The sequence below is a fragment of the Condylostylus longicornis genome, unplaced genomic scaffold, assembly GCF_029603195.1.
Source record: "Condylostylus longicornis isolate FDR11 unplaced genomic scaffold, ASM2960319v2 ptg000143l, whole genome shotgun sequence".
Taxonomy (NCBI): domain Eukaryota; kingdom Metazoa; phylum Arthropoda; class Insecta; order Diptera; family Dolichopodidae; genus Condylostylus; species Condylostylus longicornis.
Window position 1 is genome coordinate 299,446 of NW_026578111.1, and position 131,302 is coordinate 430,747.

A 131,302-nucleotide genomic window follows, 5' to 3' on the forward strand; every position below is an offset into this window, starting at 1 on the left:
GTATACATGTAACATTTATATTTGCTATTAGCCTTTTTCATATCACATTTGTAAAAAACTACAAAAATTAAAATAAAATTTAAATATTCATTTATTAGTCATTTTAAAATTAAAAATTATTATACATTTCAATTAAACTAAAAAAACAAAATATCACAAACTCAAATTCGTTGAAAAATATTTTAAATGCTATTTAATACGTTCAAGTAGCTTTTATTTTAAAATATGTCAAAATTTTATCACCTCTAAATCTGTTTCTCATTTGATTTATTGTCAGTTCAGCTTATGAATATGCATACGACCATACTTTATTTATTCAAGAACTGTCAATGGTTTTGGCTCAACATTTCATACATTTTTTTTGCTACATAAAAAAATTTATAAAAATTAATTATTTTTGTAAATTTTTATATGTAGGAACAAAAAATGTATGAGATCACATTTTCGTAGTATTAAAACTGTCGATAGTTTTTTAAATATAAATAACTACCTACATTTATTCCAAAAACTATTGATAGTTTTCATTATACAGGTTCCTATACATTCTTAATTGTAAAACATCGATAGTTTTCATTGTTAAAGCTCCTATATTCTCTCAATTCAAAAAATATCGATAGTTTTCATTATACAAATTCCTATATCTTTTTGTTTACAAAAATTATCGATAGTTTTTATTGTTGAAGTTCCTATACTTTTTCATTTCAAAAACTATCGATAGTTCACTATCAAAGTTTTTTTCCTATACTTTCTTCATTTAAAAAAATATCGATAGTTTCCATTGTACAAGTTCCTATACTTTCGTCATAACAAAAACTTTCAATAGTTTTGTTATAAAAATTATCCAAATTATTTAAACCTACATTTAAACCTACATTTTTTCTTAATAAAAATACTATCGATAGTTTTTATTACATGTATACTAAGTGTGTATATAAACGGATTTCAGAGAATAAAGAATAAATAAAGATTACAAAACAGTTAAAATGCTGCTAAAATTAAGTCGCGAAGTTGCTTTATCTTTAAAAAGTGTTAATTGTTGGATTCTCTTCAGAATTTTTTAGGAAAAAGCAAAAAAGAAACTTTATTAACTACCTCTAGTATTCAAATCTAGAACATTTATATAAGAACGTACCAGAAATATTTTAGTATAAGTTAGGTGTAGAAGAAAATGCATTGGCAGTACATATTTTATAGTTCGACAACTACAGAATATATACATATGTTTTTTTTACCTTTACTTTTACACTTAAAATGCAATAAAAGTTGTATGTGATTTCTTAAAGAATTTACTATAAATAACAAAACTCATATTGTGGAATAAAGCAAATTAATATTAATTATGGGTTAATTTGTACACTAGTGTATTTAGTTTTTAGTCTATTTTGTGCAAATTAACCCATAATTACCCATACATACGACGAATAATGCTATTTTAAGAGGTTGGATAGATTTTGGATACATTTTTTTCTCGAAATTGGATACATCTTGTTTTTACCGAGCGGGAACACTACATACTTATACATTTTGAAATTTTTTTCTCTCTCGCAAAAGCACTGAACTGAATTATGAATTTACATAGGGTACCTGTGTAATTTTTATTGTACGTGTGGACGTCTGAAGCATTTTTTTTAAAGGAAAAATGCCATATCTATTTATGAACAACACAAATTTCCTTTACACAAATAGATAAAAAAATGCCATATCTATTTGTCTAAATGAAATAATATTCTTAGCTCTATTGATTATATATATATTTTTAATTTAAAATTTAAATTTTACAAAAATCGGTTGGTAAATTCTGTCTGAAAAATGTATTTAAAAAAAAAATTCCAATTTTTAACGCAGTTAGGAAAAACTCGAATGAGTGTTTTTCTTACAATTATCAAATGAATGTTTTTTTTTAGAACTGTGGAATAAACCGATATTTTTATTCGATAGTGCGAAGCACTAATACACACTTTCTAGTAAGAATTTAAAAATATTAATTTTTGAAATATTTACTATATGTAGCTTATTTTCTCTAAAAGCTTGAATAATCCAATTTCTCGTTTAATTACAATACTTTTTTTTGATCATAAGAAATTATTACAAACAATTCCCATAAGAACTAATAGAAAAGCTTTTATGCATTTTTAATCATAAATAAAACAAGCAAAAATTTTGCTTGATTTAATTACAAATTTTGTATAATTGGTCAAGGATTGATCGAATTGCTTGGAACACTATTAGGCAATAGAAAAAGTAGCTAAAATTTTGAATATGAAAATAGAAAGTTCTTGGAAGGAGTTTAGCCGCCGGATTGACGGTACTGCGGAAGTCTCTAGATTTAGAACAATCTCTAGATCTCTAGATTCAGAAAGATCTTTTAGCCTTTAGCGTTGCTTCTGGCAGTACACTTTCCTGAAGTTCGCATGGAATGTGCTCACATCTACCACGCTGGCGTGTTCTGTGCTGAAGCAGTGATATCTGAAAGAGGAATTTTGCGGGCTATGCGCAGCTTTGAGCGCTTCATGTTGGTGGGTCCTGACGAGATTGCGCTAGCAAAAATACAATACGCTGCATAGGACATCCTTCCTTGGATGGAGATCATCTATGAGATCTGTGTAGGGTGGTCTTCATTCCCAAGACTTGGAGAAGTTCTTACAGCCACCCAAAGGATCTTAGACCTAACAGTCTAATATCAGTAGTGTAAGTGTACTTGTCCTATAGGGTTAATATATAAAAATTGTTTCAGTTAATGAAAGGTGTTTTATAAGTAGTATTTCAGCAAACATACCAAAATATGAAAAAAAGCTAATTTTCAAACAGACCTAGTTGAAGAAAAATGTTGATGTGGAGACTAATTTATTTCTTCAAGTGGAATCTTTTGAATATGGTTCTGTAGAATATTGGAGTATAGTACCTTCAGATGAGGAAAAATATGATTACGAGACAGAGCACTATCAATAGCTTCAGAGTGAGCACGATTAAAGTTGAGGAAATCTATAAATGTAGCAAATGTACGAATATTTAAATCAGATTCAGGCGATACTTTAAATGGGGTGTTCCCATTTAAAGTCCAAAAAAGCCTTTAAAACGAGTACTTCGATCATCCACTAGATAGGATGATTAACAATTACAATTAAATTTTACTGTTCGTTAAAAAACAAAAGTCTGCCTCTAGTTTATCTGCGCAACAATAGATACGTTTCAAATAGATTATAATGTAGATGATTATTATAAATATTGTTGAATGACGCATCAATTAAATATTGTCCGGAAAATACTTTATCAAAATTTACAAATAAATTATGAAAATATTTAAATTTAGAAAGTAAGTGGAAAGTAGAAACTTGTGAACTTTTTTTGTCAACAACTTTATTCCAAATATATTTGGAGAAGTTTACACAAAATTGCTGTACCATTTATTTGAGCAACAGAAAAAAAATCTATCGGTATTTTAAAAACTTATATTCCTTATAATGAAAACGAATTACGATGTGATTGGAAAACACTTTTATTACCCACGCTGTTTCATCATATTTCTCTAAATCAATGATACACAAGGAAGAAGGTGGAACAATAATTGATATGGAGAAATCTACAATTTTATTTTAAATGATGCTAATTACGTTTTGGATAACTAATTTAACATCGATACAACTTTTACAGAATACATAAAATTATGTACTGAAAGGTAATTTTAAAATAGCAACATGGAATTGCAATGGTATTGCAAATAAAAGGGACATGTTTGAAGTTTTTCTACATATACAGAATATAGACGAATGCCTCGTAACTGAAACACATATGACCTTAAGAAGCAGAATTCGGTTTCCAGGTTATTAGAATTACAACACGAACCACCTTGAAAATATAGCGAAGGGCGGAACGGCGATAATAATAAAAGAAAATGTGGTGCATTGCAATCTGCACCAGATGCAAACCGAGGGAATGCAAATGACGGCGCTTCAGATCACTTCGACTAAGCAAAAATTTAGAGTGGCTGCATTATATTGTCACCGCGGATATAAAATTACGGCAGAAATGTTTCGAAACGTTCTGACGGGGGTGACTTTAACGCCAAGCACACTGATTGGGGTTCAAGGCACTTGAGGAAGAGAACTTAGGGCAGCAATTGGCCTTTTTCACTCTACTGCGAAGCCAGCGTATTGGCCAACCGATGTTAATAAGTGTCCAGATTTAATAGATTTCATAACGAAACGGATTGCAAAAAATTTCATCGAGGTACATGATAACTACGATCTTAACTCCGATCATTCGGTGGTTATTCTTGTACTTAAGGAAAATATAGTTATGAAAAGAGCGAAACCTGCGCTGACAAAAGGAACTACAGATTGGTCAAGATTTCGCTTAAAGATTGAACGACAAATAGATCTAAGGAAAAGAATAAGAGCGACCCTGCACATAGATGAGGAGGCCGAAAACTTTACTAAAATTATTCAAAATGCGGCTTGGAGTAGTTCCAAAATTAATGTTATTAGAAGGGGGGCATTAACTATCCCCCACATATACCAGCAAAACTAAGACAAAGCAGGCGTGCGAGAAAGCGGTAGCAGCAAACGCGTGATCCTACTGATAAAACCAGATATAATTGTGAATCGCAGCAACTAAGACACTGTATTAGAAAACACGAGAAGGATTCGGTTGCCAATTATGTTCAAAATTTGACGGCGTGTAAGAAAACCAATTACTCACTGTGCAACAAAGAAAATTAAGCAACCTATCAAACATCTCGCTCCTATTAAAAACAAAGATGAAACGTGGGCAAAAACTGACAAGGACAAGGCAAATGCGTTTGCGGATCATTTGGCCGATATATTCTGTTCGCATGACAGTCAGGGCGTGTATGAAAATGAGGAATCTGCGTTTGTTGAGGATAGCGTGACTATTCCAATTGTCAAGGAAAGAGATGTTATACAGGAAATCAGGACTTTTAAACCTAAAAAAGCTCCGGGATTTAACTTAATAATGGTCGATATTTTAAAAAAAATTACCCAAAAGGGTAATTTTTAAACGTTGCTTCCGCGCCTAATAAATGCGTGTATAAGGTTTAATTACGTGCCCGACATTTGGAATTTGAGATAATCATGCTGCACAAACCTGGCAAACCTATAACTTCTTATGGACCAATTTCATTGTTGCCGATGATTTCAAAACTGCTACAGAAACTTTTATTGAGAAGACTTCAACCTAGAATTCAAAGTAAAAGGTTAATCCCGAATCATCAATTTTGTTTTCGCTGGAACCACTCAACCATAGATCAGATTCATAGAATAACTGACCTAATAGAAAATTCACTGGAAGAAAAAACAATATGTTCTATCATATTTTTGGACCTAGCCCAGGCTTTGGATAAGGTTTGGCATTTTGGATTAATAAAAAAAATTAGGCGGTTACTACCAAGGCAGTATGTTGACCTGCTCGAATCTTACCTGACTAATAGGGTATTTCGAGTTAAACAACAAGAGGAGTACTCACCGCTTGGGGATATCAGGTCGGGGGTGCCACAGGAGAGTATATTGAGCCCGATATTATATTTGCTATACACGTGTGGTATTCCTGAATCGGAAGGAGTGACAACAGCTAAATTTGCTGACGATACAGCAGTTATCCCAATAGGACGAAATGAAAATGAATTTACACAAAAATTGCAAAGGGGCAGTGATGGGATCTCAAAATGGACTAGAAAGTGGAATATAAAGCTTAACGAGGTGAAATCAGTACACGTAAATTTCACTAATAAGAAAGTTAACAATTCATTTTCGGTTCGAATAAATGGCGTCTTGATTCCTTCCGTAAACACGGCGAAGTATTTGGGAATGACGTTGGACGCGAAGCTCAGATGGAAGGAGCACATAAAGAAAAAGAGATCTCAACTAGAGGAAGAATACAGAAAGTTTGAATGGCTTTTGGGGAGGCGTTCTAAATTGACAATATACAAAAAGTTTTGATATGATAATCAAATATTTAAGCCTGTCTGGGCTTACGGTATTCAGTTATGGGATTGCGCTGCGCAGACTCATATCCAATCTATACAAAGATTTCAAAATAGAGTATTACGCGACATTGTAAACGCCCCTTGGTATGTCCGTAATGCCGATATACACAGGGATCTCACGATCCTAAGTGTCTCAGGCGAAATTAAAAAGCAAGCAGCCAATCATAAGTTGCGTTTATCCAATCATGTCAACATCGAGGCGGCTCGATTGGTTGACAATCAACACCTTGTTGGGAGACTTAAACGTACGAGACCTCTCGAGTTAGTTTAAAGTTTTTATATGGAACAATGAATACTTAGTACGCTATTGCGTCAGATCTTGAAAAGCAAATAAATAATAAAAAAGTTTAGAGCAAAATTAATGGTTAGTCGTTTCCGACTGGTTTTGTAGTTTATTTTGAGGAGGGTGTTTTTTAGTGGATTAAAGTTCCACACTACTGCTTTTCGTCTGGCAGCGTCTTTCGAGATTTTTCCCCTTCCTCTCGGTAAAAAAAAAAAATAAAAAAAAAAAATGATTGAAGCGTGTCAAATATTAATAAGTTAGTAACCTCTCCAGCAACTATATTTGATATGATTTTTATGTAAACATATGTAATATGTTGGCGATACAATGGCAAGATGTACCAATACAACAAATCCATTTGCATATTTCGTAATACAATTTCATCAAGTTTCATATAGTAATATTGAAAAAGACAAAAGAAGCATTTCAATTTTGCTATGTGATAAATATGGATATAAATTAAATTTTACAAACAAGAAGCAGCATGCCAACGAAAATTGTGTTACACTTTAAAAGGTTTAAATATGTCGACAAGCTCATGTTATTTATTCTTATACGATGAACCTTTCACATTACAAGTATTATTTAGTACAAAGTGGTAGGGGTATTGACGACATTGGACCTTTAGTGCACTCAAATGTGCAATATCAAATAGGTCACGATCTGGGAAGTTTCTTTGCGGGATTGTTTAAGTATTTAAATGACTGGTTTAAATCATCCGGTTTAAATTTAGTAAAAAAAAGGGTCCTTAAACACTAGCGTTGATGCGTTGCCTGTTATTATTTCTGGAGCAAATCGAAAGGAAGTACTGCAAAACAGAGGGGAAAAAGCATTAAAAATATAAGACGTCGCGCTGTAAACAAACTAAATGAAATGCATGAAAGCGGTACAAGAAAACCAAGAGCTATAAAAGGAACAGCGGTTCAAACCCCGGTCAGGTCACTATAAAAAAAAATTATATTCAATATTATTATAACTTATATACAATACTAATAAAAATATTATACAAGTAATTTTCAAATCTATATTATATTTTACAAGATTTTTCCAGTTCATGAACAGGTATACATATAATCTAATAAATAACAAAAACAAAGAAATGAAAATAGCAAAAGAGAATACTGGGTACATACATTACTCAATTGATTATACATACTGTAAAACAAAAACAAAAAATGAAAAGCGAAAAGCGAAAGAGAGTAAAAAAAGAGTAGTAATATTTTTTTTGTTTTTTTGCTTTACTACCTTAAACAAAAATAAAAAGCAAAAGGAAGCGAAATATTTTAAATGAGTTAAGTAAGAGTAAAATAATTTTTTGTTGTTGTATTTAACATGGAATGGAATTAAAAAAAATAAAACTAAGAATTGTGAGAGATATAAGAACACGAATAACGTTACGTTACGTACTTATCTAGATAACGTTGTTTAGAAGGAAATTTTTCGTTCTTAATTGTTAACTAATTCTTAATTTGAATTTTAATCATATCTATGTAATTAACAGTGACACATATTACATCTTAAAATTTATTAAATTAAAAATATTTCCATTACTTTTATTTATCATTAGTATTCAAACCAATATGATATTTATGCATATACAAGTATATACCTGCATATGTATGCCATAATATGTACAAATTTTTCTAAACTTATTTTAAAATTGATTGCCACAATCCTGTTTTTACAACAGACAATGCTGCTTATAAGCAAACCACAGGGGCCCCTAGTATTCCTAATATTCGATAAAAAAAAAAAAAAACTAAGCAAAATAAATAGTAAATATTAATAACCTCAAATAATTAATATATAAATAAAAACTACGGCAGGCTTGTCACCTACCTAGTTAAACCCTATGACGCTATGAAAACTAGTGCATGAGAAATCATGCAACTAGCCCTATGCTCCTTCTAGGAGTGAACAAAGGAAAAAAAAAAAAAAAAAATAAAAGGAAGTCACCCCACTACATTAACTCATACTAATCGAAAGAAACGCATATCTAAGAATAAGCGGAAAAAAATTCAAGAACGATATATAATTGATTTAAATCTAAAATGAACAAATGTACGAAATCAGAGTTAGATTTATTTACAACTCCACCTAATACAGGCATCTATTTTAAAATTTTAAGAGATTTCATACAATCCAATTGCTTTTCTAGATAGTCGCTCAACAATAGAATTTCATTAGGTCATGTTGGTACATATAGAGATTTGTCTTCAACATATCTAAAACAAAAAGTTCAAATTTTAAAAAAAGTTTGAAAACCGTAACAATTTGATAGGGGTGCAGATGAAAAATACTTCAACAACGCAGTCTAGTTAATAATTTATTACATTCTATAATTAAGTCGTGCAATGTACAACTCAATGGTAAAAATATCACTCCGTCAGATGGAAATTACCATTATAGAGCTTATATTGAATTATTGCTAAATTATGGAACTGATACTGCAATAACTCATTTAGAATGCGCCGGGTGGATTTTAGATAAACCGAATATAGCTAGATCTCAAAGGCACGTAAAAAACTATATCATAACAGTATGGGCGTGAAACAAGGGTCAAATCCTGTCTCCAATAAGACCAAACCTCTCAATCCAACGGCGTTACGCGACCCGTGCTTAATGGACTAGTTGATAGGCTTTCAGTTACCTGCTCCAACGGGACAAGTCGAAACTGATTGAAAAGTAACGCTGGTGCAGCTGCAAGATGCGCTAAAGTTCGCAGGCTTGGTTGCGGCTGTTAAGGGGATTCGGCATCAGACAGTAAGGTGTTCTCTGTGAGGTCCTCTACTACTGTCGAAGTAAAATTGGAGGAGTTCCGTAGGAGCCGTTTGTGGACTGGGACGCAAATCTGTGAACTTGATGAATCAGGTCATGTATCGTTGTACTATAGACTGGTTGATCGTCCAGGGCGTGTTTATTATTTGAGAAACATATTAGTTTTGCTTCAATTTCATCTCCCGGCGGATTGGGCCACTAAATATCCTCAGTAAGGTATGCTTGTGGTAAGAGTCCATTAAAATCCAATAGAAATCCAGACGCAACGGACTCACAATGAGCGTCTCTCTGGTCTGCGACTGACCCCTGACGGACGGCAGAAATTATATGTGCTGCCTTGCTAGAGGGAATTTATTTTTAAAGGCTAGGAGAAAAAAACTCCAAAATAAAACAAAACACATGCAATAAACAAAACATTAGCATTGTATACGCCACGTGGTAATACACCCTTCGGAGGCTGGTCTCATGAGGAAGACCACTTATTGCATAATAGATCGGCGTTGATGGACCCATTCAGAAGAAGATCGGGGGTCATGCGATCATCCCCATTGATCTTTGCCGACAAAAATGACAGAGTTAGGGATGACAACTCTAAGACAAAGTCTAATAAGTCTGAAGAAGACAAAGAACTGAAAACCCAGGAGAAGGCATCTATTTCAGGAGAGTAAATTGGATACTCAGGACTCGAGAATAATCGAGTTAGAGAGCCTTTGTAAGGTGCTACAAAACCAGATCTGCAAATTACAGGCAGAGAATGTAGATTTAAAAAATCAAATTAAGTCTACATAAACAGAAAAAAAGAACAAAGATGCGGAAGTTATTGTATATGAAACCGACGAGGGAGAACTTGCTAGAGAAACTGAGTGGATCCTAAAACAGAATAATGCAAAGAAGCGAAAAATGGAAAAGTCTCCTGAAATAAATTCAGAGAGGACAGTTAAAAAAAATAATGAAACCAGTCCTAAAATGAAGGCTGAAAATCCAAAGAAGCACAAGCCTCTCCCAGTTATATTGAGCAACATTAAAAGCTATTCCTGCATAGTTAAGATTTTAAAAGAAGAAAGAATAAACTTTAGGGTCAATATGATGAATAATGACAAATTAAAAATAAATGTGGAAAATGAAAATGAATACAGATTACTAACAAAAGCTCAAATAAGGCTAGACTGAGTTGCACACGTATGAGAATAAACTAACAAGGCGAGTTAAAGTTATGACTAGAAATCTCCACTAATTGTGTGAGCCAAAGGATATAAAAAAAGAGCTCATTAGCAAAGGCTTTAAATGTCTAGATGTTGTAAATAAAATCAAAAATTTTTTTTTTTCTACTAAGTGAAAAAATCTCGAAAGACGAAGAAGGACGGCTCTATCTGCCTTTTTCCTTCCACATTGGGGGAGCGTGAAAAATCACCTAAATTCTGAACGGATAAAACTGGTCCTACAGACCAACTATTACCTCTTAACTTAGTTTTTCCGTGCAGGAATTAAATAGCTTCCATTAAGAAATTGGTATTTCGTTTTAAATCGAATGGTCTTGTTCGTTTAAGTCTTTCTTTCATAACGCCATTGTCTAGCAGGCGAGCTGCTAATATTATTCATATTCCATATTTAAATGCTGTTCTAGAATGGAAAATACATTTCAGTAAAACCTCCGCTCTTTATGTTATCTTTTGACCATTCGGAAGAGATAACCAAAATCTATAAAATAGAATACTTACAGCTCATGAGAGTAAAAGTGAAAGCTTTTAGAAGCAGCAAATCCATTTCGCAATGCAAGAGATGCCAGAGATTTGGACACACACAAAAGTTTTGCCAAAGAGAGGCTACATGTGTGAACACTGCTGGTAATCATATGACAGCAGAGTGCAACAAGAAGGATAATTTTCAGCCAAAATATGCGAACCGGAATGAGGCACACTGCTAGCTGTCGAAATTGCAAAAAGGAAGATTGAAAAAGAATAAATCGAAACAAAATCAATTTAAACATCTAGCAAAGTGTTGAAGAGAGTATCATATTCACAGGCACTTCAAAGCAAACCAGTATATAAAAAACCAATAAGGAACCTGAGGACAAAACCCCATATGTGAAAAGGACTGACGCAGACATTATACAAATGATACATAGTATGTTGATTAGAATTGGCGAGATCTCTAAAAAATTATTAAAAATAGAAAATATATACATGCGGGGACACCAAAGAAATTAAGAAAAGATAAAAAAAGAAATGAAATACGTATAGTAAATTGGAATGCTAATGATGTTCTTAATAAGAAACAAGAGTTAGAAGACCTTAAAATAAAAGGTTATGATTGCTATGAAGCGGTACATCCCAGCAATCAGCCGGGAGAAGATAGTGCAATACTAATAAAAGAAAGTATAGAACATAATGAAGAATTCAAGATAGAAACAGCTGAAATTCAGCTTATTTTGAGACCAACACTAAATAAGACTTTAGTGTTGGTGCTGTATGTTGTCCACCCAATTGCAGCACAAAGAAAAGTACTTTTAAAGATCCATTGTACAAACATGGACATACATATCTAATATGAGGTGACCATAATGTCAAACATACATATTGGGGTTCTAGAATCACTTCAACTAGAGGAAGCTATTCAAGAGCAAGTTGTTGCTATCACTCCACTAGCACTCCTACTTATTGACCTACTGACACTAACACGATCCCTATGTTATTGACTTTTTTATAACTAAAAAAATATCAGGAAACTTTCTAAGATAATTATGATTTTAATTCAGATCACTCTGCTGTCATATTAACACTAAGTGAAAAAAAAAATCTGAAGTGGTCAGCACATAACCGACCGCAATGTATATTGTCTAGTTAAGTGTCATAGAACATTATAAAAATGCCTGTTAAATAATTCTTTCCAAATTTTAGGACTTTAGTAAGCTTTTAGTTAATGCACTCAGCAAAATGTAAATTTGGCTCTTAGTAGAGTTTCGCTTCGTGCTACACAAATTCGTTAAAATGCTCGCCAGTTAGTTTCGGTAAAAACCAGAACTCAAATATCAAATTTCAAGAGATGCCAAGAATTCATTCCGTAGATAAGGTAAAAAATATAAAATCGGCCCTCAGATCAGCTTCCGAGCCCTGATCTTTCCAAAAAATTTATATGTTCATTGCTTTTACAAAGAATCCAAATATTAAACTGCAATGAAATCGCTTGATTATTTCTCTTTATACACGCAATAATGTACATTTTTCCCGTAGTAAACGTCCAGTTTCTGACGCCTGATTTCTTCCAAAAGTTGGAAGGTTTCTTGGATGGTTGAACGAAGCTTATATATGAAATTTCAAGTAAATCGGTTGAATATTTTCTTCATTGATCTAAAATGTAAAAAAGGCTCGCTAAAAAACGCAGTTCCCGAGGCCTGATATATCCCAAAAGTTGATCAATCCGTGCTATAGTCGAAATAAACGTAACTTTTTTGTATACTCCCGAATTTAATATAGAAAAATAATTTATTTTTATTTTTTCTTTATTTATTATTTTAAAATTATTAGTACAATCTTCCAACCTTATTGATTCAACCTTAACACTATTAACCTTTATTGGACAGCGGTTCCGCGTCTTTTCAATATTATAACTAAACTGAGCTGATGCTTATTCTAAACTTAAATTTTTATACTTTTCTTTCTTTATACTAATCTTTGTTTTATTTATCTTTTTACAAATATTTATTGCTAATCATTAAAATGTAGTTAGACAAAGACTGTACAAAGTATTAATCTTTATCTAGTTGTAAATAACAGAGTATAGACATGTTTCTTTTAGAGTTTTCTTTTATGCAAACATGTCGATTCTTATTTTATGTTAGAGAGGTAGATTTCACATTTTTCTTTGTTCTCTTTGTTATTATTTTATATAACTTCTGCCTCCCTATAATTAAAATTCTCCTGAATTTTTATTTAACATTTCATTAACTGTATTAAATGAAGGCGGGAGTACTTTTAATTTTATTGTATTATTTAAGTTATCAGAAGTATCTTCTGAATTTTTGAAATTTGTACATATTTTCTTTATGCAAATTCTTATTACTATGAATGTTAAAAATATAATTATGAATTTACTTAGTATTATCAAGATTACATTTATTGTTATTGACTCTGTTTTGACATAGGATTTTGATTAATTTTATGTTATTTCTTCTAAATTATTTTTATATTTTAAAAAGAAATCTTCAAAGGTTATTTTATCTGTAAAGTTACTTGTTATTTTGCTAGGGTAATAAAATCTTTGTTTTGTTTTTTCTAATATATTTGAAAATACTTGATTAAGGATATATAAAGTACAGTTATTAAAATGTATTAAAATATTATTTGTTAGTATGATATTCCTATTGCCACATGTTTGTTTCACAGTTATATTTTTGGCATTTTTACCGACCGTATTGTGTAAACAATAGGTAGGTTATGTGATGGCAACAAATTTTGCATATCGAGTTTTCCGTTTGAACGTACTTCTCCATAGTACGGAAATGTAAATAAACTATTTTTAGCAACCTGTCGGTCTGTCGGTCTGTGTGTGCACGCGTGTATCTCAAGTTCGGCTGAACCGATTTTGATGAAATTTTATATGTAAGTTTGTTTCCACCATGGCACGGATCGATCAACTTTTGGTATATATTAGGCCTTGAGAACTGCACATTTTAGTGGGTCTGTTTTACATTTTTGAACATTTTGAAGAAAATATTCAATCGATTTACTTGAAATTTTATATATAAGCCCTGCTCGACCGTCCGCAAAAATTCGTATGTTTTGGAAGAAATCAGGCATCGGCAACTAGACGTTTACTACGGGCCAAATATACATTTTTGTGTATATAAAGAGAAATAATCAACCGATTTCATTGAAATTTAATATATGAATTCCCCGTATTAAAACAATGAACATGTAAATTTTTTTGGAAAGATCAGACATCGGCAACTAGACATTTACTACGGGCCAAACATACATTTTTGTGTATATAAAGAGAAATAATCAACCGGTTTCATTGAAATTTAATATATGAATTCCTCATATTAGAGCAATGAACATATAAATTTTTTGGAAAGATCAGGGAGAACTGATTTGCGGGCCGATTTTACATTTTTCACCATATCCACAGAACAAATTGATGGAATTTCTTGAAATTTGATATTTGAGTTCTGGTTGTTACCGAAACTAACTGGCGAGCATTTCAGGGAATTCGGGTAGCACAAAGCGAAACTCTACTAAGAGCCAAATTTACATTTTTCTGGGTATGTTAACTAGAAGCTTACTAATGTCCTAAAAATTGGAAAGAAGTATTTAACAGACATTTTTATAATATTCTGTAACACTTTCATTTAACTAGACAATACACAATGCGGTCGGTTATGTGCTGACCACATCAGATTTTTTATTATTATGGTTTGTTCATCTAACGATTGTATTTCTGTGGAATTATTTTTTATTAGTTTACAATTGTTTTTATAGATACAATGTTTGGAAATTTCTAATTCATTAATTGTTTCGTTTCTTTATATTTGTAATTTTTTTATTGAAGGTAAATGTGGTTTCTTGAACATCATTTATTTCTTTACTATTTTAGTTTGGTATTGGGATGATTCTTTAATTGAACATTTACGAATATTTTTGGGATTTTTTTAAAATTTTCTTTAAATTGAGCAACTCGTAATTTTATGTATTTTAATTTATAGAAGTCTATTTGGTATTTTTCTATTTCTTCGTTTGTCAGAATATTTGGGTGCAATAGACCATGTTTTGCCGATGCCAAATTATCTTGAATGCAACTCATCTTTTGTTTTAATAATTGTATTTGTATTATTTATTTTAATAATTGTAATTGTATGTTTGATTTCTTTACTTATTGTGTTTATTTTTTGATTAATTAAGTCTCTGTCTTTTAAAATGATATCACTTAATTGGATAACAGTTTTATTAAAATTATCGTTTATACTAATTTGTTCATTCGAACTTAATATCAGTTCTTTATTATTTAAGTCTAGAGTTCTTAAATGTCTTTCTTATGTCATTCTGTCTTCGTCGTTCATTGTACCGAATAACCATTTAGGAACGTCTCCTGCTATATTAATAAGTCCTTTTTTTTGTCTTATAAGTTTTTAGGATAATTTTTTTTACTTTGCTTGTCAATTCCTTGAGTTCGGATAAAATAAATTGTCTGTCTTTAATGTCTAAATTTTCTACGTTGTCTGTCATGTATGTTACAATTTTTAATATTTCGGTCGGGTCAATAATATGTAAATTATAGTAGACTTTGTTGGTATGCATGTAAACGTCATGATTATCATTATTTTCTGAAAATTTTAGAGGTCTTGAATATTACCATTATGAATTCCTTGCAACTTATATTTTCTAAATTTAGGTTTTTGTTTATGTCTGAAACTAGCGTAATTTTTAATGAAACCAACCTTATGTTTCTCTTCATAGTTTTCCCTATTCTTATTAATTTTATTTTTTTTTTTTTTTTGTTTCCTTTGTTCACTCCTAGAAGGAGCATAGGGCTAGTGCATGATTTCTCATGCATTAGTTTCATAGCGTCATAGGGTTTAACTAGGTAGGTGACTAGCCTGCCGTAGTTTTTATTTATATATTAATTATTTGAGGTTATTAATATTTACTATTAATTTTTCTTAGTTTTTTTTTTTAATATCGAATATTAGGAATATTTGAAAATTACTTGTATAATATTTTTATTAGTAAGTTATAATAATATTGAATATAATTTTTATAGTGACCTGACCGGGGTTTGGACCCGAGACCCTTCGGTTAAAGGACCGGTGCCATAACCACTGCACCAATGGTCAGATTTTTATTAGTTCTTTCAGGAATATTAATTTTATTAGTTCTTTTAATTTTATCTTTAAGTGTCTTCGTTGAGGTGATGTAAATCAAAATTTTCTAATAATTGGTTGTACGATTATTAATTTTATTTTTATTTACTCTACCTTCCTGAACTTCTAAAGGCGTATTTTTTATTGCTAAATGGTAATTTTTGTTGTAAAATTCAATGGCCTTAAAGATTTGTTCTTTTATAGGTAGCTTATTATCTATATTAAGAGTTCTAATTATTTCTGTGATGGTATTATTTAGTCTTTCTACATTGGAGTTACCTGTATTACTATTTGGTTTGACATAATGAATGTCTATGCCTTCGTTTTTAAAGAAGTCTTTTATATTAATGCTCCTAAACTCGTTGTCGCAAACAACTTTTTTCCTTTTTCTTTTGACTGATATATAAAATTTAATTTTTTCTATTATGGTTTGATTATTACGGTCTTCCAATTATATGCTTACTTATTTTGAAAATTTATCTATAAATGTGTTTCCGTAGTTCGAAATTTCTTTTTTATTGGTTTTCTATCATATTTTCCTGCAGTACAGGTATCGCAATTGTTAATAATTTTATTTATTAAAACTCTTAAATTTGGCCTATAAATCTTATTTTTTAAGCTCTCGTAATTTTCAATTATTCCTTCGTGACCTGATTCTTTAATGTGATAAAAAGAAATTTGCTTAAGGCATTTTTCTTCGTCTAAGTCTCTAGCAAAAAAACTACATTTTACGAATTTTAGATTGTTATCGTTAGAGTATAGCTCTATAATTTTTTGTTGTACTATGTTATATATGGCAATTTTACCTTTTGATATATATTTTTTTAATAAATCTGCAGGTTATTTTCTAAATCGTTTTTATCTATATAAATCCTTCTATTATTGAATACTGTTTTGAATTCCTTTATTTTTGTTTCTACTAATATTATTGTGTTTTGAATCGATTAACTATTGTTCCTAATATTGGTATATAAATATATGGTTGTTTATATGTTCTTCTGTGGAATGTACTGTTTGCTTGTCTATCGATTCTGATTCTAATTTCTCGGTATCAAATAATTCATTAATTTGCGCAGTATCGTATTTATTGTTGTTATGTATAATTTCTGATAATTGTTGCGAGATTGTTTTAATATTGGTAAAAGTTTCGGTTATAACATTAATTTCATTTCTGTCACTGTCTATTCTACTTAAGAAGTCTGCTGCGTTATTGTCTTTCCCTTTTATATATTCCATTTTGATTTTGTATTCCCCCTACTTCAATAGCCACCTCTGATGCTTCGGGCTAAAGTTCCTTCCTTTATATTTAATGAAGAGATATTTTAAAGGTTGATGGTCAGTGAAAATATTAATTTCTCTACCGTAAAGGTATGGTCTGAAATAGTTGGTTGCTCAAACGATTGCTAAAAGTTCTTTATGCATAGTAGAATAATTCCTTTCATGGTCGTTTAGCGTTCTTGAAGCGTAACAAATGGGGTGACCCTCCTGAGAGAGAACAGCTCCTATTGTAAAGTTACTTGCGTCTGTAGTTAGAGTAAAATTTTTTTCGAAGTCTGGGATTGGATGCTCTGTTATCAAATCCTTAAGTTTTTCGAAGGCATTGGTGTAATTTGGATCATTGTTATTGATTCTAGTTCCTTTCTTTAAATATTTTGTTATTGGTTGGGCTACCTTTGCGTAGTCTCTTATGAATTTTTTATAATAACCCGTAATTCCTAAAAATGATTTAATTTGTTTCTGTGTGGTGGAAAGTTTTAATTCTCTTATTACTTTAATTTTGTTGGGGTTTGGTTTTATTCCCTCTGAGGTTAAGATATGGCCTAGGCTCTAGGAATTCGGTTTCCTTTTTCATAAAATTGCATTAAGAGTTGTACTAAATATTAAAATATCGTCAAGGTACTGAATTCATTAACCGTTGAAATGTCGCTGGAGCATTTTGACTCCAAACGGTATCCTAACAAATTCAAAGAAACCTAATGGTGTTTGAAATGCAGTTTTTTCCCTATCTTCTGGTTTAACTAATATTTGGTGAAAACCCTTCCCTAAATCGAGTGTAGTAAAATATTGGGCCCTACCTAATTTATCTAATATACCATCCATGTTAGGTATAGGAAATTTATCGTCGATTGAAATTTCGTTCAATTTCCTGTAGTCTATAACTATCCATTTTTTCTTTCCTGAACCTTCTAATTTTTTTGATACTATCCATAAGGGATTATTATATATAGAATTGCTTTTTTTATCTAGAATTATATTTTGTTCCTCCATTTCTTTTAATTGTCCATTTATTTCCTCTTCATGAATTTTTGGGAACCTATGTATATGCTTTCGCATTAATTTGTTGATTTATTGTAGTTTTAATTTCGTGCGTTACTTCGTTAGTGGCGGTTAATTGATCGCCTCCTTTAAAAAAAAAGTCTGAAAAATTCCTTATTAAATTTTTTATTAAATATCTTTCTTCTTCGTTGAGGTGATTTAAATCAAAATTTTCTAATAATTGGTTGCACGATTTCGTAATTTCTAAATTAAATATTTTTTCGATTTCAAAAGGGCAATCATTATCAGTAAATGGTATTTTATTCCCATTTATTTCGACGAAATTTTTTCCCAAAATAATTTTTGTTTTTAGACTTCCTAAAATGTCCTGACCTTTTTATTATGGCATTATATGTTCTTTTTGGTAAATTAACTACCTTCCATTGTATGAAACCCTCTTTTTTGAATTCCATCGGAAATGGAGTAACTAATTTATTCATTACCCAGTTAGATCCACTAATAATAGAAAACATGTTTGATTTCTCTAATTTTTGTTTCAATATTTAAAATATTAGGGCGCATTGTATTAATAGTCGATCCCGTACCTATTAGACCCTTTATTTCTTTATTATTTATTTTTAATGATACTATGGGGAGTTTATTCCGGATTTTCAGGCTCCGACTGAAAATTGATTATTATTTCTGTATTGTCCGGAGTTTGTTTTTTGTCTTAACTGACCTGTTCTTGGTTGTAATTGCTAAATTGCCCTGAATTTGTTTTTGGTCTAAATTGTCCTGAATTTTGGTTAATCTGTAATGTCCAACAGAGCCACTTCTATCTCTGAATTGATTTGAGTTTTGATTAAAATTTCTATATTGATATTGTCTATTCTGAGTTGTGTCATATTTTTGATTTTTACCTTGGTTATCTTGGAATCTATTTATTTGGTTTTGGTTATTATTAGAAAAATACGAATTAGAGTTATAATTGTTATATCTTGGGTTACTTTGGTTTTTATAATTTCTTTGGTTATTATTATTACTTTTAACCGATTGTTTAATGAATTCTTCTTTAATTATATCCCTACATTCGCTTAATTCTAGTAATTCATTTTTTAAAGTTTGATATTCGGAAATGTTTTTTATAAATTTATGCCCAATACCACCTATCATTCTTTATACCCGTACGAACGTATGTTCGAAGGGGTGACCAGACACCTCATCATACGAGACATTTCATCATTGTAACATTTCATCATTGTAACATTTCATCATTATAGCAATTCATCATTGCACATTTCATCATTATAGCAATTCATCATTATTGTATTTCATCACCATAACATTTTATCACTGAAGATGGTCGCCCACAACCAAAAAAGAAGAAGTATAGGGAATTAAATGATAAGATAATTGCAGCTGTACAGGGGTATTACAATGAAGAGGATAAAATGAAGTACTTGAGAATATTAATTAATTTGCAGTAGCAGACCATAAACTCAAAACTTAATCTAGTCAGTCATGTTATTTTTTATTATTAACCCTTTTTTACAGGAGGCTATGCACCTGGCGAGTCAGAAAGTTGGAAATATATTCAAGAAGTGATTTGATACATTTTTGTGTGTTTCGACATTAAATTTGTTTCATGTGTAATGTCTTTGTGTTTTACTGTAATGAATTCTGTTGTGGGATAATGGATATATGAAATAAAGTCAAAAAAAAACAAAAAACAAAATTGCCTGTTTGTGGGACAAGCCTTTACGTGGCAAAAAGGATAAGTAACCAAAATTAGTGAAACCAATATGTCCTTTAATTTAATTACCTGTACAAATTTACTTTACATCCTAATCCTCTTAAATTTTTGTTCCATTAGTTGCACTATGCAACAAAACTGCAAACTGCTTCAACATGTTGCCAAAATTGCTCAGTATGTTAATTACTTAATTACACCTACATGTACTTATGTTTGCAAAATGCACTTTATGCAATGATGAAATGGTGATGAAATACAATAATGATGAATTGCTATAATGATGAAATGTGCAATGATGAATTGCTATAATGATGAAATGTTACAATGATGAAATGTTACAATGATGAAATGTCTCGTATGATGAGATGTCAGGGAACCGTTCGAAGGGTATACTAAATTTGCCTTACCATTTGTAACACTAAGAAATAACGGTCTTAGATATAGACTCAAGTGTACGTTTTTGAACAGCGTCGAATTCTGAGTTGATTTAGCTTTGTCTGTCTATCTATCTATCTATCTGTCTGTCCGTCCGTCCGTCCGTCCCAGCGATAACTCAAAAACTAATTGAGCTAAGTTCAACAAATTTTCACAAATGATTTATTGTACTAAGTGCCAGAACCCTATTTAAATTGGACAAGATCGGGGTACCGGTTCGGGTAGCTGACATACAACTTCAAAATTTATTTGGCTATATCTCAGAAACTATAAAAGCTATGGTATTGAAATTTCACACAAACGAATATATTAGTAGGGCCAATGTGTCTCATAAAAGTCGTTGAAATTACTTGGCTCCTTCTGGTACCTGCCATACAACTTCAAAAGTTATTTGCCTATATCTCAGGAGCTATAAAAGTTATGGTATTGAACTTTCACACAAACGAATATATTAGTAGGGCCAATGTGCCTCATAAAAGTCGTTGAAATCACTTGGCTCCTTCTGGTACCTGCCACACAACTTCAAAAGTTATTTGCCTATATCTCAGGAACTATAAAAGTTATGGTATTGAACTTTCACACAAACGAATATATTAGTAGGGCCAATGTGTCTCATAAAAGTCGTTGAAATTACTTAGCTCCTTCTGGTACCTGCCATACAACTTCAAAAGTTATTTGGTTATATCTCAGAAACTATAAAAGCTACGGTATTGAAATTTCATACAAACGAATATATTAGTAGGGCCAATGTGTCTCATAAAAGTCGTTGAAATTACTTGGCTCCTTCTGGTACCTGCCATACAACTTCAAAAGTTATTTGACTATATCTCAGAAACTATAAAAGCTATGATATTGAAATTTCACACAAGCGAATATGGTTTTTTGTTTTTGTTATTTTGCTGTTTATTTTATTTAAAGGATTTAATTTTAAATTATAAAAATATTAATAATTGAATATAAAAAAAATTACTGCTAAAAATTATTAAATAAAGTTAACCGTTTTTAAGATTTTCGAAAAAAAGAAAATGGTCTTAATTGAATTTCGCAGAGTGTATTAAAAAAATTTTTTTAAAAATATTATAAAAAAAATTTTATTCACTTTACACTTTCTTTTCTCGCAACTAAAGAAAGAAATAATAATAAAATAACAAATATCAAATAAATAAAAACAAAAAATAAAACAAAATAAAAAAAATATGCAGTACACAGGCAATTTTGATCAGCTGTATTAATTCTAAATTCATAAATTACGAAGAATGGATTCCAAATGTTCTGCAGCTAGTTGCCATGGTATTAAAGGCATGGAAGTAGTGTCATGCAAGGGATTTTGTAGAAATTATTTCCATGGTACATGCCTAGGAGCTCCACGTGGTTGGTATAGTGCATTTTGGCCGAACCATTTCATCTGCACGGATTGTTGCTCAGTCAACAAATCGTTGGACGAGTATTTCTGCAAACTGGAACATAAGATCGATGCAGTAAATAATAACTTCTAGGGTTCAATAGCCAGGAATGTGGACTGCATAAAAAACAACGCAGTCAGCTTCAACGAGATAGAGAGTAATTTTGAAATGTTGAATAAATCGATGTCAACATTCATGGAAGAAATAAAGGTGATTGTTAGAGGTCAAGTCAAAAAGCAGACACCGGATCTCAACTCATCAATCCTTGCGAACAAGATTGACGGGGTTGGGCTAATTGTTGTCGAAAATATGGATATAATCTTATCGGTTCTGGATACACGTGTCAATCGTATTGATGACACTTCTTATAACTTACTAGCCTCTGCCCAGGATGACATCACTTTGATCAACAACAAAATCGACAGTCTCGCAAACCTCGGTGGCATGACTAGGGAACTTAACTTTCAATTTGACGAGTTGATAAAATTCAACGATGAGAAAATTACCAAAACAATGGACAAGTCCCTACATGCCGAATTGCTTGAGCGAAGCAATCGAAGGAAGCGATGAAAGAAAAGATGGAGGATTTCTTGCGTACCAAATTCAAATGTACAGAGAAAAATGAAAATTACACCGGCGCTTCTCAAGCAGAAGGCAAAATATCTCTATTTTAAGTAAAAGTTTTCTATTCTCTATTCTAAGTAAAATTTTAAATCGTAAGCATTGGCAAGCAGGTACTCCCTTGGAAAAATTTTTCGATAAAACTAACATTAAAGTTAAGAATAAACTGCCTAACCACGACACTAATTCTACTAACAGTAACTTTATTAATAATAATAGAAATAGACTTAACAGTAGAAAAAAGGAAAACAATAGAAACACATATTTTAACAATAACAATACTAACAAAATTAATACAAAACATAGTACTATTAATTTAAAAAACAACAATAACACAAATAAAAATAGGAACAAAATGACAACATTAATAAAAATAAAGGCAGCAATAAAAGGAATAATAATAATAATAAAAATAATAAAAATAAAAACAATAATATTAATAATAATGATAATAATAATGATATTAATAATGATAATAATAATATTGATAGTAAAAATAATAATAATAATAATAATAATAATAATAATAATAATAATAATAATAATAATAATAATAATAATAATAATAATAATAATAATATAATAATAATAATAATAATAATAATAATAATAATAATAATAATAATAATAATAATAATATTAGTAGCAACAATAACAACCAAAATAATAATATTAATAATAATAATAATAATAATATTGATAATAATAGCAATACCAGCAATAAGAACAATAATAATAACAATTATAGTAATAATATTAATGACAATAATAATACTAATAGTAATGCCAGTAATAATAATGACAGCAATAATAATATTAATAGCAATAGTACTGAGAATCATATGAATAAAAATACCAATAACAATAATATTAACAAGTATTCAAATTTCATCCAGGGCGAAACATTCAACGGGACGTTGACTTAAATCGGCATAAAAGTTTTCATAGAAAGTGAGGGTCTCCTCTTTGATTGCACTCTCCTCCTGAGACTGTACAAAAGATTTCATGAAACTTTAAATATGCAATCTGCAAGTGTCGAGAAGGGCCTACAGACTTATCGGAATCACATGAAGAGTAAATGGGTTGATTACTTACAAAGAATGAGGGAATCAAACGATAGGTTTTTTCTTCCGTCAGGATCCTCTAAATCACCATCAAAATGGTTTAAATAGTGACGAACCCACCCTTAAAGCCTCCCATAGTAGTCAACAGATGTATTTGATGGGACGAATGATCATCTGTTTTCCCTAACATATTTTACCATAATTGCTAAATCTTGCAATTTCAATATTTTAACTCTTACGGAAACGTGGTTGAACGCTTCTTTCAAAAATGAGGAAATACTTGACAGTAATTGGTCTGTATACAGAAAGGACCGTGATTATACAACTACTGGTCAGTCCAGGGGTGGGGGCGTTTTGAATTTGATCGCCGCCAATAATCGGTTACCAAACCAATTGGTATCCACTTCAGTTTTTTCCACATTCGACCATCAATTTATCAAAATATACTCAGGTAGAATCTATACCTATGTGGGAGTGGTTTATTTTCCCCCTAATTCTGACGAATCCTCTTATAACGATTTCTTTACCATATGTAACGAAATATTTTCACAAATACATGTGGATGATGAGATAGTTGTTCTAGGTGATTTTAATCGGTCGGCTTCTTCCAGTCAACTTCATGGAAGACATCGATTTTAATCTCGCTAGTACGTTCTATGGGAACGACTTGCAGCAGGTGGTACGTTACCCAAATGAGAGAGGTAATTGGTTGGACTTAGCTTTTTCAAATGCCTATGACAGCATACGGGTCCGACTTGCTACAGACGAAGAGAGCCTTTTCAAAAATTCTACTCATCATAAAACAAAAGTTTTCGAATCACCTAATAACAAACTTATGTTCTCTAAATCTTACAATAAAGAGATTGTATATGATTATTTATTGGAATTTTGCTTAATTAATTGGAACGATATGTTCCATCAGCACAATTTAGACAATATTGTCTCCGATTTTTACTCTTTTTTGTTCAGAATAATTGACGCCCATGTTCCAAGAATCCTTAAAAAGGATAGTCTGGTGGAACCATGGTTAGATCGTAATTTAAGACAATTACGTAATCGGAGAAATAAATTACACAATAAAATTAAGCATTCTAGGGACAATAACTCATTTATTAATGAATATAATGAGTTGGCGAATGAATTCAAAAATAAATCCAATGAGGCATATGATATTTGTATCCAAAATATAGGCAGCTCGATTTTGGGGAACCCGAAAAGATTTTTTGACCTTGTTAACTCCAAACGTAAATCGTCGAGATATCCGAGCTCCATGAGCAAGAACGGGTTAACATCATCTTCTAACTCTGAGATTTACAATTTTTTTGCCTATAATTTTCAACAAACTTATAGATTAGATTCTTTTCCTAATTATGTCTATACCCCCACTAGTATAGATAACGGTCATCCCCTTTTTAGAGATGTTCATTTTTCAGTAGACAACGCACTTCAGGGTATTTGCGACTTAGAAACCAATAAAGGACCTGGACCGGACCTTATACCGCCTATACTTCTTCATAACTGTAGACACAATTTATCATATCCGCTTATTTTGATTTTTAACAAATCATTATCCTCTGGATTTTTCCCGTCAATATGGAAAATTCACACCTCATACCTATTCATAAAAAGGAGGATAGGACTGCGGTTGAAAACTATAGGGGAATTGCCATTCTATATGTCATTCCTAAATTACTTGAGAAATTAGTTACGGTTATTCATTATGATTCTATTATTTCTAAAGCAAGCAAAATGCTAGGTTTCATTAAGAGGAGAGCCAGAGAATTCAATAATACTGAAGTAACTAATTGCTCCCTTTGCCCGCTCTATTGCTCCCTTGTTCGTTCTGTTCTTGAATATGGCTTTATTATTTGGGATCCGACATTTTCTGTACACAGAAATAAAATTGAGTCGGTTCAAAAACAATTTTTATTATTTGCTTTGAGGAGCCAATATAACCCCAATGATTTCCACAATATTCCTTCATATAAAATTAGACTTCAATCCCTGAATATGTTGAGTCTGGAGTCACGCCGGTCTTTGTTGCCTTCTTGTTTTACCTATGATGTCCTAACAGGAAAAATAGACGTGGACTTCATTAGAGACAAAATTACTACCAACAACGACGTGAGACCTACCAGACATACCAAATTCTTAAAAGAATATGCACATACGACTGAATATGCTAAAAATAAACCTATAAATAGATGTTGTACTGTATTCAATCGTTTTAGTCTTCTTTTTTCACCAGCAGTTACAAAATACACCTTCAAAAAAAAAATTCATAATTCACTGCTGACATATGTATCATATTACATTTGTGTAATAAATTCATTTAATGTTTTGTTAGTGTAATTCAATTTAGTTTATAAGTATGTATAATGTGTATTTTTATTAATTAAAAATTGTAAACTATGTAAATTTGTGTAATTATGTAGAATGTTGTTTGGCGCAAATTAAAATAAAAATAAAAAAAAACTGTATACAGAATACGGTCGGCAATAACTAGGATATTATATAAATCAACTTTGATGAATAGTTCTACAGATTGGGCGAGCTTTGAACACGAAATAATAAACAATATTGACGTAAATAATATACAATCAAATGAACAATTAGATCTTGAGTTAGAAGGATTTATTAAAATCATACAAAAAGCTGCATGGAACAACACAAAAATGTAAAAGTACAAACTGACAGCAAATAGCTATTCTAAACAAATAACGGATTTAATAGGTGAAGAGAGAAGCACCAGTCGTAGATAGCAACGTTCGCGCAACCCTGATGATAAAACTGTTTTAAACAGGCTTTCTAAGAATTTAAATCTGCAACATATAAAAATTATATCCGATAGCCGATAAGAACTTATCGGCTACGAAATAAACAAATTATTCCTTATGGAAGGCGGCAAAGAGCAAAAAGAGACCGATTAAGCGCGCCCACCTCTGATAGACGCAAATTGCAGTTGGGCGTGCAGTTTGCTGATCACTTAGGAAGCACATTCCCATCAAACGGAATAACATCAGACGTGAGTTAGTAGCACTTACTCAAGCTCAACTTACTTAAGTAGAAATTGCGGAAGAGATAAGATCCTTTAAGTTGAAAAAATCGCCAGGTTTTGACCTTGTTGCTGGGGAAATACTGAGAGGGCTACCAGACGTGGCATTGAAACATTTGATGAAAGTCATGAATGCAGCTATAGATTTTGAGTATGTTTCTTGTGCTTAGAAAGCGGCAGAAGTAATTAAGGTGCCCAATCCCTGAAAATCCTTGAAGGAAACAGAGTCTTGCAGGACCATTTCACTGTTACCAATGATGTCTAAGCTTTTTGAAAAACTGCTATTAAGGAAATTGAAGCCAATTATAGAAAATGGGGGCCTCATACCAAACCATCAGTTTGGATTGGAAGAAACTATTCTACAATAAACCCGGTCAATAGAATAACGAATATTATAGGAAAAAACTTAGAAAATAAAGAAATCTGCTCTTCTATATTTTTAGATATAGCACAGGCATTCGACAAGTTATAGCACAAAGGCCTTATATTTAAGTTAGGACAAATGATACCATCACCATTTGAAGCAATTTTGAAATCTTACTTGGCTGATAGATCACTTAGAATTAAAAACGACGCTGAATACTGCACACCAAAGTATATCTATAATAAGTAGTTCGACTCGTTCCACTCCGTTAGTTTTCGTTTGCAATTTGCTTCCAAATCCCTAAAATATTCCATTTTTATTTAGAAATAGATGGAAGTAAGAGTTGTGTAGGAAAGAAAGAAACAAAATATTGTAAACAAACGAGTGTACCAAAAATATTGAACTGAAATAAAATTAAATTAAGTTAAGTAAAAATTTTGTTAGTTTTATTTTGACAAACATTTTTTTTTTTTTTTTCCTTTCATAAAAGTTAGATAAAAACATTCGAATGTATGAAAGTAAAAGTTATAAATTTAAAATTTCATACTTTGTTATACGGTACATTCAAGCTAGATACACAATATGATGTAGTAATATGTACGTACTCCGTTTATATGGCTGCTTCAAGCTTATTATCGAAATTTAGTAGCCAAACGTCGTTTTTCGGCTTTCAAGCTAACATTGTAAAAACGCAGCTTGAGTTTCGAGCCGATTTCACGTCAAGCCGCAATGTAGGCGAGGCATAGAAATAAAGCAATTTATAAAACAAAATGCTTATACCGATACGCGTGTATGTACGTATATTCATAAGAAATATGTATTTGTTTTAAATTTTTAAAACAAAATTTAAATAAAAATAAAAAAATAATAGTTTATATTACAATAAATGTAATGACAATTACTAATTACAAATTTTAAGTTTTTTGTTAATATTATTTGTCTTTTTCAAATTATATACATGTAATATGTAAATTTTGTTTTTAATTCGCTTTTATAATATGGATACGTAATTTCTTCCCCCTTGTACTAGAATAAGTTACAGAAATAAAACTCCCGCTTTTAAAATTCTTAATATTACTTCCTATACTTTATATACGAAAAAATAAATAACTCCCGCTTTTGAAAATAAATGATCAAAAAACAGGTAGACATCTATTACGTACTTTTTCACTCTCCCAAAAATTCTTATGTGTATGTAAACGAAAATTAGAAGGAACACTGCTTAGATCTTTTAGTTAAGGGAATTTTTTGTATAAGTTAATTTACCTGGGGCTTCTTTATTGAAAAAATAAAAAGAACTCGCAACCTTTTCACTTAAAAAGAACGCAAAACCTTTCCACTTAATATTTTTATTAATGAAATGAAAAAATGAAAACGCACAAAATTTGGTTTTCTTATTTTTTTATTCCGTCCGATCTGTTTTAATTATTAATTACAATTGAATTATTATTTTTATAATTTTTGTATTTGACTCTACCTGTGCAACGTGATATTTTGTTACTTTCAACGTGATATTGTGTTGGATGGGAATTCGTTCCAAAATTCGTTCCCAACAAAATTGCTGACTCGGCGGCATGTGTTAAATTCTTATTTTTTTGGTTGTTAACTTTCGTTTCAAAATATTTCCCAACAAAATTGCTGATTCGGCGGCATGTGTTAACTTTTTATTTTAGGTTGTTAACTCTTCCCCCCTTATGACCAAATGCCCTCATTTGGATGTAGAAGTCAGAGTGTTTTTGTCTTACGGTCGGCTTGGCTAACTCCGATGAAATTGTGCTATAGATTCTTTGTTTCTCGCTAAAACCCAAGTTTGATGGCGAAGCTTGTTTGTTGATTATTAGTTTGGCATGTTGTTTTGACTTGATAAAACCGCATATAACTAACGAACCTGTTACCATTACTATTAGTGGTCCAAAGTTTATGATGTTCCCTATTAGTTTTTCGGTTTTTAACAATTTGATTTCCTTGGTGTTATTTATGTTAATCTCCTTGAGTAGTTCGAGTGAAAATTGATGGTGTTTTTCTTCCTTCACGGGTTGTGGCTGTAAGATAGCTGGCAAAATTTTTGATTGATGATGTTTCTATTGTTGCGAATTTTTGGTACCCAATCTTAATAGTTGCATTGAAGTATCTAACAAGGTAAGTTCCATTTAGTACGCGTGGTTCTCCGTTAATGTCAATTATTTCTTGAAACTGATTTAGGAGCAGTAAGTCATCAGCAATCTCTTCCACTGAGGGGATGTGGTGATTGTTGACCAGGATGCAGGTAGAGTTTTCTCCCTTCAGCAACTTTTTTTCACAGGTAGAGTCATTTAGATTTACAATATTTTGTTTTTTACATATAAATATATTTCCTAAGTTCTTACAATTGTTTTTTAAACCATACAAATCTGATTTATCTGATAAAACATTTTTCGTATCTATTTTAACAATATTTTCTCCTGTTTTTACAGGTTTTAATAACAATTTACTATAAACATTCTTACTTGTGAGTGGTATTTCTAAAAGATAAAATAAACAAGAATTGTTAGTTATGATTTTGATATTTGCAAGATCTAATGCTTCCAAGATTTGCAAGATCTAATGATTATTGTAAGGAAAGTTTTCTTTTTGGAGTACTTGTGTGAGAGTGTTTATTTCTGATTTTGAAAGTAAGAAGTGATTTACTGTGTTTGTTTTAGCCCAATGATTGGCGTATTTAATGTTCACTACTTCCTCTTTGAGGATCCTTAGTTTGTATTGAATTTTTAGAGCCTGGTAGTCATTAAGTTTGTTTTCTGTTTTTATGTTTTCTAGTACTTGGTTTGTCAGTAGTGTTATGTTGTTAATCCTGTCTTGAAATGTTTTATTTATAATAGTCTGTCTGTTGTTGTTTTCTAGGATATTATTCCTCTTTCTTCTGATCATGACAATATCATCATGGTCAGGTGAACCAGCTATCCACTTCCAAGTAGTACCTAAGAAATTTAGAGATCTTTTTGCTATTCGGGTCGGTTTGAATTCGTCCAACAGGTCGTGTACTTGTTCAACTTCTTGTCGGAAATAAGGATATAATGGATGGGTCTTTATATTTTCGACTGTCAGCACTGTTTCTAGCTGAGTTAGTATTGTTTGTAAGTCGTTCAAGTTCGTTACATGTGTTAGTCTGTATGTCCCCTCTTCTATTTTTGCTTGTCCGACCTCAATTGCAATCATGTAGGATCCGGTATAGTCCAAAATTTGTACCTCTGCTAAGCTTTCGCTTATAAGTAATCTAAAATGTGCAAGGATTTTAAAATGTAAAAGAAATGTTATAAGGATAAGCAATGTTATTATTAAAAGTTGAAAAATTCAGAAGAAATGTTATATGTAATAAAATAATCAAATGGCAAAATATCGGTATTGTTTAGGATTTTATATTTGATTTATGGACTATTCTACCAGATTTTGTAAGGATTTTGTAAGATCACGACTATTTCTTTCTTATATCTGAAGGTGAGTTTAGACGCTAAACGTTTATTATGTTTCACATAAACTACTTCGCCTATTTGATATTGTTTTACCGGTCTCCTTTTCTTGTTGTGTGCTTTTAGGTCTTTTAGTTGTTGTTCTTTCAATTTTTCGATGTTAGAGAGCCGAGTTTTTTCGTATTTGTAGTAGTTCCTCAAAGTCTTTTGTTCCCTCTTCAGCTTTTGAGCAACGCATGATTTCTGATAACGTAGAATGAAATCTTTCTATTTGACCGTTTGTTTCGCTTTTATACGGGGGAACCGTAAAAACTTTGATCTTCATTTCATCTTCCACCATTGCTTTAATGGAGACCGAATTGAAGGCCTTTTCATTGTCCATCACTACCCATTTCTGGAATTCCATAATAGAACAATATATCTCTCAACGCAAGTCTAATGTCTTCGATTGACCTACTCTTTATTACTCTTGCCTGTGCAAATTTGGTCAATTTATCTATTGCTGTAATTGCCAACTTAGACTTTGTTGAAAAAATATCGATGTGTAGAGTGTGTCCAGGGAAACTCGGAATTGGTGTAGCTTGAATCTCTGGTCTGTTCGGATATCTGTCGTATTTATTTTCTTTGCAATATAGTGCAGATTTTTACTAAGTCTGTGATTTTCTTTCTCATCTGTGGGAAGTAATATTCGCACGGGATTTGAGCCGCATTCTCTTTAGCGTTTCTATGAGCTCGTCTATGTGTAGTGATTATAATTTCCTTCTGTTCAGTTTCGTCTGGGACATCTTTAACGATTGTACGCGCGAATCTAATTTTATAGTTTTCGAAATGTTCTTGGTATAATTTTTGAATGCAACACATATAGCTTTCATCTGCTTTGATTGCGTTTAGGATATTTGGATTTAGATATTTTTTTAGAATAGTTTTTAAATCGTTCTCAGTAAAATTTTTTTGAGTTATGGTGTGTCTCGTATAATTTGGAAAGGGCTTTTTCAGTTCATAATTTTCTTTGGAGTTGGTTACTAGTATTATTTGATTGCGAAATGCGTTTATAGGTGCAGTGACGCATTGGATGTGGTTGCGCGAAGAGCTTTTAGTGCTTAGTTGGGTTATGGATAAGGTATTAACTTGTGAATCAGGTGTTAGTCTAGATAATGTGTCAGCCACCACATTTGTGTGGCCCGGCTTATACTTCAATTCGTAATTGTATTCCTCAATAATCGCTTTCCAGCGCTTCAATTTACTATTAGAGTTCTTGTTACTGAGCGCATATGTAAGCGGCTGGTGATCAGTATAGATTACGACTCGCTTCGCTCCGTACAAGTAATTTCTCAGATTAGTGAGGGACCAAACGATTGCTAGCAACTCCTTCTCATTTGTTGCATAGGATTCTTCAGCTACCGTCAGTGTCCTAGATAAGAAGGTGATCGGTTTCTTGTTTTGCGATAGTACCGCTCCGATGGCATAGTTGGATACGTCCGTTGTCAATTCGAAGTCTTTGTCGAAATCTGGGTAATTTAACATTACCTCAGAAATCAAGGCATTTTTTAATTGCATGAACGCTTGCTATGCTTCCCCATTCAAACTTATCAATGTTTTGTTTGATTGGGACTTGGACACACGTCTCCCTTCCCCCCTTAAAAGCAATGTAAGTGGTTTTGCTATGTTTGCGTAGTCACGGATAAACCTTCTATAATACCCGGACATTCCTAAAAACGATCTAAGTTGTTTCAAATTTTTGGGTGGAGGCATGTCGCAAATTGCCTGGACCTTTTTCACGTTTGGTCGAATTCCGTTAGCTGAGATCAAAAATCCAAGGAATTCCACTTCGTGGAACTCGTTTTTGTACAATTGGACTTTCATGTTAGCGTCTTCTAATGCCTTAAATATGTCTCTTAAGTTTTCGAAGTGTTCTTTCTCGCTTTTTCCCAGTATCACAATATCGTCTATGTAAACGTAACATTTTGTACCGATGTGTTGTCTTAGTATGTCGTCGAGTGTTCTTTGAAATTGCGAGGATGCGTTTTTCAGTCCAAAGAGAAGTCTTGTAAATTCATATTTTCCGTTGTTAATGAAGAATGCCGTCTTTTCTATATCACTCTCCCTAAGTGGTATCTGGTGGAAACCACTCTTTAAATCTAATATGGATATGTCTTAGAGTACACGGAGTCATCGGATGTAGTACGTATTTCGGCCTGTACTCGAGTAGTGTAGGTGAGCCTCTCGTCAGGGTCAGCGAATAAGTTTTGATGTTCACTTATAAGGTAATTTAGTTTCTTTTTTTGAAGTTCATTCAGATGAGAAGTTCTTAATTGGATTTTATTTATAGATTCAGAAACTTGTTGTTTAAACGGAATTTTAACATTATTTATGAGTTCCAGGTAGTTTTTATCCGTGTGAATTGTAACGTTCAGTTCTCTCATAGTGTCGTTCCCTAATATACCATCGAAAAGTGTTAAGTTGGGTAGGATATAAAACTTTATTTTTGGAATTTCAGAAGTAAGGACATTGATAAAGGCGTGATGCGTAACAATGACGTTACCACCAATCGAGTTTGCTAGGAAGTTTTCGTCACTTGGTATGGGATTTTGTATTAGTCGAGGGTGTATAAAATTTTTGTTCGAGCCTGTGTCTATAAGTATTTTCAACAATTCCCCGTTTGGTGTTCGATATACGGCAACGAGGAACAGTCTAGTCTAAAAAAGGATTACTGTTATTTTTATTGCATACGCACTTTTGACATGAAGCTTCTGTATTCCTCGATTGTTGGTTTGCCTTATTTCTTCCATCTTCATATCTAGTATAGTTGATTCTCTGTGTCATGTTATTATGGTAATTTTTGTATGGATTTGGTCTCCTGTTGCAGTTACTATTGTAATTCCCACTGAAATTTCTATTTTGATTAAATCGTGACTGTCGAGAATGGTTGGAATTTGCCGCTTCGACTTTTGTTGTCGGGTTTGTTTGTTCTTGAGGAAGTTTGTTTTGGGCGTTATAAGTGTTTCGTGCATTGTATTTTGTGTATGGGCTATTTGCATGAGGGCGAGCGTTGTGTATGTTATTGTAGTTTTTATTCTGTCCCCAGGAGCGGGGTTGAATCGTAGTCTCGGTCTTGGGAAGCGTGTGCTCGATGAGTCATACTGCATTGACATACATGTGTGAGGGAAGTGGGAGGTAGATGCAGTTGGTGCACTACCAAAGTGTTTGGGTGATCTAATTTTCATATGGTCGACTTTCAAAGCTAAGTGCAAGGCTTGTGGTAAATCCCTTGGCTCCTTTATGCTAAGGTGTCTCGGAAGATCACCGTTTAGTCCTCTTATAAAGGTATTTAGGGCCTTCCTCTGGTACATGTTAGTTAGCGCTTTATGCGCTTCCTGGGGCATTTCTTCTGGGGATAGCTTTTCGAAAATAAGGGAAAGGTGTTGGTAAATTTTTTTGTAAAATTCCTCGACAGTAAGATTTCCCTGTTTTGTTTCCGTCATTTCATGTTCCAAGGACTCGAAGTCTTGCTTATCTGCATAGTGCAGATCGAGGCATTTTACTATCTTAGCCCAGTTCAGTGGCGTGTTGTACGATTCCAAGGCCACATCTGCGCTACCTACTATTTTGCTTCGTATGGTATGGAATATACCGAACTTTTTCCCTGTCCCTTTTAAATGATAATAAGCTCTCAAAATCCTATCAACTCCCTTTTTCCAGGAGCCATACTCCCCAGGTTTTCCAGAGAATTCTCTGAGTGTTTTTACAATGTCGGGTACTTTGTCCATACTTTCTATATCCTCGCAAACAAAGTCTAGTTCCTCGTCAGAATCGTCTATCTATCATTTGTTTCATGCTGTACCATTTCTTTTATGGTACTTCTAATTAATTCACTGTTTTCTTGTAACGGTCTAGGTGTAGGTATGGGACTGACCACAGGTTCGGTTACATCGGGTATTTCAGGTGTAGATCTACCTTGAGGATAACCCTCGAAATTCACGTGAGTCATTGTTTCCTCTATTTGAAAATTTTAAAGAAATTAAAAAATTAAAAAAAGTAAGTGAAAATTAATATAGGGGGTGTGAACTACTTTTCAGTGCAATATTAATTATGTTTGAATCTGAAGGATATTTGCTAAATATTACAGAAACTGTCTCACACCGTCGTTGTGTTTGGAATTGGAAAAATTTCTGAATGGCATAAAACTTTCTTGAAACTTTCGTTACAAAAGATTTATTAACAATTTATTATGATTTAGACGTCTTGTTTATTCTACCTTTCGTTATTCCATATTTATTTAATTATTAAGGTCAAACAATTGGTTCCTCGTAAAAACACAATTTTCCTGTTTACTTGTCTTCTAAAATCTATAAACTATTTATTTTATTGACTATACGTGTACAATTTTATATTAGAATTTTTATTGTATGAAAAAGTGTCCAGAATTTGACTTTAATATTTTTATTAATGAATGAAAAATTTTATTTCTAATGAGAATGATTTATGTTTTATTTTTTGTTTTAGCAGAAAATCTATTATTTTATTTTCTTTTTTTTTTTTTGGTATGCTTGTTTTCTTCTTATTTCAACAGTATTTTTTGTTAAAAATTTATGGTACGACAATTTGTTAGTATTTTTTTTTTTTTTTATTTTGTTTGAAAAATCTCGAAAGACACTGCCAGACGAAAAGCAGTAGTGTGGAACTTTAATCCACTAAAAAACACCCTCCTCAAAATAAACTATAAAACTAGTCGAAAACGACTAACCATTAATTTTGCTCTAACCTTTTAGATTATTTACAGGCTTTTGATCTGGCACAATAGCGTACTAAGTACTCATTGTTCCACATAAAAAAAACTTTAAACTAACTCGAGAGGTCTCGTACGTTTAAGTCTCCTAACAAAGTTTTGATTGTCAACCAATCGAGCCGCCTCGATATTGACATGATTGGATAAACGCATTTTATGATTGGCTGCTTGCTTTTTAATTTCGTCTGTGACACTTAGGATCGTGAGATCCCTGTGTATATCGGCATTACGGACATACCAAGAGGCGTTTACAATGTCCCGTAATACTCTATTTTGGAATCTTTGTATAGATTGGATATGAGTCTGCGCAGCGCAGCCCCATAACTGAATACCGTAAGCCCAGACAGGCTTAAATATTTGATTATATATCAAAACTTTGTTGTATATTGTCAATTTGGAACGCCTTCCCAAAAGCCATTCGAACTTTCTGTATTCCTCCTCTAGTTGAAATCTCTTTTTCTTTATGTGCTCCTTCCATCTGAGCTTCGCGTCCAACGTCATTCCCAAATACTTCGCTGTGTTTGCGGACGGAATCAAGACGCCATTTATTCGAACCGATAATGAATTGTCAATTTTCCTATTAGTGAAATTTACGTGTACTGATTTCAGCTCGTTAAGTTTTATATTCCACTTTCTAGTCCATTTTGAGATCTCATCACTGGCCCTTTGCAATTTTTGTGTAGATTCATTTTCATTTCGTCCTATTGGGATAACTGCCGTATCGTCAGCAAATTTAGCTGTTGTCACTCCTTCCGATTCAGGAATATCACACGTGTATAGCAAGTATAGTATCGGGCCCAATATACTCCCCTGTGGTACCTCCGACTTGATATCCCTAAGCGAAGAGTACTCCTCTTCCTGTTTAACTCGAAATACCCTATTAGTCAGGTAAGATTCGAGCAGGTCAACATACTGCCTTGGTAGTAATCGCCTAAGTTTTTTTATTAATCCACAATGCCAAACCTTATGGAAGGCCTGGGCTACGTCCAAAAATATGATAGAACATATTGTTTTTTCTATTGAATTTTCTATTAGGTCAGTTATTCTATGAATCTGATCTATGGTTGAGTGGTTGCGGCGAAAACCAAATTAATGATTCGGGATTAACCTTTTACTTTCGATTATAGGCTGCAGTCTTCTCAATAAAAGTTTCTCTAGCAGTTTTGAAATCATAGGCAACAATGAGATTGGTCTATAAGAAGTCGCCCTGTCTATAGGTTTGCCAGGTTTGTATGATTATCTCTGCAACTTTCCAAATTTCAGGCACGTAATTGAACCTTATACACGCATTTATTAGGCGCGTAAGCATCGTTATACCCCTTTTGGGTAATTCTTTCAAAATATCGGCCGTTATTAGGTCAAATCCTGGGGCCTTTCTAGGTTTAAGAGTCCTGATTTCTTCTATGACCTCTCTTTGCATGACAATTGGAATAGTCACGCTATCCCCAACAAAAGCAGATTCCTCATTTTCATACACGCTCCGGCCGTCATGCGGGCGGAATATATCGGCCAAATGATCCGCAAACGCATTTGCCTTGTCGTTGTCAGTTTTTGCCCACGTTCCATCTTTGTTTTTAATAGGAGCGAGATGTTTGATAGGTTGCATCATTTTCTTTGTTCTAATAACGTTAATTTTGGAACTACTCCAAGCCGCATTTTGAATAATTTTAGTAAAGTTTTCGACCTCCTCATCTACGTGCTGGGTCGTTCTTATTCTTTCCCTTAGATCTATTTGACGTTCAATCTTTAAGCGAAATCTTGACCAATCTGTAGTTCCATTTGTCAGCGCAGGTTTCGCTCTTTTCATAAATATACTTTCCTTAAGTACAAGAATAACCACCGAATGATCGGAGTCAAGATCGTAGTTATCATGTACCTCGATGAAATTTTTCGCAATCCGTTTCGTTATGAAGAAATCTATTAAATCTGAACACTTATTAACATCGGTTGGCCAATACGTTGGCTTCGCAGTAGAATGAAAAAGGTACCCCGTGCCGCCAATTGCTGTCCTAAGTTCTCTTCCTCTAGTTGAAGTATGCCTTGAACCCCAATCAGTGTGCTTGGCGTTAAAGTCACCCCCCAATATAAATCTATCGCCCAGGTCTGTCAGAACGCATTGAAACATTTCTGCCGTAATTTTAAATCTAGGGTGACAATATAATGCAGCCACTCTAAATTTCTGCTTAGTCGAAGTGATCTGAACCGCTATCATTTGAATTCCCTCGGTTTGCATCTGGTGCAGATCGCAATGCACCACATTTTCTTTTATTATTATCGGCGTTCTGCCCTGCGCTATATTTCCAGGATGGTTCGAGTTGTAAATTCTATAACCTGGAAACCGAATCCTGCTTCTTAAGGTCATATGAGTTTCAGTTACCAGGCACACGTCTATATTCTGTGTATGCAGAAAAACTTCAAGCATGTCCTTTTTATTTGCAATACCATTGCAATTCCATGTTGCTATTTTAAAATTACCTCGTGCCATCATTTACCAGGTCTTTTGGTATTCGATTTTTGCCCTTCGCTCTCTAAAATACTCAATTTCTGAGAGATTTTGTCCATCATATCTATCATGTTCTGCATCATATTTTGCATTTTATGCAAAACATTCACGTCACTGGCCCTTGTTTTATTGCTCGTGCCACCGTCATCAGTTTTCGTTTGGAGAACGTCCCTGTATGTTACATCTTTTGAGACTATTCTCGAGGTGAATTTCCTCGGTGGCCGTTCAGAATTCTTCAGGTATGAAGGATTTACTTACATACTTATTTTAGCCTTTCCTGAAAAGAGGATTTTGAATTTTTCTAAGTTCTAAATTAAAGTATTTAATTTATTCTTTAATTATTTTCGTTAAATGCGATTTATTAAACAAAATTTTGATTTGTATGGTTCTTGTTTTTATTACTTTCTTATAATAAATATGTTATTAAATATTAGTATGTTAGTTAAAAATAAAATTAGTATGTTATTTAGAGAAAAAGAAAAATATAAAATCTTATTAGTTCGATGAGGGATTCCTTGAAATTTCCAATATACTTGTTTCGATATAATATCTCATAAAAGCTTCTTTTTCCTTTAATTTTTTTGGAAATTGTTGATGAAGTCTTCTATGAATAAAAAATACTTGCCAATAAATTAATTTGTTCTGATACGAAACTTCTCTTTTCTTTTATTATAAGAAAATTGTTGACGAATATTTCGAACAGAAATGAAAATAACGAATTTATAAATCGTTAAGTTTTACTTCTTATTATTTTTTATATTATCTTAAAATTTTATAAAATTAATAATTTTTAGAATTTTAGGTTTCTTGCAAGAACACTTTTAGTAATACTATTTTTTATTTTTTTTTTTATTTTAATTCAAAAAAAATTTTCTGTTTGATTTCAAAATTTCTTTTTACTGATAAAAATATATGTTTTTCTTTTCAGGTAAGTGAAATATTGCTGTTTAATTAACTATAACTTGACTTACATGACGATGATGTTAGTGAGCCCCATCTGAAGGATGTCCTGCAGTCTTTTATTGCAACGATCAAGCGGCTGCTGTTAGCACTTGTTGGATTTTACTGTAATACCGTTCACCCAGACTCAGGTGAACATTAAGCCTTTGAGTCTTTTGCGGTATCAGTTAATCTCTGTACTACAGCTCCTGTTTGTCCTCTGTTTGAAGACTACTAAGGGGTCTCTTTTCTTGCTTAATGTGTTGCAATAAATTCAGTAATAAATTTACTTACTTGCTACGCGGTATACGGAGGGGGGTTCTTCTAGTGCTTTTCCTTTTATTTCCTATGAATTTTATTTGTTCTATAGTTTCCAATTAATTTTTTATGATAACTAAAATTTTTTCAAAAGTTTGTTCTATAGTTTCCAATTAATATTTTATGATAACTAAAATTTTTCAAAAGTTTGTTTTATTTTATGGCACTTCAAATGTTTTTAATTTCAGTTTGTTTTTTATGATAATCTAAAATTTTTCAAAAGTTTATTTTTTTTTTTTGTTATTTTATGGCACTTCAAATGTTTTGTATTTTAGTATTCTTCTTTTAAATTTTATTTAGTCTATTTTCACTATTCACCTCGGCACTCCTATACCTTGGGACGGTCCCTGCTCGGGCGCCAGTTAATTTACCTGGGGCTTCTTTATTTAAAAAATAAAAAGAACTCGCAACCTTTTCACTTAAAAAGAACGCAAAACCTTTTCACTTAATATTTTTATTAATGAAATGAAAAAATGAAATCGCACAAAATTTGGTATTTTTATTTTTTTATTCCGTCCGATCTGTTTTAATTATTAATTACAATTGAATTATTATTTTTTATAATTTTTGTATTTGACTCTACCTGTGCAACGTGATATTTTGTTACTTTCAACGTGATATTGTGTTGCATGGGAATTCGTTCCAAAATTCGTTCCCAACAAAATTGCTGACTCGGCGGCATGTGTTGAATTCTTATTTTTTAGGTTGTTAACTTTCGTTTCAAAATATTTCCCAACAAAATTGCTGATTCGGCGGCATGTGTTAACTTTTTATTTTAGGTTGCTAACTTATACAAATATTGGTGAGTAATTGCATTAGTGTGATGCAAACGGAGAGTCGAATTACTTATTAATAGATATGCTCTGACTCCACGCTAAGAGAAATAAGAGCAGGTGTGCCTCAAACCACAAATGGAAAATGCTACGGTAGCCGCTTTTGCTGCCGATACTGCAATATTGGCATTGGGATCGAATACTGGTGATTCGAAAAGGAAGTTACAGGTGGTAAGTAACAAAATAAGCCACCGGACTAGGGATGGGAAAATGAAGTTGAATGAAACATAATCGATTCACATAAACTTCACCAATCGGAAAATAGTGAATGCACCCCAAAATAACTTAAATGAAACGAACGTAGCGATCCATAACTCAGCAAAATACATAGGAATGGCTTTAGATGTCTAGTTAAGGTGGAAAGAGCATATAAAGAAGAAACATATAGAATTAGAAAATAAATATAGAGAAAATTATTGGCTCCTAGGTTGTAAGTCTGATTTGGTAATTGATAATAAGATATTAATTTATAGCCAAATCATTAAACCAACATGGCTACATGGCATTCAACTGTGGGGTTGTGCCAAGAAGACTCACATTAACAAAATCCAAACCTTCCAGAATAAGTTTCTACGGAGCATGGTAAATGCGCCATGGTATATACGTAACAGTGATATCCACAGGGACTTTGGAGTTCCTTTGGTTGTAGATGAAATTAGGAGTTATGCTACAAGGCATAGGGCTTGTCTAGAACAGCATGTAAACATAGAAGCAGCAAGGCTGTCAGACATGTCGTCATAACAGAAAGACTTAAACGAATAAGACGTTTCGATTTAACACAATATACCAATTTTCTTATGGAATGTATTTAATTCCTATATGGAAAAACCAAGTTAGCGCAAAGGTAATAGTTTGGTCTGTAGGACAAGTTTTATCCGTTCAGAGTTTAGGTGACTTTTCAGGGTAGGAGTCATGCTCCCCCACTGTCGGAGGAAAAAGGCAGGTAGTGCCGTCCTCTTCGTCATTCGGAATTTTTTCACCTAGTAGAAAAAAAATTTCAGAATTCTGTTAAAGAGATCGGGTGGCACTTTAAGTGCATCTGCATAGAGGTCAGGACTCATATTGTGTTTGTCTTTTTTAATGGAGAGGTGTAGTATCCCCTATGGGAATGGAACGGCTGGTGAATATCGCTAGGCGGGCTGGAAAACAGTTAGCAATTGGCTGCGATGCCAACGCCCATTATACCATCTGGGGAAGCACAGATACGAATACTATGGGTGAGTCTTTATTTGATTTCTTTATTAGTAATAATCTTGGCGAGGCTCATGCATGTAATTTTGTAAGGCCCACATTTGTAAATAGAATTAGGGAGGAGGTGTTGGACCTTACACTGATCTCGCTTTTTTAGGCGGTACGATAGTGGATTGGCATGCCTTTAGTGAGCCTTCCTTATTGGAGCACAGACATATTGGTACTGGCTAGGCAGCAGCTGCCGATGTGCTATCGAGTCAACAAGTATTCGGACTGGTCTGCCTGTAGAGAAGAAATGAAGGAACATCTGGACTCGATGGAGGCAGATGTTAGAACTGCTGGGGACCTGGAATTTGTGGCACAGCAGTTGTGCGAGGCGGTGATGGATTCCTTTGAGTGCAGCTGTCTTATCTGGTGAAACGATTACTAGTCTTACCTAAGAAAAAGGGTCAGGCGGCTATTCAATAGGGCGAAAAATAGGTCGCTTGTGAAATAGCAACACTACACGGACGCGCTCACGGAGTATAATCACGAAATAAGGCTCGCCAATAGGGCCTCCTACAGGTCGTTCTGCGAGGGCATTAAAGATCAACTCATCGGATTCTGTCGAAGGAATCTGGTAATGACACAAGCGTAGAAACGCTTCAACTCATTCTTGAAGTACACTTCCCTGTATCAGAGTTGGTCCCAATAATGGATAGCGGGGTCATATTTGACGACGTTTTGGCTTTACATGTCCACAGAAGGCCTGTGAGGTAGGTTATGTCCCGCGTATATGGTCTAATGCGCTGCTGACTTTCATTCCCAAGGCTGGTAGCGGGATGATTGGTGATTCGAAATCAGTGAGGCCGATCACTTTATCTGTTGATCTGAATTTATCTGTTGATTGCTCTTGCAGTTGCTACATATACTTTTGTAGTTTGGTGGAAATCGGATATGCAGCGAGCTGGGGGGCAATCCTGCCGTGAGGGAGACCCTAGTAGACTCAGGCTTTCCTGATATGCGATTCTGGCATTTGACTAGTCATGTGCCGTTCGCGAACGAACTAATCTTAAAGAACGTATCATTTCACTGAAATTAGCTGATTAGTTCACTTCTTCAAAAATGAATTGTTCATCGTTCACTAAGAATTCCAATTTTCTTTTTTAGTTACTAAAAAAAATTGCTGCATGTACATTGGTAATTGTTGTACATTTTATATTTTTTCTTATTTCTTTTTGTATTATTTTATAATTACACAATACAAATAAAATTGAACGATATACTAAATTCAATGCAAATAAAAACGAACGATATATTCCTATATGGAATATTGATAAAAGCAAATGAGAAGTAAAATAAATGAAATTCTATACATACAAAAGCGATCGAATCAGTTGCCAACATAAATCTAATGCAAATAAAAACAAACGAGAACTGATCAAATATAAATAAAATCGTTTATAAAATAACGTCACATGTGCCTTACATAAATGCAATACAAATGAAAGTGACCAAATTAAAAATCTACCTAAATAAGGAAATTGAAATATTGAAAAAAAGGAAGCATTTAACTGGGCTATCATATGTCTTATATTTATGAAGGGTAATAATCGCTCTTTTACCTATTTTTATATTTTCTTTATTTATTTTAAAGAAAAAACTGAAAAAAAATTAATTATTATAAGTTAACATTTTAACGCATTATGAATTAAAATAAAATATCAAAGTAAATTAAACAAAAGTTTAAAAAATTTAGAATAGGATTTCAGTTTTCTTCGAGGATTAAAAATAAAAATAATTATAATTATATTTATTCTATAAATTTCTAGGAAGGAATAATAAATTTAAGTTCAAATGGTTTAAAATTTTTATTTCTTCAAATTTAAGAAACCGATTATAATTTCTTATAACAGTGTTTTAAGAAAGTTGTAAACTGTTCGGTTTATATAAGTAGAGACATTTTATGGTTCAAAACTTATTACTATTTTACAAACCCATTATATATTCTTTTCTTAAAAATTTACCATAAATACGAATAACCATATAATTATAACCAAAAAACATGCAATTACAATACAAAAGGGCAGTGAACAAAATGAACGATTGAACGAGATTTTATAATCTGTCAGTGAAAAAAAGTAGTTCGTTCAGAACGAATCACTGAAATGAACGATATTGCCTATGACTACATTTGACTCTTGCCAAATCAAATCGAGTTTGTTGTAGAAAATGCCTACCGGCGCTAGTGTAACTTGGTGGAAGGAGTAAGATTTTTCTGTCATGGGTCCCGGCGAATGTGGGTATTTATGGCAACGAGGAGGTGGATTCTCTTGCGAGGTCGGGGAATATGATAACATTTATCGGTCCCAAGCCTTTCTGTGGGCTGTCAAGTTGTCATGTGAGGACGTATGTGGTGGAACGGATGGGCCGCCTTCAACAGGAGTGTTGAGATCGGGCATCGCGGATGAGGCAAACGAGGGTTTTTGTTCCTTGTCCGTCTCTCAGGAGAACCAAGGAGCTGTTGGCGTGTAGGAGGGGGCAGGCCAGGGTGGTGATTGGCCTCCTTACTGGACACTACAGACTGGGTTATCACTTGCATAAATTGAGAAAAACTGGGACCGTTTATGTAAATTTTGTCATAATGAAGATGAGATGGCTGAGCATATTTTCTGCTTTTGTGAGGTATTGGCCAGAAGCCGATTGGTTCACTTGGGGGGATATGTGGTGGCACCTTCGAAATTGTGGGAGGTAGCACTTGGACGAATCAGTAATTACATGAGGATTATAGACTTGCATGACACTTTGTAAGTGGTGGGATGTCACAATAAGTCTTTAGAGCCTGCAGTGGCCTGGTCTAAGGTTAACTTCCGCCAATCTATGAATCTATCTACATCATATACGCTTTTAATAAACAATGTTGATATTCGAATTCTATTTACATTAGAAAAACCAGATTTTTTCTTATTTGCGGACAACTTTGATGAATCGAAAATAAAGTAGAAACCAATTTATTTATGAGAAATATAACCATAACTTTATATTCTAGTATATTCTAGTAGGGAGTTTATTCTGAGCAATCAGATGTTGAGCTCCTCTTCGGTCTGCCGGATCATTTTAGTGTATTGCAGGCCAAGGTGGCTGCAATTGGGGAAGCTCTGCGCTGGCTCGGTTGCAATGTCGTATCGGCTGGTGGTGTCATAATTTTCGCTGACAGCCAGGCCGCGATAAGGGCACTGGGCTCTGAGGTCTCCACGTCTACAACGGTCCGGAACTGCAGGTCGTCTCTCAACGAGATGGTGGGGCAGTTTGAAATAAACTTGGTCTGGGTCCCTGGACACAGTGGGGCTCCGGGTAACTGCAAGGCGGACGAGCTTGCGAGGCATGGAACTTCTCTGGAGATTCCATCCGAAAAGGAGAACTTGGGCTGCTGATGCGCAACGCGGAATTGGAGCGCACCAACCTTAGATGGGCCAATGGAACAACGTGTAACGCGGCAAGGAATTTGTGGCCAAAGCCGGATTTACAACGCACAAGAGATCTGATTTCTGTCAGAAGGGAGGATGTCCGTGCTGTGGTGGGGGTACTGACGGGCCATTGTCTGATCGGCGAACATGCAAAGAGAATGGGCCGCCCCGCAAAAGATCTTTGTAGAAGTTACTGTGTCGAGAGGGGAGAGGAAACGGTGACACACCTTCTATGCTCATGTCCGGCACTGGCGAACTCCAGGCAGAGATTTCAGAGATTCCTTGGGTCTTACTTCTTCGGGCACGCTACGGACTTAGCGGATGTGAGCGTTAGAAATTTGAACCGATTTTTAAAGGGTTCGGGCTAGTTCAGATGAGGAGCGGGAGGGAAGAGATCCGGCGAAACCACAACAGGCCTAGTTGAACTCCCCTTCGGGGAGCCACGACAACCTAACCTAACCATAACTTCTAGCGTAATTACCAGCCCTAACATTGGGTTGTAACGCAGTTTTGGAAAAAGCAAATGCTAAATATTGATTTAAAAGAGTTGAAGCGGAAAATTTCACAATTCCAAATATTTATACAATTTTTTACAACACGACGTTTTTTATAACTGTCGGATTTTAAATGAATTTGACAGAATGATTCATAATTTTTTAATTTGTCTAATGGTCATTAATTTCATTATTCAAATTATTAACCTGGGCTCGCAAATAGAAAATGTTGTTTTTTTCGCAATTTTCCAGAAATGTTGTTTTTTGAACTCCTTTTACATAAACTTTATCGTAAGACGGGGAACTTCCCATGATTGTATACATATTACTATAATTAATATGACCGTGGTTCCAATTTAAGACTTTAATATGTCCTACGTTGTATGCGTTTTTTCTTACTTCAAAATTAAGTTCTTCTTTAGAATACAGAGGTTTAAAGTAGCATAAACTAGCGGTAATTGAATGGTTATAAACTGTCTTCATGTCATTTAAATAATGTTGATTGTCGTTTCCGACAATAAATTGCTGATCAACTACTAATACATTTTGCGCCATGTTTTTTAACGATTGCAAGAATTGGTATGTATAAAAATTATGTATTAATGAGTGAGTTTCATTTTTACAGAATTTCATTTTTACTTTAAGATGAACATTTGAAACCATACTGAAATATGAATTTGAAATTTTTTTTCATTTTTTCTTTCCTCCTACCTAATGTCTTTATATCTAACAAGTCCCAATACTCAATTTTTTTTACGAAATATTACGAATTTTTGGCTTCGTTGCTGGTTTTTTTTAAATGCCACTGATCGTGTCATATTTTTTATTATTTTTTTCTTTTGTTTTACGTAAAAAAGAGTTTAATATTTTAAAAAATCGCAGGATATTATACACATTTTTTAAAAAACTTCCCATTTAAATTCTATTGCACGAAAAAGAAAGAAAAAATGATAAAAAATTTCAAATTCATATTTCAGTATGGTTTCAAATGTTAATGAGGAAGGATGTATGATTTTTTATGCACATTTTGTATTTCCCAATAAGGTAAGTTGAGTAGAGTCGGCTAACAAAAATGTTATTAAAAGTAATATAGGTTGACACATTTCAACAATTTGAATTATCTTATTTCGGTTATTTATACGTTACTTACAAAATTGTTTCAAATAATTTCAGTTAGTTTTTAAGTTATTAAAAATAAATATGTATGTACCTACTTCCAATAAGTTTTTTTTAAATAATTTTTTTAAAACTATTTCAGACATGTTATATTGAGTGCTTCAAAAATTTTGCTGCTCTATTTTTTCATATTTTATTAGCAGGTAAACAAGAGCAACCTATTTATAAAATGTCCCTGCATCTGTATGTATGATCTATCTTAATTCTAAACGGAAAGAATATTACATAAAGAACAAAAATTTTAAAATACCTGTTATTTTACAGTCGGAATTTTTGAGTCATTGGTAAAATACCATTTATTTCAAAAATAAAAAATATTCAAATCCGGTCATAAAAATATATGATTGTTTTTTCCAAACATTTTAAATATTTTTTTTTCTTAGGTAATTCATATAAATGATAGTAAGTTTTTAATATTATTTCAAATAAAAATAGAGGTAAAATTTTGAAGTTTATATAAAATTTGTATTTAACAAATAATATTTGACTGTATTTTAGATATTATTTTCTAATTCCCTTTTCAAATTTTTTCTTTACTATGTATTTATATCAATATTTAAGAATTATCTTTCATTAATTATATTTTCAACTTGACACCACAGTTACTCCCCATATCTTGAGTTAACTTACCCTATGAGAAAAAAAAGTTGTTCACTTAAAAATAAAGAAATGCTTTCAGTCACGTATAAAACGTTGAAGGCGAAGGATGTGCTTGTTGTTTTTCCGCTTTTTTTATAATTTTAAAATAATTATCAATGAAAATATTAATATATTTTTTTGATTTTTCAAATATATTTTCTAAATTTTACCTGCATTATAATAAATGTGAATTTATTTTAATATTTCTTCTCAAAAAAGAGTCACTTCGATTCAAAAAACCCATATAAAATAAGGTCGTGCTTTCAAGTTTCTCTCTGAGCATTGGGACTTGTTAGATATAAAGACATTAATTCTAACATACTGTTTTTGTTTTTAATTTCTCGAGCTTTTTTTTCGTATATTGGTTTGTTCGCAGAAATATTATTTTTAATATGCTTTTCATTAACTCACAATATTTTTATATATTATTTCTATAGGATAAGTACACTTATACTTATAGACGTATACATTAGGAGCCCAATGTTGATATCTCCGGCACAATATGAGTAAGGGGAGGTCAACGGTAACGGTCTCCACTCATTGATAAAATATATTGAAAGGTCTTTACATTGCAGAGAGTACACAATGGCTGCCTTCTTGAAAATTGAAGACGCCTTCAACAATGTACGACTGAAGCCTAATTAACCATCAGAGCAACTTTCTGGGGTGCATGTATTAAGAGCTCCATTGGTAGGGGTACCCTGCAAGGAGCTAGGCTTCCTTCCTTTCTTTGGACTTGATAATCCATCAATTCTGGCTGTTATGGCTGGAGGAAGTGAGCTTTAAGTTGGTCGCTCATGCTGATGACTTGACGCTAGCTGTATCTGGTAAGTATTTTGATGTCCTGAATGGGCTAATACAGAAAGCTTTAAAACATGTCTCTGATTGGACTCTTGGCTGTGGGCTGACTATCAACCCACCAAAGACGGAGCTCGCTATTATTAGCAGAAAATACCAGGTACCAATCTCATGGTCATGTGGCCCTAAGGGACATGCTTCCGTTCTTCCGGATTCTTACGTGGTGGGGATGGAACAAGGTGTAAAGCGAAGAGGAAACTGTGACCAAAGCTAGGCTTGTGTCGCACAAGAGACCTGATATCTCATCTATGGGGGGGATATCGGTGCTGTGATAGGGGATCTGACGGTCCATTGTCTGATTGCTTGATCATTGCAAGGATGATGGGCCGTCCCGAAAATGATCTCTGTAGGAGCTACTCCGATGAGGGAAGGAGGAAACGATGACGCTACCAAACTTCAGCCGAAGATTTCTTTACTTTTTGGATTGCGCTGTGGACTTAGCTGATGTAAATGTTAACGATCTTTTGCCGATTTTTGAATAGATTCGGGATGGTTCGAATGAGGTGCCCATCGGATGACCGAGTTAATCTAGCCTAGTTATAAGTTATTATAATAAATACCTAAATGTTTCTGTTATCAAAAAATTTAATGGAGACTAGGACGAAATTCTATTTTTACGATTTAGTTTGATTAGATTGGGTGTTTACAAGTCAAAAATATCTTTCAAATATTGATCGTTACAAACTGAATCTTACAATTTTGCTTGATTTGTAAACGCTACCTTAAAGTTACGAAATTTACAAAGTAGACAAAACTTTTGTATGGAAACGATGTTCACAGCTCAACAGGTTCGGAGTTACAGGGTCTTAAAGTCAATTTCGACTGATTTTTAAAATTTTAAGTATAACTCCGCGACTGTGTAAGACAGGTTCGCTAGCAAATATGATTTAGAAACCTCAGTGTAAGGGGTTTCTTATTAATATATACATTAGTTATAATCTGTTTAGATTTCGGAATCACATGACTTTAAAGTTCGAAAAATTTGAAATTTTAACTTTTCATTTTTAAAAAACGTTAATTTTCTAGGTGACCTAATATTTGAGCTTTCTCCAATGTTAGCACAGATGGCAGCCTTGACAATTGAGCTTGAATTTGGTATATGTTCACACGCTAGCTGGTCTGGTTTAGAAGTTATTGAGAAAAATAGAGTACTCTGTAAACTATATTTTATACCAAATTTTTTTTCTCAATGACTCAGAAAAATGTACAACAATCGTTCAAAATGGTGCCTCCATTCTACTATACAAACGTTCAACTTAACGATCGAGTTTTCCTCATATTTGCAAAAATTAATGGCCTGGTGATACTTGTTATTTCTGTGTTTCACTTTCAAATTGCACTCATAAATAACATTTTTCACTTTCTACAAATTATTGGAAATATTTGGAATGAAAACTTTACTTATAAATGAAATCCACTTTCTTTTTATTTCAGCATTTTAAAAAAAAACTGTGAATATATAAAAAAAAGTAAATTTTAAATATTACCTTTACATTTTATTAAACTTGAAAAATAAAGAGTTCGTAGAATTGACCGAATATGTTTATAAAACCTTTTATAGTTGAAATTTAATTAACGAAAAAAAAAGAATAAATGTAAAATTTGATCTTGTCTACATATATCACACAAGTTCTGCACCTGTATTTGTAGAATTGTACAAATTGGTGAAAAAAATTTGAAGTGTTTATTGCATGTATTCTAAGTGCCCTGCGCAAGTTAATGAATCAATAATCGTTGAAGCGTTGGTGAAAACGAAACATGGGCTGCTGAAACCGCTTGTGAAACAAGAATTAATCCTGAACACTTTAACGATTTAGGTATCTATAATATTAATCAGCTGGGTCACTTTCCTTCACTTTATATAGCTTATATTAAGTAGAACAAGATAGCTATAACCATCTAAAAGCAATCGGCTCAATTGTGTTCGATGTTAGATCCTCACAAATTCTTATCATAAAAAAATAGATACATTACTTGAAGAAAACAGAGCAATCAAAAGTGAAAATGAGTACCTTACCAAAAAAATTCAATCTATAGAGAATCACAAAGCTTTTATAGAAACAAAAGTTTTAAGAAGACAAAATTGAATGATCCGCGGCAGCTTAATTGTAAAAATGATGATACTACCGATCTTCCAGCAACCATACCATGTACAAATATTAAAGTAAAGTCTTTATATCTAACAAGTCCCAATACTCAATTTTTTTTACGAAATATTACGAATTTTTGGCTTCGTTGCTGGTTTTTTTTAAATGCCACTGATCGTGTCATATTTTTTATTATTTTTTTCTTTTGTTTTACGTAAAAAAGAGTTTAATATTTTAAAAAATCGCAGGATATTATACACATTTTTTAAAAAACTTCCCATTTAAATTCTATTGCACGAAAAAGAAAGAAAAAATGATAAAAAATTTCAAATTCATATTTCAGTATGGTTTCAAATGTTAATGAGGAAGGATGTATGATTTTTCATGCACATTTTGTATTTCCCTATAAGGTAACTTGAGTAGTGTCGGCTAACACAAATGTTAATAAAAGTAATATATGTTGACAAATTTCAACAATTTAAATTATCTCATTTATATGTTTATATTATCATATCATACGTTATAATATTTATTTCAAAAATAAAAAAGATATTCGAATCCGGTCATAAAAATATTTTTTTGTTTTTTCCAAAACCCTTCAAATATTTTTTTACTTAGGTAATATATTAAGTTTTAAAAATTATTCTCACAAATAGAGATAGAATTAAGAAGTGTATATAAAATTTGTATTTAAAAAATAATATTTGATTGTATTTTAGATATTATTTTCTAATTCCCTCTTCAAATTTTTTCTTTACTACGTATTTATATCAATATTTAATAATTATCTTTCATTAATTATATCTTCAACTTGACACCACAGTTACTTCCCATATCTTGAGTTAACTTACCCTATGAGAAAAAAAAAGTTGTTCACTCAAAAATAATGAAATGCTTTCAGTAACATATAAAACATTGAAGGTTGTGCTTGTTGTTTTTCCGCTGTTTCAAGAATTTTAAAATAATTCTGAATGAAAATATTAATATATTTTCTTGATTTTTCAAATATATTTTTAGAATTTTATCTGTTTAAAAAAACCCCTTCCATTCCCATTTAAAAAAACCCTATAAAAGAAGATCGTGCTTTCAAGTTTCTCTCTCATAATTGGGACTTGTTAGATATAAAGACATTAATTAAAGCAATAACGCCATTATTAAAAAAGTTGAAAGTAAACCAGAAAACTTACACATTGTTAATATAAGCCCCGAGGAAGAAAACAATAATTCATGCTAAAAAGAGTTTTGGATCGTCATTCACAGCGGAACTTAAGTTTAATAATAACAAAATTTTCAAAATTGAAGGAAATTGAGTTCTTTTGATTTAAAAAACTCACTCTCTGTGAGTTATGAATGCAGGAGTATAATAAATAGTCTCTTTCTTGTTTTTTTTTTGCTTTTTACCAAGTATGTAATTATTTTGCTTTTAAAAATGTATATGTCAGTCGTGTGTACTTATTGATAATTCCCTATATAGTAGTGTGCATATACAGTTAAATTGCATATATTGTTATTATGTGTGCATGCTATTGCATGCCTCAAATAAGTAAAAAACAGAAAAAAATTTTAAAATTTTGGATTTTTTACGGCTTTTTTTTTTAAGAATTATTTCAGGAATTTTATTGGCCTATACGCCTCTCTTAACATTTTCAGGCTATTGTGTTAAAAATTTTTATCAAAATAACTCAAATAGAAAAAAAAAACTGATTTTTTAATAACAAATTTTTTAATTTTTCAAAATATGGAAAATAATGGTTACTTTTTAAATCTTTCATTATCCAGTAGCAGTTCATAAAAAAAATTTCAGGATCGTTTCCAGAATTTATTTGTTATTTAAAATTTAATTTAAATTTAGTGAATTCTTTAATGAATACTCGTATTTATTATTTGGGTTCTTAAATAAATCGAAGATTTATAATTTATAATAATTAAATTTTGTCTTTTGTTCATAATGGTTAGTATAAAATAAAGATGGTTTTAAAAGAATAATACTAAAGTTTATTAAAAACAAAAATTGCTTAATAATTTGGTAAAATTTAATGTATTTTTTAAAGATTTTATTGCATGCATATTTAAATAAAATATAATAATGCATTTGATTCGTGGCGCTGAAGGTTGTATTTCTATAAGAAACGGTAATTTCTATAAAAAGCGGAACGTTTTTCCAAAGAACGAGGTAACAATAAAGCATATTGTTAACTTAAAGAAAAATGCATATTATTAGATTTAAGATTTATGTTAGGTAGTTAATAAAAAAAGTGAATTTTTTTTCAAAAAGAATTCTTATTATGCATGTATTTACTATTTTTGTTTTACCTAAAAAACAAAATAAATTACCTAAACCCTGTTTTGTTACCTACAATTTATTATTCTTGTTTGTAAGAACATGAAATTTCATTTTGTTATTTAATATAGTTGGGCTAAACCAATTGTTTGTATTGTAGCATCCCTTCAACAAGTGAAAATACTGCTTTTAAATAATACATATGTATACCTACCACACTATTAAAATTGTTTTCATTCATATACGAAACTGTTTCTAGGACTGCATATATTTAGGATGAACGATTTGTGCTATCTTTGAAATAAAGCAAAAATTAATTTATAGAGTTAAATAAATTTAAAGTTAACATAATGCTCGATTTTAAGGGTTAATTGCGTGAGTATATAAATAATTATATTTTTTAATGTTATAGGATTTACCGTTAGCTTTCTGCGTTTTTAGAAATTTGGAAAAAATTGTGGTGTCAAAAATTCAAATTTTACAAATTTCAAAAGGTGATAAATGAGAGGGGGTGGAGATGGAAAAAAAATTTGCTTCGAACAAAAAGAACAATTTGCTAGTGTCTAAAAGCTGATAAAATTGCAGGCTCACAGAACCTAGAAGAAAAATGTGATAATAAGTTTGGATAAACCGGATTATAGATAAAGGAAAATTTTAACGGCTATTTTGTTTTTTTAAAGTTAAACTATAGTATACCGCGCTGAGGGAAGCAAGCCACTGCCTTTCTGCGTTTGTGAAATTTCAAAAATGCTTATTGTTTCACTGCAATAAATAGTTTGGGGGGTATAAATTCTTGAGGGGGGAAATAGGTAAAAATTTTGTTTTACGGACATAAGTTTCTAGTAAAGATCAATGAAAATAAACACAAAAGACTAAAAATGTACCTCTGTTCTGCCAATGTTTGGTTTCCAGGAATTGATTTTTTAAGTACAGATTTATCTTGTTGCTACATCTTTGTATTTTTAAAGTCTTTTGTTAAAACTAAAATAATGTTTCGTTTGAGTTAAAAGAAAATATTACAAATTATAATTCAATCACAAATTATAATGACATTGCGAAAATTAGAAGAACATATTCAAAATTTAAAAAATTTAAATCACTTTATTAACATTAATTTTTAATTAAATCGCTTTATTAACATCTATTGCTCTAAATAAACTAAAAATAAAAACTATTGTTTACTTGTTGATATATTTCAACGACAGAGTAAATCTAGAAAAACGTTTGTTATCAAAAGCCGTAATGCCATTACGAAAATTTCAGATACCTCTATTCAAAACTTGAGATTTGAGAGACAGACGTCTGTGATAAACCTTGCAAAAACTTTAAAAAGAGAAACAATGACAAAATTTCTCTCAAAAAGAAAAAAATTCTCACTTAAAAAAAAAAATAAACCAGACAGAAAACTTGAAAAAACTTTTAAAAACTTTATAAATAGGTAATAAACGTGAAATTTCAAAGTATTTATCAAACATAAACAAATATTTTTTGGTTATACCAACAACCGAAAATTTTGATTTTGGATTATAAAAGTGTGAAACTTTGAAAAAACGATTCGTTAACCCTTTGTGGTTATTTTAATTTATTTTTAATTGAAATATTTTGAAAAAAAAAATTATTGTTGATGAAAATTTTTTTTTTCAAAAAAAAACCTTCAGACATATCCAAGAAAAACATATGTTTCGACAGCTGTAAGATTTGAAAAGTTTTTAAAACACTAAATTTTACTTTACAAAACGTGAAAAAACTTTAAACTTTGAGAAAATAAGAATGTCATCATTTTCTCTCACTTTTGTTCAAAAACTATTACCCCAGACAGTTTGCATACAAAAAACTTTATAAAGTTTTAAAGTTTTTAAAAACTTTCTTATCCCAGACACACCTATTATAAACCACATGAAATATATTATATCACATTGAATATTTTTGTATTATATGTAAAAAAATTGATACTGTTAGCAATTTAAAAAAAAAATTATTTATACACATTATACATATTTATGAAATAACTCACATTTTTTCCTTTTTTTCGCTGCTTTTATTCACTTTAGTAAATTAACCACCTTTGTTAGAAAAAGTTCTTTCTCATAATTCACATTATTAGGAAAAAACATTCATTAATAATTGTAATATTTTATTATCTTTGCTCACATTTAAATATATTGCGATATAACCATTTTTTATTTTTTTTTTATTTACTTTAATTTGTTACCTGCAAAAATTTTTTGGCATCAAATATTTGCAGGTATTAATTTTTATCAGCATGGAACCAAATCCTGGAATAGAATCACTTGTTTAAATTCAGAGCGTAAATAAATTGCAGCTGGTTAATAAACACACACACCTTCCTTTGAGAAAACGTAAGAAAACGGACAAATGGATGACAGAAGACAACTAGAGGCTCTTTCTCAAAATGTTTATAAAAATATCCAAACTTGCCCCTGTTAGGAGCCCGTTTAATACCAACCAATGCAAATAAGGATTATTATTTTGAGCAGATCATAGTTAACGATTTTCAAAATTTTGTTAAATTTAATGATTTAATTTATGTTAACACAAAATTAAAAATTTTCCAAAAACTTAATGTAAGTGTACTAAGTGTAAGTGTAAAACTAAAGAACATTGTTTTATTTGACATGAACAAGACTATACAAAATCTTTAAGTTCTAAAATCAGGGACGCTACAATTAAAATTTCAATACTCATCATCATCATCATCAGTAGCTTTACAGCCCGATATGAGCCCTAGCTTGATTAACAATTCTCCTCCACCCTTCTCGATCCGTTGTTAGTTGCTGCCAATTTGTTATATTCATTTTACGAAAATCTTCTGCTACGTCGTCCTTCCATTTCAACCTTGGTCTTCCAATGTTTCTTTGAAAAAGTGGTCTTGCTTCGAAAATTCTTTTTGGAGCCCTTGATTCATCCATTCGATTGAGATGTCCCAGCCACCTTAATCTTTGAGATTTGATGAATCTTACTATATCCTCATTTTTATAAGGTTCATTAGTTCTTGATTTGACCTTATTTCATACTCATTATATTCGTTCAATCTTGGTCCAAAAAATTTTCCGCAGTATCTTTCTTTCAAAGGTTCTCAGATTATTTATATCATATTGCGTTAATGACCACGTTTCAGCACTGTAGCTTAAAATAGGGCATAATGTTGTTTTATATAGTTGTGTTTTGCACGATTTTGATAGAATTTTGGATTTAAATAAATGTGCCATGGAGTAGTAAGCCCTGTTAGCTGTTAATATCTTTTGTTTTATGTCTTTATGTATGTCATTACTAGCATTTATTTGCGCACCAAGGTATGTAAAATTTTCAATTATTTCAAAATTGTATCCCATCATGCTTATAGTTTGGTCACTTCTTCGTAGTTGGGATCTTGATATCAACATATATTTGGTTTTTTCTTCATTTTCAAACCCACAATTGCAGCGTTTTCGGTAAGTTCGACAAAAGCTTCAATTAGATGTCTTTTATTTCTGGACATCAGGACTATATCATCTGCGTAGGCACACATTTGATAGGAACGTGTAAATATAGTGCCACCATTATTTAATTGTTTTATTGAATGATGCAACATCAGATTGAATATTATTGAAGAGATTTGACAAGTTGTTCAAAGATTTGTCGAATTTTATTTCTTTTGATTGAGTCAAACGCTTGTTTGAAATCTGTGAAAACCATGTGTAGATCGATGTTGTATTCTGCACATTTTTCCATTTTCTGTCTGACGTAAAAAATTTGGTCAACAGTTGATTTTTGTTCTCTGAAACCACATTGATAATCGGTTAAGATTCCTTCTGAATAAACTTTTAGTCTTCTAGCAATTATAGCAGCTAGAATCTTATACGTGACGTTTAGCAGCGTTATTCCCCTATAATTTTGACAATCCGTTTTAATACCCTTTTTGTGTATGGGCATGATTATACCATTCCGCCATTCATCTTTTAAAATACAAATTTTAAAATTGTAAATTTTTAAATACAAATTTTCACCCCCCGCCTTGAACATTTCTGCCGCTATTGTATCTTCTCCAGTTGCTTTGTTATCCTTTAATTTTAATATTGCATTTACGGTTTCGTCATATTCCGGTATCTCAACTCCCGTTTCTTCGCTAAAAATTTCTAGCTCATTACTATAGTTTGGTTGATCCCCATTCATATTATACAACTCACTGAAATATTCCTTCCACCTGCTTACTATTTCCGCCTCTTCTGTAAGAGTGGTTCCATTTTTATCTTTTATATTTGTTATAGTATGTTGAAACCCTTTTCTTTGCATTTTTATTTTCCTATAGAAATCTCTAACGTTTCTTTGATTAAAATCTTTTTCTATTTGTTCAACATTTTTTTTCAAGGCTTGCTTCATTTTTCTCTTGCATATTTGATTTGCTATCCTTCTTTTTTGCTTGTATTTATTATGCGCCAATCTCGTTTTTCTTTGCATCCACATAATTCTAGCATCGTTCCTCTCTTTTATTGCATCCTCACATTCTTCATCTTTTAACTCCTAGACATTCTTCAGCAGCCCGAATTAAATCATTCTTTGTATTATTCCACATTTCTTCAATATTCACTTCTCCTGATACTTCTTCTGTAGAGGGGTTTTCAAATTTTCTTCTGTAAATTTCTCTTATTTGTTCATCTTTCAATTTTTCCACATCCCACCTTTTTCTTCTATCACTGCCCGATTTTTCGATTTTACCAATTTTATGTTTCAATTTTATAACAGTAATATAGTGATCACTATCACATTTTAGTTGATCGATATACCCTAACATCTTGGATACAATTCATTCTTCTTTTGTTAATTAATACGTGATCAATTTGATTCGTTCTATCTGTACCTGGTATTATCCACGTGCCTCTGTGAATACTCTTGTGGGGAAAATGTGTACTCATTATATACATATTTGTGCTTTCAGCTAGCTGGCACAAACGAAAACCATTTGCCGGCGTTTCATTATGCAATGAATGATGGCCCTCCACCGTTTCGACAAAATCTTCCCTTCCGATTTTCGCATTCATATCACCGAGTAGTATTACCGTATCGTACTTATTTATTTTATTGCATACATCTTCCAGCTTATTATAAAAGTTGTCTTTGTTTATATCTTCATCTTCTTCTGTTGGTGCGTATGCATTTATTATAGATATATTGTTAAATTTTCCTTTAATTCTTAATTTGCATATGCGTTTGCCTACTGCCAACCCAAAAACCAACACCAGCATGGCCTGATTTTTCGATATCTCCAGAATAATACAAATCAAAATTTCTTTTCAATTTTTTCTTCCTGCTTCCATCTTAGTTCCTGAAGTGCAACTATGTTAAATTTATATTTCTCCACTTTCAACCCCTTGCCACTTCCATCATTTTTGCTGGTTGCAGAAGTGTCCTAATGTTCTACGTTCCTAATTTTATTTTATTTTCCAAATCATTGTAATTTTTTCTTTGCTGAGGTCTGTTTCTGCGTAATCCATCCAGGCTCCGAGGCATGTTGTAATCTTCCATGACAATTAATTTTCACTATGTGGAATGTCAGCCCTACGCTAGCTAGACTGTCTATTTGAATCCCCAACAGTCAGGGTGATCTAGTTATTATCCCTAGATACTAGGTCGCCAGAGCCTCGTTTGTCTTGACAGGGGCCGCCACGAGTAGGTGAGGATGACATTTGAGTCGAGAGGCTATGTGTTACGCATCATGATTCCTTACCCCCCATTTTTTCAATACTATTGAAAAATTTCAATACTAATATTTGGAAATAAAATACTTTACATTAGAACCTTCACTCTTATCTCAAAAAATATCGAGGTAGTAAGGTGTCACAATTATTGGGGTTTACTTATTGATAGAAAGCTCAGCATAGATGAACATATGCAGGATATACAAACCAGTCCTGCCCCGTAAGTATGTATTCTCGCCAGATTACGAAAATTTTCAGATAAAAAGGATGCGTAAACTGCAAAGTTTCTCTTTGCAGTTTACGCATCCTACATCTTATCAAATCTTACTTATCTAAATTCTATTTGGAGTAGAGCTCCACAAATCTATCTCGAAAAAGTTGAAGTTTTGTTAAAAACAGCAATAAAAATAATTTATTATTATCGTGTTTTTTATCCCACAAATATGCTGTATATACAGATACCGTATATACAAATGCTGTATATACAAATATGCTGTATATGTATATGTATGAAAACTGTCAAAATGGCTAGTAAAATAAATTGTGGGAAATGTAAAAAAATAAAAAAAAATAAAAAAGATAAAATAATTAGATGTGATGATGATTGTCAGAAATGGTTTCATCACACATGCGGAGGAACATCAATTGAAGAATACTATGAAATCCAACAAAATATGGACAAATTTTGGCTTTGCAATCTGTGCCATGAAAAGCGGCAGAAAAGGAAATTGATCGGACTAACTTCGACACCGAGCCTACCTGTTGCCAGTACTGAAGAAATTGATGCAAATAACAACCACTTCTCCCAAAAGTTGGATAAAATTATTGTGCAACTAACATCACATGAAAGCAAACTTTTAGATCTAAAAAAATTAAGCATCATCGAAAATAAATTGTCTGAACTACAAAAAGTAGTAAAAGTGTTTAAGCAAACAATGGATACAATTATTAATGAAAATATTGTTTTGAGAAATGAAAATGACATACTTAGATCGGAAATCGAAAAAAACTCTATCACAATCGAAAACATTAAGCAAGAAAAGTATTCGAAAGTCTTAGAAATATCAGGAATTAACACTAACAACAAAACTTACCCAGTCATTATAGTGTCAAAGGTATTAAATGAACTGAACGTTGAATTAAAGTTAGATGACATAAGGAATGCTTATCTAGAGTCGCACCAGTCAACAAATTCAGGTGAGCCTCCTAAAATAGTTTTTAAAGTAAAATATATTGAAATCAAAAAAAGAATTTATAAAGCAAAAAGAACCAAAAAATTGCATCAGATAAAATTGTTCAGAATCCGTCTGGTTTTAATTCAGGAACAGTTTATATTAATGAAAAGCTAACCAAGTATTTTTTCTATTTAAAAAAGCAAGAGATCTTAAAAGTTGGGGTGAAGTAAAATTTGCATGGGTTAAACATAGTAGAGTGTATATTAGAATAAGTGAAAAAAAGTAAAATTAAAAAGATTTTAACAGATAAAGATTTCAATTTTATTAATGAGAAATAATGAATTAGATTTGACTCTACCAACCAATGCAAAATTTATGCTAACAAATAAAGTAGAAAGTGTAAAATTTGAAAATCACAAAAGTTTCAAGATTTTCTATGTTAATGTTAGAAGCATAAAAAATAAATTAGATGACATTAAATATATTCTGGATTGTATAAATGAAACTATTCACGTAATTATTTTCACTGAAATATGGGTTTTAAAAGATAAAATTGATTAATAAATAATAAAAACTACAAAAAAATATTCGTATGTAGAAAGAAGCGCAGAGGTGGTGGAATTGGAATTTTTATTAGAAATTCACTCGATTATAAAATTTTGAATTCTTATAATGACAATATTAACAATATTCTTTCACTCTCAATCAAGTTCGCCTCAAATCCACTATATCTTACTGCAGTTTATAGGCCACCAATAAATGAGAAGCAAAATGTAAAAAACCTGCTAAACGTTCTTGATAATTATCTAGAAAACATAAATAAAAAAAATTCAATTATATTAGGTGATTTCAATTTCAATATACTTAATGATGATGACAATGATTATAAGTTTTGTAACACACTTCCAACTAGAATTTCATCAGGAACTTGTATTGATCATGTACTTAAAAATAACATAACACAAAAAATTATTATAAATATGATTAATTCAAATTTATCAGATCACAATATTTTCTTATTAGAACTTAATCAGGTGATGAAAGTAAACAAAGAAAACCATGTCAAGGTAATTAAAAAAATAAACGTCACTGAAATAAAAAAACAGCTGGCTCTACGTAACATTGATTTCTCATCTAGTGTTGCCGTTGACATATATGGAAATATAGCAGAAAAATTAACAAATTTGATAAAAGAAAACACATCCATCAAAAGTACTGATAAAGATAGTGAATGTAGAGAATTGAAAAAGAATTATTGGCATAAAAAGCTGTTACAAAACGAAGATAATGAAATGAATAAAAACAAATATAGATACTGGCTGAATAAATTCACTGCTACTAAAAGAAAAAAACAAAAAGAATATGATATTAAGAAATTTTTTAAATGTTTGAATAACCCACAAAAAATCTGGAACACTATAAAGGAAGTAATTAATGATAATATTATTATTGAAAAAGAAAATGAGTTCTACAATGGGTGCAAAAATATAAAGGATAAAACAAAAAAAATTACTAGGTTTAATTATTTATACAGCACTATTGGAAAAGAAATGGCTAATAACTTTGATTCGGTTAATTACTACCCCAGAATAAAAACAACCAGTAGATTTAGATTTGAATACATCACAGAAAAAAAAACATTGAAATTAATGGGATCTTTGTCAAATACAAAGAGTGCAGGATGTGACATCTATTAATTAACACATCTATTAATGAAAGTATAGTGCCACATGCACTTAAAGTTACAAAAATTATACCTATATATAAATCTGGAGATAAAAATGATGTTAATAATTTCAGACCGATCTCGCTATCTTCTATCTTCAGTAAAATATTAGAAACGTTTGTAAACACACAGATAACAAAATATTTAACCTATAACATCTTGATTTGCGATAGACAATACGAATTTACTAAGAACTCTAATATTAATGCGGCCTTATTTGATATTATCACTGAAATTCAAGACTCAATTAGCAATAACTACAAGGTTGGATTGGTATTCTTTGATTTAACTAAGGCGTTTGATTCAGTGGATTGTAAAATTACTTTGAAAATAGAAGACAATATACTGAATGTGATGCAATAAGAAGTAAAATTAGGTAGATTGACCATGGGGTAATACAGGGTAGGTCCAACGCTGTTCTGGTGTTACGTCAGTAACTTTACATCAATAATTATAAAATTAAAGGGTAAATCATATTTCTAGTTACAATCTATAGATCTAGTTATAATCTATAAGGGAATAAGCTATGCAGAACTACAAAACATAATCAGCTCGGATTTGAGGTTAATTGAGCACTGGATGTGCTCACATAAATTAAGTGTCAATCTGTTAAAAACCAAATACATGTTGATAAAAAGTAAATCTGAAACCTTAGAAATTAGATATTTTTTTTTTTTTTTCCTTCTTCACTCCTAGAAGGAGTATAGGGCTAGTGCATGATTTCTCATGCACTAGTTTCATAGCGTCATAAAGTTTACTAGGTAGGTGACTAGCCTGCCGTAGTTTTATTTATATTAATTATTTGAGGTTATTAATATTTACTGTTTATTTTTCTTAGTCTTTAGTATCGAATATTATTATTAATAATAATGTTAATAAAATTAGAATATTAGAATATAATATTATTATTATTAATAATATTAGAAAAACACATTATTTTTGCTTAAATAAAAAAATTCGCTCCTGGAGATTGAAGTAACTTTAGTTTAAAACAAAATTAAAATATGTAAATGTTTTCTTTCCAAAATTAAAAACAATAAATTTACGAATTCTGAATTAAACTTAACACTATTGAATAAATATTTCATTTAAATATTAAAATTAATAAAATAAGTGTTGGTTGCGCTTGGTATTGTTTAATCTTTAATATTCTAATTTTCCAACTTTTTTCAAAAATTGATTTTTTAAAAACATAAGAAAAAAACGTACATACATATGTACATATGTAGTTGCTTCTTTACATCGTTTAGTTCATAATGCGATTTCAATGCTGTATAATGTTAATGCATACACTAAAAAAGTAATTATTCAAGAGAAAATTTTAGATTTTTTAATGTAAAGTTGTTTTAAGAATCTTTGCAAAACTTTATTAAAAAAATTCCAAACTTTAATTTTTAAACGATTTTGAGAGATTATTTTTGAAAATTTATTCTTTCAACAAAATGAGTATTTTCAAAAAATATGTGACAGTTTTCTAAACCAATATAATATTTGTTTTTCGTTGTGAATACCTAAATAGCGTACATAACTAATATATAATTAAAAATTTATATTTGAGTTAAACATCAGTAGAAAAGTAAAACAAAAACCAAAATTTTTGTGCACATATTTCACAAAAATTCGTATTCGTTATTATTGTTGCGCTGTTTTTAAGAGAATAAAAGAAGAAACCGCGGGCGAGTACTGGACATACTTCACGTTTATCCACATTCATCGGAAGATCCACACTCATTGGAGGGCGGTCCGGTAAATTCTGTAAATTGGATACTCGGGACTCGAGAATAACCGAGTTAGAGAGTCTTTGTAAGGTGCTACAAAACCAGATCTGCAAATTACAGGCAGATAATGTAGATTTAAAAAATCAAATGAAATCTGCATCAACAGAAAAGAAGAACAACGATGCGGAAGTTATTGTATATGAAACCGACGAGGAAGAACTTGCTAGAGACACTGACTGGATCCTAAAACAGAATAATGTAAAGAAGCGAAAAATGGAAAAGTCTCCTGAAATAAATTCAGAGAGGACAGTTAAAAAAAATAATGAAATCAGCCCTGAAATGAAGGCTGAAAGTCCAAAGAAGTACAAACCTCCTTCAGTTATATTGAGCAACATTGAAAACTACTCCCACATAGCTAAGATTAAAAGAAGAAAGAATAAAGTTTAGGGTAAATATGATGAATAATGAAGTGGCCCCGGTAGCCTAGTGGTAAAACACTAGATTGTAGATATGTAACCAACCGGGGGAGCGTGGGTTCAAATCCCACGGGTGCCGCATTAAAATATAGCTAAAAAATAATATCTAATATCAGTATAAAATTAATATAAAATAATTACCTATAATTCTATATCCAATATGTAAGCAGCAACAAATAAATAATACAAAATATAACCTATCTAAATAATATAATAATACAATAAACATATGTAAAATAAATGACACTGACATCTGACATACAACACCACGTCAACGTCAACATCTGAACGTCAGGGATGGGTATAGCCGCAGCGACATCTGGCGGAAAAAACTGGCGACGTCTTACCACGACGAAAAAATGGTCTTCTACAGTAGGCCAATCACCTGCTTAGACAGTACAAAATAGATTAAACGCAAAACTGGACATAGCCTCGGAAATAAGAACGATCTCACGGTAACGAACATCAGAACGCATATAAGGACAAGAATAGCACAATGGAACGTCCGTACCCTCCGTGAAGCATCAAGGCTTGCACAACTAGAACAACAAATGAATCTCTACAAAATTGACATCCTGGGTATTAGTGAAATGAGGTGGAATGGTCACGGCGAGTCGATCACGGCAAATGGCAACACCCTGGTATATAGTGGGAAAGATAAGGGAGGTGAGAGTGGTGTGGGCATAATCATCAGCAGAAAACTCAAGGCGGCTTTGGAAAAATGGGATCCAATCTCCGATCGGATTATCCAGGCTCGTTTCCGCACTAAAGTCCGACACATCACTGTCATACAATGCTATGCGCCAACAGAAGAAGCCGAGGACGAAAAGAAAGACGACTTCTACGACAAACTCACAGCCACACTGCTTGGAATTCACAAAAGCGACATAGTCATTCTAATGGGTGACCTGAACGCGAAAGTTGGCAGCGACAACAGCGGTCTACAAAAAATTATGGGAACACACGGCATAGGGCGTAGAAACAACAATGGAGAAAGACTGATAGAACTTTGCCAGACCTTCGAACTTAGCATCTGTGGTACCATCTTCCCCCACAACGACATACATAAATATACATGGTCCTCGCCAAATGGCAAAACAAGAAACCAAATTGACCACATATGTATCAGCAGAAGATGGAGGAAATTCATGATGGATGTGAAAAATAGAAGAGGAGCAGATATAGACACCGACCACGAACTGCTGACAGGCGATATCAGACTAAAAATGGAAAGGAAAACATAACACCAGAAACAAGCGCTACAACACACAGAAGCTCCAGAACCCCCAAACTGCTAACAGATATGCCAGTAGACTGCGGGAAAGGCTGCCGCTTGACCAGGAGCACCCATGGGAAGAAATTGTGACGAAGATTCAAGAAACTGCCGAAGAAACACTGGGTAGAGAACAGGGCCAACGAAAAAAATGGATCTCTGACGAGACTTGGGACCTCATCAACAAAAGGAGAAATGCTAAGCAACTAGCGACCACTGAAAACAATAACAGATCTCCACAATATCAGAGCTTAGCAAAGCAAGTTAAGAAGGCCGCTAGAAGGGACAAACGGAGATACCTTGAGCAGATGGCGTCCCAAGCGGAGCAGCACGCCAACCAGAACAACATGCGCAGCTTGCACCGAATAATTGGCAACCTTACCGGGCAAAAAGAAAACACAACACGCCCTGTCGGAGACCGAAATGGCAACCTAGTGACAAATGAGGAGGCCCAGCTGGAAGTATGGAAACAACATTTCGAATCCATTAGCAACATAACATATTCATCCAGCGAAGAAACACATGACAGCAACCCAATCAGAAGACAAGCAAACTTAAGAATTTCTGAAGATCCCCCAAGCATCGGTGAAATAAAGACAGCCATACGAGCACTTAACATAACAGGGCCGCAGGGAGTGATGGTATAACAGCGGAACTTCTTCAGGCGGACGCACAAACTACGGCCCAGCTGCTAGAACCACATATATCCCGAGCTTGGAGTGAAGAAAGTGTTGCGCAGTCATGGAAGAAGGGCCTAATCATCAAGCTACCAAAGAAGGGCAACTTGACTCACTGCGATAATTGGAGAGGCATTACACTACTGAACATATCATACAAGGTCTTGGCAACAATTATCCAGAATCGCTTAAGAGAGAAACTAGAAAATACAATACGTGAAGAACAGGCTGGGTTCCGACCGCATCGGAGTTGTGTCGATAAAGCAAACACACTCCGAATAATAGTCGAGCAATCAATAGAATACAGAACACCACTATACATGCTCTTCGTGGACTTCAAGAAGGCTTTCGACACAATCAGGCGCGATGCGATATGGAAAGCACTCAAAGACAGGGGAACCCCAGACAAAATTATCCGCCTGATCCAAGCACTGTACGCAGAAGCCGAGCTCGCAGTACTACACCGAGGAAAAATAAGCGAGTCTTTCACCACCCAATCAGGAGTCAAGCAGGGTTGCCCGCTGTCGCCGATGCTCTTCACAATTGTGCTGGACAACATCCTACAAGTCGCCTGCTCACAAAGAAGGGGTATAATCTGGAATCTGACTCAACACCTAGAAGATCTGGATTATGCGGATGACATCTGCCTTCTCTCCCACAAGATCAGTGACATGCAGAGCAAATTAAAACATCTTGAACAACTTGCCAGACGTGTGGGTTTAGAAATAAACATCGACAAAACCAAGGCGATGAAAATAAACACTACTAGCACGGCCAGTCTGGAACTCAACAACCAACCAATAGAGTTCGTCAACAGCTTCTGCTACTTGGGCAGCATCATAACACATGGGGGCGGGGCCCAAGAAGATATAGACAACAGACTGAAGAAGGCAAGAGCAGCATTCGGCAGACTGCAACCGATATGGAGAAGCAGCCAGATATCCAGGACAACCAAACTGAGAATATTCAGGGCCTGTGTAAAATCGGTCCTATTGTACGGCAGCGAGACGTGGCTAACATCAAGGTCCCTCGGCCAAAAACTGCAGGTATTTATCAACAAATGCCTCAGAATAATATGCCGAATATTCTGGCCAAATTGGATAAGCAACGAGGACCTCTGGATAATAACAGGCGAAGAACCTATCGGTAGGCAAATTAGTAAAAGAAGGTGGAGATGGATCTAAGAAAACCCGCCAATAACATCGCCAGGATGAGCTTGGAGTGGAACCCACAAGGTTCGAGAAGACCCGGGCGCCCCAGAAACACTTGGCGCAGATCCATAAAGGCAGAACTAACAAAATCAGGTCTAACATGGGGTCAAATCAAGCAGACAGCAAAGAATCGAACGAGATGGAGATGTCAAGTGGAAGCCCTATGCTCCCAAGAGGAGTAAGGAAAAAAAAAAAAAAAAAAAAAATGATGAATAATGACTAATTAAAAGTAAATGTGGAAAATGAAAATGAATACAGATTACCAACAAAAGCTATAAGTAAGGCTAGACTGGAGTGATACACGTATGAGATTAAACTAACAAGGCCAGTTAAAGCTATGGCTAGAAATCTCCATCTATCGTGTGAGCCATAGGATGTAAAAAAGTGCTCATTAGTAAAGGCTTCAAATTTCTAGATGTTGTAAATAAAATCAAAAGGAAAAAAGGAAATGGAAGATATATTTCAGTAAAACTTCCGCTCTTTATGCTATATATTATGTTATGTGTTGTAATCTATAAAATAGAATACTTACAGCATATGAGAGTAAAAGTTGAAGCTCTTAGAAGCAGCAAATCCATTTCGCAATGTAAGAGATGCCAAAGATTTGGACACACACAAAAGTTTTGTCAAAGAGAGGCTAGATGTGTAAAATGTTCTGGTAATCATATGACAGCAGAGCGCAACAAGAAGGATAATTTTCAGCACAAATGTGCGAACTGCAATGAGGCACACCCTGTTTGGTTGCAAAAGAATTGCCAAAAAGAAGATCAAAAAAGAAAACAACCAAACAAAATCAAGTTAAATTTAATGAACAAAGAGCTCCAACAATAGCCAGAATAACGACACTTGGCAAGGTATTAAAGTAAGTATTGTATTCAAAGGCGCTTCAAAGCAAAACAGAATATAAGAACAAGTAAAAACGTTTCAGTCGGTATAAGCCGATTGAATTATACCCTGCACATTTCGTTGTTGTATAGCAATTACTCAAACCTGTGAAACCATTCTATAGAAATTTCACGGATATGTCTGATTTATAACTGGACACACAACTGCCAAGTTTCATGAATCTGACTTTATTTTTCCAATTATTTAAACTTTTGGACTTGTATGGAATCTGCCCGAACCTGTTAAGCAATTCCACCAAAACTTCAGAAATATATGTGACCTATAACTCGACATAACTGACAAGTTTCATTAATCTGACTTTATTATTTTTCCGAATATAAAAAATTTGCTGTTGGAATTGTATGGTAGCCACCCGAACCGGTGCAGCTATCCCATTATAATTTTTAGAGCATGTGTAGAATATAATTGGACCCATATATACAAAATTTTGTATTTATAGCTTTATTAGTTTTTGAAATATTTAAAACAAACTCTTTGAGTTGTATGGCAGCTACCCGAACCCGTTGGCCGAATTAGTCCAATAACAATAGGGCTTGTCCTTGGCACAAAAGAAAAAACTTGTGAAAGTTTGGTGTCGATTGCATTATTCGTTTTTGAGTTATCGTGCGATCGGACGGACGGACGGACGGACAGACGGACATGTCTAAATCGACGTAGAATTTTGCGCTGAGCAAAAATATATATATATGTCCATACCGCATATGACTCCTTCAAGTAGTTACAAACTCCATATCAAAGTTAATATACCCTTCACGAAGTGCAGGGTATAAAAATAAGGAACCTGAGAACAAAACTCAACAAATAAAAAGAACTGACGCAGTCATTATGCAAATTTATATAGTATGTTGATTAGAATTGACGAGATCTATAAAAGATTATTAAAAATAGAAAACACTGAGGTGTATACGAAACAATAAAGAAATTAAGAAAAGATGTACGTAAATGAGGTACGTATAGTAACTTGGAATGCTAATCTTGATAAGAAACAAGAATTGGAGATTTTCTCAAAACGAGAAATATAGATATTTGTTTGCTGTCGGAGGCTCATTTGACATATTATACGGGCCTTAAAATAAAAGGCTATGATTGCTATTAAGCGGTACATTCCACCAGTCAGCCAAGAGGAGGTAGTGCAATACTAATAAAAGAAAGTATAGTATATAATAAAGAATTCAAGATAGACACAGCTGAAATTCAGCCTATTTCGGTAAAAATTAAATCGACTAGGCACGACTTCAGTGTTAGTGCTGTATACTGCCCACCAAATTGCAACATTAAGAAAAATACTTTCAAAGATCTCCTGTACAAACATGGACACAGATATCCAATAGGTGGTGACTGTAATGCCATACATACAGATTGGGGTTCTAGTATCACCTCAACTACAGGAAGAGAGCTAAGAAAAGCTATCAAAAAACTAGGTTGTTGCCATCACTCTACTGGAACTGCTACTTATTGGCCTACTGACACAAGCAAGATTCCTGATGTTATTGACTTTTTTATAACCAAAAAATATCAGGAAACTTTCTCAGCCTTGAAGATAATTATGATTTTGATTCAGATCACTCTGCTGTCATATTAAAACTAAGTGAAAATATAACTAAAGCATTATTAAAACTCAGACTGACAAACAGCACTACAGATTGGGCGAACTTTACGTACGAAATAATAAAAAATATTAATATACAATCAAGAGAACAATTAGATCTTAAGTTAGAAGGAATTATTAAAATCATACAAAAAGCTGCATGGAACAATACAAAAATGTCAAAGTACAAAACCGACAGCAAATAGTTATCCTAAACAAATAGCTGATTTAGTAGGTGAAAAGAGAAGGGCCAGACGAAGATGGCAACGTTCGCGTCACCCTGATGATAAAACTGTTTTAAACGGACTTTCCCAATTGCTTAAAAGAAAAGTTCAAGAATTTAAATCGGCATCATACGAAAATTATATAAAGAACTTGTCAGCTACGAAGGAAACGAATTATTCCTTATGAAAGGCGGCAAAGAGCAGAAAAAGACCTATTAAGCACGCTGCGCCACTGATGAAAGCAAATCACATTTGGGCGAATGGCAATATGGAGAAAGCCGAATTGTTTGCTGATCTGGCATCATATAACCTACCTATGGTATACACAATACTGAAAAATGGTATCAAGACACATTACCGAAATATCAATAAATGTTTGAATTCTTTTTTAATGATAATAACATTTTTAAAAAATACTATTAATTAGAAATCAGATTGTATCATTTACCAATTTTAATTAAACATGAATAATCAAAATTTAACATGAATAAAATATGCTGCAAAATTCTAAAATACTCCATCGCAACATTTAGCATGACAATATAATATGACGGTGTTACAGCAAAAACCACATTCGCTTATAGGGGTACATTTGCAGGCGGAGAAGAAAAGGAAAAGATCTACAGAGGGCTCACCTTAAGCCAAGATGCCCAAGTTCAGCAAGCCACCGAGCAAATCTCTAAGCCATTAATATGATCTTGTAGAATCATCAAGTCGTAGCTGTGAAAATCTGTCTCAAGATGATTTCCGCCAAAAAGTCAGAATTTTGGTTAAAAATTGGACCAAATTTCAGAAACTTTTTTTTTTTTTTTCCTTCTTCACTCCTAGGAGGAGTATAAGGCTAGTGCATGATATCTATCATGCCCTAGTTTCTACAGTCATAGAGAGTTAGAGCTAGGTAGGTGATTAGCCTACCATAGTTTCTTTTTTTTTTGTATAATATTTATTAGTATTGCATATTAAGTTATATAATATTGAATATAATTTTTATAGTGACCTGACCGGGGTTTGAACCCGAGACCCTTTAGTTAAAGGGCCGGTGCCATAACCACTGCATCAATTTCAGAATCTACTCATAGCAAATTTTCTTCTGTCAAAGAAGAAGAACTCTGGGTAGTGCCTCCCATGTAGAAACAACGGTTATATCAAGAATACGAAAAAATACGAAACAAAGGCGATAAGGAAGATAATTTGCATTTGTTCGAAAGCAAGGCTTGCGATTGTGCAAGTCATCAAATCTCGAGAAGGCCGTAAGCTTGTTCGTGCATTCCATCGGATTAATGAACATAGAGGTTATCTCGCAGATGATAAGAAGACTAAACAAACCAAGTTTGCAAACTGGGGGAACAGAAAGGCGACTATAAACAAACTCAGATTGTTCCGAATAACAAGTTACTGGCGCACTTAGAAAAGCAAAGTTTCACCATAAACTATGAACCCGGTTCGACAATACTTAGAGTTTAGAGGTTGCGCGACCAATATATGGCTCTCAAAATGATGCACCTCAATCTGGGTCCTGTTAGACCTGTACCGCTGTGACGAGTAAGCAAACATTGCGGTAGTGGGGGTAATGTTGCAAATCCTTCATATTAAGCTCTCCCACTTTAAAGTAGCGTTGCCTGCTCTTTTTCTCCGTCTGCAACGGGGCAAAGAAGACATAGTCCTGGGAAGAGTTTTCACCTATAAATTTGAACGGCCTGTTGATGAACGTTCAATCCCTTGGAACCAGCTTGATCATTATCGGTGAGCATCTGGGAAAGCTCATACGCAATAAAAGGTTGAGTTATTTTCCGAGTTTTTTTGGAGTCCTAATCTCAGCTTGTGATATGGCAAGAGGCTATAAATGTATTAAATAAACCCATACATTCCGAATTCTGTGGCATTCCTTCATGAACCGTAAAAGAACTGGTTGGTCAAAATTCTAAAGGTGATGATAGACTGTGACATTATGAGTTCTATGAAAAATAGTAGGACCTATTTCAATAGAACAAAACGAAACAAAGAATCAAGCGACTTGGATGTTTATAAGTACAACCTCAAGGTGCAATAAAAGAGTTGAGGCCACAAAGATTCTCTTGTAAGGCATTCTGCAGAGAAATTAGAAGGAATGCAGAGGCCAAACTCTGGAAGCTCTTGCCAAGCGACAAACTTTTATCAAGTTATACCTTGGATCCTGAAAGTCAATCAGATGACGTAGTTATCCTTCCCTAGCCGAAAAATTTTTATGAGCACTGCATAGACTTATACTAAATTCCGAGAATTGAGTTTAATATAAGTCTATGCAGTGCTTCTGGAAACTGAAAATTTAACGTTTAAAAAAGCAGTTGAAATGCGTAGATCAGCTGAAGCGGTCCTGCTCCAAACACAAGAAATGCAAAGATCCAGCAAATCAAATAATATAGATGCTATAATAAATTAAAAATAATGAATTGAATTGTAATAAACAAAAATTAAATGCTAATTATACAAATCTTAGGAACTGTAATAACAAATTTGTGGCAAAAAACCAATTCTATCAATTTTTAAGGATGCCGTTTGGTATTAAAATTGCACCTCAAGTATTTCAAAAATATAATACTGAGAATTTTCGAGATATTGAAGGTGTTAAAATTTATATGGACGATGTTTTAGTTGCAGCTGAAAATGGAGAAGAACACGGCAGAATATTAGAACAGGTTTTCAAAAGAGCTAAAGAATAATATTCTTCAAATGCAATAAATTTTGTGCGTTGCACTTGAGAAGGAAATTGTGAAACAAATTTTTATTTTGCCGTTTTGTAAAATGATCCTTCAACTTTAATGAACGAAAAAATAATTTCATGTTTTCGTTTTCATGTAATTTAATATTTCAGTTAATGAACTTGAAAAATAAATGTATTGAAATTTGGTTTTTTATATTTTAATTGTTTGTTCAAAATTAGGATAGGTCTTACTTAAGTACTTAAGAAACAATAATAAGAATAATCAAAAAGAAGAAATCAGAAATTATGATTCTTATGTTTGGATTTAAATAAGTCATAAAATTGTTTAAGTGGAAATTTTAAGAATCATATAATAAATTTTATATTTTATTACTTTTAGGACTAATAAAATTTAGTTCTATTATTCTGGATAAAATCTCATTGGTCGGATATATAACTTGTACACCGATTTTTTTACAATCTCCTTCTATTTCATCCAACCATTTAGACCTCAGTAGTCTTTTGCTCTGATATTGAATGGCGTCGCGTCAATTATTCTTTTTGGCATGCTGTCATATGCCATTCTCACGACATGCCCAATTATCTTTGTGATATTATAAACTTTATTATATTTTGTCCGTTTATTAATTCTTCCAACTCTTCGTTGGCTCTTTTTCTGTGTTCATGATTTTCGTCTATTTTGGTACCGAATATTCTTCTTAGTATCTTTCTTTCGAATATTTTAAGAATCTTTTCATCATTTTTAGTCATTGTCCATGATTCAATAATAGTTTTATATATTCTTAGTTTAATTGTCCTTTTTAGAAGCCAGGACTTAAATAGATTTTGGGCTGCTTCTAAACAATCAATAACTGCCCAATGCATGTTGTTCTTTTTATTAGTTAAGAAACCTAAATATGTAAAACCGCTTACTCCTTCAAAATTGTAATTATTTATTGTGATGTTCTGAGGGGATCTTGTTGATTCCGAGCGCGTCATTTTCATATATTTTGTCTTTGATTCATTAATTTTAAGACCAACCAAAGCAGTTTCTCTTTCTAGGGACGAAAATACTTCTCTCATTTCGTCAACTGATATTGCTATGACTGCGATGTCTTTTGCCTACGTATTGATTTTTGATGCTCTTATAAATATATGTCCTCCTCTGCCTCTAATGGTACTATGAAGCACCAAATTAATTATTGTTGTTGATAGTGCGTCGCCCTGTCTCACTTCTATTTTTACTTCGAATTCGTCGGTTAATTTGTTCTGTAGTGCTACTTTACATTTGGTTTTTCCGAGTGTTAACATGACTAAGTTTGCCAATTTTGTCGACATTTCAGAGTTTTGGAGGACAGATTCTACTCTTTCTCTTCTTATAGAGTCAAATGCCTGTTGGAAGTTAACCATTAGTAAATGTAAATTTTTCTTGTATTCGTAGCACTTTTCCAAAGTTTGTCGTACTAAGAATATCTGATCAATAGTGGATCAATTCCGTCTGAATCCACTTTGGTAGTCTCTCAATATGTCTTCAGCCATTTCTTTCAGTCTGTTATTAATGATATTGGAGAAAGTTTTGTAGGCTGTAGTCAACAGTGTGATTTTACAAATTAATTTATATTAAAAAATAAATTTAAAAATAATTTTGAAAAATTGTTAATATCATTTTTACAGTTTCCATTAACTGCACAGATGCTATTTTCATTCTTGATTATATAATTAATTACAATACTTATTTGATTCTTTTTTATTGCTTTTAATAAAAATTTGTTGTAATTTTCCTGATTTGTTACCGATACATTTATAGTGTAAAGGATACTTGCGCTATTGCTTATTATTTTTATTTTGGAGAAATCCAAGGCAATTCTAAACTTCTCCGAAATAAAAATCATCAGCAATAGCTCTCTAGATTAAGTTCTTCTACCGTTAAATAAGACATTTTTCGTGATACAATAAAAGGTTATATAGAAAGAAGGTCTGAAGAAGAAAACAAAAGTAAAACCTCTGAAGGTAGTGTAAAAGGCCCGTTCGATTCCCATATAAGCGACTGGGAGAACCTGTGCAAAGAGGTGAAAGAAGAGATCTGCAAGCTTAAGGCAGAAAATTTAAGATTATTGAGACAGCAAAAGGCACCGAAAGGGATAAGATAGGTGTAATCGTGAATGAAACAAATGAGGAAGATTTAGCTAGAGAAACCCATTGAATTCCTTAATCCAAAAGAAACTCAAAGAAAAGAAAAGCCAAGAGTTCACCACATACTAACAAACGAAGGTCTGAAACCTAATCCAAACAAAATAAAAGTTATACAAAGTTTAGCATTACCAAAAACACAAAAGCAAATAAAAATCTTTTTAGGCCTAACTGGCTATTATAGAAAATTTGTTAAAGACTATGCCAAGGTGGCACAGCCGATAACAAAATATCTTAAAAAGAACACAAGAATTAACATAAATGACCCAAATTACATTAGTGCGTTTGAAAAATTGAAAACTCTAACTACGAGCCATCCCATAAAAAGATTTCCAAATTTTGAAAAACCTTTTGTTGTCAAAACAGATGCATCAAACTACTCAATAGGATCCGTATTATCACAGGAAGAACATCCAGTTTGTTTCGCATCTAGGACCTTAAACCACCTCTGCTACGGATAAAGAATTCTTAATTATTTGGTCCGTAAATTACTTTCCCCCATATTTGTACGGAAAGAAATTTAAAATATTAACTGACCACCAACCTATGAAACTCTCCCATACTAAATATAAAGGCAAGGATATGTCTCCGAGACACCAAAGATGGTTACTTAAATTAGGCGAGTACCAGTTCAATATAGAATACTTGAAAGGTAAGGAGATCAAGGTAGCAGATTTCTTAAGCCGTATTGAAGTTGGTGAAGAAGCAGTAATTGGAAAGAAAACCAGTACAGATGAGAATGTTCAGCAGAAATTACTACCTCAAATTACGTAGAAGATTCATCTGATTTCGAATTATTTAATATAGAAGACGAAAAAGGAAGTGAAGCATTAGCTACAGTACATTCTACCTATCACAAAAGAAATCGTTAACAAGTACAAAACCCAAATAATAATAACGAATAATAAAACTACAGATTTTGAGACTATTTTAGGTAGAAGAATCATTTATATAGTAGAACACGATTTTCCTAGATTAGGAGAAATATTTAGAAGGTATATACAAAAAGATACAACAGGTATATTTTCAGAATTACATGACGGTAAATTCAACGTAGTACAGGAAAAATGAATAGAGTTATATTCAAACAAAAGGAAAGTCAAATTTCTAAAATGATCATTTGGGGCACGAGAACTTAGAACAGAAGCGGAAGCTGTAAAACAGAAATCACTTTATCACGTAGAAGAAAGTTTTCACTCAGGTATTCAGGAAACCTACCAACAAATCAAAAACAAAATATACTACCCAATATTGCTTGAATTAATACAAATTGTAATAAATCAAAGCGAATTATACCAACAGGTTAAGTACGATAGAACTCCAATAAAACAGAAATTTAAATTGACTGAAACACCTACTGGCATTAATGATATAATCCATATAAACACCTATGTTATAATGAAACACGTTTTCCTAACTTTAATAGATAAATTTTTAAAATTCGGTACAGCACATTACTTAACGGATAGGACTCATGTTACTATAATATAACAATTAGAAGGATATTTAACAGGGCAGGTAAACCAAAAAAAATTATCGCAGATAATGAATTTAAAACTATCCAATAGAGGGAATTTTTACATGAGGAGGGAATAGAACTACACCTTACTAAACCAAATAGTCACACTGGAAATGGTGACATTGAAAGATTCCACAAATCCATCACGGAAATATTTAGAATACTTAGGAAAAAAATAAGGATAAATGTGTTAAGAGACTTGCACAACAATCTATCAGAATTTATAATGAGCGATATCATTCTACAATTAAATTTAAACCATCTGAGGTACAGAATCGTAAAGTAGATTTTGAAAGGGTCAAAACAAACATAGAAACAGTTAAAGTTAAAAAAAAATTATATGAAAAATCATGGTATGTTCCACCCTAATATTCCACCCTAATATAAGAAAATCCGAAATTACGATATAGATTTTTATAAATTGCAATATGTTAGATTCGGAGTAGCTAAATTTCAAGAAAATTCATTATTACTAAAATTAATAATTCCTTTACCAAGTAGTTTGTATTTTTGAGTATAATGGTTTAAATTACCATTATGAAGAATCAAAAACCTTAAATGAATTAAAATTGAAGTACGTTACAGAAAATATTGAGATTGATAAAGAAACGATTCTAATAAAAAATGCAAAAATTATTGAACTAAATCAAACTTGTGATAATAGAAATCTCGTTCCATCTAAAAATGTACTTATTTTTTCAAATGTAAAGCCCAATCTAAAAGAAAGATTTTACTATCCTATAAGTAACAGAAATGAAAATTTTAAAAAATTCAAAACACAAATTACTCAAATTGAAGTTCTAATTGTAGCGTGCTTTATTTATAGTATTTAAAAATTTTTGTGTAGTTTGGAGTAGGACAAATAAAACAATGTTCTTTAACTTTTCACCAAAGTTTCGATTTAATTTTAAATCTTCATCAGAGCTAAAATAATAATTTTATATGATAATAATGTTTTTACAATATGTTATACATTTCAAATTTTAATTTGATTCTAACATAATTAAGTAACTCAATAACTCTAATAAATGAATTTACTAAAATTTTTAAAATCATCAGTTATTCTTTTTTAATAAATAACATATAAATAAATAAATAAATAAAATAAATTAACACAAATTGTAAATGGGACAAAACTAGACTCTTATAAAACTTAAACTATATTAAAAATAAAAATATCAAGAATCAGCTGTTTATTGTTTTGATCTACTGTTTACTCTATTGGGGTTACCGCTTGTTTTAATTTTTTGAATTTTCATAATTACGGATTTATAAAATGAATTTAAGTTATTTGTATCTGTTTTGTAATTTATGTTGTTTTTGTTTAATTCTATGTGTATCATTTCACTTATATTCCTTTTATACCAATTTTTCTCCCTGTCTACTATTTGTGTTTCCTTGAAGTTAAAAATGTGATTATGGTTAAAATGATGTTGTGCTAGTGCAGTTTATCTGTTTTATTAATGTTTTGTATTTTACAATCGTATTTATGTTGATTTAGTCTGTTTTTAAGATATTGTTTTGTTTATCCTACATAGCACGCTTCACATTCTTGGCAATTTATTTTATATATTAAGTGTGATTGATTCATTTTGTCTTCTTTATCTTTAAGTTTTGTGTAAAGTTTGCGTACTACATTTTTGTTATAGAAAATGAATTTGTTGTTTTGCATATGTATATGGTTTAAAGACATTTTTAATTTTGTATGCTTTTTCAGGAATATGTTGAAATTTTAAAAATTTGGTGTTGTGTGAATTTGGGGAGAATGTTTCTTGTATGTTGTTTTTATTGTCCCTGTTTTTGTATTCCCTAATTATTTGATTTATAAAAAATTTTGGATAATTGTTATTTTAATATTTCTTTCATTTTTTGTATGTTCTTTTCTATGTATTCCTTGGAGCTTAGTGAATAAATTTTATCTAACATTTTTCTTACTACATTTCTTTTTTGTTGCACTTGATGTTGCGACAGAACATTTTAATATTCTGCCGGAATCAGAAGGTTTCAAGTACCAATCTGTGGAGATCGTTCCATCATTATTTATAACGTATCTATAAATGCAAGCCTATTTTTTTTTCGGATTCCGATGTGAATTTTATTCTATTGTGAAAACCATTAAAAGCTTCATTATAGGGATTTTGAATTTTATTTTTTTAACGGTTGCAATTATTAAGTAGTTCATTATTAAATTAGTAAATGAAGGACTAACTGAATTACCTATCGGTACTCCATCTAGCTGTTGATAAACTTTACCATTAAACCTAAAATGACTCGAATCAAACACGAATTCTATTAATTCTAAGAACAATTTCAGTGTCAAGTTAGTATATTTTGAAATGCTTCTCCATTGTATTTTTATAATTTTAATTAACAACTCTTTAGGAATACTTGGAAATAACGATACAGCACCAAGGGAAACGAATATATAATCTTTCGGTAATTTGATATTTTTTATTGTTTGAACAAGAGCCTTCGAATTAATCACATTATATTTAAATATTTTTATATGTTCATATAAGATTTTGTGTAAAAATACCCCAATTGCATACATTTACACACTATACTGTTTTCTGTTTACACACGACACTGCTGGTCTCATAGACACATTTTCTTTATGTGTTTCCGCATGCCGTATAATTTTAGAGCTATTGAGTCAGATTTCTTCATTTTAGTGTACTCTAGCTCCTTAATATATTTGTTATTGTATAATTTTTCTACAAGTGTTTTTGCTCGTCTTTGAAAAATGTTGATATGTCAAAAATTGACATATCCATACCGGTTATAATCAAAGATATAGAGTATAACACCTTTAGTTTAAATATTTCGGAATATGATAAAGCAATAGTGAGGAGCAATTCATTGAATATTATCACAAACCTTTATAACAACGTAGATAAATTAAACAAATATAATAATATCATAAGTGACTATAAAAGAACGAAGACCTGTGTATTTTAAATAGCGATAAAAGAATTGGACCGTGGTCATGTACAAAAATGACTACATTAGAGCGATGAATGAAATAGTTGATGACGATAATGTATATAAGGTTTTTAATGAGAACCCTACCAACGTTTCAAAAAATTTCAAAAAATTTAAACAAGCGGTAACCCCAATAGAGTAAACAATATGATAGTTTTATTTTTAATACAGTTTAAGTTTTGTAAGAGTCTAGTTTTGTCCCATTTACAATTTGTGTTAATTTATTTTATTTATTTATCTATTTATAGGTTATTTATTAAAAAAGAATAACTGACGATTTTACAAATTTTAGTAAATTCATTTATTAAAGCTATTGTGTTACTTAATTGTGTTAGGATCAAATTAAAATTTGTTCAATAACTTAATGTAAGTATACATATAAGAAATGTATAACATATTGTAAAAACATTATTATCATATAAAATTATTATTTTAGCCCTGATGAAGATTTAAAATTAAATCGAAACGTTGGTGAAAAGTTAAAGAACATTGTTTTATTTGTCATACACCAGACTACACAAAAAATTTTAAATAACACAAATTACATTTGATGAAATCGTTCTAGAAAATTTTAACAATGTAGAAAAAATAAAAACTTTGCATTATCATAAAAATGTTTCATATATTTTAATAACTGCACATTTCTGGCGTGCCACTTGTGCTGCAGAACTTCGTAGTATGGCCATAACGTGACATTTTTGACACTGTGGTATTTCCCTGTTTTTTTTGTTAACTTTCGTATTTTGGATATACATAATATTATAATTTTTTTTCGTATCTTCCCCATTGTTGAAAGAAAGCAGGAAGGGTGGAAAAGAGTCAATTTCCTTTTATCATCTTCTCTAATTTTTTTAGCAATATTAGATGCGGCGTGTATTTTGAAGTTTTTTTCTTTGAGTTCTTCTACAATATCTTCTGGCAGACACGAAGGCACCCCTTGCAACCACTTTAATTGGGCTTGCAAATTTCTTTTCGTAGATATTCCATTCGAATTTCTTTTCGTTTATTGTTTTAGAGAGGTTTTGTAATCTGTTTTTTTTCCACATTTATCTTTAACAATTTGCTGTTTAAAATTTTCACCTCGTAGCGTTAATTTTTTTCCTTTAAACACTTTTCACTATGTTGTAATCGTTCATGTTACTTCAATTACAGGTGGAGGCTTGTGTTTTGCTCCCTTATCAGGCTTGGGATATGCTATCACATTAAGTTTTACAGTTGCATTTTCTATGGAGTTTTGTTAATTGGAATTTTTCAGCCAAATGAACTGAATTCTAGTATTTCTTTTGCAGAAGATTATTGTTATTAAATTGTGTATTGGGGTATGATTGAGTGTTTGGTTGTTAGAAAACTGCGTTCTAAAGTTCATATTTTGAAGTTTTAGACACAGATCCAACTTCACGGCTGTGAAATCTTGAGGGATCTCCAAGTAATCCTCTTACGAATGTGTCCAAGGCTTTCATATACTTGTGAAAAGTTTTTTTTTTGTCCTTACTTAGTCTCTCTTTTTTTAACTTTACTTTCGTTTTTATTTTTTTGTGATTTGTTTGCATTGAAAATCGTTTTTATTTTTGTATTTTATTGCAATTTGTGTTCTGGTTTTTATTTTTTTTTTTATCTATTATTTTTTATTTTGTTTTTATTTTAATTTTTATATATTATTTTAATTTTATTAGATTGCTTGATTTAATTTTTATTTAGTTGTGCTATATTAATTTCTTAATTATTTTCGTTTAGACTTCTTAATTTTAATTTACGAAGGTTTAACTTTTATAAAGTACTGGTCTCTACGTTTTTAAAAAAAATTTTATTATATAATTTTTGAAATTAACTAATTAATTAATGGTTTTCAACTTTTATTCCGGGCGCGTTATTTTTGCACTTTTCATAAAAAAAAATTTTACTTTAATACAGTAACTTAACTTATAACTTAACTTGTAACTTAACTTAAATTATACTGTAAATTTCGGTAGCAATTAACCTTATGGTTAATAATTATAGCAACGATGAACATCGTTATGTATTTGCTTACCAATATTTTTAATATAAATATTTGCCTAATGCAGCACGTTACTACATTAATGTGGGAAAATATTTTGGAAGTTATGATTATGCCGCCTAATCACGTGGCAGTGCAACGTGAGTTATAAAATGTTTTAATATTTGGTTTTAACTTATTGTCTCCGGTGCAACATGTGTATTGCAATGTCAGGTCAAGGGAGACGGCCATGCCTGGGGTGTGCCTGGGGTGGGTTAAATAAAAGTAGCAGGTTACCACCAATGGCTACATATAACCAGAAAAAAATATTATATAAATTTTTTAATAACATTTAAATCAGAGTTTTTGTTCATTTCATGAATTTTTTGCGTGGGTTTTTTTCTTTTCTTCTTTTCTTTTTTTTTCTTGAAACACCACCTTTGAAAACTGAAAATGAACTGATCGACCACGTTTCTTTTCTTCCTATATCAGAACTTTACCGACAAGAAGAAAAAAAATCCACTCATACAATTCAACATTGCCCAAATCATCCGATGTGCGACTGTACACATTTTTTTCTATAAATATGAATGTTTATGAATAACATTGTGTTTACACACATACACAGGTTGTATGCACGCACACAAAATTATTTTGTTAAAGCAAAAAAAATCCGTATAAGAAAAAGAGGTATAAAATCTGACCACTATTTAAAGTTGTGTTATTAAAATTATTATTAGGGATGGGAATTTTAAAATGCGTTATTGCTACCTAGAATAGAGCAATTTGTATGTATGAAAAATTTATTTTAATCTTAAAATAATTTTTTCCCTTTGAAAGAAATCTTAGTTTTTCGAATAGAAAAAAAATATTGAGTGCTTATACCTAGACCATAATCAATTAGAACTTGCTGCTGAATTCAACTAATATACATAAGTGCATTAAGATTAATACCTTTTCTTTTTCTAACGCCATATTGTTTTTTCAAACGCTAGCTTGGCTTTGTGTCTCGCTTCATTTTTTTTATTCCTGTTACTCCGCAACTTGGGAGCTTAGGGTTTCAACTTGAAGTCTCCTTTCTTCTCTGTTCATCGCTAGTTCTTCTAGTTCATCCCTCGAGATTGTGCAACTATTTAGTTCTTCCAGCACTCTTCTTTTCCATATTGTTCTGGATCTACCTCTTGGCTTGGACCCCGCTAGAGAATCCCAGATCAGCGCCATTCTTGTTAGGCATTCTTCTTTTCTTAATGTATGACCAATCCACTTTCATTTTTTTCGGGTGATTTGCTTCACTATAGGTTCTTCATTTGTTAGTTGCCACAAATTTTTGTTCCTAATACTGTTTGGCCAAATTAATATTCGATATATAATTCTTAAGTGCTTATTTATGAAGACTTGCAATTTATTCTTGATGGAAGTCACCAATTTAATCATGATTCGCAGCCATATTTTAATGTCGATTTTACACATGACTTGAATATACTCAACTTGGTATGTCTAGATATTTGCGAGTTGTTCTATATGGGACGAAGTCTGCCGAAGGCTGTTCTAGCTTTATCTAGCTTATTCTGTATATCTTCATTAGTACCGCCTGTTGGCATCATGATACTTCCTAGATAACAGAAGTTAGTTGTGCGTTCTATGGCTTGGCTGTCTAGCTTGATTGAATAGTCATATGCAAGGTTTAGTTGTATTAATTTCTAAGCCAATATTTTGGGATGCTAGCTGCAGGTGATTCAATTTGGACTGCGCATCTTCTTGATTGCTAGATATTAGTCATATGTCGTCTGCGAACTCAAAGTCCTCCAGATTTTTGTCATTTGACCAATAGATTCCTATTTCAGTACTGCTTACTTCCCTCAAGACATCATCTCAAATTATGGTGAATATTATCCTTGTTTAACACCTGCGTTTATTGTTGATTTTCATTGGAACACTCCTTTTTTCCAAAGCTCTCAGCATCGCATTTCTGTAAATGGAGTTGAAAACCTTCTTGAAATCAACGAATGTGAGGCATAAAGATGTTCGTCAATCATGTGCTTTTTCCACAATTATACGAAGGGTATTGGCTTGGTCCAGCCAGCTTCTGTTTGGGCGAAACCCAGCCTGTTCATCCCTACTCAGGTTCTGCATTGCATTTTGAAGTCTATTTTTTATTACTCCTGTTAGGATTTTATAAGTTGTGTCGAGAAATGTGATGGCTCTCAAATTGTTGCAGTCAGATGGGTCGCCGTTTTTGGGAATTTTGACTTAACGCTTTTTTTCACTCTGTAAGGATTGTTTCGTTTCTTATGTCGGGATAAAGGAGTTCAGCTGCTGTTTGTGGGTCTAGTTTTGGGATTTCGCTTGGCAACCCTTATTGTGGCTGAATTATCAATATTTAGTTTATTCGTACGTTGTTGTCTTAGTTTAATTAGAGCCCATGTTTTGCCAGAAATTCAAGGCTGTTGGTGCCTAGAATATTTGTAGCTGTTTGTATTAAGCTCCTGACCGTTACCTCCAATAGTTGTATGGTGTTTCTTTGCATGGCGTCATGTATAGCTGAAATGGTATTTGTTTTTACAACTGGGTCTCTGAGTTGCGACAGGTTAATTCTTGTTGGAGGATGTTGTATGATGATTATCTATTTTATTTCTTAGTTTGATCTTAAAGTCTGCAGTTACTAATTCATGATCACCAATATCAAACTGTAGTTCTCCACATTTATTCCATTTTAACTGGCTGATGTCTAGAATACCTATTTTTTACGTAGCAGCCTGTTGTTCAAGTTGACCTAGTTAGGATGTTTCCCTTAATGTTCTTACGTTCCATTGTGCTATTCGTCTAGGGCTTCTTGAAGTTTCTTAAATCCTTTTTAATTTAGATTTAAGTCGAACAGGAAATTAGTCTATCGCACCGATCGTAGTTTTCATCTTTTTTTTTTTATATACCATTTTTAAACTATATTATGATACTGAATAATATGTTATAAATTATTTATATTTATTATGAGCTGACAGCAATATGGGAAGCGTTCGCAGAAACGCTAAAACTTGTTTTGTATATTTTTCCAGCAAAGCTAAGCCTTACTCTTTCTTATTGGTACTATCATCCGATCTATTCTTCTTTTGTTAGAACCCGCGTCTCTTAACCTCCAATTTGCCTTTGGTCTTCGGTGTTTTACTAATTACCTTTGTAGGCTTACCAGAACCCGAAAGACCAATGGCACTGTCTGCCTTATGCTTCGGCTCTGCTCTGACGACCTCTTGGATTTCCTTCAAGTTATTGATCCCCTTACTCTTTACGATCTGCACATTTACTTAATCAATTTCATCATATAAAATCCATATCAGTCTCATAATAGTTCAAAAAATTACATAATAGTGCAAAAAAAGGAGTCCAACATGAACTTAATTTCCTCAAATTTATATTTCATACTTCTAGCATTAATAACGTATATAAAATTTTTAGTAAATTTTTCTCTTTGAAGGTTATATTACTAGAGTTAAGAAAGCTTTTGTATTAGTATTTACGAGGAACTCGAATCAATATCACTTAATCAGTTTCAAATAACAGTTAAATCAGATTCATGTGGAACTCTTATGATTCTAGAGTTTGATTTTTTTCAAATAAACAAATTGCAATTTTTTACTTGTACGAATTCAATAATTTTCTCCCGTTTCGAGTCTTTGGTTTTTTGAATAGTAGACCAAAATATTGAGCAAGGCTTAACGAAGATAATATTATCCGTGTTGGTGGATTGATCTCCAAATATTCCCATAGTCAGTCTTGTATTCTTGAGAGCTCTCAATAATGTTAGTTTACCTCATTAATGTTAGTTTAGTTAGTCACTGAGTTCTTGGTTTTTATTGAAGATCTATATATGTGAGGAATATCCTTTTATTCCACGCCAGCTTCACGAGCAATTTGTGTTATTGAAAATGTAGAAACCTTCTCAGAGAAATTGCAAAGGTTTAATATCACATAATTCAAGTTTTCTTAGTTTATGTTGTTTCATTTTTTCAATTTCAATTTGATTACTTATCATATTATCTTTCAGTTGTTTGTTTTTACTTCGTCAACTAAATTATTTACGCAGTTTTTCAATTCATTTTGGAATATCAATTCTTTGGGTTGTTTGATTTTCAATTTTTAATTTCAATTTTCAATTCCACTTTCATAAGAAGCTGGTTTGTCGTTAATTAATTGCGTGAAGCACTTATGCTTATAGGTGTCAAACTGGTTTTCTTTTTTGTCGTTTTGACTTGCTTAGTAGAAAAAACAAAATTTTTCTTAATTTTGAGAGTATTTACGGAAATCTTCAACATCCAATACTAAGTACTGATTACAAAACCATTTCTTTCAAACATCGCACTATATTCCAATTTTGGCCCTTGAATTGATTTTTTTCTTAGCTGTAATTAATGTTATTACCTGTAATTTTGACTTCAATTTTTCTATTTTTTGTTTAGAAAAAATAAACAAAGGCAGACCAGAATTTCATATGTTAGAATTTCGCTGTAATTACAACCCAATGGACTACATATGTATGTCTGCGGTTATTAAAAATTGTGTTTCGTCTTACCGAAATTAAGCAGCTCGCCAATACACACTACAGTTAGTCACATATGTGGCTAAATCTACGGTTTAGTCAAAATTTAATGAAAGCAGTATAATGAAGAGCTCTTTTTGGCACTAAACTTTTACATCAGATAATAGAATTTACGCTATTCTTACAAGATTAACGCAATTTCAATTCAAGTAGCTTATTTACTTGCCTTTGAAATCATTTCGAAACTCATGCTGCATTTTTATTGTCTAGTAGAAAGCCCAAAATTAAGATATTAAGTCATTATTAACAATTTAAGTCAAGTAGGCAAATTTTTTTGATTGACTTGAGTGAAACCAGCTTCAAATCAAATAGAGTTTATATGGAGTTATAAGTAGGCTTGAAGATTCCCCTTCATAGAGTTAAGTACGCTTGAAGATTCCCCTTCTTGACAGGCGGGGTAACTGTTAGATTGATAGATACGTAAATAGTCATGAGTCAATAATTCCGGTGAAAATTCCAACTTACATGATATGTTTGTAAATATTTGTTTACAAAATATGTGTAAGAATCAATTTTGTTAAACAAGATGAATTTAATGAATAAAAAGTTTAATAAAATAGATGAATTCCCTTTTATAGAGGAAAGTACATACATATATGTAATTAATTTTTATTTGCAAGCGGCGATTTCGGTACTACGTTACAATTTTGTAGAACGTATTTTTTACACCCCACGAAGATTAACATCTGCGAAGCTAAAATTTCACAAAATCAAGATTAAAGGAACCAAAGCGGTAAGTTTGCGGGTTCCTAACCGAAATATATTGTTATCATGTTTATATCCATATGAATGTGCATCTGCTTGTCCGTACCAGCGATAACTCAAAACTAATAGGTTATAGTATTGAAATTTTGCGAAAAAAAGGTGGGTATATGGTTACTATTTATAGTAAAATTTGAGATATCATGACTGCTTTTAATAGTTACCATAAAAATTCGAAAAAATTGTATGGTAGAAATTGTTGAAACAGGAAAACTCGCTTAAACAAACATACATACATATTATTAGGGCTCTTATGCATGATAAAAGATGATGAAATTGCATGAGTCCTTATAGTAGTTGCTGCACAATTTCAAAAATTATTAAATAATATTTCAAGAAACAATTGAAACAACAGTGCTGAAACTTTGCATAAGCAAATATGGTAATACGGCCACTATTTTCGCTAAAAATTTTTCAGATTTTCTGAGTTTAAATGGTAACTACCATAAGTATGAGTATACGTGTACAAGCTCTGGATAAAAAAATTATTGATTGGTACGAGTACCATATAATTGAAACGGGTCGGCTCTACCCAACGAATTAGAATTGCTAAAGGAAGGAGCATTTCGAAAATACAATGAAGCCAAATTTTTCTAGTTGTCTCTTTCCTTGCTCCGAGCATTGTCAAAGTCGTAAAAGGGGCGTATTTATTTTATTTTCTTATCACGGTTAAGTTAAAAATTTTTTTAAAGTAGAAACTAAATAACATTTCAAAATATTTTTCAGTTTAAATATTTGTAAAAAAAAATCATATTAAAACAAAAATTTTTTTTTTCTCTTTGAATAAATTTTATGAATTATAAAATTATAAATTTTGGTAATATATTTGAAATGCAAACTTTTTTATTAATATTTCCAATCCATTTTCTTTTAATTTCATTACTTCTAAGAAAACTGTAATTATATAAAAAAAAGACCAAATTAAAATATTGTATGTATGCTATATTTTATTAAACACAAACATATTTTGCTTAGAAAAGAAATCCGGTCCTGGAAAATTATATCATTCGAAGTAATTTTTATTTAAAACTAAACAAAAACAGATGTTTTTTTTTGCAAAATTTAAAACTTAATAAAATTAGAAATTATGAATTAATAAAAGCACTATTAAATTAATATTTCTTTTAATTATTGAAATGAATAATGTTAACATGTATATGATGGAAAAAAAGTATTTGTTTTTGCAAATTATACATCTTTTTCTTTTTCAACAAATTTTTTTCTTTTTTTCACTTGTTATAATTTTTTTATAAGTTTTTACAAAATAATGTTGTTTTTTTAACACTTATTATTATAAATAAAATAATAAAAACTTCTTTGTTTACTTTTTATATGGCAGCTCGTAATTTTCTAAGAGAAAAAAACAACAACGTTCGGTTAATTTCAGTTTGACAATATTCGGAGCAAATAAATAGACTTGTTGAAATTTTTGGCTTAAGAAAGATACGACTTTTTAGGCAGCGTAAGGGTGATAGAAACAAAGATGCTTCTTCCTTTAGTTCTACGAATTTCTAATTCGTTGACTCTACCTTATCTGGTTTTAAATGACGTTTTTGTTAATAATACCTCTGTCTGTATCAAAAATACGAACAAATGCCAAGAAAGTAAATGGAACCAATATGGTGTGTAGGGAACCACCAAAAGAAAAAAGTAACCAATTTAGATGCAAAATCACCAAAAGTAGCAATTCTGGCCACAACGTGTAATTTAAGCACCTTAATTGTACCGATTTCACTATTTTTCGTTAATCGAAAAAATCACATGATTGCGGAGTAAAGTGATACCTAAGTCAATCGTGCCAAATTGATTGTTTAAAGTATTGAATAGGTAACTTTCTCTTGATTGAAACATTCCTTTTTGTGCTGAAATTTGGTTAGATAGGTAGTGTGCAATAATTTTGTAAAATATTTTCGTTTTAGATTGAAATAATAAAAAAATTGTTTATAGGCAATATTTTGTGACCACAAATAACGAAATTTAACACTATGGGTGCACCAAAGAAACAAGTAAATATTGAGAACATTTATCACGTGTTGGCAAATTTTTTGAAGTTTTCTGTTTTTAGAAAAAGGCGCTAGAAAGTATAAATGCTCGGTTGGCTTTAGTAATGAAATCTGGCAAATATTGCCTTGGTTACAAGCAAACACTGAAAGCCTTACGCCAAGGAAAAGTTAAATTGGTTTTGATTGCCAGTAATTCTCCATCATTAAGGTGAAAATAATTACAAAATTTTAATATAATTAGCTTAAGTTTTTGTTTCAGGAAATCTGAAATAGAATACTATGCTATGTTAGCAAAGAGTGATGTACAGCACTACAGCGGTACAAACATTGAATTAGGAACAGCCTGCGGGAAATATTTCCGCGTTTGTACGCTTGCAATAACAGATCCTGGAGATTCTGATATCATTCGCTCTCTCCCGGAAGCAAGCTAAATATTAATAAAAAGAATTTGAACATGTTTTTTAGATTATCAGTAAAACTACTATAACTTGGTAAAATATAGGTTTTCTGTGAACAAAAGATGTGTTATCAATTTCGCATCATTTTTCGTCTTCCTAGGATTACAAGGTTCCACAATCACATGGCAGCGTTTTGAGAAATGGCGTTTTAAATCTTTTCTAGTTGTAAACTAACAACACTAAGAGTAGGCATCTGCGAATAAAAAATAACTTTGCAATAAAATATTATAATAAGTAGGCCATAAAACTTAAGCAAACAGGGTAATTGTTTAACAGGCCTTTCCCTCATTTAAAGCGCTTTATTTTTTCAGTTGATTTCTGTATCTCATTGAAAACTTTGTTGCATTCGAAGTTTTAAGAAATCAAGGAAAACTTGATTTTTGTAAAACAAAAAATCAATATCTTACAAAAAAAAATTAATATGTACATACATCGGTAGTTTCACACTTTATATTGTACTTGAAATAACATATGTATGTACGTAATTGTACATAGTCACTAATATCAAATATTTAAAGAAAAATTTGATTTTTATAAAAAGTAAAGATTTCAGTAATTTTTGATATGAAATGTCCTTGTGATCGGCGAAGCGAATGGCTAGGCGACTCAAATGGACTAAACGATTCGAATATTTTAAATTATGGTCGGCAAAAATATGGTGATATATTTTTTAGTCTAGAATACACGGTTTAAAATAAAGTTAAGGAAAATTTTATAAGATTTAAATTTGAAATTTAAATTTAGATTTTTAATTTAGAAGTTTGTAATAATTTGATTTTAAGTTTTATAATTATAATAGAGCTTAAAATTTTATAATCATTATAAAAAAGGCGTCGTGTCAAGTTGTCTTATATAAAAATAAATATAGTAAAAATATAAAGTAACTTGTGCAAGTTTTAACGTTCCTGATGCGGAAGTTTAGGTAAATCAGTGAATGAGCCTTACTAACAATGTGAAAATATTTCCTAATAAAACTAAAATCACATACATACATATGTGATTTTAGTTTTATTAGGATATATGTATGTATGTATGTATGTGCATACCTAAACAGAATCATAGGGACTTTTAACATAAAAGGAATTCACATATGCAATAATTTTTATGAAATATGAAGCATATGAATTTAATTAATATGTAAACACATAAAAAATATATATGTATGTACATATGTGATTATAAAAGTATACATTTTGGGAGACATACAAAACTAGCAAGCTCGTTAATTTCAAATGTAAATTTTCCCAAATTTGAAAAAATACATCACAATCAACTTAATGTTTCGAAAAAAATTATACTATTTTTTTTCTTGTAGTGTAGCATTTATTCAAACCTTAAAAAAATTAACAGAAATTGGAAGGTTTTTTAAATAAATTTTTTAATGTTTTAATAACACAAAATTTTAAGAATGTAAGGACTGGTAAAGTATAAAAAGATTGAATTTTAGCTTTTTCTAATTAACGAGAAAAAAAATAGAGTTGATCTTGTCAACTCTGTGATACCCGTACGAATTTGTTATCCTATGTACGAATAACTAATGTGTCATAACTAACTATGGGGCAGACTATGACTTTAAGTTGCCGTATAACCATATTAAATTATGCAAAATTTCAGTACTATGTGTTATTCAAAATACTGGTTGTGCCAAACTACTATTGATGTTGTATGGCAGTTACCAGAAAGAGCCAAGAAATTTTAGCGAATTTTATCAAGCACATCGGCCCTACTAATATATTCACTTGTGTGCAATCTCAATATCACAGCTTTTATAGTTTTTGAGATATAGTCAAATAACTTTTGAAGTTGTATGGCAGGTACCAGAAGGAGCCAAGTAATTTCAACTACTTTTATGTGACACATTGGCCCTATTAATATATTCGTTTGTATGAAATTTCAGTACCGTAGTTTTAATAGTTTCTGAAATATAGCCAAATAATTTTTGAAGTTGTATGGCAGGTACCAGAAGGAGCCAAGTAATTTCAACGACTTTTATATGGCATATTGGCCCTACTAATATATTCGTTTGTATGAAATTTCAATACCATAGCTTTTATAGTTTCTGAGATATAGCCAAATAAATTTTGAAGTTGTATGGCAGCTACCCGAACCGGTACCCCGATCATGTCCAATTTAAATAGGGTTCTGGCACTTACTACAATAAATCATTTGTGAAAATTTGGTGAACTTAGCTCAATTAGTTTTTGAGTTATCGTTGGGACGGACGGACGGACGGACGGACGGACGGACGGACGGACGGACGGACGGACGGACGGACAGACAAAGCTAAATCAACTCAGAATTTGACGCTGATCAAAAACATACACTTGAGTCTATATCTAACACCGTTATTTCTTAGCGTTACAAACGGTAAGGCAAATTTAGTATACCCTTCGAACATACGTTCGTACGGGTATAAAAATTTGAAAAAAGTTGATTTTTTGGGAGATTTGTGATGTTCAGAAGGACAGATCACATAAGAATACGTGTTAATTCGTCAGCTGTGAACTGTTACTCTCTTTAGGGTCCAGGCCTGTTTTTCTGTCAGCCGTGATTTGAAAAATTATATCCACCAATTGATAAATGATTGTCCACCATATGTATGTGACTAATACTTATTTTAATATTTACGTGAAATATTTATTCAATAGTGAAAAGTTTAATTTATAATTCATTTTTAATTTTGAAATAACACTTTTGTTTTAGCTGGGTTTAATTTGAAATTACGGGTGACATAGTTACATCAGAAGCAGATCTTTTCTAAGCACAGTTACTAAATTACAAATATACATACATATGTACGCATTTTGTGCTTGTATATTTGTTATATTAATATTCTTTTTATATAATATTTTTTTTTAAAAAAGATGCAAAAATGAGTGGAGCAGCTTTATTTTTTTTTTCGAATGTGACCCCGATTCCCCAATATTTTTCATAAATCATAAAGTACAACTGCGATCTTTTTAACCGTTTATTTTTAATTATGAACCCTATTTATATGTTGAAAATAAAAATTAAGGTTCTATGTTACATAAAGCCGCATTGACTTCTGTTTAAAATCTTGTAAAAGCAACAGGTTCTTTTCTATCTAAAATTTTCATATTTTTGTTTGATTTTGCTTCAATGTGTTAATCATTGTAAAACATTGTAGCTTAAGACTGACAATATAACTCAAAAATTGCAAAAGGTCTATGTGATGGCTAATCAATCATTCCGTGACTTCAATTATGCGCTGACGATGTAAACCTTACAAAGTATCACATTTCAAAAAGTTTAGTAAAAGCTCTTGAAATTGTACTTTCCTAAATGCGTTCTATATGTAGTGGACACGTAAAATAAAAGTAAATTGGGTGTCGGTCGAAAAAATCGACCACGCTTTTCTTATGTTATTGTATATGTATTGCCAGCAAAAACCAATTAAATAAACTAGCATATTAAATAAATTAAGTTTTCTTCCAAAATGCACCATAAAAATGAAATGCTTTTAATGACTTGGTAACGTTTCTTAAAAATTAACATTTGCACACAACTTTAAATTGAACTTTTCAAACAAGCGTCAAAGCACTTAATAATTTTAAAAATTGTATTCCAAAATGTACGAAAAGCTTCAGTAGCTTCTTTACAATGTAAAGGTATTGAAAGCTCTGAGACGGTACTACAACCGTATTAATACCGTACTTAAATCTTTTTTACAGCATTATTGAAGTCACGGATTATTATTGTATAACTAGTCTAATAAAATAGAAAATTTATGTAAGTAGATGTGCGATAATGTTTTGTGATGTGATGATTTTGAGTTTTGCATTATACGGATAATATTCTAATATTACGTATTTTCGAATAAATTAGAAATATTCATGGTGATTTAGGATGTTTGACAAATCAAAAACGATTAAATACAAAAAATATACAGAAAATGAAATTTTCAGTTCTTACAAACTAGGATAATAAATTACAAGTAACAAAATATTTTTCAGTTAAAACAAAAATAGTAAATATATAAATAAAAATGTTTTTGAGAAAAAAAAAATTGAATTTCCTTTTTTTAATAACTAAGATATTTGCATAAAAAATAAAATTTTCAATCCATTTTTCTGAAAACTATTTATTATAATATTTATATTACATTGTAATATTTGATGAGAAAACCTATAAATCTTATCACACAAATGTACCAATGCCTTCACCTTAATTACACAAACTTTTTTAATTTGCTTTTGTTAAAGATTAAATTATATATGTACTTATTTAAATTGTTAAAATCTTGACATTAGTAGGTAATTAGTTAAATTACATTTGCCACAGGCAACAAAATGAAATTTAAAGATCTGACAAATTAAAAATATTTCTTTGGTGTCAAATTCCTTTTTCCTAAATCTTGCTTAGATTTATCCCTTTGGAAAAGTAAATGCAAATATAACATTTACGTTCCTTTTTTCGTAGACTATTGCTTCTGCGTCCTTCAATGAAGCAATAGTCTACGAAATAATTAATATATGTATGTAATTATTGCCTAAAATTAAATTGGAATCAAATTTTGACAACAGGTGGTAATCTAACTACGTTGGAGACTCCACTCTCTTCGGAGTTCGGCTGTACAGAATCTGGAGAGAGCCATTTAATGCATTTCATTAATCCGTTCAGGAGAAACGCGAAAACCCGCCGTTCGCCACCTACATCTGATGTACGGATTTTAGAAAACAATAAAGCTATGGAAGGTGGACTACCGAACACTCAAGCTCCGCAAATCAAGAAGAATTAGCATACGTAAAAGAATTGGCCAACTAGAACAGTTCTGTGTGGCTTTGAAAAACGGGGTTCTTCAACTGATGACTGAGGATGAGAAGCTAAAGAAAGAGAAACATGGGAAAGTTACAAACAATCGGTCTAATGATAATAAAAAAAGAAAGATGGAACGTGGGCAAAAACTGACAAAGACAAGGCTAATGCGTTTGCGCATCTTTTGAGCGTGACTGTTCCAATTGTCAATGAAAGAGATGTTATGGAGGAAATCAGGACTCTTAAATCTAAAAAAGCTTGACATAATAACGGCCCATATTTTACGTGTTTGATATTTGAAAAGTTGCAGAGATAATTATATTGCACAAAACTGGAAAACCTATGGACATGGCGACTTCTTATAGATATAGACCAATCTCAATGTTGCCGACGATTTCAAAACTGAAAAGAAAACTTTTATTGAGAAGGCTTCAACCAATAATTCAAAGTAAAAAGTTAATTCCGAATCATCAATTTGGTTTTCGCCGGAACCACTAAACCTAGATCAGATTCATCGAATAACTGACCTGATAAAAAATTCACTGGAAGAAAAATCAATATGTTCTATTATATTTTTACACGTAGCCTAGACCATCGATAAGGTTTGACATTGTAGATTAATAAAAAAACTTAGGCAATTACTAACAAGACAGTATGTTAACCTGCTCGAATCTTACCGAGCATTTGTTGATGATACAGCAGTTTTCGCAATAGGATGAAATGAAAATGAATCTGCACAAAAGGCTAGTGATGAGACCTCAAAATGGACAAGAAAGTGGAATATAAAACTTAAACACCTTGACTTAAAATTTAATTTGGGATGCGTTTTGATCCATAAGTAGGTATTGGGTGTCTTTGTGCTGGGAAAAAATCAGCCCATATCGCACGCCCCACTTTCACTTTCTTATTTCCTGGTATAGGTAGATGACCTGTTAAAGTGTGTCATGACCTTTATAACGGGTCGTTTATTTGTTGGTATAGGTAGATGACTTGTTTAAGTGTGTCATGACCCATGTACATATGAATGTACGAAGCTGAGGTGGTCAGGTCAATGAGGTCAAAGGTTGCAAAGCAAGTTGTTTACTTGTCCGAATTCAGCATACTTGAGACTTTGCATGATTGATGTGTAAGTATATCATGACCCTTTGATTGTTGTTGATTCGAGGAGTTGTATGACGGAAGTTGTTTTAAGTGTTTCATGACCCATGTACATATGAATGTACGAAGCTGAGGTGGCCCCCAGGTCAATGAGGTCAAAGGTTGCAAAGCAAGTTGTTTACTTGTCCGAGTTCAGCGTACTTGAGACTCTGCATGATTTGTTTACATGTGAGTTTCCTTTGCCGGAGTTGTCCAGCAGATAAGGAAATTTAAATTAAATATTTTAAAAATAGTATTAGGTAATCAGAAATATCAGAAAGTACGTATTTTTAATTTTATCTTGATAGTAAAAAAGGAAAAAACTTGTTTTATTTACATTGAGGTACCTATAATTTTTATTTTCCTTCTACCTTAGTTCTTGTTATTGTATCTAGTTGCTTGCGCATCGCATTCTTTTTGTTTTTACTAACTGTTTACTTGTCCGAGTTCAGCGTTCTTGAGACCTTGCATGATTGATGTGTAAGTATGTCATGACCCTTTGATTGTTGTTGGTTCGAGGAGTTGTATGGCGTTGGTATCGTTGAGCAAGTGTTAGTTAATGGCGGAAGTTGTTTTTAAGGTCATAGACCTAGCTTTGAAGTAAAGAGTTCAGGAAGTTGGGAATAAAGAGAATGTTTTTATAAATAATGTTAACGGAATATCATGAAAAAAGTAGTATTATTTTTATATAGGTACCATGTGTAAGAATACTACTACTACAATTTTTTTATTATTTTGAAGAAGAGTGTAGAAAAATGCAATAAGATAACATTTATTTATATCCTATGATTAATTACATCTTGTATTGCTTTTCTTGTTTTGTTTTGCTTCTGTTGTTTAATTTTTCGCATTAAAAAGTAAAAAGAAATATGAAAATATTTCAATGCATTTTATGATGCATAACATACATATCTATTCATATATATGTAGTCACTTAAGGTTAAGTTTAGGAAATAGAAGGAATGAAATTCTTGTTCGATTCTTCGTAAAACAAGAAAAAAATGTTGAAGGCTTAAAAGTGATATGTAAAGAATGATCTGGCTTTGATTGTTGTTTTTATTAAAGCAGAATGAAGAAAAAAATAAAGCATCTTTTTAACTCATATATTAAAAATGTCGTATTTTTTAAATTTTCTGAGAGCCTGGTACTAAGTATATTGGTGTTATTTGTATGTTGAAAAACAACAACAAAATAGATTTAAATGTTGTTCTTTTTTCTTATAGAAGCAACAGATTTCATAACATAAAATCTAAACCTATGGAAAAAGGAAAATTATGAAACATATAAAAACACAATTATTTTTATTGTAATTGAAATTTATTTCGACCATAACTCATATCTGAAAAAATTAAAAAAAACCTAGGAAAATAAAAAAAAATACCTGAAAGTTGAAATAAAATACAAATCTTTCATTATACTTATTTTTATTTTCATTTTTAAACAAAAAAAAATTAAGTTCCTTAAATACTTAAATAATTAAAATTATTTATATTTTTGACAATTTTAAATTTTTATCACCAAATGAAGGTAATTTTTATTTAATTTAAAAATCTTGACATAATTGTCAGGCATGAAAATATAATTATTTTGGGTTACAAACACCCAATATGGTTTTTTTGTATTTTTACTCAATTTTTCTTCTATGCCTTCTAAGGCGTAGTTTTCATTTCGATCCATTTGCTGAACCGTTAAGTATTTTTTAACAGCCGTTTGACTGTTAAAAATACGTATGAGATCCATATCTGGATCCTCCTTTTCTTTCTGGGCCTGAGATACATCAAACCCAATTGAAAAACAATCCAAAATTTGGATGCTGTCTTGTTGTTGTTGTTGATGATATTTTTGCTGTCGCTGTTGTTGTTGCGGTTGTTGTTGTTGTTGTTGCGGTTGTTGTTGCGGTTGTTGTTGTTGTTGATGACATTGTTGCTGTTGTTGTTGTTGTTGATTCAGCTCTGCCTTTTGATGACTCATCCTTTTCCGTTTTGGGGTAGTCATCAAAATTTGGCTTTCTTCATAGGTCAAGTCAAACGATTCCATTTCTATTAGGTATTGATATATATTTTTTCTTGATAATAGAAATGCGACTGTTGAATATTTAGAAAATTCTAAGAGTATTTATACAAAAACTGAGCATATAAAATCTTCCATAATCAAATACAATTATATGCATTACAGTTTTTTCAATTAGAAATCATAATTAATTTTATTACAAAATGACAGGATATTTTTTTTTTAAGATGATTAAAACCACAATGTTGCAAGTTTTCCTATTTTTAAAATAGTTTCAATACAAAGTTGTTGAAGGATTTTTTCTTTAAATAGGATCTTAAGCCAAAAAAAAAAACTTTTAAACCATAATTTATGTATCACGATTAAACTATAATTTTGAAGTGTACAATGCAATTGATTGCACCGCATTTGGTGTTTATCTTTTCAATTAGAAATCATCATTTATTTTTATACATTTCAGATGATTAAACCTGAATATTTCTATTTTTAATGGATTCTAAGTCTAAGGTTTAATTAACTGAAATATGATTTTGCTACAATGTAACAATTAGTTTTTTTTTATTACTAATATAATAAATTTGAATCCGTTTACAGCCAGTATAGTTTCGTATTTTCGAATAAAAACATGGCGCGCAAATTTGTTTTAAAAAAATTTCTACAATTTTTTCGAGAAAATTCAAAGGCGTATACCATCGAAAGTGAAAACATATCCGTCATAAAACGGTTCAATATTCAAGGTCGCGTAATAAAATTTAAAGTTAAAGCAGCACCATCAGAGCTAGAGCCAATTGATTGGTTCAAAAACGCAATTGAACAAGTTTTGAGATACATTCTTGAAGGAGTTGACCCCAAAGATCAAATAGGATTGACATTTTGCGATGAAAGTTTTGAACACAGAGGACCGGGATGGGTGAAATTCCAGGAGGCGAGAGAGCTTAAATTTGAAGACGTGTGGAACATCATATCAAATATTTTTCAGAGTAACTCTGAAGGTTTAAGCTCTGATAAATTTTGTATAACAGCAACATGTGTTAAATTACCACAAGGAACCGGTAAAACTTTAAAATACACAAATTTTGATGACGAATGCAAACACTGTAGAGGAGTTATTACAATTTCAAACAGAGATAATTTATGCTTGCCTCGAGCTTTAATTGAAGCGATTCATCAAGTCGAAAAATCTGTAGATTATAAACAAATAATAAAAACTAATTCAAAATTGCAAACGAAAAAAGCCACAGAACTTATTGAAAATGCAGGTCTTACAATTCCTAGCAAAGGGTGCGGGGTCATCGAACTAAGCAAATTTCAAAAACATCTATCTAATTATAAAATAATAGTATATAAATATGGTACAAAAGGAAAAGATGTAATATTTGAAGGATTAGGAACAGGGAAAAAATTAAATCTTTTATTTCACAAAAACCATTACAACGTGATTACGTCACTTACAGCAGCATTCAGTTGTATATATTATTGTGAAGATTGTCATGTAGCGTATAATAACAAAAATGGACATAGATGTACTGGATCATGTCCGTGTTGTCAAAAATCACCACCATGTGATAAAAATTTGAAAAATATTATGTGTAATGATTGTAACAGAAAATTTAATGGTCAAGAATGTTTTGATAACCACAAAAGTTCTAGTTCAACTACAATAAGTATTTGCGAACTAATACATAAATGTTTCAAATGTTTAAAGGTCTACAAAAAAGATAGACAACACATTTGTGGTGAATATTTTTGTAAAATATGCAATAAGTACGTGGAAAGTAACCATTTATGTTATATCCAACCAAATAAAAATCAACCCAATTTAAAAAATTTCTTGTTCATTTTTTATGATTTAGAAACAAAACAAGAAAAGATTTTTGAAGAAAAACTTGCAAAACATAATAAAACAGTCATTAAACAACATGAAACAACTTTATGTGTTTTTGAGCAAAGGTGCGATCAGTGTATTGATATTGTATCTTTATATTTATGCGCAAATTGCAAAATTAGAAGAAAAATAATTGAAAAAGGAAATATTATAGAAACTTTTCTTAACTACATATTGGAAATGAGAAAAAAGTTTAAAAATATTATAGTAATTGCACACAACGGACAAGCTTTCGATCATCAGTTTATTTTGAATTTTATTTTAGAAAAAACATCCTTACAAACTAAACTGATAATGAGGGGTACAAAAGTAATAATGATGCTATTGGCAAATATAAAATTTATAGATTCGTTAAATTATTTTCCAATGGCTTTGTCGAAATTACCAAAAGCTTTTGATCTACAATTTAATATGAAGAAAGGGTATTTTCCGCATCTTTTTAACACAGCGAAAAATGAAAATTATATTGGGTATTTACCCTCTGTAGAATATTACAATCCAAACGACATGAAAGTAGATGAGCGTGAAACCTTCTTAAAATGGTATGAAGAAAATAAAAATAAAATGTTTAACATTAAAAAAGAAATTATTGAATACTGTGTCAATGACGTTACCATTTTAACACAATCTTGTTTAAAATTCAGAGAAATGTTCTTGAAGCAATGTAATGTTGAACCATTTCTAGAAGCAACAACAATTGCATCTGCATGCAATCTTGCATTTAGAAGAAATTTTTTAAAAGAGGACACAATTAGTTTAATTCCTAAACATGGATACAGAAACTCAGACAATCAATCAAAAATGGCTATTCAATGGTGAGTATGGGAAGAAGAAAAAAGAAATATTAGCATCAGACATACAGCAAAACAGAAAGAATCATTTGTTAACGGTATAAAAGTGGACGGTTTTTGTTCAGAAACTAATCAAGTTTTTGAATTTTACAGTTGTTATTATCATGGACACCCTACTTGTATACCACATAACCGAAATAACAGTTTGCAAGACGATTCAAATGATACAATGAACACGAGGTATGAAAGCTGAAAGATTACGAAAATTAGGTTACGATGTTATTGAAATGTGGCAATGTGAATTTAATTCATTAATTAGTAAAGAAGAAGCAAGTTATTTAAAAAATCATCCGTTAGTCTACAACTATTATAAATGTAAAGAGGAAGAAAAAATAAAATATATAGATATTTGCTCGTTATACCCTTGGGTTTGCAAGTACGGAAAACTTCCTATTGGTCACCCGTAAATTTATGTCGGGGAAAGTATTTGTTCTACTCTAAAACTAAATAACATGGATGGGATTCTTAAATGTAAAATTTTACCACCAACGAACTTACTACATCCCGTTCTCCCACTAAAACAAAACAACAAGTTAATGTTTTCATTATGTCGAAGTTGTATTGAAGAAAAATGGCTTGAAGAATGTTGTCCACATTCAGATGAGGAAAGAGCTTTAATAGGAACATGGGTAATTGACGAAGTTGTAAAAGCTATTCAAAAAGGTTATAAAATGTTAGAAATTTATGAAGTTTGGGAATACCAAACTACAAAATATGATAAAAAACATGGGCTCATTTACAGATATGATGAACAAATTTATTAAAATTAAACAAGAAGCTTCAGGCTGGCCATCTAAATGTGTCACTAATAACGAAAAAGAAAACTATGTTAAAGATTTTTTTGATAAAGAAGATATTCAATTGGAGCATGAAAAGGTTTCCAACAATCCTGGCTTAAGATCATTTGCCAAATTAATGTTAAATTCATTTTGGGGCAAATTTGGTCAAAGAGAAAATTTAGAAAAAACATCAATCATAAACCAGCCTAGAGAATTGTACAACCTGTTAACAAACCCATCTATAGAAGTTTGTTATATTTTTCCGGTAAATGAAGAAAACATTATAGTTAATTGGCAGTACAAGGAAGAAGTAATGGATTCCTTACCAACAGTAAATGTGTGTATTGCTGCTTACACAACAACTCAGGCGCGATTAAAACTGTACAGTTACTTAGAAAAACTTCAAGAAAGAGTCTTATATTACGATACTGATTCCGTAGTGTATATCAGTCGTAAAGGGGACTATGAACCTTCAGTAGGAAATTTTATTATTCAATAGGTGACATGACAGATGAGTTAGAATGTTATGGTAAAGATAGCTACATAACAGAATTTGTAAGCGGTGGCCCCAAAAATTACTCATTTAAAGTATATAGTACAAAAGATAAAGAAGAAAAAATTATATGTAAAGTTAAGGGTTTTTGTTTAAATTATGAAGCTTCACAAAAAATTAATTTTAACACAATCAAAGAATCTATGTTAAACCCGAAAGCAGACAACGAAATTTATATATTACCACAAAATATTGGGCGCAACAAAGAACACAAAGTACTAACGGTTCCAGAAGTAAAAGTATATCAACTGAAATCAGAAAAACTCAACTTTGCTGTAGATGGTAGCTCCCTTCCTTACGGATATAAGAGGTTAAAACAAAAATAAATTTGTAAAATATAAAAATATAAAAATAAACTAAAAAATAAAAAAAACAAACAAAATAATTACTTTCTCCAATTTTTATTATTGTACAAAGGTCGAAAAATAAAACTATGTATATAATATGTACTATGTTTTAAATAATACTATCTTTATTGATCCATGTATTATGATCGTCGCTGAACCCCAACCATTTTACGAAAACTTTATTTCTCTGTTTTTAATAATTTTTTCTACTAGGTAAGCATCGGGATATTTAACAGAAGTAAGTTCTTCGTTATAGAAACCACCAGAAATAGTATTGTCTTTATAGTCAACTAATTGATATGTAATGGGATATGTTTTATTTACTTTAGCGATTTTAAAAATCTCAGTAGACCAGTTAGGTTGATAACCTTTTCCAAAATGCTTTTTGTATTTATTTATCCTTACATAATCACCAATTTTATATTTACTTTTTTGAAAAATTTTAGGTTCCATATAGATATTTCTTAATAAATATTGTTCATTTTTCTTTGTAACTTCTTCAGGTGAAATTTTTATTTTCTTATGTTTTGTTGAATTATACTTCTGTATTAATGATGATAAAATATGTAACCATTTATAATTTCCATTTAAACTAAAGGTTTTCCACATCATATTTTTTAATGTTCTATTAAATCTTTCGACAATTGATGCTTTCATTTCGCTGAATGTGTGATAATGATTAATTGCTTTTTCTTTCATATAATTTTGGAATTTTGAATTAAAAAACTCCTTGCCTTCGTCAGATTGAATATTTTTGGGAATTGATTTTGATCTTTTAATTATTAATTTTAAAGAGTTTAAAACATTTTCAGCATTTTTTGTTTTTACAGGTTCTGCGTAAGCGTATTTTGAAAATATATCTATAGCTGTTAACATGTATTTATATCCTCTATTGAATTTAGCGTAGGGTATCATTTCAACTAAATCTATTTGCCACGTATCATTTATTCCCTTTTGCTTGAATTTTCTTCTGAGATATCGTTTTCTAGCTGGTCTATGTATCTCCGATACTATTTGAGATTTTGACATTTTTTTTATACCAGTCAATCAATTTTGCAACTTTAATTTTGTATTTTTTTATTGTATAGCATTCACAAGTATCTGGTCCAGATGTAGTATCGTCGTACGCCCAAGGGCAAATAGTAAAATGGCTTCCGTGTATCGAACTAGTTAATTGTAATTTATGTTTAAATGTTTTCAAGTAATTGTTTAAATATAAAATTTGATTCTTATGTTCTTCCAAAATAACAGAATCATATACATTTAAAAACTCGTTGACATCCATTTTTAAAATAAGAAAAATAAAAAGGATTCGATTATTTATATAAGCCGTTGCAGTTCAATAAAATGAACAAAGTCAGTATTTTTATATTTAAGCATGATTCAAATAAAAAACTTTAGTATACATCAATTTATAATCGTAGCAGCATAACTGTAACGAATTTTCCAGTTTTACTAAAGAAATAAAATGGATACTCAATCACCAAGAGGGGATGGGGTTTCAATTATGTTCAATAATGAAGAAGAACCAATTCAGATACCAAATTCATTTTGCTGGAATTGCTATAAATGTCTTATGCTGTATATGGTATTTTTATGTTTGCTTTTTATTATTTTTACAATTACTCATGTTTTAAATAACACAAAAATAATGTAAATAAAAGAAAAAATAAAATACAAGTAACATATTAGTCTAGTAGCATAGTGCTTTTATTTATTTCTAAATATTTTTTTATCTTATTTTTAAGTAAAAATGGAATTTCATAAAACAATCTAGAATAATTACATTGAAAGTTAAATCGATCTAATGGTATATAAATTTCACTTTTTAGTATGATTTCATTGTTTTCTACACATTGTCTTATATATTTCCTTACATAGTCTTTTACACCTTCTTCAGCCTTGTGGTTGTAATCCATTACCAAATGAATAAAATCAATTAGGATATGAAATTCATCCATCTCTTCGCTCCTTAACACGAAAGTTTGTAAATTTTTTGTTTTTATTCCAAATTGTAGACAAACGACCTTGTTATTTATAAATTTTTTTTTTTACTTTGTTTGAAATTGCTGATAAAATTCCACCCAATCTTCATAATTTACAGAAATTTCCTTTTTTCCAATACGGTGTATTGAAATGGTTGCTTCTAATAATTCTACGTGGAATCCTATTACTACTTTTACAGTATGTGTTTTGTTTAAAAAATAAGTATACGCCAACAACATGTTTTAAGAAACACTGATTAAGTAGTGCTGATCTAGCTATCTGTTTTTAAACTGCATTTTAATTGAGACATTTCATCTTTTATATAACATGATTTCTAGAAACACATCTCTGAATATTCTGCTTTCCAAATATTTTGTGAAATTTTCTTAAAACTATTTGATCATTTTTAATATAGTTGCGTTTCTTATATTCACGTAAAAAATTATTCATACTTATACCAAAACATCTATACCATGCATACACGCAACAGTATTCTCCACAAACTTCTGAAAAGGTGCTATTGTAATTGTTTGTCATTGAAAACAATACATTTATCTTTTAAAAAACTTAAAATTTCCTTTTTATTTGGTAAACCTCCATAAGAATCAAAGTATTCAACACAACCATATTTTGGAATATATATGGCTAACCAATGTTCGCCAGGATCTTTTGCTTTATCAGTATTTATAATTATAAGGGAAGATCTTTCAAGGTTTTTTGGTATTTGATCTAAAGCAAATACACCTCTAAATTTTTTTCTTGTATATTTATTGCAATTTAAATATTTTATAATATCTAAAGTATTCATAAATTTAATTCACTTAAATCATAAACTGTACTGTTTTCTTTAATGTAATGCGAAATGAAATCTTTTTTGATTTTCCGTTAGTCAATATCACATTGAATTTTTTTAATATTTCTTTAAGTTCATAGTTTATATTGTCATTAATCAAAGTTCCAAACGAATAGTTTTCAAAATTTTCATATATTAGTTCCTTAGTTGGAAATTTGTAAGAAAACTCCTTAACAATTTTTTTGCATTTTTCTTGAATCCCAACTAAGCAAATATCTTTCACAAATAAGGTATTCTTGTCGTCACAACAAAACGTTATATCAACAAGTGCATAAGACGATGACGTCATCTTGAATATTAAAACCATTTATGCAAATGTTCTATTTATAGGTTTGTGAAAATATTTCTATTTTTGTCAATTTCAACACTTGCATCAAATTCTCCATAGACAATAGCAGTCAATACAGATGATTGCGCTTTAGATAACCTTGCCTCAATTCTAATTGTACCTTGATTAAATAGACCCTGACATATCTCATTTCCTGATGCATCTGGTGTCAAATCGAAAGCCAAAATGAAAAATCCACTACTAAACATAGATTTTGATATTTGATGTCCTTTGTCATTATGATAAATTCCTGTACCAAAAAAAAAGTGTATGGTATGCACGAGTATGACAATTATTTTCATCTGAAAAACTTGTTTCAATTGCTGTGTTTGGTACTTGTACACCATTTACATACAATACAAATTGGGACATATCAAAATGTCGAAAATTATATGGATTTTTTGATCTTTTTCTAGAGTAGCCAACATTTTCTGTAAGGCAAAAAATTATGGTGTTGGGTAATTGCCCAATGAAGACATTATCAAGTGAAATAGTTGATGTATTAGAAGGAATTGTAAAACTTTTTACTTCAACACGCTTGTAATTGTACTTGGCATTCGATTTTTCTAGAACAGCATTATGGGCTAGTAGCACACTTGGGTTTATTGTTACGTGCTTCATAAATAATGTAGCTTCCAAAATTTTTAACTGAGATTCATCAGCGTCGTCTGCAAAAATATAAAAATCTGGTTTTTCAAGTGTTAAAGTAATTCTCACATCAACGTTGTTTATTAAAAGAGTCGGTTGGTTAAACATATCCAAAAGTAGTTTACCCATTAGTTCTACGATATTGCTGTTGTGATAAAGTTTTTGACGTTCTTTTGATCCATTATTATCTGGTTTTGCTATGTTTGGCTTATCTAAACACCATCCAGCATACTCTAAATGAGTAGTAGCGGCATCCGTACCATAATTTAATAATGATTCAATGTATGCTCTGTAATGATAATTTCCATCTGACGGGGTAATACTTTTTCCGTTAAATTGAACATTACACTGTTTTATTATTGAGTGTAGAAGATTATTCACTATACTTGGTTGGGCCAATGTTTTTCCGTCGGCACCTTTGTCGTTATTCCAATGGTTTCCATCTTTTTTTACAATTTGTACCTTTAATCTAAGATATGTAGAAGATAAATCTCTGTATGTATCACCATGACCTAATGAGACAAATTCAATAGTTGATGGATTATCTAAAGAAGCAATAGGATTGTATGAAACTTCTTCAGATCTTAAAATACTAGATTGAATTGGCTTTGTTCTAAAAATATCCAATTCTGATTTCATACATTCAATCATAATTAATCAAAAATATCAACTTTTTTTCTTTTGCTATTAACTTTTCGTCGCTTTGAAGCAAAATAGTCGATTTTTTTAATGAGGCTCCTTTTCACAGTTTTTCTTTTTCCAGATCCATACATTTCGTTTAATTTACGAACTGCTCCACGTCTCACATTTTTTAAAATTTCTTTACCCCGATCCTGAACTACTTCTCTTATATTTGCTCCAGTTGCAATATCAGATAGAGCATTCATACTGGAATTAATTGCTTCATTTTTCAATATATTAGCTCCGGAGACAAACAAAGGTTTCAAATATTTAAAAAGCCCCTAAAAAAAACTTCCCAATCCTCGACCTCTTTGATAGGCAAGGGCATAATGAAGTAAGGGGCCGATATCATCAAGCCCTTTATTAGATTGAACTAAATAATACTTATAATACAATCGTTCCATAATATAATAGAAAAGTAATATAATTTTTGCTTAATACCTTTTATTTATACTTTTTTGAAATGTAATACAATTTTTGTAGGAATATTACTATTGGAAAAATTTATTTGTTTACCATATTTATCACATAACATAATAGAAATATTATCAAAAAATTTATTTTCAACTGGAAAATAATGAATATATTTATGTAAATAATGTATATAAATAATGAATATTATTATTGTTCGTAAACACCTTAAAGTATTGTCACCGACATTGGTTCTATAATGTCACTGTATACAAACATAATATCTGATTTATTTACTGGTATAAAATATAAGGTTTCTAAATAAGACTTGTACAATTGCACAATTCTGTCTTTATATTTTTTAAAATCGGGGTATTTCATTAAAATTTGATTAAAACATTCTTTGATAAAAACATCAATTGACCAATTGGTTTTTACACCTATTTTTATGTCAACTTCTGGATCGCTGACACATATTTTGACCACTTCACCAGTGTATTCAGTTGGTTCTCCAGATTTTATGTAACTTGAGTTTCTTGAAATATAATCAAAAATTTGCCATATAAGTTGACGCTCACGTTCCTTTTTTGTATATCCTGCATCCGGTTCTATATTTTGTATGAGTGTAGGTAAAACAAAAGTTTTCCAATCACAATTGATTTGTTATTTCCTATATGGAATTTCCGTACTTAATGTCCAAATTTTTTAAAAACAAATAAAAATATTTCAGTCAACCTTTACAGATATAAATTGTAAATATATCTTGACAATCTGATTATAAAATTAAATCCTAGCAAACTAGCTGCAGAAAATTTTTGATACATGTATGAACTATAATTTGGCACTGCGTTACCGAATTTTCTGGTGCTACCCAGCTACTCAGGTACCCGGAAATGCCAAGACATATCACTAAAACTTCTAGAAGAAAATTTTTGCTAAAGTGTTACCCTTCATGCACTTTAAAAAGCTTTATTATTTCAAATATTTTAAATTAGTACTTAGGCTTGTATGGCAATTATCCAAACCTGCCAAGCTATTTCATAGAAACTTTCGAGACATACCTGAACTGTAATTGAACACATGACTATCATTAGTTTTTTAAATATTTAAAGTAATCTTCTTGAGTGGCATAGCAACTGACCGAATCCATGGTTCGAATCTTTTCCCTAAAATTAGGAACAATCCCTGGCAAAAAAAAGAAAACAATTTTTTAAAGTTTGGTGGTGTTTTCTCTTTCATGAATAATTATTCAAAGCAACAAAGGCACTTATCAAAATCAACGCAGAATCTTCCGCTTAGCGGGAATATATGTTTAAACGTCTATACAGCAGAAAACTCTTTCAAGTGATTACGAACTTCGTACCGAATTATTGGTGTAGTAAAAACCATTGTTCAAATTCTTTCAATCTAATTAGGTTAAATGTTCATATTTAACGTATGTTTTATATTTATTTTCCTATTTTCGCAGTATAATCATTTTTTTTAATAAAAGTATATGACAAATAATAGGACATAGAGAAGAAATTTTTTTGTTTAAGTTTGTGCTATTTTGATTCATATCCATAAATTTTTGATCCAAGTCACAACTCTTAAAACAGCAATAAAACATAAATTTAAGAATTGCCATCGTTTAGTTTTGAAATAAAGTGTTGTTAAACTTCAAACGCGATTTTCTCGATTCAAAAGTCATGGCGCATGGATCAAAATAGCACTCAGCCGACGAATTGCCATTTTGTCTAATATGTGACATTTCGTAGATAAAAAGGAATGTGTATGTAGGTGTTTAATATAAATTTTTTTATATGTAACAACGTCGCTAAACAAGGGATACCTGTACACGTGAAAATATCAATTTTACGCGTGATAAATCGCATCTTAATTCAAAATGGCGTATGCAAACACTGCGAAGTAATTGACGTTGGAATGACGTTGAGCAAAGCTCAAATAGAAGGAGTACATAAAGAAACCGATATCTTGACTCGAGGAGAAATGCAAGAAGTTTAAATGGCTTTTTTAAATGGCGTTCTTTGTTGTCATTATATAACAAAGTTTTGGTATATAATCAAATATTTAAGCCTGTCTGGGCTTACGGTATTCAATTATGGGGCTGCGCTGCGCAGACTCATATTCAGTCTATTCAAAGATTTCAAAATAAGGTATTCTGAGACATTGTAAACGTCCTTGGTATATCCAAAATGCCGATATACACAGGGATCTCAGGATCCTAATTGTCGCAGACGAAAATAAAAAGTAAGCAGCCAATCATAAAATGCGTTTATCAAATTATGTCCACAGCGAGGCGGCTCGATTGGTTGACATTCAAAAGTTTGTTAGGAGACTTAAACGTACGAGACCTCTCGAGTTAGCTCAAGGTTTTTTATTTGGAACAATAAGTACTTAGTACGATATTGTGGCAGATCAAAGACTGGCAAATAATCAAAAAAGTGGGACCACAATTAATGGTTTGTCGTTTCCGACTGCTTTTATAAATTTATTTTGAGGAGGGTGTTTTTTAGTGGATCAAAGTTCCACACTACTGCTTTTCGTCTGCCAGTGTCTTTCGAGATGTTTCTTTCTTCCTCCCAGAAAAAAAAACAAAAAAACAACTTTATATTACAAGAAACACAAACCAAGAAATAAATAATACTTTATATTATTAGAAACACAAACCAAGAACGAGAAATAAATAATATTCGAAAATATAAAGATCTCACACATTTTTGGTTCGAAAAACCGAAATAAGCTTAAATAAATGTCAGCTTTTATCAAAGACATCAGATGTTTAGTGGCATCTGAATATTAATGCTTCATTTGTTATTGTTTTAAATATTATGTTTCGTCAGCAGGTTTTAAAAAAATATAGATACACAATTTACATACGTATGTGCTTAAAATTTCAATTTTATTATTTGAGCGAAAAACTATAAAATGCTTAATTCTAATACATTCATATGTACATACATATATTTGAATAAAATTATTATTTTGTTTTTACCTAAACCTTTTCTTTATTTGAAAAATTTATTTCTATATAAAAAAAAGGTTTAGGCAAAAACAAAATAATTAAATTTTATACAGAAATTTTTTTTGTTTTTTACTGTATGACCCATTATAACGCCAATTTTAAACTCTACAATTTGAACATTTCGATTTATATATAGTGAACCATTTTAACATACTTATTAATATTTGAATAAAAATAATTTCATATGGTTAAGTAATAATCAACAAAAAATAAAAAAAACCTAAAACGCACAAAAATTAATAACATTATTTACGAGTGCAGTAGTTTGATTAAATTACAATATACAAAAAATTCTTTCTTTTTTTTTGTAATATTTTTTTTTACGTTTTGTCTATGGCCGACTTAAAGTGCTTATTTTTCATTTTTTGAACTTTTTTGTTTAAGTACATTAACTTTTATTTTTGTTATAGGTCATACAGATTAATCAAGAATTTAAATATACATATTATATTATATAGATCTTTCATAATCTAATTAAAAGTTTTAATATCATATTGACTTTTGTATTAGGTTTGGTTTTAATAATTTTTTACTTTGAATATATTTTTCAAATGCGACTTTCCTTCTTTTCTTCTTTGAGGTTATTGTCAAGGCAAGTAAATCCATCGATGCCAATTGTGAGATTTTCTCTCATTTTTGCAATTAATTGGTGACAATGAGGTAAGAAGTTCCGAATTGTGTATGGCCTACATGAGGGAAATTAAAATAGAAAACCTTCAAACTGTACAAGAGGAGATAAATGCTTGTAAGGCGTTGATTAAAGGTAAATTTGACTCTGCACTAGATGGGTCAAGTAGCTTTCGCAACAACAATAACTTTGTCCAATTAACTGGCTTCTCTTCTGGACTGTGATATGTTCTAACGGAAACTTGGTTGTCCCCTTCCATGAATTATCTTGAATTATTCGACTCTTCTTTTTCTGTTTATATAAAGGACCGACATGCACTGTTCTGTATATATGTTATGTTCTGTATATAAAGGACCGATATGCACTTCTCTTGCAGGGACACACACCACAAATTAATCGCTGTTAAAAACTCGTTATCAGCTAGTATTATTGAAATTCAAAACTCCGATGATCTTGAAATCATCACATTTAAAATTGAGCTGAATTCCAAAACGCTTTTCTTAGTCAGTTGCTATTTACCGCCTAAGTCAAATAATGAGTTATATGCAAAATTTTCTTCGACAATTGATTATGTATGCCATTTTCATAACCCGGAGGATGAGGTTTTTGTTTTCGGAGATTTTAATCTCCCCAAAATTAGGTGGATGACTCATGATGAGGAACCATTTTTGATATCAATTGACCGTTCTAGTGAGTTGGAGTTGTCCTTTGTATATACCTTTCATCTAAATAATTTGCAACAAATATCGTCAATAACAAACCATCAATTGAAGCAACTGCATCTAGTCTTTACTTCCAATTGGTACAACTGTTTACCTTTAACTGTCCCGGATCCGTTAGTTAACGACTTCTCTTCAGTATTTAACTTTACGACTTCACTTCAGTATTTAACTTTACTGATATTGAGTCTATGACGGGTAAGTTTTACGAAATCATTTTTGCTGCATTTGAATTGTTTATTCCAGTGTTGAAAACAAAAGATACTGGCTCTGGCCCTCCATGGTTTTCACAAGAGTTAAGGGTATTTCGCAACAAAAAGAATAAGCTGTGGCGCAATTATTTCTCCACTAAAGGCGACAGGGACTATGATAATTTCCGATTGTCGTAAATTATCTTTTCCGTCTCTTTTTCATCTTTTCAATGAAATAATGACGACTTTCGGCACATTGATAACTGTCCTAAAACTACCTAAGGTTTTTGAGTTGATGGTATGTGACAATATTTATTTCCATTGTATGCCATTAATTAGGGGGTGTCAGCATGGCTTCTTGAAAAAGAAATCCACGGTGACTAATCTAGTGGAAGTCATGACAGTTTTCTCAAATAATATGGAAAATGGGTATCAGACGGACGTAATTTACACAAACTTTAGCAAAGCCTTTGACGTACTACCACATGAAATTATTATTTTACAATTGAAACTCTTAGGATTCCCTGACAACTTCTTAGCCTGGATAAAGTCATATCTCTCTGGCAGTACTTACAGAGTCCTCTTTCGTTCAGCAATTTCCTCGCCTCTTTCGTCTAATTCTGGTGTACCCCAGGGTAGTCACTTAGGTCCACTGCTGTTAATAATTTCAATTAATGATGTTATGAAAAGTTTAAAAAAAATAAGCTCTACAACTGATGCGATGTGTCTTCAGAATGATCTTAACCGCTTCTACGGCTGGTGCTGAAGTAATAACCTAAAAATCAATGTCAGTAAATGTGCACAAATGTGCTACTCTAGGCAAAAGGGGCTATTGTTTACAAACTATACTTTTAATAGCCAAGCTCTTAGTCGAGTTGATTCAATAATGGACCTGGGTGTTTGCTTTAATAGCAAGTTATCATTCACAAACCACTACAATCATATTATATGCAGATCAAGCTCGATGTTAGGTTTCGTTAAAAGCTGGTCAAAGGAGTTTAATGATCCTTATGTCTTAAAGTGTCTCATGCCTGATCCATCCTCATCTTGAATATGCTTCACAAGTATGGTCACCTTATTACGATATACATATTAATAATATCGAGTCTATTCAAAAAATTTTTTTGAGGTTCGCACTGCGCCTTCTTTCTTGGGAAGACCCCATCATTCTTCCCCTTATGAGCACAGACTGAAATTAATTGACCTACCCACACTGGGTAAAAGATTTGACGTCGCAGATTTGTTATTCATTTTCCAGCTTACGAAAACTGACTTAATATATCCCGACATTTTAAATAAAATTGTGATTAATTCTAACCTTAGGTCTCGATCCAGTTGGAATGGGAAATATGAACCTGTCAGCAGAACGCTGCGTTTATGCAACAAACACAAACACAGACTTGACTTTTCACTGAAGAAAGACGCGATGAAAAAGCTTCTATTTATAAGTATTCTATTTTAAGTATAACCCTTTTCTTTATTTTAAAAAATTCTTGTTTTAGCTTTTCATTGTTTATATTCATATTTAATGGAGTATTATTACTAATAAGTTTCATTTTGTATAATTTTTAAATTTAATTTTTAAGTCAAAAATTTGTTCTGTCTAAAAAATATGTATCTGTATATGCATTCTTTAATTTTAAGTTATGTGAAATGTTTGAGCTAAACATAAATAAATAAATAAATAATGATAATAATGATAATAATAATAATAATAGTATTAATGACAATACTAGCAGTGATAACAACAATAATAACATTAATATAACATTAAAATAACAATAATAACGGTCGTACCGGTCGTGGCAACAGTAAGAAATGGCGAGTATCCTAACTTTGTTCGTGGCGCTACTGTTGCAGGCATAAATACAGTTTACTCATCTGCTGAAACCTCTTCTCAAATGCCTTTCAACCCACTTGTACGAAAAAGTCCTATGCAACCGGCGATAATGTTTATGTGCTATCGCGCTTTCTTAATTATAATGTAAAACTTTTCCTTGCCTATTTGCACAATACGGCTGACCATGTTCACCACGATTGCAAGACCAGACTTAACCTAAAATTTTTTATAGAGGGTGCAGGTCTTCCTGCGGATTACTCACAGCTGATGGATATTTCTAAAAAATTTCATGAGACGATGAATATATCGTCCAAGGAGGTTGATAGGGATCTTGAGACTTTTCGTGACCACATGAGGAGTAGGCGTGTTGGCTACCTACTGCGGATAAGGGAATTCAACTACAGGTTTTTTCGTCCCTCAACTCCCTCAAAATCTTGCTCAAAATGTTAGTAAACATGTAAAATCTTTTCGAAATAATTTGATTTCGGTTCACCAACCGGATCTTGGTAGCATTCCAATATCTTTAGATAATATTTCAATTTATTATGAAAATTTTCGAGGCCTTAGGATTAAAACTGGGGCTGTTTTACTGAATTCTTCCATAATGGAATGCGAGGTTTTTGCTCTGACGGAAACTTGGTTGACTCTTTCTGTTAATAACTTAGAACTTTTTGGGCCAGCTTTTTCAGTATTTAGAATCGATCGTTTGAGGAATGCTTCTCTAGAACATGGTTCTAAGGGAGGTGGGGTACTTGTTGCAGTTAAAAACTCATTTTCCGCTACTATTTTCGATTTTTTGGAGGAGATTGCGGCTAAAATTGAAATAACTTCTAAGCTTCCCAAAATAACGTGAACGACACATGATAAGGAACCATTTTTGGTTCCAACAGATTTTGGTGGCGAGCTGGAGTTATCTTTTGTGGATCCCTTTCACTTGAATAACTTACAGCGAATTTCGTCAGTTTTGAACCATCAATCGAAACAATTTGATTTGGTTTTTATTTCTGCCAAATCTATTGGTTAAAGTTGACTCCTTTCATCTCCAATATCTTTTTCATATTGTATTAACGGTCAACAATGTATGGTCGAGTCCCCTTCCTACCGTTTTGATTTTAAAAGGGGTATTTTCACAATGCTAAATGATTTCTTTTTTGCTTAGTATTTTTCTTCAGTTTGCATAGTTCAAATGCAGCAAATAAGTTTTATGAAACCTTATTTGCTGCATTTGAATTATTTATTCCAACTATGAGGAATAAGGAATTCCAACTATATAATACAGCACGGTTTTCGGAAAAAGAAATCAACGGTGACTAATCTGGTGGGAGCGTTCTGTTTTTGTAAATAAAATGGAAGATGGGTGTCAAACGGATGTAATTTACACTGATTTTAGCAAAGCCTTTGACGTTTTACCACACGACGTAATTCTTTTGAAATTGAATTTGTATGGTTTTCCCAACAATTTTCTAAATTGGGTTGAATCTTATCTTTCTGGAACGAAATAGAGGGTCCTTTTTCGTTCATCGGTGTCGCCCCAGTTGTGGGTAGTTCTGAAGTTCCCCAAGGCAGTCACCTGGGTGCATTGCTCTTCATCATCGCTGTTAATGACGTAGCGTTCGTTTTGGATTGCAGTGGAGTGATATTTTATGCTGATGATATGAAAATTTTAAAGAGGATTCAATCTGTAAATGACGGAGTTTCTTTACAGCGTAATATGGATAACTTTTACAGGTGGTGTACTAGTAACAACTTGAAGAGACATCCAATAATATTAAATTATACTTTAAATGGTTAAATTATTAGTAAGGTTGATTCAATTATGGACTTAGGGGTTTGCTTTGATAATAAGCTTTCATTCGCCAATCACTACAGCTATGTGGTTGGCAAGGCAAGCTCTATGTTGGGATTTATTAAACGCCGGTCAAGGGAGTTTAATGACCCCTATATTTTGAAGTCCTTATATTAGTCTCCGGCTCGTCCCCTTGAATATGCCTCACAAGTTTGGTCACTTTTTTACTATATTCATATTAATAGGATTGAGTCGGTTCAGAAGAATATTTTGCGATTTGCGCTTCGTCACCTTCCTTGGGTGGATCCTATTTTATAAGGACAGGCTCAAATTGTTTGATTTACCCACTTTAAGTAAAAGACGTGATGTCGTGGACGTGATATTCATTTTTCAACTTATGAAATCTGATTTGATCTCTCCCAATATTTTTAATAAGATCGTAATCAATTCTAATATTAGGTCTCGTTCTACTGATTTTTTTATAGTTCCGTTTTATAGAACTAATTATGGAAAAAACGAACATGTCCGTAGAATGTTGAACCTGTGTAACAATTTCAAGAACATACTTCATTTCAATTTAACCAAGGACAATATAAAAAAACACTTATTTGCTTATTGATAACTCATCCTTTTTCTATACGATTCTAACTTAATTAATAATAATACATGATTACAAAAAATTATACAAAAAGCATTTTTCTTAATTTAGAACGCATTACAAAATTATTGTTAAATTTGCTTATCTTTAAAATACTTATAGTAATTTTAGTAACACTTATAGTAATTTTAAAACATTTAAAATACTCAATATGCAAACCAAATGTTAGTCGTTACTCATTGTGTTATATAAGGTTTAAACGCAATGTAAAAAAAAACAATAATAAAAATTAAATGAAACATAAACGATTTTAAGTTGATCGATCCTTTACATTAATGTTTTTAGGTAATAAATTTTGTTTGGAAATATGATATCGTAAAAAAAATTATTGAAAGAAAGAAAAAAAAAATAAAAAAGAAAGAAAGCGACGATTGACCTTATTACTTAATTTGTGGTGGATAATCTAAAAGAACGATATTTGTATTATTAGAATTATTAGGAGTTTCAGTACTATGAGAGGATGGAGATGTAAGTCCTCCCGCCTTAAGATTCGTTATTTAAGAATTTTATTTTAACGTTTATTTAAGAATTTTCTGTACGGGGTTTTTTGCATAGAATTATTACTATTATGAAAAATGCTATAAAAACAAGAACCAGTTGTGGCATTCGAGGCAAGGTTTGTATACCACCTCCAAGTATTATCTGTTTTTATTTCCTGGATATATTTAGTATTATTAACGTGATTATAATACAAATTTTCTAGATGGATTTCATTGACAATTTTTTCTATAGTAATACTTCGATCTACATAAGGCAAGATTTTACTGTAATACTCTTTTTCGATATTTTCAAAGCGAATAGAGATAATTGAAATTTTACAATTTGTAAATTTAATAATATTATTGCCTTTAATAGGAATGTTTTGTAGATTTTTTCCACAATTGTTTAATAATAGTGTTTCATTCAAATTTTTTTTAACTAGAACTGTATCTGATATCATTTTAATTTCTGGTGAAGTATTTTTCTGATAAAGACATTGCATTTGCTTTGTATTACGTAAATTTGATTTACACTTATCTTGAAATGATCATAAATCTTTTTTCATTATATCCTTTTTATTTACATTTTTAAAAATATTTTGTTTACATGTTCATTAATATTAATATTGAGCTCTTAAAAGTTATTTTCATTAGAAATTTTTTCTACAATTGTTTGAAAACAAGTTTCTCTAGTAAATTTTTGAATAGATAACACAAAAATAATTGCATTTTCTTCGAAAAGCACAAAATTCTTAATAAAAGGAAACATTTCACCTGTAATATTTTGATCTTTTATTTCTTCTTGAGTTATAATATTTTTTGATAAAAATTCTAATTTGCTGGTGAGAACAATTTCTTTAGTATCAGATATTTGTTTTGTTAGTAAGTTTATATTTTCATTTATTTCTGTTTTAATTATAAAAAATTTTAATTCTTCATTAACGAGTTAAAGGCAGAAAAATTAATTAAAAAATTTTTCTCCTCGAACTGGACTCGAACTAATGACCTATCACTTTCTAGGCGGACGCTCTACCAACTGAGCTACAGAGGCATAAAAAAATTGCCGACGAAATGTTCTCTACACTGCTTTATACTGTAATCCACATGATTACTAAGAATTTGTTTTCATTGACTGCTACATACAATGTACTATTGAAACACACAGTAATAAGAACATATATATTTATAGGACTGTGTCTATTACACTAATTATATTATGAATTTTACTAATACAACATCAAAGTTGTGAAATTAATTTACTTATTCTTCTTCTTCTTTCTTAGCATTACAGCCCTCTGTGAGCCAAAGCTTCCTCAGCTATTCTCTTCCATTCACTTCGATCTTGAGCCAACGTGCTATAATTTCTAATATTCATGGTACTTAGATCCGCTTCAACCATGTCCAGCCATCTACTTTTGGGTCTTCCTCTCGCTCTCGTCCCCTGCTCGCGATGCATGAAAATTCTTTTTAGTGTTGTTTCGCCTGACATACGAACCATGTGGCCCAGCCAACTTATTCGTTTGGATTTTATAAATCGAATAATGGTTCGATTTCGTATTAATGCTTCAAGTTCATGATTATATCTTGCTCTATAAATATTGCCATTCATTCTCACTGGTCCGTATAATCTTCTTAGTATTTTCCTTTCAAAAATTGATAGCATTTTGCAGTCTGCAACCTTTAGGTTCCATACTTCGCATCCGTAAGTAAGAATAGGTCTTATAAGTGTTTTATATATTTTGTATATATAGGTCTTATAAGTGTTTTATATAATTTACTTATTAATTACTATTATTAGTGATTATTACACTAATAATTTATCTTAGTAATCATGTGAATTACAGTATAAAGCAATGTAGAGAATAATGTTAACTTCTATTTTGTTAATACTTTTATAACTATGTATTATTTCTATTTCTGACTTTTGGAAAAGGATACAGCCATTACCCTTTGTTACCGGGTTTACTTCGATTTCCGACAATGCCAACGTATAAAGTGGTATAATTAAGATAAGTAAAAGTTTTAAGATACAAAAAGAAAATAGTGAATGAGTATAAAGTAGAATAAGAAAAAAAAATAGTGAATGATTAACGGAAAAATAATTAGAATTAACTTTCAAACTTAAGTTTTCTTTTGAATTGATTAGCATAACGTGGTAAAGGTTCTTCATTTATCTTAAAATGTTTTTGACTAGTATGGGTAATATCTACTTTTTTATGATAAATTTATTTATAAAAGTTTCTTTTATCTTAATTATTAAATTATGAATGATTTGGTATTGATCTGGGGTGATTGTTCTGTTAAGGAAATCAATAGAACTTCGCCCAGTGGAGGAGTGAATTGTCTTATTATAAGTATTCAGACTTTTAATTATTGGATCTTCGTTCAATGGTGTACGTTGTTCTTTTTCGATGATACTCAAAATTCGAAGATGTTTATTCAATGTGTTATGAAATCTTTCTATATCTGCGTTACTAGTCTTATTATTAGGTGTTACGAAGTGGATGTCTATACCTTTACTCTAAATTATCCTCGTCAGCTGACTGAATAGTTGCTGGAGTAGAAAATGCATCTTCAACATTATTTTCATTTGCCTTAATTTCCATGCGGGGAAGCGCATCGGCGACATGATTTTCCTTCCCTTGTGAATATTCAATGACAAAATTGAACTCCTCCAATTTAATCTTCCATCTTTGCAATTTATTGTTGGGTTTTCTTAAATTATGAAGCAATTGCAGCGGCTTGTGATCAGTAAGAATTAGAAATTTGCAACCGTATAGATATGGGCGGAAGTATTTGGTAACCCAAACTGTAGCAAGTAATTTCTTTTCAATGGTTTAATACTTGGTCTCATGTTCATTAAGGGTGCGACATGCAAGGCAGATGAGGCGGTTCTCCTGAGAGAGAACTGCTAAGAGCAGCATTACTAGCATCAGTGGTCAAAATAAATTTTTTGGAAAAATTGGGATACATTAAAATTGGATCTGTAGTAATTAGAAGTTTTAATTTATTACAAGCTTCCTTATATTCAAATTTATCAACATTAATTTGTTTTCCTTGTTTTAAACAAACAGTCATAGGTTTGGCAACCTTTGCGAAATCTTTTATAAATTTTCTATAGTAACGCACCGATCCGAGAAAACTTTTTATTTGTTAAGTTGTCCTAGGAATTGGAAATTTGTTAATTGCTTCAATTTTATTGGGATTGGGTTTTATTCCCCCTGGGGTTACTATATGGCCCAAAAATTCTGTTTCTTGTTTCATGCATTCGCATTTATTAAGTTGTATTTTTAAATTAGCGTCTTTAAGTCTTTTTAAAATTTTCTGTATATAATCGAAATGTTCTTCGTTATTAGTGTTAAAAATAAACATAACACTGTTTAGCTATGAAATCCTTCAAAATAGAGTTCATAAGCTTCTGAAAAGTCGCAGTGGCATTTTTTTAGACCGAATGGCTTTCTTACAAATTCGTAATGTCCACCATTCTTACTAAATGCGGTCTTCTTTATGTCTTCTTTTTCTACTTTTATTTGATGGTTAAATCAAAGGTTGTAAAATATATAGAACGATTTAATTTATCTAAGATGTCGTCTATATTAGGTATAGGAAACCTATCATCTACAGTGACGTTATTAAGTTTCCTACAATCAATGACGAAACGCCATTTTTGTTCGCCGGAGGAATCTAGTTCTTGGGTAAAACCCATATTGGAGCTGAATATGGTGAATCACTTTGTCTAATTTTACCCCGCTGTAGTATCTCATCGATTTGTTTATTCACTTCTTGGAGTTGCACTTCAGAGCAACGGTAAATTTTTGTGTAAATCAGAACTTCATTAGGAATTTACTAATACAACATGTAATTGTTAAATTAATAAGTAATGTGCTTATTACACCAATAATATTAACTTTAATGGAAATTTCTTCATTAACCGTATTTCTTTTGTGTTTTATTTCGTGAGTGTAAATTAAATCATCACCTTCCTGATAAAAACCTTTACGAAATCTCTTCAAATTTCTCAAGAGATCGTCCCTAGTTTTATGACCAAGATGACCAAAACTTATACTATTTTCACCCCGAAATACCTCATTATTTAAAATATTAATTCACCAATGAGCACAGGAACTTGGTAATCACCCTCTTCATTTACGCTGAAGTAAAGTGGAATTTCATTTCCAGTCCCTAACCTTAGCATCTTATTTTTAAATTCAATCTATGATTGTAAAGATAAAAGTATGTTATTCCCTATTAGTCCGTCAAATCTTTCATAAAAATCGAATTCTACGAGTTCCATTTTGTGTAATGAGTCAAACTTGAGAAAACTGTCTATCATAACTTTCGTATCACAACTAATAGTGTCACTTAATTTCTTAATTTTAATAGGGCTAATTTTGGTTTTAAAAGTGGCATTACAAATTTTGGAGTTAATGATGCTCACAGAAGTACCAGTATCGATCATGAATCTTAAAGGCCTAAGTTTTCATTGAATATTTATATAGGGTAAGTTTGGCTGGGCCTTGATTCCGAGGCAGATATTTGAAAATTTTCTAAACCACTTTGTTTGTTAAATTCAGTACAAGTACAATTTTTTAAACAACCCGAATCTTTTATTTCTAAATTATTTGTCCTCTGAATTGTCGACGGTGATGGATCAACATCCATCGGTTGGGCCGAGAAGCAACATTATTTCTAATATTATCATTATAGTTTTTGTAACTAAAATTACGGTTAGCAGAACTGCCATAATTGTGATTGTTATTTGGGAAATAATTTGCACGGTTAATATTATAACGTGAATTATTTCCACCATTATTATCAAAATTAAAATTTTTTTGATTTTTAGAGTAATTTGACTTTATTCTTTGATTATTTACGGGGTTAGTGTTGTTAGTATTATAACTTTTATTATTGTTGTTAATATTGTTAGTATTACTGCAGGAATATGATCTGTTATTTTTGAAAAAATTTTTATTATTATTTGAATTTTTATTTTTATTAGTATTAAAATTATACGGATTGAAATCCGCCTAATTGCCTCCATAGAGGACTTCAATAGCATCGTGTAGTGATTATTGAACGCATTGGTTCAGGTAATTTTTCCTTAAATATTCACAATCCGGTTTGGATATTGGTATGATATAACTTTATTACTTATTTTACGTAAACTTTTTTTTATCTCATTATAGAGATCAACACTGGTTGTTTTAAATTTTAACTTTCCAACTCTTCAAAAAGTTGCAAAGCTGTTTTTGTTTCCCCAATATTGTCTATTAAAATTTTTTTCATTTCAAGTCAGTTTACAACGTGATTGATTAATTTAATGATCTCCCTAGCTCTATCTGTTAACTTAGCTTTAATCCTATTCATTAAAATAACATGACTATTCTGATCATACTTGACTATTAAAGGTATTATGTTTTCAACTAAATCAATAAATTTATATAAATATTCTGACTTACGGTTGAAGTCTGTGGTCCGCTATATACGTCATTAGGGCTAATGTTAGGGTCAGATCCGATGTGCTTGGTTTTGAACGTGGGGGTGCATCACCGTGTTGTTACTGATGGTGGTAGTGTTGTTGTTGGTTTAAGCCGGTTGATCAAATTTAGATGGTGCCAACATGCTTGCAATATTTTTTGGTGTTTCCATATTAATTTTTTTTTTTGTTATTGTTAATCTTTTAATTTTTCTCTATTTATTATTAAAGTTTTTTTTTGTTTTTGTATAATTACGGTACCATCGATTTACTAGTCGTACTATTTATTAAATTTCCATTTCATTTTATTTACTTAATATTTTTCCCACTTTAAAGCCATAGTACTTTAGTATTCTATTTTATTTAATAGAATTTTAACAGAAATTTTTTTGTGTTACAATAATTATTATTATATTATATTAAACAATATAATATTATTATTACGTTAAACAAAAATAATCTTTTTTTATCCTATCGAATCTGCGCCAATAACGTTCAAAGGTGCTGCACAGAAAAAAATGACGATTAAAAAAACAAAACGGTTTAAATTTCTTTTATTCGATCGAACTGATCGTTTTATTGGTAACAAGTAAACTGAATTTCTTTAATTTTACAAAAATTCAAAACGTTCTTAAAATTACAAAGATTACAAAAAATTATACAAAAAGCATTTTTCTTAATTTAGAACACATTACAAAATTATTGTTAAATTTGCTTATCTTTAATATACTTAACACATATAGTAATTTTAAAACATTGAAAATACTCAATATGCAAACCAAATGTTATACACATGTCATTGTGTTATATAAGGTTTAAACGCAATGTAAAAAAAACAATAATAAAAATTAAATGAAACATAAACGATTTTAAGTTGATCGTTCCTTTACATTAATGTTTTTAGGTAATAAATTTTGTTTGGAAATATGATATCGTAAAAAAAATTATTGAAAGAAAGAAAAAAAATAAAAAAGAAAGAAAGCGACGATTGACCTTGTTACTTAATTTGTGGTGGGTAATCTAAAAGAACAATATTTGTATTATTAGAATCATTAGGAGTTTCATTATTATGAGTGGATGGAGATGTAACTCTATATTTGAATGAAATTATTATTTTGTTTTTGCCTAATTTTTTTATAATATTTATCTGTTATATATTAAAAAAAATAAAACAAAAAATTTTAACTAAATATAATAAAAAAAAATTTTCAAAATAATCCAAAAAAATAAAGTCCGACAATATCCGGTCAAGCACCGATCTAACAACCTTTTAGTTAGCAGACTACCACGCTACCCACCAGGCTACCCAGTACCTTGAATTTGCTTTTACAATCCTATAGAAGAAAATGGGTCTGGGAAAGAAGTTCATCTTTCAACAAGATAATGACCCAAAGCACACAGCTTTAAATACTAGACTTTGGTTTTTGTATAATTGTCCCCGCTACCTCAAAACGCCACCACAGAACCTTGATGTGAATCCTATAGAGAACATATGGTCCATTTTCAAAAACAAGGTCAAAAATTACAATATTAGAAACACAAAAGACTTAAAAGAAGCCTTAAAAGCTGAATGGTGCACAATTTCAACAAGTTTGACTACAAATCTTGTAAAATCAATGCCACGTCGTCTTGAATTGAAGCTGAAAGGATTGCGATTTTATGAAAGTTGAATGATGTGTGAATACGAATTTGACACCACCGAAAATTTTTATGTTTTGTTTTTGTTTATAAAATGAATTGATTGTTGTTTTGTTTAAAATAAAATATTTTTAATATTACTTTTTTCGAGTATAACTTATATTAGTGCTTTTCGAGTGTAACTTAATTTTTTTCTTAAAATTTAAAGAGAACTTAAAAAAAAAGAGGAGTACGGGCACGGGTTTGACATACTGTACATTCATAATTATGTATGTTTGTACTTAAAATTTTATTTTTAATTATTCGAACGAAAAATTTTAAAAAGTTCAATTCTAATACATTCATATGTAAATACATATATTTGAATTAAAATATTATTTTATTTATGCCTAAACCTTTTCTTTATTTGGAAAATTTATTTTTGTATGTTTACTCCCATGATTTAATAATTATGTGGTCCCAAAAAAATCAAACATTGGAACTTTTTAGTCCCGAAATAGCTCTCTGTTAAGATTTTCTGAAAAAAAATTTGTATAACAAAAGCACGTTTTTCCTTTATACTTTATATAATTAGAAACACAAAACCAAGAAATAAATGATACGTTTCACGTTATTATTGGAAACACCAACCGAGAAATAAATAATATTTAAACATATAATGATCTCTCATAATTTTGGATTGAAAAAACGAAATAATCTTAACGTAAATAAATATCAGCTTTCATCAAAGACATCAGATGTTCTGTGGCATCTGAATTTTAATGCTTCCTTTTTTTTTGTTTTGAATATTATGTTTCGTCAGCAAGCTTTAAAAAAATATACATACAGAATTTATATACGTATGTACTTTAAATTTTATTTTCATATTCCAAGCAAAAAACTGTAAAATGCAAAATTGTAATACATTCATATGTACATACATATATGTACGATTTTCCTAGTTAGTGGCCGAATCCATGACACCTCCCAACTTCGGAGTTATAATAAAGAAGAAAAAAGAACAACAACTACACTTAAACTTTTAAAGCTAGTAATTTTTCACTATTTATTCATTAGCAACTTAAATAACAATTTTAATTTAATTTAAACAGAATTCAATTCTTAATTTATATTGTACAAAAAAGAGGTACTATTTCTTGCAGAAGCAATCACAGAATGACCTTTTTAGTTTTTTAAAAGAATTTAAGAAAAGTTACAATTCTTATGAGCTGTTTAAAATTTACAGTTACAAGTAAGAAGTCTACAAAAGTTAAGTTTGGTTTACACTACTCAAATAAATGTCAAAATAATGTGACATGTATTAAAATTGTTGAAGGCTAAGAAAAGAGATCCTACACTCGGCCGTCCTGAAAAAAGTTTTCCCCCTGGAAACGGTTAGAGGTAGATTACGCTTTAATGTTCTGATACACATGACCCTCGTTTTCGTTTTAATCTTCGGAAGACTCTTCAGACTCATAGCTTTCATCTCTCCACGGTTTCATATAATCTACGCTTGTGGTTGTTCTTTTGGAACCCTCTTGATTACCAACTTTCTCAATTTCGTATCTTTCATTTGGGTTTTGTTTTGTTACTCTATAAGGACCTAAAAACTTTGAAAATAATCTTGTGTTATTAGTAAATTGTGTACGTTTGATCGCTACAGGATCTCCAACATCATATTTATAAGCTGCTTTTCTTTTTTTATTGTATGTTTTTTGATTTGCTTCTTGAATCTTTTTGATGTTTTGTCTTGCTCCATCTCTCGTAACCTCTCGATTAGTCTCGAACAATGTAAAAATTTCTTCATTTACTGCTTCGGCAAGTTGAATATAGGTTATGTTTCTCATCTTTACACCTGTTAACAGTTCAAAAAGTGATTTTCCTATGGCTCTTTGAAACGTTCCATATATGCATATTTGAAGTTGACTTACGTTTGCATACCACTTGCTTGGATTGTCAATCGTTAGTTTATTTAACACATTCAATAATACTCAATTAATTCTCTCAATTTCGCCATTGCTACGTGGAACTCCGCCAGTTATTAGATGAAGTTTGATATTGTTTGTTTCACAGTACTCTTTAAATGCTTCAAATCTAAATGCTCCTCCGCAATCTGATATTATAACTTTTGGGTTTCCAAAAACGCTTTGTTGTATATTTAGTTTGTTGATGACTTCTGTTGCATTAGTTGTTTTTACAGGATATATCCAACAGAATTTCGTGAAGCTATCGATGACAGAGAGGATGTAAGTATATTATTTTGTAGTTGCTATAATAGGACTTAGGTGATCAATGTGGTATGTATCCAGTGGATGTTCATTTTTGAGAATTGGGTGTAAAAAACCTTCTTGTTTACCTAATTTTCTAACGGTTAGTATACATTTAATACAGTTTTTCCTGCATCTTTCGATCTTCTGCCGCAGGTTATCTACATAGTATTCTCTTGAAATTAATTCTTCCAACTTTTTTACACCGAAATATCCATCTTCATGTTGTGTTCGAATCAGTTCGTCTGCCAATTTACGAGGTATGCGCAATAACTTTCTTCCGTTATTTGTTTGCTTAAAAAGAATTCCATGTTCTAAAAGGAAATCTTTATAAGAACTTTTCTCTAAAGTAACTTTGATTGGCCCTAAGTCATCGTCTCTATCTTGGGCTATTTTTATTCTTTCGAGGAATTCCTTTCTTACAACCATTACTGTTGGATTTTGACTCAAAGCGTCAGCATGCTACATTTTGGAACTTTTTCGATGTTCTATTTTAAAATCAAATTCCTGAATTATTGCTGCCCAACCTGCGATTCTAGGTAGAATGAATTTTTTCTGCATGGCCTGTTTGAACGCTACGCAGTCTGTGATAATTTTGAAATGAATTCCTAGTAAGTATCCTCTCAATTTTTTGAACACATATACTATTGCCAATGCCTCTAATTCAAAGCTGCAATACAATTCTGCTGTGAGTGAAGTTTTTTTCGAGTAATAGTAAACTGGTTGAAACTGGCCAAAATCATTTTTTTGAAAAAGGACTGCTCCTAAATCCTTGGAAGCATCCGTGTGTAGTTCTGTTTCTGCATTTTCTCTGTATAAAGACAACCGGTTTCTCTGTCAAATATCTTTTTAATGATAATATCATCTAAAATGATAATATCATCTAAATAAATTAGTATATATCCCTTTTGAACCAGAGTTTTGAAAATATTGTTAATAAATCTTTGAAATACTACAGGAGATGAACTTATTCCGAATGGTGCTTTGTTGAATTCAAACTGACCGCTTGGGGTTACAAAAGAAGTGTTCTTTTTACTGCTTTCTTCGATGGGTTCATGAAAAAACCCGTTTTCCAAATCAAGTGTTGAAAAAATTTTTGCTGAACTTAGGGCGTCTATTTGGTCCTCGATCAAAGGTAAAGGAAACCTGTCTCTAATCACTTTTTTGTTGAGTTCTCTGTAATCTACACATAATCTTTTCGTTCCGTCTTTCTTGTTCGCTAAGACTACCGGACTTGAAAAATTTGATGTGTTTGCTCTTATAACACCTTCGTTTAACCATTCGTTTGCCTGTCTCTCTATTATTTTTCTCTCTGTTGGTACTACTCTTCTAGGACCCTGTTGTATAGGTTTTTCATCTGATAAAATTATCTTCATTTGTACTGCTGAATCCGAACTCTGTTTTGGATTATAATTCTCTACTAGCTTTTCAATTTTCTCTTTATACTCTTTATTTTCGACCTCTACGTTTACATTTACATTGGTAACATTGTAGCAATTTAGAAATTCCTCTTGAACTTCTCTCTTCACTCGTACATTTATACCATTTTCGGATAATGTTATAATAGTGCCTTCTAATACATCTTTGCCAATTATCATAGGTGTTCGTATGATTGCATTTGAAACTATATGTATTTTTGCTCCATATAATACTTTATCTTTTTCAAGTTCAGCAAAGAAACTACCTCTCGTATATTCTGCCGATCTAGTGAACCTATTTTAATATATTCTGTGTAATTAATCAATGTTACATCACTGTTGCTAGTACTGTTTCTGCATTTACGTTTACTATTTTGTCAAATTTGCACTCTTGCTTTAATACTCTGCATTCACTGATTCTTTTAAAATTCTCTTTATTACATTCGTGTGCGAAATGTCCTGTCTTTTTGCATTTAAAACATTTGTTACTCATTTCTTTGCAAACATTACTTTTGTGGCCAATTTCACCACATTTGAAACATTTAATTTCTTGTTTTGTGACCTCTCTATTAATATATTTTTCATTGTATTGTTGTTTGAAGCCCTTTTGGTTTCCAAAAATTTTTTGTTGATTAGTTTTCTCTTTTGTTGCCTACCTGAGCGTCTGCTTGAATCTTTTATATTGTTGAAGTTTTTCTCTAAACTCTCCGAAATTCCTTGCGCCATATAAAAATGTTTTGTTTCTTTCATCATCATAAATTCCATCTGTTACGTATTGTATAATAGTTATTTCATCTGTAATTCCTGAAGTAATTCTCTTGATGCAATTTCTCTCATTTTTAAAAAGTATTCCGAAACAGTTTCGCTTTTTGCTACCTTCTTTTGATACTCTTTCTACCTTGCTGATCCGAAGTTGAATGTTGTACTCATCTGTGCCACTAAATTCTGGTAAAACGCTAATTATATCATCGTAAGTAATTTCATTTCTAAAGCTGGATGTATCAGTTTCACTTCTTAATGTTGTCGCTCCGCTGTTTTTCACTTGCTCCTTCTGTTGCATTAGTGCCATCTCTTTAATCTCCAGTTCTTTTAATCTTTGATTTAGTTCCATTTCAATAATATGTTGTTCTTTCAGTTTTTGTTCTTTTTCTTTCAAATTTTGATTAAAATGTAGCTCTTCGAAACTTTCTTCGTTGAATGATGTACAATTTTTTTTATTCTTTCTGCCAAAAATTTTTATATTTATTTTTGCATAGCTTATTTAGTATGATTTATAAATGCTTTTTATTTTAATTTTTAATTAAATTAATTTTATATGTTATATTATTTTGATTTACTTATTGGATTTTTATTTAATTATTGAGATTTAGTTTATTAATTTTAGATAATTTTTAGGTAATGAATTCTTCTAATGAGTTCTATTATTATTTTATTTAGTTGAAATTATATTAATATTAAATTATTAACGATTTATATTTGAGTTTAAATTTTTTAAGTTTATTTATTCTATTAAATTTGTTAAGTTTATTTATTCATTTTTTATTTCTTATTATTATTACTATTATTATCATTATTAAAGTTATTATTATAATTATTATTATTTTCCTTTTTTATAATTTTTTATTATTATTTTTTTTTAATTTTTTGTTCTTTTAAATTGTATTATAATATTATTTGTTTATTAATGCGCCTTTATTTTACATTTCTAATTGGTTGAAGAAAATGACTTTAAATTTCAACGATATATTTTGATTTTGATCTCCAAAAAAAAATACGTTCTTGGTTTCCCTTTTTTTTAAATCGGCAATGATTTTAAATATTTATTTTCGTTTTACTTTTTTTTCTAAATATTTTATTTAAGATTTTCGTGAAGAATTTTATTCTATGTATTCAAGATTTATCACTTTTAGAATGTAAATTTCAAAAATATTAATTATTATTTTTTTTTATTAAAATTACAGATACTAAATTTGCAGTATTAATTTTTTTTAATTAATTAATATTGCAAATTAAAAAAATTAATTTAAAGTAAATTAGTAATTCGATTAAAAAAACAGTAAATTAAAAAAATTAAATTACTTTTTATTTAATCGAATACAAAATTATTTTTTTATTATGTTTTAATAGGTCAAAATAGTATTTAATTACTTCACTTACGGTTGTGTGACTTGTGTGAGTGTATGAATGTTTCTCTTATTAATTTTAAAAATGAGTGCAATTATGTTTGGGTGAAATTATTTTTGTTGTGTCAATATGTTATAAAAATTTACCACACTTAATTTATAAAAAATTTTTTTTTCTTTTCTGAATTTAAAAATGTGCTTTTGTACTTATATGAACATGAAAATATGTTTATGACAAACAACAAAAAAAAATGCATTCTTAAAACGATGTATCTTTCTTAACACGATTATGCACGAAAATTGTTATTGTAATAAAAACAGTTTAACCGCAAATATTTTTAGTAAAATGTTTGTAAAATGCTAATTTATCAAATATAAAAATCATCACATGTATGCACATATGTATATCAAAGTTTGGTTTTTTTTTTGAAAAACTGTTATTGCTAACATAAGTTCTCTGTGAAATAATGCTACAAAACTTTTTCAAGCACCGAAGAAAATGTTCACTTTCAAACTTTATATTCTTTTCACTTAATTTTTCACCTATCTCGGTTTTTTGGTTGAGCCCCCAAAATTTGTAGGATTTTCCTAGTTAGTGCCCGAATCCATGACACCTCCCAACTTCGGAGTTATAATAAAGAAGAAAAAAGAACAACAACTACACTTAAACTTTTAAAGCTAGTAACTTTTCACTATTTATTCATTAGTAACTTAAAATAACAATTTTAATTTAATTTAAACAGAATTCAATTTTATTTTTTATGTTTTTTGTATGTTTACTCCCTTTATTTAATAATTATGTGTTTAAAATTTATGTCTATATGCCAAACCACAGTTTTGAATATTATTCAATTTATATAGAAAGCTTAAAAAAATTTAGTTAGGAAGCTTTAAAAAAAATATACATACTTTATGACTTATGTACATACATACTTAAAATTTTTGCGAATTTTACCAAACTGTTATAACAATATTTTTTTGGAAATTTTCTTTAAACTTTTATAATCATATTTATCTGTTATATATTAAAAAAAAATAAAACAAAAAATGTAAGCAAAATAAAAAAAAATTTTTTTAAAATAATCCAAAAAAAGAAAAATACGACAATATCAAGCATCGATCCAATAACCTTCTGGTTATCAGACTACCACGCTAAATACTAGGCTACGCAGCACCTTGAGTTTCCCTTTATAATTCTATATTTTATACATATTTCATATAACTCTTCAAAAACCATCCTATTTTACATTATACATATATATATACAAGCTACTTTTCAGGTGACAAAAAGTACGGGTACTAGCGAAAGGTCTAGAGACATGGGATAAAAGACATGGAATAGGGTTTTGCCTCTAGGGTCCCAGAAAAAGTATTAATTCCACCCACCCTCCCCTTTCAGTCCCTCCCAAGATGCTTTGTGATCGCTTTTTAGAAAATGGTACTGCATCCTGTAAGGGAAAGTTTTATTTACTTTTGGTATAAATATTGTATGTAAATTGATATTTGAAAGTGTGAATTATAACAAGAAGTGAACATTTTCTTAAGAAAATTGTAGAGTTAATAAAATCTACATTATTTTATAATAATGTGCATACTTACATATGTAATACATTACTAAATACGTACGCATTTAGTAATGTATTCTTTTCCCGATCTGGTGCAAGATATATTAGTAAGCAGAACACAAGTGTAGATTAACACAAAACTTTAAGAATGTAAGCACTAGTAAAGTAGAAAACAAGTAAAAACGTTTCAGTTGGTATAAACCGATTGAATTATACCCTGCACTTTTGGTTATTGTGTAGCAATTACTCGAACCTGTGAAATCATTCTACAAAAACTTCACGGAAATGTCTGATCTATAATTAAACATCCGACTGCCAAGTTTCATGAATCAACTTTATTATTTTTCCAAATATTTAGAATAAACTTTTGGACTTGTATGGGAACTGCTCGAACATGTCAGGCAATTCCATTAAAACTTCACAAATATATCTAATCTATAATCGGACACACTACTGCCAAGTTTCATGAATCTGACTTTATTATTTTTCCAAATATTAAGAATAAGCTTTTAGATTTGTATGGGAGCTACTCGAACCTGTCAAGCAATCCCACCAAAACTTTAGAAATATGTCTGACCTATAATTGGACGCACGACTGCCAAGTCTCATGAATCTGACTTTATTATTTTTCAAATTATTTAAAATAAGCTTTTAGACTTGTATGGGAGCTACTCGAACCTGTCAAGCAATTCCATCAAAACTTCAGAAATATATCTGTGTAGAATATAATTGGACACATGTATACAAAATTTTATGTTTATAGCTTTATTAATTTTTGAAATATTTAAAATAAATTCTTTGAGTTGTATGGCAGCTACGCGAACCCGTTGTCCGAATTAGTCCAATAACAATAGGGTTCGTCCTTGGCACAAAAGAAAAAACTTGTGAAAGTTTGGTGTCGATTGCATTATTCGTTTTTGAGTTATCGTGCGATCGGACGGGCGGACGGATGGATCGACGCAGAATTTTACGCTGAGCAAGAATATATATGTCCATATCGCAAATGACTCCTTCAAGTAGTTACAAACTCCATACCAAAGTTAATATACCCTTCACGAAGTGCAGGGTATAAAGATTGAATTTTAACTTTTTCTAATTAAATATGTATTTGAAAAAAGTTGATTTGGTGGAAGATTTATGGTGTTACCCACAAAATCATTGTTATGATTTTATAAAGGACCCTCTATAGACCACTTAAGAATAAGTATATGTGTAAATTCGTCAGCTGTGCACTGTTACTCTCTCTTAGATTCCATGTGGCCTACTATGTAGTGCTTCTTTCGCTAAACGATTCTCGTATTTTAAATTTTGACACTATGTAAATCGAGCATTGCAAACTTGTGTATGCGGAAGTAGCAAAAGTGGCACCACAGAATGCTACTCTCGCATACTTTCATTCACTTGCGATTTTGTATACGAATCTTACTGCGAAAATCTAAATTTCTGAATAAATAAAACCATATAAAACTAAACAACGTAAGTGCAAAATATGCTTTATTAAATTAAAAATAACCTTGCATTTCAAATTTACTGCAATCAACTCAATTTTTGTAATTAATAATTATAATTATAAGTCAAAATAAAATACAAAACCATACTGGTTTAAGAAAATAGCAAAATAGTACTAATTTTCTGCTAACTTACCAAATTTGTTTCGCTTCCTTTTTCTCGACTTTACTCCGTTCCAGTTTTATTTTTATGATACTGAATTTTTCATCTACAGGCGTACTAAATTCGATTATAATAAGCAAAATGGTTTGCTGAACAAGAACAACATTTAAATCTTAACCCGCATAAAGATTTTTTGTTATCCATATATGTAAGTATGTTTAAAAAAATAACAATCGTCTTCTTAATGTTATACATACATTTAAATATATCACTTTTTTAAAATAATTCAAATGCTTACTTTGAAAAAACTGCCAGAAATGTCAAAAACAAAAAATTTTAGAAAATGCTGTCAGTTTAAATTTTTTACAATGCGATTTTATTTCGTAGTACCAAACCACTTGCAGATCGCAAATCAACTTACGCAAATTTTTCGACTTTCGTATTTTTACATTGCAGGCCAGCAAACATGTGTTTCTGTCAGCCGTAGTATGTACCTATATAAGTTTACGTAGAAAGTTATATGGTTGTAACATTTCCGAAAAATATTATTAGTTATGCAAAGCGAGGGATAAGTGTAATTTCTGCAGATTACACCAAATTTAAAAAAAAATTCAAACTAATATAGAATAGATTTTCATTAACACAATACTGCAAGCAATGATGTGATACATACGCAATATATTTCGACAGTTGTAGTAAAACTTTTATTTTTTTGAATTTGCAGTATTGTGTTCAAGAATAAAAATTGTCGCTAACAAAAAAAAATTATTTATTTTGGGCCAAATAGTGGAAAATTCTATTTTAGGAAAAATAAAAACTAAGAAAAACAAAAAAAAAAGTTATTTTTAAGTACAATACTTAACAATTAAAAATGTAAAACCAAACCGCAAAAACTGGTAAAAAAAAAGAGTACAGCTGATTTAATTGTACTAGTAATGTCTTTATATCTAACAAGTCC

The 131,302-nt window shown here is 31.1% G+C and overlaps 4 protein-coding genes across 5 annotated transcripts; 3 read left to right on the plus strand and 1 right to left on the minus strand.

Annotated features, from left to right (window-relative positions):
• Positions 1 to 54,525: 54,525 nt before the first annotated feature.
• On the minus strand, positions 54,526 to 56,330 carry LOC129615662 (uncharacterized). Its single transcript, XM_055530982.1, has 4 exons — positions 55,874 to 56,330; positions 55,537 to 55,822; positions 54,597 to 54,878; positions 54,526 to 54,547 (listed from the first exon to the last, which is right to left on the minus strand). Exons 1-4 carry the CDS (start codon positions 56,328 to 56,330, stop codon positions 54,526 to 54,528), a joined length of 1,047 nt encoding a protein of 348 aa, XP_055386957.1.
• A 1,756-nt stretch (positions 56,331 to 58,086) lies between these two features.
• On the plus strand, positions 58,087 to 111,106 carry LOC129615667 (uncharacterized). The gene is made up of 3 exons (XM_055530993.1): positions 58,087 to 58,759; positions 110,828 to 110,952; positions 111,007 to 111,106. Exons 1-2 carry the CDS (start codon positions 58,087 to 58,089, stop codon positions 110,917 to 110,919), a joined length of 765 nt encoding a protein of 254 aa, XP_055386968.1. The 3' UTR covers positions 110,920 to 110,952; positions 111,007 to 111,106.
• On the plus strand, positions 58,753 to 61,400 carry LOC129615668 (uncharacterized). Its single transcript, XM_055530994.1, has 2 exons — positions 58,753 to 59,804; positions 59,876 to 61,400. Exons 1-2 carry the CDS (start codon positions 59,797 to 59,799, stop codon positions 60,432 to 60,434), a joined length of 567 nt encoding a protein of 188 aa, XP_055386969.1. The 5' UTR covers positions 58,753 to 59,796; the 3' UTR covers positions 60,435 to 61,400.
• LOC129615669 (60S ribosomal protein L30) lies at positions 87,020 to 87,757 on the plus strand. Of its 2 annotated transcripts, XM_055530996.1 has the most exons (4): positions 87,020 to 87,116; positions 87,183 to 87,241; positions 87,301 to 87,446; positions 87,498 to 87,757. In XM_055530996.1, the coding sequence occupies exons 2-4, from the start codon at positions 87,221 to 87,223 to the stop codon at positions 87,667 to 87,669; spliced, it is 339 nt and encodes a 112-aa protein (XP_055386971.1). In that variant the 5' UTR covers positions 87,020 to 87,116; positions 87,183 to 87,220; the 3' UTR covers positions 87,670 to 87,757. The 2 variants fall into 2 exon arrangements, with proteins under 2 accessions (XP_055386971.1, XP_055386970.1); XM_055530995.1 differs by having other exon boundaries at positions 87,099 to 87,241.
• Positions 111,107 to 131,302: the final 20,196 nt, after the last annotated feature.

Coding starts and splice junctions, on each gene's coding strand:
- LOC129615669 (XM_055530996.1), top strand. CDS start 87,221: ATGGGTGCACCAAAGAAACAA. Junction 87,242..87,300: donor TGGGTGCACCAAAGAAACAA/GTAAATATTGAG, acceptor TTCTGTTTTTAG/AAAAAGGCGCTAGAAAGTAT. Junction 87,447..87,497: donor AGTAATTCTCCATCATTAAG/GTGAAAATAATT, acceptor TTTTTGTTTCAG/GAAATCTGAAATAGAATACT.
- LOC129615667 (XM_055530993.1), top strand. CDS start 58,087: ATGGCTAGTAAAATAAATTGTGGGAAATGTAAAAAAATAAAAAAAAAT. Junction 58,760..110,827: donor GCACCAGTCAACAAATTCAG/GTGAGCCTCCTA, acceptor TTCTAACCTTAG/GTCTCGATCCAGTTGGAATG.
- LOC129615662 (XM_055530982.1), bottom strand. CDS start 56,330: ATGTGGATGCAAAGAAAAACGAGATTGGCGCATAATAAATACAAGCAA. Junction 55,823..55,873: donor AGAAATGTTCAAGGCGGGGG/GTGAAAATTTGT, acceptor GTATTTTAAAAG/ATGAATGGCGGAATGGTATA. Junction 54,879..55,536: donor TTCACAGATTTCAAACAAGC/GTTTGACTCAAT, acceptor GGTCAAATCAAG/AACTAATGAACCTTATAAAA.